Source organism: Heterocephalus glaber, unplaced genomic scaffold, assembly GCF_053883595.1.
Source record: "Heterocephalus glaber isolate CG9 unplaced genomic scaffold, H.glaber_assembly_v1.0 deba00001805, whole genome shotgun sequence".
In the NCBI taxonomy this organism is placed as follows: Eukaryota; Metazoa; Chordata; class Mammalia; order Rodentia; family Bathyergidae; genus Heterocephalus; species Heterocephalus glaber.
Genome location: NW_028258480.1, coordinates 2,085,188 through 2,229,366, shown reverse-complemented (window position 1 = coordinate 2,229,366; position 144,179 = coordinate 2,085,188). Strand labels below are relative to the sequence as shown.

The window sequence follows — 144,179 nt, the reverse complement described above, 5'->3', positions numbered from 1 at the left end:
TTAGAAAAAGAGACAAGCAGTACTATATACATGGACCCAATCTCCAAGATGAAGGTAAACCTCATGTACTATGAACATGTGCTAAGGAGATAAAATAAACAATAAATTTAATGTTAATTAGTGTTTAACATTTAATTCATATTAGACCTATAGAATCCTTATTGATAGAAATACTTGTGTTATAACTTGTATATATGTCATGTAAAAATTTTTATCAAAATCCTCCCAGATGATCAAATATCATTATCTCTTTTGTGACAGAAGAGAAGCTGAAGTTTAAAACAGAGGATACATTCCTTATCTAAATTTGAAGGGAAGCAACCTTGATACATGTAACAAATATTTCAATGTGATATTTCATTTCCCTGTCCCAAGAAAGGAGTGATTACTTGGGAAACACACTATCCCCAGGCCAGTGCTCACAGACAAACTCTAGAGCTGCCTTGGAAACAGGCAAAGTGTAGCATTCTGATCTACAGCAGTACTACCGGGTCGGTATGCTTCAGTGTGCTCTTGCCACACTTCCTGTCCTTATATTTGTGAAGAGGAAATTATGAAGATCAGAGCAGAACTCGATGCAATGGAGACTAAGGGAATGATACAAAAAATAAATGCATTAAAGAGTTAGTTTTTCAAAACAATAAATAAAATTGAAAAACCTTTAGCCAACTTTATCCAAAAAAAAGGAAAGAAAAGGCTCAAATCCATGCAATTAAGAAGGAAAAAGGTGAAGTCACAACAGATTCAGCAGAAATCCAGAGGATCATCAATACCTACTTCAAGAACCTATATTCTACTTAGACTGGTGCAACCACTGTGGAAATCAGTATGGAGATACCTCAAAGAACTAGGACTGGAAGTCCCATTTGACCCCGCTGTTCCACTACTGGGGATCTTCCCCAAAGAATTAAAAGAATCATACCACAGTGATATATGTGTGCCCATGTTCATAGCAGCACAGTTTGTAATAGCTAAAACTTGGAAACAGCCCAAATGCCCATCAACTGGAGACTGGATAAAGAAAATGTGGTGTTTTTTATAAAATGGAGTACTAGTCAGCCATAAAAAATGAGAAATTAGAGACATTTATAGCTAAGTGGATGCACATTGAGGCGATACTCTTAAGTGAAATAAATAGGACACACATGTGTAAATACTGAATAGTTTCTCTGGTGTGAGAAACTGAAAGTGTAAATAAGGACTAAATGTATAATAGGTCATGTGAAATAGGAAGAAAAGGGGCAAAGGGGAAGGAAGTGGGAGGACTAGGGGAAAGGATAGAAGGGAATGGGATTAATATGAGAAAATGGAAAAATAGGAACAAAATCTTTGTAAATAGGGAGGACTGGAGGGGTTGAAGGGAGGGCTGGGCAAGGGTGAAAAATAAGAACCAAGAGAGACTATGTAAAGGTGCAAATTTCCAATGATGAATGTCATTATATTGTATACCTGAAACGTACCAATGATTAGAATGAATAATTGATAATGTAAAATAGGAAGAAAAGGTCCAAAGGGGTAGAGGTAGTGGGAGGGGCAGGGGAAAGGACAGAAGGGAAAGGAAAAATGCTGAGAAATGGAAAAACTGGAAATAAAGTCTTTGTAAATAGGGAAGGGTGGAGGGTGTGAAGGGAGGGCTAGGAATGGGGAAAAAATAAGAACCAAGATGCATTATGTAAAGGTACAATTCCCAGTGAGAAATGTAATTGTGTTGTATACCTGCAATGTACCAATAAAAGAATTTAATACAGAAAAAAGAACCTATACTCTAATAAAATGAAAGACACAGAAGATGTGGACAGTTTCCTAGATACATATGAATTGCCCAGGTTAAATGAAGATGACATAGAAATTCTAAACACCCCAATTGCAATGAGTGAAATGGAAAATGTAACAAAAATTAAAAATTTAGCAACAAAGAAAAGCCCAGGTCCTGCTGGCTTCACTGCTGAATTCTACAAGACTTCTAAAGAAGAACTGTTACCATTATTCTTTAAACTCATCAAGGAAATTGAAAGAGAAGCAATACTTCCAAATTCATTCTTGGAAGCAAGTGATACTTTGATTCCAAAACCAGGGAAAGACCCAACCCAAAAAGAGAACTACAGGCCAATCTCCTTAATGAACATAGATGCCAAAATCCTCAACAAGGTACTGGCAAACAGAATACAGAGGGTCATCAAGAAGATCATACACCCTGACAAAGTCAGATTTATCCCAGGGATGCAACGATGGTTTAACATTCGTAAATCAATAAATGCAATACACTATAATAACAGAGTCAAGGACAAAAACCACAGGATCATCTCAATAGATGCAGGAAAAGCATCCCAAAAAATGCAACACCCATTCATGATTAAAAACCCTTCAGAAAATGGAATAGATGGTTTTTATCTCTACTTGATAAAGGCTATTTATGAAAAACCAACAGCCAACATCATACTAAATGGTAAAAACTGAAAACTTTCACGCTAAAATCAGGAACAAGACAAGGATCCCCACTATCACCACTCCTGTTCAATACAGTTCTGGAAACATTAGCCATAGCAATTAGAGAAGAGAAAGCAATATAAGGAAAAAAGATAGGAAAGGAAGAAGTTAAACTGTCATTATTTGCTGATGATATGACACTTTACACAGAACCCAGGAAAAACTCTGCCCAAAGAATTCTAGACTTAATTGACAGATTCAGTAGAGTAGCTAGACACACAGTCAACACTCAAAAAACAATAGCCTTCTTATACACAAATAACAGACACACTGGGAGAGAAATTAGGGAAAAAATTCCTTTTACAATAGCATCCAAAAAAATGAAATATCTAGGAATCAATCTAACAAAGGAAGCAAAAGACCTCTACACTGAAAACTAAAGCACTTTAAAAAAAATATATTGAAGAGGATATAAGAAAGTGGAAAGACATCCCTTGCTCCTGGGTAGGAAGAACCAATATAGCGAAAATGGTCATACTTCCAAAACTACTATATAGACTTAATGCAATGCCTATTGAAATTCCAACAATATATTTCACAGAACTACAGAAAACAATCCAAACATTCATTAGGAACCAGAGGAGACCTAGAATAGTAAAAACAATTCTAGGCAACAGAGACATGGCAGGGGGTATCACAATCCCCAGTTTAAAACTATAGTACAAAGCTACTGTGATAAAAACAGTACGGTACTGGCAAAGAAACAGAACAGAGGATCAGGGGAATAGATTAGAAGATGCAGAAACAACTTCAGACCTACTCAGCTACATTATTTTTGAGAAAGAAGCCAACCACTCTCATTGGAGGAAAAATAGCCTCTTTAATAAATGGTGTTGGAAAAATTGGATTTCCACCTGCCAAAGATTAAAACTAGACCCATATCTATCACCATTAACTAAACTAAGATTGGAGTGGATTAAAGATCTAAATACTAAAACAGAAATTCTAAACTTGCTGGAAGATAAGTTAGATAAAACTCTTGAAGACACTGACATAGGAAAAGGCTTTATGAACAAAACTTCAGTAGAACGGGAATTAGCACAAAGAATCAACAACTGGGATCTCATCTTATTAAAAAGCTTCTGCACTGCAAGAGAAACCACCAGCAGAGATAAGAGAAAACTTACAATGTGGGAAAAAAAATTTAGCAGCTGTACCTCAGACAAAGTTCTACTATCTAGAATATATAAAGAACTGAAAAAAATCAGACACACCAAATTTAAAGATCCAATTCAAAAATGGGCATCTGAAATGAACAGACATTTCTCAGACAAAGAAGAAAAAGCAGCAAATAAGCATATGAAACAATGTTCAACATCACTGGTCATTCAAGAGATGCAGATGAAAACAACACTGAGATTCCACCTCACTCCAGAAACAATGGCTGCTATCAAGAAATCAACAAATAACAAATGCTGACGGCATTGTGGGGAGAAAGGAACCCTTCTCCATTGTTGGTGGGAGTGCAGACTGGTGCAACCACTGTGAAAGTCAGTATGGAGATACCTCAAAGAACTAGGAATAGAGGTTCCATTTGACCCAGCTATTCCCCTGCTGGGGATCTTCCCAAAAGAATTAAAAGAATCATACCACAGCAATATATGCACAACCATGTTTATAGTGGCACAGTTTGTAACAGGTAAAGCTTGGAAACAGCCCAACTGCCCATTAACTGCAAACTGGATAAAGAAGATGTGGTTTTTTAATCAAATGGAGTACTACTAGGCCATAAAGAACTAGAAACTAGAGACATTTATAGCTAAATGGATGCATAGTGAAGCCATATGCTTAAGTGAAGTAAATATGACACACATGTGTAAATACTGAATAGTTTCTCTAGTGTGAGAACCTGAAAGTGTAAATAAGGATGAAAATGATTAAAATGAATAACTGATAATTTGAAATAGGAAAAGGTCCTAAGGGGTAGGGGTGGTAGGAGGGGAAGGGGAAAGGAAAGAAGAGAAAGAAAAATTATGAGAAGGAAAAAAAATGGAAATGAAGTCTATGTAAATAGGGAAGAGTGGAGGGGGTGAAAGGCACAGACGTAATGGGGGGAAAAATAAGAACCAAGATACATCATGCACAGGTACAAGCACCCAATGATAAGTGTAAATGTATCGTATACCTAAAATGTACCAATATAAGAATTTAAGCAAAAAAAAATTGAGAGGTAGACAGAGTTGGGCTGGAGAGACCAGGGAGAAGGAGGGATAGGGAAGGTTACAGAGTTGTTACTCAGTCACTGTGAGGACGGGAGCTCCTGTGTGTATTACAGAGTAGGATGATGATCGCTAACAATTATATACTGTAGTCTTCAGGTAGGTAGAAGAAAGGCAGAGTTCACTGCAAGGAAACAATAAATATTTGAAGAAGCAGACTTGTTTGTCTTGGTGTAAGCACTACAAAGGTATTTATATAACCATGCATCTCAGAATAACACTGTAATATGTAAAATTAAGTCTTCATTTATCAGGGTGAAACACATTTAATTAAAACATGAAGCCATCTTGGTCCCTCTGGGCAGCTTAATGTCTTCTTGCCTAAAAGACTGGGATGAGGAGCTGCAGGTATCCTCAGAGAGAAATCTCCAGAGATCACAGTGGCTCATAATTGCCTGCAGATCTCCAGGAAGAAGCCTCTGGGAACCAAACAAGGCTCCAGCTGACAACAGTTGAGAAGAAACGCGTTGCTGCATTGACCCATCGGAGAGAGAGTCCCTGTCACCAGTGCGGGAGAGCTTCTGACCTGAGGACTGGCTGGGAGCCCGCAGCCAGGGCCATGGAAATCCCTCAAAGGGAAGTGACATGGAGGGACTTTTAAAGGATGAGCTGTTGGAGAGGAGAGTTAGAGGCCTCTCATTGTTTACAGTAGCACTTCTGTGAGAGAAGTAATCACAACATGTTTATTTTACAGATAAGAAAGACGTCATTTTTCCAGTAACATGTATGGAACTCATGGTACCTATGCATCATGATCCATGTGAATATCCTCTTCTCCATTTTTCCAACCTTGCCTTAGGGACGTTGGAAAGGGTGACTCCTGCCTGAGACAAAGGAGCTCCTCTCCTAGAACATCAGCAATGTTCAGGGAATATGTCTATGATCACAGAGCAGTGTTCTATACTGACTGTTGTTCCTCACTTAGCAAACTGGTAAGCTTCTACATGCCACGGATCTTTTAGTCAGAAATGTAATTTATGCAAAATCGGTGTCCTAACTCTACATATGATACATTATTAAACAATGAAGATGTTCTCTAAATATTGCTTAAATGTTGAATTAGCCAGTGGTATAAATGGCTTTCATAGTGACTTTGGTCATTCATAAGAAAAATAATGCTTCTTTGCCAAAAAATATGAACAAAAATGAAGAGAGATGATGCTTTGAGTGGATACTGACATGATCTGTCTTGCCATATATTTGTATCTCACTTGGAGTTTCAAAAAAACACAAACATAAACCCAGTATAGTGAACTGATTCTTCTTTAATTTGCAAAAGGTGCCTACATGAATTAGTATAATCCTAAATGCTTATTCTTGGCATGTAGCTTTCACTCTTGGATCTCAAGTTACCTATTACTTATATAGCCTTGCAGCATAACATAAATTCCCAGTTCTGCTGTTTACTTATGGATATGTAACAATATTATACATAACACATTCACACCATTTCCATATAAATTGCTTACCAAGTGTTGCAGGACATAGTATATGTTAAAAGTAAACATGTGTGATAAATTTGATGAAATAATATCTTCATGAGGATGGTTGAAAACTGTAATTTGAAAGAAGCTTAGAAAAAAAGATGATAGGAAATAATAATTTCCTACCAAAGATTGCAAAATAAATTTGCAAATATTAAACAACCTTACCACACAGGAAGAGATTCAAATAAAATATTTAAGCCCTAGCTCTCTGTGAATTTGCTATATGATGAGAGTAATGAATAAAAGACTGAGTTTAAGAACAATAGATATTTTTCTCACAATCAAAAATGGATTTCAAGGAAGCGATTTTGACAAAGCATGTCCCACGTGGAGTTGCAGCAGCCTCAATCACATCCCTGAAGTGCAGCCAGACCCTGAAGCACTGGAGAGCACAGAAAATCGCAGAGTCCTCTGTGGGGGAAAAGGTAACTGGGGAGGGAAACTTAAGACCTCAAGGTCACCTGCAACCAAAGCCCTGAGTGTCACAGACCTGGGTCACAACTTCAAAACCATTATTCCGTCCTAATAATAACATGAGAGCTGCCACTCATCAGGATGAGCTTTACACCCATCATTGAACTGTCCTTTAGTTACTTTTTAATGCTCCCAATAAGGCCTGAAAGTCAGTCTCCTTGCTGTTTATTGTGCACATGGCGATGTCATGTTCAGTGGAGTTCATGGAGGACTAACAACTGCTAGGTGGTCAATGTTTGGACTGACCTGTGTCCCTACAGATCCTAAACTCTGTGCTCTGCTGATTCTGCTCCTCCTCCTTCCCTGGAATCCCCTGTGCCAGGGTGCATGCTCCACCCTGATGACCTCACCACACCCCCTGTGCCTAGAGAGGAGCCATGAGGGTCAGGAGTTAAAGTCCTCTTCAACTTGTGCAAAAGTTGATGCTATTAACACATCACTGTCAACAAGTAGAGATGTGCTGCTGATAAAAACTAGGAGATAGTATAGAAAAATTTCCAATTTCATTCAGAACTTAACTCACTGACACATTTTGTCATTGAAGAATTGATCATATCATGTTTTTTGTGTTTTTGGTTAGTTTTATCTCCAGATGAATTTCACGCATAACCAATAAGTCAGTTCACTATAAAAACTGAAGACTGAGTTTGAAAGAAAGGAGAAAGTGAGTTATTACAAATTCAGTTAATTTCAGTTTGACTTGAATCACTTAGGGACCCGTCAGCATAGGTCACAGTTCAGTGTGTGTGTGGAGTAGAGACTGAAATTTCACATCTGTGAAAATGTGAATGAGTGTAAATAGGGAAGGGTTTAGGGGTGAAGGGCGCACAGGTAATGAGGAAAAAATAAGAACCAAGATACATCATGTACAGGTACAAGCACGCAAAGATAAACCTGAATGTATTGTATACCTAAAATGTACCCAAAAAATTTTAAGAAAAAAAATGTGAATGAGTCACCCAAGCTCTGTGACTCATAATTTACATGAGAGAAACAGCAAATCCAAACCACACTATCGCTGGAGGGAGACAGTGGATGTACATCTAAAGTGGAGAGACGAGTTTATGGTAGGACAGAAACCTGAAAGTGTCAGATTTTACTGTGTTCAGGAGGAGTGAATCTGCTGACAGACACATCCACAGAATTTTTTATCAAGTTACTGTACTAAACCATCTGCATTTCATTTTACAAATTTACACATTTTTAGACGACATAATGATCCGTTACATTTTTAAGAGTTTAAAGCCTGTAAAGCTACATACAATTAATATAATCAGCTCTGTTTTCAAGAAAATACTCCTGGAGAATCTTCATTTACAAATCCATCTATGACTACACACTACGTATGGTGCCTGTACTTTCAGATTTCAGTTCAGTTTCTTTATCTTTCTGTATTTTCTTTCTCACTGGTGCAGCACACATAGAGGCTCTGGACAGCACTGATGGAGAACAGCACAGAGGTGACCCAGTTCCTCCTACTGGGACTGACCAATGACCCAAAACTGCAGATTCCCCTCTTCATCACCTTCCTCCTCATCTACACCATCACTGTGGCTGGGAACCTGGGGATGCTCCTGCTGATCCTCCTGGACCCTCGTCTGCACACTCCCATGTACTTTTTCCTGGGTAACCTGTCTCTGGTGGATTTCTGTTACTCTTCAGTTGTCACTCCCTCGGTCATGGCTGAGCTCCTGACAGGAAACAAGGTCATTTCCTACAATGCCTGTGCTGCTCAGATGTTCCTGTTTGCAGCCCTCATTTGTGTGGAAAATTATCTGTTTACTGCAATGGCCTATGACCGCTATGTAGCAGTGTGCAAGCCCCTGCACTACACCACCACCATGAGGAGCAGTGTGTGTGTAGGTCTCCTCATAGGCTGCTATGTCCTTGGTTTACTGAATGGCTGCGTCCACACTGGGGAAGCCTTCAGTCAGTCCTTCTGCAGCTCCAATATCATCCATCATTTTTTCTGTGAAGTCCCACCAGTCATGGCTCTCTCCTGCTCTGACAAACAGGTTGGTGAGCTGGTTATTGTTTATCTTGTGAGCTTCCATATCTTTTTTGCTGTCCTGTTCATTTCAACCATCCTACATCTGCCATTTTTGGCACCATCCTAAGAATGCGCTCAGCTGCAGGACATCGCAAGGCTCTGTCCACCTGTGCCTCCCACTTCACTGCTGTCTCCATCTTCTACGGGACTACAATGTTCATGCACCTGCAGCCCAGCTCCAGTCACTCCATGGACACTGATAAAATTGCCTCTGTGTTCTACACCATGGTGATCCCCATGCTGAACCCTATGGTCTACAGCCTGAGGAACAAGGAGGTCAAGAGTGCATTCTTAAAAGTCAAGAGTGCATTGATTTGTGGGAGGCCCAGTAAAGTGTAGGATTTTGATTGTAACTTGGTGAGATGACCCATTTCTGGATTATTTCTTTAAGTTCGTCTATAAGAATGGTGTTACATTTTGAGACATATATCAAAATTGAATTATTGAAGTAATTCTTTCATGTGTGCAAAAATCTTTGACATGAAAAAAGCTACTGGGTCCAGAAATAAATACAGAGTGAGAATATTTAAAATATCCCCATGTCTGCTGCCTAAACCATGCTCAAGGATACTGATGTATGCATGCGTTACACAGGGGTTCTTCTTTAGACCTCATGGCAATGGAAATGTGTGTACAACAGGCTCAAAGATGCCCATAAGTATAGCAATGTCCACGGGGGTCTCATGATGACAAACAGAAGTGGACCTGGTAGGTTTCATCACAGTCGAATAGAATCTGTTATTGGTGACAGTTAATTTTTTTCTTGATTTGGCTGAATAATGAGAGACTCAGGTAGGCAGGAAACATTTTTAACTTTTTCTCTGTGTCTGTGAGTGTTTGCAAAGAGCCTGGTATTTAATGTAGAGGACTAGTAAGGAAGAATTGTCCTCTTCATTGTGGGAAATAGCACAAAAAGTCAAGAGAGGGCAAGTTTCTCTCTCTCTCTCTCTCTTTCTCTCTCCCCCCTCCTCCCCCCTTTAGGACATTTCCCTTCTGACACTCTTAGACACCAGTTAATGACCTGTACCTCTTCTTGGTCTCCAGTCTCCCACACTCACACCAGGCCCCTCCAATTCTCTGTACCAGGCCTTCGTGTCAGACTCAGTGAGCCCCTGCCAGCCTTGCCCTTAGGACTGCTGAGGGAGCTTCATGGGACTTCCCCCCCTCCCTGTCATACACCACAATGCCTCCAACACACATCCTCCTCCATGTCTATACCTGTTCTGGTGATTCTGATTTACTTGAGAGCCACAAATAAAACAGTACTCTTTATAAACTCTAATTTAATATTTGATTTAGGAAATAGTATACAATTTTGGATAAGATTTATTCAATTTTTTATGATTTTCCTAGGATATTAATTTGTGAAAACATAGTACACATTAAGAAAGAAAGATCTTCTTCTTGGAATTTAATGAACAATGAGTAAATCTTACATCTGAGGTGAAATAATATTTGTTTTCTATGTCATCATTCTGTACATCCAACATGATCATATTTTCAGAAGGATAAAGTAGAACCAGAAAGTGCAGAAAATGCAGCCGTCTTTTTCATCTATTCATATCTCACTACACATTCAGATTAAGAATTAAACCTAAAAGACAATAATATTGCACCTTTTACTTTCTGTAAGTTCTTGAATTGTAATATTTGCCATTCATTTTTACTTAGTTTATTTAATTCTCCCTTGCTCTCGCCTCACTCCTGTTTTTCCCCTCTTCTGTTCCACTGATTTTCTTCCCCTTTCTTCACATCAAGCACGTTCATCACCCAGGCCCTTTGCTCTTGCTGTGCCCAATGTGGATGTTCTCTCTCCATTCAGGACCCTGACTCCATGGACCCTGTCCTGGAGCCCTTCCCTGACCACCTTCTTCAGCTGCTCAGGGTCCTGTCACCAACACACTGTCCCCTCCTCCTCAGTCATTCTCTGCAATTTTATCAACCCTTTTCTGAACTTGAGGTGAAGCAGCCCAGATACACAAAACAAATGTTTAACCATGACCCTTGCCTCTACCAAGAAAGGACCGATAACCTTGGGAAAGGCAGAACCCACATACCAGCCCTTACAGATCGACTTAGAACTGCCCCAGGGCCAGGGAGACACTAGCATGGGATGGGAGGCACAGCTCTGGTCTGCAGACACACTGTTTCATGTACTTCAGTGGGCTCCCAAAACTCTGCCTGTCCTTACAGTTATGATATTGAGGAACAACCAGGTTTAATGTCAGCCTGGGTATCCCAGGGACTGCCTGCAACAACAACACCTTTCCTCAGAGTTTATAGTGTAAATCAAGATTCCATTCACTGGCAGTAGATTAGGATCATGTTAGGGTTTCTGTCTGGATGTTCCCCAAAGCTTCCTGTGGTCATGGGCTTTTTCAGAGGTGACTTGATCTAGAGTGTGTGACACTGGAATTGATTCCTGATGTGATGTTGGGCTCAAGAACAATAGGATGAAGGGTGGAGGACTAGTTACCCTAAGTAGTCTGGATAAGATAAAAGGGGCGGTGCTGTTAAATTTCTTGTTGCCTTTGCTCTCTTCAACCACCATGAACTGTTGCCTCTCTTTTATTTGCCACCTTGCCTTGGAACCAGCCAATTATGGACTGAAACCTCTAAAACTTTGAGATCAATTAACCTTTCTTCCTTTAGCTTTGGATGTTAGCTATTTTGTCTAAGTAACAAAAGAAAGGTAACTAAGATTGGAAGCTCAGAACACTGAAATGAATTTAGCAACTGGCTTATGAAAATATGTAATAGGCTGATATAAAACACAGCACCATGAGTCCTGCCTGTGGACAGAGGATCTGAAGGAGCCACAGGGGTATAAGACTTGTGGCCCAGATCTCTCAGACATCTCTTCCAGCCAGTACCACCTGTGGCTGTTAGCATCAGTCTTGGACTAAAGTCCAACTCAACAATAGACAGTGAACAGCAGTGTGAACCTTTGTTCCATCCCCATGATGTGCTCATATTGGCAGACTGTCAGTTTTGAGTGGGTCACAGAATTGCAATGGTGGTAGCCAAGACTTTGGCCTAAATGTTTAAGTCAGTGCATCCATGGTGATTCTTCTATGACCCAGGAAGACTCTGAACTGCCTTACCTCAATGAGCTGATGAGTGTGGACAGGAACTTTGCGCCTACCTTATAGTTACTGAAAGGCTTGCTAGCATGGGCTATTCTTCCTAGGCAGTCCCCTGGTCATGCTAAAAATCACACCAAATGTGAGTTGGGACAAATCTGTGCTTGCTTGCCTTCTACTTCTGAGACAGTGACAACACAGCAACAGCACTCCTCTGGCAGAACTGAATTTGGATGATGTCCACTGCTAAAAAGTTGGAAATGATACAGGCTCAGAGAAAACAAGCATCTTAGAATTTCTAGATAGACAGGATACAACTCAAATCAGATTTGGAAGACTGTACTAAACACTCCATCAGTGCCCATATTCATCAATTTGAATGAGACACTAATGAATAAGAACAAAATATGAGACTATAATAAATTCTCTGATATTAGTAATTACAGAGACAAGTTCAAAATGCTGTAAAATTGTAAACATGTTAAAAATGCTGCTCACAGCTTTAGCATGCAGGCTAGAAAAAATTAAAAATAATGCCAACGACATTAGTGTGTTACAAGATGGACAATACTGAAAGTAGTCATGTGGGATACCAAGAATATAAAATAGGAAGGAATGGAGTGGTAGTGTAGAAGATTTTTGTCTACATTTTTCTGAAGTTCTTTGCTGTTCTTAACTTTCACAATAATTTTAAGTCCTATCATTTCAAAAATCTTGTTATAAGTAAAAGATGGTTTTCATAAGCTTTGCAGTATATACAAGTAAAAAATTTATCATAAACAAACCAAATGCAATAATCAAAGTACTAAAGCACACAGAAATTTATTACTTATCTATGATAAATGTTAATCCAAAGGGAGAAATAAAGAAATGAACAATATAAAATGAGAAAATGAGTTACAAAATGGCTGTAGTAATACACTACCTGTCTATAACTAACTTGAATATAAAGAATAGGAGGAGCTGAGCTACTCAGGTTCCAGGTAGCACCACCTCTGGGCTGCTAGGAGGATCTGAGGAGCTGAGCTGTGTGGCATGCTGGTAGCACCACCACTCACACACACACACACACACACACACACACCCTGCCTCTGCCCACTGGACTGCACGGATACCTGGATCCTCACTGCAGAGGTGCAGGGACTCATAGTAGTCATTATTCTGAACTCCACAACACAGAGCAGAAGTGAACGACAGAAAGACGGCATCTCTCAGGCTCCTTGATGAAAACTGAAGCCCACTGGAAAAGTGAAGAGAATCTCTGCACTAAAGGCACACCACACCACTGTAGTTGGTAAGATGGAAGGATTAGCAACTCCCATCAGAACCTGAACTATCTCCAGGGGAAGGGCAGCTGGTGTGTGCAGTAGAACCTTGCAGAGTTCAACCTAGGAGGAGGTCAGGGAGCTCAACTTGGGCCTTGCAGTCAGAAATCAGCCCTAATCTTATGGGACTGCTGCTGGCTTGGTGAGACTAACTTTGATCTGCACACTGCTACTCGCATTGTCTATTCTGAGAGCAGAGACACACCCTGAAGGAGGTCCTTCATTTTTATTTTTTATTTTCAAAGTTATTTTTCTCTCATTTTTAATTTTTATTTTTTTATCCTTTCAAATTTATCTTTTCCTTTTTTCTTCTTGTTCTTTTTCCTTTTCTTCCTCTCTCTCTCTCTCTCTCTCTCTCTCTCTCTCTCTCTCTCTCGCTCTATAGCGCTCTCTCTCCCACCGTGTTCTTCATCTCTCTCCTTTTTTGTTCCTGTTCCTGTCCTAATTCAGATTTCTTTTTTCTTTTTCTTTTCTTCTCTCTTTTTCTTTCTCTCAAGTGCCCTTAGTTTTAAAGGGAAGTGAAAACAGTTTCTAGCTTCCCTATTGCTGTTAGGCTGTTCTATTCTTGATTTTGTTCTTTCATAATGTCTTTTCTTCTTCTCTTCAACATTTTTCTAGAGTTTGTGTGATCTTCCTGTGTCCTGTGGCTGAACTTCTAACCTTTCCCTATCCTTCTACCTATCTATCCCTCCCCCAACAACTCCTTCTAAGTCCCCATCCTGAAAAGTAAAGTTGCTATATTGAAGACTTTATTCACTATAAACATATTTTGGGCTTTCCTCGATTTTGATTTAATTCACATGGTTAAAGGTGACAGATTAATAACTACCACAAATTGTCATTTTCTAAACTGTGTTTGGTGCTATTGTTGTTGCTGATTGTATGACTTGGGCTAAGGTGTTGTGATTGATCTAATCAGTTGTCCTTCCTCGTATACTGAAAATGAGACAGCCTCAGAGTCATTAGAGACCCACAACCTAAAGATCATCTATATCTGGAAAACACCTCTGAGAAGCAATCATTCCATAAGGGTTCTAAATACAAGCAACAGAGATATTTATGATAAGAAATATTGAAGTATCAACCCAGGAATTAAACCAAAAACAGTACCAAGAGAAATAGAAAAGGAGAACACCTAACCAAAGTGCAAACCCAGACGTCTAGCTCACCAAAGGCAAATTCTGGGGGAAATGAAATGGAAAAATCTTCTAGAGATTATGAAAGAGAAATAAAAGGATCAAGGGAGAAAATCATCAGTGATAAAGATCTAGAGTTATTGTTAGATCAAAGTGATCTTATTGATCAAATGAAAGCCTCAGGACCAATGAAGAAGATGGGGATATTCAAGATACTAGAAAATTCTGAAGATTCCAATCCTGAATGTTTGTTCTAAATTGGAGCTGAAGAATAGCTTAAATTAGTGTTTATATCTAGTGGTTTACTTATATTGGTTTTGAAATTCAGATTTTCCACTTAACTTTTTAAACTAAATCATTTTACATAATGTAAGTTGTAGCCTTGTGTACTTCATAGATTATAATTTCCTGAGCTTTATTAAGAACAAATTTTATCTTAATTTTAAATTTTTAGTTAAATTTTGAGGCTAGGTAGTACTCTTGGGTATGGGCTGATATAAACTTAAACATCACCAGATTTATACAGTCTCCCTGTGGAAGTTTAGTAAATGCTTTTTACCCCTTATCTTTTATCAGTGCAGTTCAAGGGGGTTTGATACTTCAGTTATGGAGTAGACTTTCAATGGGGGCTTTTTGGAGTTATGCTTTCTATTGTTGAAATAAGAAATTGTTTGATTTTAGAGTCTTTAAGAGACTTAATTTTAAAAAAAAGAAATGGAAAAATTTGATAATCAACCACCAGGACACCCTGAACTGATAGGACAAGAAGTAACAAAAGAGATGAATGAGGGTTTAGAAAAATTCAAAATAGAAATAATTTCCCACAAAACTATAGAAATGGTGGGCAGGATAAAAGACATGATTAGAGACTCTAGAACAGAAACAGATTTTTAAAAATGGTTGAGCTCAGGACTATGATGGAAGCCATGAATGTCCAGCATAGGAAAGAAATGAAAGCCATGAATGCCTAACATAGGAAAGAAATGGAATCCATGAAAAGGATCCAAACAGATATCCAGGAAATTAAAAACTATATTGAAAGTATTCACAGCAGAATGAGCCAATGTGAAGACAGAATATCAGATATAGAAGACAGGATGGCAGTCAGTGACCATGAAAATAGATATCCTTAAAAATAATAAGTGACCAAAAGAAATTGATCCAACAGCTTCTAGCTTATGCAAAGAATAATATAAGACTGATAGTCCATGATAAAGCAAGACAAAGTACAAATGACATAAAAAAATGGTCACAGAATTAATAACAGAAAATTTCCCAAACAGAGTGAAAGAATTTGACATACAGATAAGTGAGGCATGTAGGACTCCAACTAGCAATGATCAAAAAAAAAAATCTACACTGGAGGAGGTGAGCCTCTCAGGCCACCATACCACCACCCCCGAGTGCCAAAAAGCAGAACCCCCTCAGCACCAAGGAGCTGAGCCAGCAACTAACCCCCTCCCCCGACGGCTGTGTGGAGCCATTCCCTGGATCCACACTGCAGAGTTGCTGAGGTCATAAAGGACATTGTTCTGAGCTTCAGAAGATAGAGCAGAAGTGAACAACTGAAAGAGGCCCTCTTTGAGGCTCCTTGATGAAAATTGAAGACCACTGGAAAAGTGAAGAAAATCTCTGCGATAAAAGCACACCAGACCACCTTAGTTTGGGTAGAAGTGGTGTGGAGCAGAACAGCATGGCTGCAAGCAGATCCCAGCTAGGGCTCTGCCCCAACCTAAGAGGCTCAGCCACAATGGCCCAAGGCAAGGGCCCACCTGCAAAAGAGCTGCACAGGCACATAAGCAACAGTCAGAGGTTTGCCACAATACTGTCGGTAAGTGGTGGAGACCCTAGCCAGAAGCTTGCTCATGCAATAGGAAATGGGGTGGACAGTCCCCAACCAAATGCCCTCATAGGGATCCTACCCATAAGCACACCTAGATACCATCCCAAGTGTGGACAGGCCCCAGCCAAAAGCCCACCCAGACAACAGGTAAGCTCAGGGATCCAGAAGGCCACCACTCTGAATCCAGGAATTCGTGTAGTGGTGAGCAGCAGAGAAAAGGCCACTGGGTGGCTTGCTGAGAATTCAGGACCACTGGGTGAGCAAAAAGATGCCTCAACAAAGGCACAGCAGGCTGCATCTGTTGAAATGAGAAGACCCCTAAACAAGTCTCAAAACCAGGCTTCCAGATCACCTAAGGCAACCCCAAAGGGAAATGAGATGGAACAATCTGATGCTCAACCACCTAGACTCCCTGAACTGGCAGCAAAAGAGGATCTGGAAAAAATGAAATCAGAAATAATTTCTCATATTTATAGCCAAATGGATGCACATTGAGGCCATACTCTTAAGTGAAATAAATAAGACCCACATGTGTAAAAACTGAATAGGTTCTCTCGTGTGAGAAACTGAAAGCGTTAATAAGGACTAAAAGGTATAATACATAATGTGAAATAGGAAGAAAAAGGACAAAGGGGAAGGGGAAGTGGGAGGGGTAGGGGAAAGGAAAGAAGGGAATGGAATTAATATCAGAAAATGAAAAAATGGAAACAAAGTCTTTGCAAATAGGGGATGGAGGGGTAGAAGGGAGGGCAGGGAAATGGGGAAAAAATAAGAACCAAGAGAGATTATGAAAAGGTGCAAATTTCCAATGATGCATGTCATTATGTAGTATATTTAAAATGCACCAATAAAATTAATTTTTAAAATGAAAAAATAATTTCTCAGATAACAGCAGAGATTGTGCCCATAGTACAAGACATGATTAATAAATCTACAGAGGAGCAGACACAGATTTTAAAACATGGAGGACCTGAGGAACATAATGGAATCCCAACATGGGAAACAAATGGAATCCATAAAACAGATGCAAACAGATTTCCAGGATATTAACATCTCCACTGAAAGTTTACGCAGCACAATGAGCCAATGTGAGGGATTGAATAATCCCTCAGAATAATCCCGCAGAATTTCAGATATGGAATATAAGATTGCAATTAGTGACCAGGAAAAGAAAAATTGCTTTAAAACAATAAGGGCCCATGAGAAATCAATCTAGCAGCTGCTAGATGATGCAAAGAAGAATGACATAAGACTGATCAGAGTCAATGAGGAAACAGGAGAGAGTGCAAACAACATAAAAAAAAACTGTTACAGAAGTAGGGGCAGAAAACTTCCCAAGCAGGGGAAAAGGAATTGACATACAGATAAAGAAGGCATATAGCAATCCAACTAGCCTTGATCAAGAAAAATGTATACATAGGCATATAATAGATAAGATTCCAGAAACCCAACAGAAGAACAAAATTCTACACACTGTTAGAGAAAAGAAACAAATCACATACAAAGGAAAGCCCATCAGAATCACAGCAGACTTCTCAACACAAACCCTCAAGGCAAAAAGAGCTTGGAGTGACATATGTCAACCCCTAAAAGAAAACAGCCTCCAACCCAGATTCATGTAGCCTGGAAAACTATCTTTCAAAATTGATGGAGAAATAAGATACTTTCATGACAAAGAGCACCTGAGGAACTTCATGAATACCAAACCAGCACTCCAATAAATTTTAGACAAAATCCTAGGAAAAGACCATGAGGATCACAACCCCAGGAAGCCCAGCAAAATGAATCCATCAGGCACAACGAGAAATTCAACACAAAGGAGGAGAATCCAACCAAAAAAGGTCATGACAATGATAAGTGAATACATATCAGCTATAATCATCAAAGTTAATGGTCTCAATTCACCTATCAAAAGAAATAGACTGGCAGAATGGATCAAGAAGCAAGATCCAATAATATGCTGTATACAAGAAACACACTTAATTCAAAAAGAAACTCATAGACTGAAAGTTAAAGGGTGGAAAACAATACTCCATGTGACAGGAACCCGAAAAAACGCAGCAGTAGCTATCCTCTTTGCATATCAAGTGGATTTCAAACCAGCATTGATTAAGAGAGACAAAGAATGACACTACATCCTTGTAAAGGGAACAATCCAAGAGGAGATGACAATCATAAATATCTATGCACCAAACACAAATGTACCCAGTTATGTAAAACAAATACTAACAGGCATGAAAAATCAAATAAGCACTAATACAATAGTAGTGGGGAGCCTCAATACCCCACTGCCACAAATAGATCAACTAGACAAAAAATAAGTAATGAAATACTAGAACTCAAACACTTGAACAAATAAACTTAACAGATATTTACAGAGTGTTCCACCCAACAAAATCAGAATACATTTTTTCAGCTGCACATTGTTTGTTCTCCAAAATTGAACTCCCTCCTACTTGCTCATATTCACTGATAGAACATGTTTAAGTAAGTGCAAAGGAATTGAAGTCATCCCTTGTATATTATCAGACCATACTGCAATGAATGTCATATTATATACCTAAAATGTACCAATAAAATTAATTTTAAAATATGCTAGGTTATGTTAAATAAATAAGCTGGCAAGTACTAAATAATCTCACTCATGTGTAATCTAAGAAATTGATGTAATAAAAGAAGGGAGTTGAACAGTGGTTACCAGAGATACAACAGTACAGGGGAGGAGGGATGGAAGAAACATTGAGCAATGGTTACTAAGTTATTTGGGGAGCAGGAAGCTCTGGAAGGCTGTGCACAGTAGGAAAGCTATTGATACCATTTTGTGAGAGGCAGGAAGAGGTTGGATGGGCAGAATGTCAGTACACACTCAAAGAATAGAGAGTGTGGGCCTTCCAGAGAGATGGAAGGTGCAGCCTGGAGCTGGGGTATCTATGTGTTTGAGAAGTGCACATCTGTGGAATTTGTGAATCTACAACAAACATGAGTTTGGTTTACAGAAGGAAAATCAATGTCCAACCAACCTTAGAAAAATAATGGGTCAGATCATAGGTTGCAGGGTGGCCCACTGTAGAGTGGAAAGGCTAGGGTCCTGTCTACTGCATATTTATGCATTGTATATAGATGATAATCTTTTATTCTGTACTTCAAATATAAGATGACAGGATTTTGAAAGACTTTACTGTAAAGAAATGAAAAATATTTTAGGAAGCAGACTTTTCTAAACTGATTCAAACTTTAGGGGAGTTATACATCTCTTGGTAGCTCATGCAGGTGTAAATGTCTATTTTACATTTTTATTTGTCAGTTATAATACATTTCACTTTTAAAATATAATGACTATTTTGTCCCTGTAGGCTGTTTAATCCCTTCTTCCCTAAGAGAGATAGAATCTGCAGTTATTCTCATGGGGAATTCTCCAGAGAGCACATTGGTTGTGTGATGGTGTCTTTGAATAAGCTCTAGGATCCCAGTAGGACAGGACGTCCTTTCAGAAGGAACACATTATATTTCATGAGCCTTTGGGCATTGTGTATCGCTCTCCATGAGAGTCATCATTACTACACACAGGCCTTCTTCTGACCCAAGAATTTACTATGACGAGGCATCCTTGCTCAGGGGAACACCCAAAGAAAAAAATCATATTGATAGACTCTTAAATGATAAGCTCTTTGAGAAAATATCTAGAGCTTCTCATTATCTACAGACACATTTTTCTTAATTATATGAGAGAAGAAATTCTACCATGTTTATTTTGTATATAAGAAAGTAAATCTCATTCTAGTGGCACCAAAAGCATCCATGGCCAATTGGAACTAGATCCACATGAATATCCTCCTCTCAATTTTTCCCTTCTTTCCTTGAAGAAGCTGGAACATTTTGTCCACCACCTGAGGAGAGGGCTCCTCTAAAAGTAATTCCTCTTCCATGGAAGATTTTATGATTTCATAATTGCTATTCTGGATTGACCTTTCTTTCTCTTTTAAAAAACTGGTAAGCTTCTATATTCCATAAACATTTTCATCAGAAATGTGATATATGGGAAGCACTGGCCTAACTATAGCTACGATGAGTTATTTAACCTTAAGGATGATTTTTTTAAATGTAAATGTTGAGGTGAGCATGGTGTATAAATATCAGAATACCTACCATAGAGATTTCTGTGATTCATTGTAAAACATACTTCTTCACTGTAAAAAATTAATAAAGGTTAAGACAGATGATGCTTTAGATGGTTAGTGACATTATCTTTCTCACTATATATTTCCACACACAAACAAATATAATCCCTGACTTTTAAATGCAACATGGTCTAAATAACTTCTTATAATCTGGAATACTTATTGCAGGAAGGTGGCTTTAACTCTTGGAACTTGAATCTTTTGCAGTACACTTCTGTCATCTGGTAGCATAACACACCCTCTCATAGCTTTCATTTCCTCACAGATAAAGTTAAACTTATCTCTCTCTCTCTCTCTCTCTCTCTCTCTCTCTCTCTCTCTCACACACACACACACACACACACACACATTACCACGTAAATTGTTTGCCCTTTATTGAAAAACATAGTATTTATTAAAAATAATCATGTGTGTTCACTGGGTACCCATGAGGTCTTCATGGGGCTGGGGAGAGGCAATAATATACTTGGAATAAAGTGAGAAGCACTGGGTAGCACCAGAGCTCTAAGAGGGCCTCATCCAGGAGAAAGGGCAAATAGGGGAGGGAACTCAAATTGCCCTGTAGCTACAGCCCTGCATGGCAGTGTCTACTGGGGTCAAACTAAAAGAAAAACCATTACTCTTAATTAGCACGAAAGATGGCACTTACAATTTTGTGTTTAATACCCCTCAAATAACTGTGTTTTATTTCCTGTCTCATTTAATTTTCACCCTAATAAAAGTTGATCTCGCTACTATAGTCATTTTGCAAATGAAAAGATAATGTTCACTGGAGTTGGTGTAGGACTAACAATTGCTAGGTGGTAGATGTCAGCTCTGATATTGTGTCCTTTCTGAGATCTTAAATTCTCTAGCCCAGTATGACTGATGCTACACCTTCACTTAGATACTTCTACCACTAAGCAGTGCTCCTATCACCCCAGTTATCTCTCCACATCTACTGTGCACATAAGTGAGTTAAGAGTATTCAGGAATTATGCTCATAGCCACATCATGGTTGACATGCGTATAGGTGCTGTTGATAAATAAAAGACAGAAGCAGAAATTTTTCTAGTGTAACTCAGAGTTTATTAAAGCACATTTTGTCATTTCATTCATCTATTTTTCTTTGTTAGTTTTCCCTCCAATGAGAGGCAAATGTACAGGTAGGAAGATGAAATGACCACAAAATCAAGGGGTCACTTTGTTCACTATGAATCCACAAACAGTGATTATGAAAGAATGAGGCAAGGAGTAACTGTACCTTCAATCAAGGTAAATTCTACTTGATTTGATCCCACCTGACACCCTTAGACTTGGGAGCCACTCAGCAGAGGCTAAAGTTCTCCCTGGGTGCAGCATGGAGATCGCCATTTCACACTTGTGCCAACAGGAGTGCATCAGCAGCCTGGTGTGATCAACAATTACACGAGTGACAGACGAGCAAGCTTACGATACACCTGACGGGAGACAGGAACACACATCTGCCCTGTGGGTGGCAATTCTCCCTGGGTGAGGATGGGGAAGTCAGTTTTCATTGTATCCCGAAGAGGTGCTTGGTCTGATAGACGCCTCTGCACACTTATCTTCAGGTAATTAAATTGTGCACATCTCCATTTATAAATTGACATATTGACAAATCACCTACATGACCTACTGCAATTCTTTTGAACGGACAGCCTGTAATTCTCTCTGTCATTAATGGGAATCAATTTGGTTTCCAAGAATGAGGATTTGGGAGAATTATTCAAGTAAAGGTTATTGTCATAATGAGAGAAATCTTATTGCACTTAGCTTTTCGAGTTTTAATTTGATTTCTCTACTTTTTTATTACTCTTTCTAATTGCTATAGTTAATCTAGAGATTCTGGGCAGCACTGATGGAGAATAGCACAGAGGTGACCGAGTTCCTCCTGCTGGGACTGACTGATGACCCACACCTGCAGGTTCCCCTCTTCATCACCTTCCTCCTCATCTACACCATCACTGTGGCTGGGAACCTGGGGATGATCCTGCTCATCCTCCTGGACCCTCGTCTGCACACTCCCATGTACTATTTCCTAGTCAACCTGTCTCTGGTGGACTTTTGCTCCTCCTCAGTTGTCACTCCCACAGTCATGGGTGGGCTCCTTACAGGAAACAAGGTCATTTCCTACAATACCTGTGCTGCTCAGATGTTCCTGTTTGCAGGTCTTGGTACTGTGGAAAATTACCTCTTGACCTCCATGGCCTATGACCGCTGTGTAGCAGTGTGCAAGCCCCTGCACTATACCACCTCCATGACCACAAATGTGTGTGCAGGTCTCATCATAGGCTGCTATGCCTGTGGCTTCCTGAATGCCTCCCTGCGCGTTGGGGACACATTCGTTCTCTCCTTCTGCAACTCCAATGTGGTCCACCATTTTTTCTGTGACATTCCAGCAGTCATGGTTCTGTCTTGCTCAGAGAAACAGGTTAGTGAGTTGGTTCTTGTTTATGTTGTGAGCTTCCATATCTTTTTTGCCTTCTTTGTCATCTGGATATCCTACATCTTCATTTTTGTCACCATTTTTAAAACGCACTCGGTCACAGGAGCTCAGAAGGCTGTATCAACCTGTGCTTCTCATTTTACCTCAGTCTCCATCTTCTATGGGACAAGCATCTTCATGTACCTGCAGCCCAGCTCCAGGCACTCCATGGATACTGATAAAATCGCCTCTGTGTTCTACACCATGGTGATCCCCATGCTGAACCCTGTGGTCTACAGCCTGAGGAACAAGGAGGTCAAGAGTGCATTCTTAAAGGTCAATCATGCATTCATTTTTTGGAGGCAAAATAATTTTTAGGAGTTTCATTTTAGCCTTGTGAGACTCAGAATCCCTGGTTTCATTCGCCTCAGACCTTCTCAAAAGCCTTCATTACCATTTGTGGCTAATATTGAAATGAAATTATTGTAGTAATACTCTCAACTTTTCCAAATCTTTGAAAGTGTAAATAAGGACTAAATGTATAATAGGTAATGTGAAATAGGAAGAAAAAGGGTAAAGGGGAAGGAAGTGGGAGGGCTAGGGGAAAGGATAGAAGGGAATGGAATTAATATGAGAAAATGGAAAAATAGGAACAAAATCTTTGTAAATAGGGAGGAATGGAGGGGTTGAAGGGAGGGCTGGGCAAGGGTGAAAAAGAAGAACCAAGAGAGACTATGTAAAGGTGCAAATTTCTAATGATGAATGTCATTTTATTGTATACCTAAAATGTACCAATGATTAGAATGAATAATCGATAATGTAAAATAGGAAGAAAAGGTCCAAAGGGGTAGGGGTAGTGGGAGGCACAGGGGAAAGGAAAGAAGGGAAAAGAAAAATGATGAGAAATGGAAATAAAGTCTTTGTAAATAAGGGAGGGTAGAGGGTGTGAAGGGAGGGCTAGGAATGGGGAAAAAATAAGAACCAAGATGCATTATGTAAAGGTACAATTCCCAATGAGAAATGTAATTGTGTTGTATACCTACAATGTACCAATAAAAGAATTTAATACAAAAATTAAAAAATAAATTAAAAAATAAAATAAAATAAAATTCCCCCAAACTCCACCCCCAAGAAGCTTATTATGGGAACTAATAAATGAATTTACCAACATTGCAGGATAAAAAACCAACCCCCCAAATACAGTAACATTTCTATGCCAACAGCAAATTATCTCATATAGAAATCAAGAAATACATTCCATTTACAGTAGCTACAGAAATATCAGGAATATCTTTTACTAAAGAAGTGAACGATTTATACAATGAAAACTATAAAACTTTGGTACAAAAATTGAAGAAGATACAACCAAATGCAAAGACATCCTGCATCCATCAACTAGAAGACTCAGTGTATGTTAAAATGTTTGTACTACTACTCACAGCAATCTACAGATTCAGGGTAATCTCTACCAAATGCCAGTGATTATATTTAAAGAACTGAAAATCCTAAAGTTCTTATAAAACAAACCAAAAAAACCCAAATAAATAAAGTGTTCTTGAACAAAAAGAACAAAGTAGGAGGCTTTAGACTACTTGTCTGCAAAGTGTACTACCCAGCTGTAGTAATCAAAGCAGCATGATAGGAGCAGAAATCCAGGTACATAAAAAAACTGGGGGGAAAATAGCCTCAAAGTAAAGCCACACAACTACTGCAAAGAGAATCATAACAAAGAAGCTAAGAACACATATTGGAAAAAGACAGCACAAATTGTGCTACAAAAAATAAATTCTTACAGGAGGATGAAACTAGAGCACTATTTCTCAACAGTTAGAAAACTCAGCTTAAAATAGACTAGCCTCTTAGATATAAGAGCTGAAACTGTGGAACTCCTACAAGAAAACATAAGGAAAATGCCTCAGGACATTGGAATGCTCAAAACGATTTTTGGAGAAAACTCAAAATATAGAAAACAAGAGCAAAAATAGACAAATGGTATTGCATTGAATTAAAATGTTCTGCACAACAAAGGAAAGAATCCATAGGTTGAGGAGGAAACTTATAAAACAAAACATTTGAAATTTATACTTCTCTAAAGGAGTTGATTCCAGAATGCATGAGGAACTCCAAAACTACAATAGAAACAGCAAAAAACCAAATAACCTGATTTTAAAAGGAACAATAGGGCAAGGCATGGGGGATCAGGCTCAAACCAGCATGCTGGAAGATCTCAGGACAGGGAGATGGCAAGTCCCAGCCCAGCCTGGGTCACTCAGCAACTCGGAAGACACTTCTCAAAATTTAAAAAGTAATAAACAGGCTGAGATGCAGCCCAGTGTAAGGCCTTACTGCAAAGGGGAGGGGTGGGGTTAGGGGCAATAGACCTAAGCAGGTATTTCTCAAAAGGAGACCTACAAAGAGCCATGAGTTATAGAAAAAAAGCTCAACTTCACCAATCAAAAGAGTTCTTATGAATTTATTATTGTGTGTCCTTTTTACTTCTTTCTTGTAGACAATCTTCAGAGAATGTCCTATGTGTTTGTGCCATCAGAGCATGTATTCGGTGGTTGGAAACCACTCCAGTGCCAGGAAAATCACCAGGAGCCAATATGTCGATTCTTATATCTTTGTTTATGTTACCAACTGAATATCATGTGACGCACAACCTTCTCCAGTAAATAAATCAGTTATCTCTTGTTCCTGTAAAAATAACAATGCAAGTCAAAACTAAAATCAGATATCTCCTGGTAAGTGTGAGACTGTCTTTATCAAAATGAATAAAGGTAAGCAGTGCTGGCAGGAATGTGGAGAGAAGGGAACCCACATGGTTGATGGGAATTTAGGGTGGTGCAGCCATTATGAAAAACTGTATGGAGCTTCCTCCAACAATTAACAATAGAACTACCATGTGATCTAACAACCACCCTGCTGAATATAAATACACAGGAAATGCAAACAGTATTCCAAAACACATCTATGCTTCCATGCTCATTGCAGCACTATTCTCAACAGCTAATAACTCTCAGCATTCATCAACTGAAGAATGGATAAAAGAAACTGCGATACCTGTAAACCATATATATCTGCATAGAAACGTATCAAGGTAAATGGTATAGAGTGTGTTTGTGATTTCATTTGTCACGAAAAGTAAATTTAATTTAAAAATATAATAGTCAGCTCAATCCCTGTAGGCAGTTTAATTGCTCTTCCCCAGAAAGCAGAATGAGGAGCTGTAGACAGTCACACAGGGGAAACCTCCAGAGGTCCTGGTTTCTGAATAATTCTCTCAGATCTCCATGTATTATCAGGCTCTGTAAACCCAATGACTCAGTGTGATTTCAGGAGGAACACACTGTCTGCCGAGCCCTGAGAACATCACTCATTCATGGGACTGATAATCACTTTTAATACAAACCACTGTTCTAACCTGAGCATTTGCTATGAGCCTGTGACTATGGACAGAGAAAATATTCAAATAAAAAAATACATCGATTTTTAAATGATAGCCTCTTTACGCCTTGTTTTATAGACCTCTTTTATTTTTGGATTAGACAGGATCTATGAAGTATGTCAGAGAAATAATCTTCTATTGTCCACAGAAGGAGGCTGTGATTCTTGCAGGGGCATAGAAAGAATGTGTGGTGGTTGGAACTTGATCCAGGTTGGCGTTCTTTCCTCCATTCCTTCTTGCTGGAGAGGAGTCAGAACGCTTTGACCACTGCTTGTGGGTAAACGCCATTACTAGAATTCATGCAAGATGCTATGGCTGAGTTCAGGATTTCCAGATCACTGTCATAGATTCTTTCTCTTCTAGCGAAAGGTTAAGCTTCCATATTCTATAAACCTTTTAGTGAGAAGTGTGATTTACACACAAGAAGTTGGCTACCTCCACCTACTATGAGTAATTGGAGAACAAAAAGTGGTGTTTTCACAAAATTTTAGAAAATTGAGGGGAATCTGGTGGTTAAATGTCAAAATTTCTATCATGGGGAATGTCCAGAATTCATATAAAAATCATGCTTCCTTTTAAAAATATAAGCAAACAATAAGATAAATGGTGTTTTGACTAATTAATGACTTATCTCATTCAACATATATTTACAACTCATTAGGGGTTTAAAGAACACCCACAAAAACCCAAAATAGTGCCATGATTCTTTTTTCATACTACACAGGGCTTCTAAATGAAATAAGCTCTGAAGTCCATTCAACACTTTGCCACCAGCCCATGCTGATTCTTGGAAGGTGGCTTTAACTCTTGTATCTAGAGTGTTTCTCACAGGAAGGGTATCATGTTAGAGCATCACACAGTCTCTCAAGTACTATTTCTTTATGGATAAAGTGAGAATAATATCATCAACTGCCTTACAAACACACACACACACCTACACACAATATTTATATGTAAATTCATCACACTTTATTACAGAATATAGTATATGCTAAAAGTAGTCATTTGTCCCTAAGATAATATCTTCACAGGCCAACCTCAAAACTGAAATTGTCAGAAGCTTAAGAGAAAGACTTTGGGGAAAACAGTGAGTGTTGAGTGGATATTCTTTCCATGTCTTCAATTCTAAAAAGAAATTTTAAATACTGTTACAACATTGAAGAGATTCCAATATAATATTTTAGGATATGGAACGTCCCAGCTAGAAGATCTGTGAGCTGAAGACAGCCTAGAAACTGGATGCTTTCAACATTGGGTCTTTGTCATCTGGTATGGGATGAAGCAGTGAGAAAAAGAATGAATTTTAGGAACAGTAGACTATTTTTCTCAACTAAAATATGAATTTCAATTAGGAAATTTTCAAAAACAATGCCCCATATCAAATTGCAAAATTGACAACTGCACCCTTGGAGAAACTGAAACTGAAAAGCACTGCAGAGCACGGTAAATCTCCATGGTGCTAGTGTGGGAGAGAAAGCAAAGTGAGAGGGAAGCTTAAAGACTTCAAAATCACTTACAGTGGAAGACCTACATGCCAGCGTTCGCCTTGATCCCAGCAACATGACGACCAATATTCCATCCTACTAGTGACATGAGAGTGAGCACTCAGAAGGTCAGCGGTTTACTGTATTCAGGCATTATCTTGTTCAGCTCTCAAAATATTACCTCAATGTATGTCTCATTACTATATTTTCCAGGTGGAAATATAATGTTCATTGGAGTTGGCCTGGGATCAGTGATTCTTAGGTGATACATTTCAGGTCTTAAATCTGTCTTCCAAGAACCTAAGCTCTCTGTGTGCCATTCCTGATGTGATGCCTTCATTCAGAATTGCTTCTACATGGGGCTAGGGATTTAACTCAGTGGTTCTGCCACCTGCTTCACAAGCACAAGGTCCAGAGTTCTATCCCCAGCACCAAAAAAAAAAACCCTTCCAGAATTGTTTGTACATTTCTTCTGAGATCTGAATACATGTGTTTTTCATAGCAGTTTCTCAATAGACATTTGTTAATTGAATGAATAAAGTAATTGTAACAAAATTTTGAGGGTTGAATCACTGGCTACATTCAGAGCATTTCAAGAGACACAAATAATTTCCTGTAATTCTGAAACATTTTTTCCTACTTGCTCCCACCACCCCAGTTACCCCACCTCAACTCAGACAGAGAGAGAGAGGCTATGAGGATTCAAGACCTCAGCTAACCATTAACCTAGTCCAGGGGTGGCAAACCTATGGCACGTGTGCCACAGTGGGCTGTTTGTTATCATTGAATGCTCTAAAAGGTTTGCCATCCCTGTCGTAATATAAGGTTTATATATATCCATGTCTTTGACATGTAGTTGTGCTGGTGATAAGAAGCATTAGATCCAGGGGAAACCCTTGAAAAGCCATTCAGATCTTGTTAATTCATGAAGGCATTTCTTTGTTGTTGAAAGAAAGATCACTCAGTCCTATGGATTTTTGTTTCTTTGCTTTTTTCCAATGAAAACGAATATATTCAGTGAACAAGGTGAAATTACCACTGAATGGATCACTTACTTCTTAACTGTGAAACCCCGAACAGTGATTTTAACCAAAGGAGACAGGAAGTAACTATAAATTCAGTTGTATGGAATTTAATTTAGATCTACATTGGACTGTTAGACTTAGGAAGCACTCAGAATGGTTTAAAGGTTGGTATGGAATTAGAGTGAAGATGGTCAATTAATACTTGGACAACTGTGAATAAATTACTGCAAATCTTGTGCAGAAGCATGGATGTAACAACAAATTGAGCTCACTGTGTTACTGAGAGGAGACACCAAGCACAAGACCCAAAGGCCTCCCACAGTTCCTGCAGTGAGCAACACAGAAGTGTCAGCTCCTACAGAGCTCAGGAGGAGTGAGGTGGCAGATGGAATCATCCACATAGTTGGTTTCATCAAGTTATTTCATTGCCTACAACTTAATGAACCAATTTTAAAATTGTGTGCAGAATACATTAGGATTGCTCAGATTTGACAGTATGTAATCATGTATATAATTAACACATGCACTCAACTTGGTTTTGAAGGTAATGATTTTTCTGGAGAGTAGAGAAGTACAAGTTATTGATATAATGAAAGACTGTGTTATCTATTTTCCCATTTCAATTCAATTTCTAATCATTCTGTTCCCTTTGTCTCGTTGCTACAAAGGATCTACCTAATCTCAGATGACTCTGATGGATAACAGCACAGAGGTGACCCAGTTCCTCCTACTGGGACCGACCGATGACCCACACCTGCAGGTTCCCCTCTTCTTCACCTTCCTCCTCATCTACACCATCACTGTGGCTGGGAACCTGGGGATGCTCCTGCTGATCCTCCTGGACCCTCGTCTGCACACTCCCATGTACTTTTTCCTGGGTAACCTGTCTCTGGTGGACTTTGGATACTCCTCAGCTGTCACTCCCTCGGTCATGGCTGGGCTGTTTAGGGGAGACCAGGTCATTTCCTACACTGCCTGTGCTGCCCAGATGTTCTCTTTTGCAGTCTTTGCCAGTGTGGAAAATTTCCTCTTGGCTGCAGTGGCCGATGACCGCTATGCCACAGTGTGTAAGCCCCTGCATTAGGCTTCTGGAATGACCACAAATAAATGCACACAACTGATTATAGGTTGTTATGCCATTGCATTCCTGAGCGCGGCCACCTACATTGGGGACACATTCACTCTCTCCTTCTGTAAACCCAATGTGGTCCATCATTTCTTCTGTGATATTCCAGCAATCATGGTTCTCTCTTGTTCTGACAAACATCACAGTGAGCTGGTTCTTGTTTATGTGGTGAAATTCAATATCTTTTTTGCTCTCTTAATTATCTGGATATCCTATGTTTTCATTTTTATCACAATCCTAAGGATGCACTCAAGTGCAGGACCTTGGAAGGCTCTGTCCACCTGTGCCTCCCACCTCACTGCCATCTCCATCTTCTACGGGACAGTCATCTTCATGTACCTGCAGCCCAGCTCCAGTCACTCCATGGACACTGATAAAATCGCCTCTGTGTTCTACACCATGGTGATCCCCATGCTGAACCCTGTGGTCTACAGCCTGAGGAACAAGGAGGTCAAGAGTGCATTCTTCAAAGTTAAGAGTAGATTCATCTGTTGGACAAAATAATTTCTAGTTTGGGGTTTTGGTTTGTGCAGTGCACAATTCCTAGATTTTTTCCTCTCAGATCTTCACCATGTACCACCTCACAGCGAAGGTAAATTCCTGAAATGATACACACTTGTCTCTCCAAAGTCTGTTGTCTGGAAAACAGAAACATTCTGTCCAGAAATAAATACCTAAATGAGAATGGCAATGAAATCTTAAGATCTCCTTTTGCAAAGCCACATTAGGGACATGGATGTTTCACTTATTTTCTTGCATTTTTCCTACATCAGGTGAATACAAACGTGTGTGCAACAGGCCCTCGTAGAGGCCACAGCACAAGAAATGCATTCAAGTTTCTCATTTTGTGTCTCACATACGGATGCTGTGAATGGGTTAGAATTAAATGCAGTGTGGCTATCTGTGTCGGTCAATTTTATGTTACTCTCAGTGAACGAAATGATGCCCAGACAATGGAAAAACATTGATGTTTGTGTGTCCAAAAGAGTTCAGGACTGGAAGCAGCGGGCTCAGGAAGGCAGATCTGCCCTCCCCGCTGTGGGAGTGAACCCCAATCCTGGAGAGCTCTTGGGAAACAGCATCAGGAGGGGATGGCGCTCTGCCTGTGTGTGTCTGCTTCCTCCCACTGTGCCCCTCTGTCCCTCACTGGGAGGTCCTGCTTCTCTCAGTCTGCACAGCAGAGCTGGGGCCTGAGCCTGGGTCCCACCCCTTGAGTCTCCAAGGCTTCACCTCCATGCCGTCTCGGGCCTGTGACCCAGACTGAGTTGTCCTGCTGCCGTCCTCGGGCCCAGCCTGTGGGGAGCACAGCGAGGGACAGTGTAGCCTCCACACAACCCGATCTGACACCACACCAAGCCCTCTTACACATAGGTCCTCACAGCGCGCTGGGCTCCTGCACTGGGGACACCCACTCACCACGAGTCATGACTTCGGTGTCAGAATATCTGTCTTGATGAAGATTTCTTCCTTTCTTCCAACCCTAGAAGTCCTATTTTGAGAAAAGCATGATATTAGTAAGTGAAAATGTGTGCTTTCCCTTTGTACATTGCACCAAGAGATCCATAAATATGGCATCTCACATGAATTGATATTTATGTTTAGCTAAGTTATTTTATACAAACAACACACTCTAGTTCCGTGTTTCAAAGGATACAAGAGACTACAGAAAGGCAGGAAAAGGAAAAGTATTTTAATGTACTAATGTATTACTACAAACTTTCTGTTTAAAAATTAAGATGAGAAAGAATAAAGTTCTAAAATTTTCTTTCAACAAATGCTTTGAAATTGTTTATTCTGACCACTCATTTTTACTTGAATCACATTCTCTCTTGTCACTCCCCAGTCATTCACCCCTCTAATTTCACATTGATTGTCTTGCCGTTTCTTCACATCAACAAGGCTCATGCCTCAGGATCTTTGCACTTGCTCTCCCCCATGTAGAAGTTTCTGATAATATTTTGTTCTTGACTTTACTCCTACGGAATCATAGGGGCCAAGCTGATCACCTACATGCCCTACTCACTCCCTACTCACCATGCACTCTCGCTCCTCTTCCAAGTCCTTCTTCATTATTTTCACCAGCACTCACCTACTGCGTACTTACTTCTGTTTTTTTCATTCCATATCCCCAATTAATGTTCCCACCAAGAAGGGCACTGGTGCTCTACGGGTTAGCTCACACGGTCATCTGCCCCTGAGGAGATGTGTTTTTGTGGCAGTCACTCAATAAACATTTTTCAAATGAATTAATAAAATATTTGAACTTTTGGGTATTGTACCAAAATTTGGAGCCCCTGAACATTGGCTACGATAGTGATTCATGCAAAGAAAAACTTCTAGGTCAAGATTCACTGCATTTCAAGAGGGAGGCACTGATAATTTTCTGCTTTGCTGAAATGCTTCCTTCCTACATTCTCAATCAGTTCTCACGATCCTCACTGGGAGCCAAAATGATTTCCCGGAAATCCCACTATGGAGTAGATGACCTCAAACCTTCTCATCATTTTTACCTGAAAGTGTCATCTCATTAGGTGGCAAGTTCACATCAAATAACTAGTGTTGGGTAATTCACAAGGACATGTAAAATATGAACAATTTAAAGGACTCCTTTCTGATTATATTTCAGAAATTGCTCCATAAACATGAATTACACATTTAAGTAAAATGATTCTCAGGATGGTACAGAATGATGCCATTTGGGATTGTGACAGGCTCAATAATGGCCCACAAAAGAACCAAGGGCTCATTCTGAAATGTTTCAGTGTTACTCTGTGTGGCCCTGAAACACTGCAGATGTGATTAAGTGAAAGATTTTAGCGAAGAATGGTCCCTCAGGGTTATCTGTATGAGCCCTAAGCCTAAAAGCAATCCCTTGTATCCTTATAAAAATGAAATTAACAAGATTGAACCATAGACAAAGAAGGAGTCAGGGAAAACCTCAGTGATGTGGCCACAAGCCATGGAATGCTGGTGGCTGCTGGAAGATGGAAGAGGTCAACAATGAAGTCTGCTCTGGAGACTCTGGAGGGACCACAGATTTCTGCTCACTGACATGATTTCTGTCATCTGGTTTCCAGAATGTGAAAGAATCAAACAGTACACATTGATTAAGCTTGCTGGAATTTGTTGTAGCAGCCACAGGAATCTAACAAAAACCCTCATTGTTTTCTTCTGTGTGATAATCTTCTTTGCTAATGAAATATTTGTTTGGGTGAATTCACCTCTGAAACCACCTGTGACTGGGATTTCCTTTGCTAGGAGATTATTTCTTGTTAATTTATCTCCACAAATTGTAGATACCTTCAGGTTTTCTCTTTCTCTGAAGTCAGTTCTAGTAGTGCATGACTTTCTAGAAATTTATATTTCATTTGTATTACCCAATTACTTTGTGTACAATTACTCCTAATATTTCCATATAATCATTCTTACTTGTATAAGGTAATTATTTATTTCCTCACCTTCGTGTATGACTTTGGTAATTTTGAATTTTCTCTTTTTCATAGTCAGCTTGTGAAGTTTTTGTCATTTTGGTATTAAACACACTCATACAAAATAATGGATAAAGTTACATCAAAGGAGAAATTATAAAGTAGTTTGAGAAAAATGACCATGAAAACAATACATGCAATTTTTGTTGTAGCAAGAAAAAACAGAGGTCATCTGACATTTATCAAAGTAAGGATTATTTCAAGTGAACAACCTACCCTGAAATTTTAAGGATTTGGCATTAAAATATGAAAACTAAAACTGAAAGTAGCATGAAGGAAACAAGATTAGAGCAGAGTAAAACAAAGAGAATGAAGAGAAAATAATAGAGGAAATCAACAAAACCTAAAGTTGATTCTCGATTTTCATTCAAAATTTCCTTAACATCTTTGCACATATTTAGCCAGTTGAGGTGAACATATAAAGTGTGTGCATCTTCCACTTAGTTACACTCAGTTTTTCTCTCTCTTTTGGAATTAAGCATACTTTCTGTTCTTCACATATCTCATATTTATGCTGGGAATTTGACTTTTCTAATATTACAGTGTCAAATTTTCTCCTCTGCAACGCTATTTTGTGATTTCTTACTGTGGGTCTAACTGTTTATTTAGTAAATAGCCCAGAACAGTTTAAAAGTGTGTTTTGTTTTGTTTTTCTTTGTGTGCTCTGATGTCTTGGTTCCTTTCGCTGGTGTCAGCTTTCACTTTCATAGACATGCTTTGTCTGTTTTTTCTTTTTCTTGATTTTCCACCTATTTTCTGTAAATCTTTGGACAGTTTATCAGAGTCTTAGCAAAGTCTATTCTGAGAGTTTTCCTTGTATTTGCAATATTTCTGTAGAATAACAGCAGACCCTTGAAATACCCTGGTGTACCATTTTTCCTGTCTGTGTCATAAAGGACTTCATAGATGTACTCAGAACCCAGTGAACAAAACACTGAAATTCTCATCTTCCATCCTTTATTAAACCACAGTCACAGTGCGATTGTTCACATCAGGTCATGATTACAGATGTTAGGTATTAGGATCTGATATTGTGGGGCACGGTTCACCCTCTGATGGGTTTGGTTTGCACATAAACTACACAGATCAGAAGGGTAAGCAGAGGCCCCACTACATGTGCTGCTCCAGGCACTGGCTGAAGGGCGTCCCCATCCAGAGCTGCAGGGGCTGGGGCAGGAAGACAGGTGACAGTGACCCCAAGAGAGAAGAGAGAGCAACTGGGGCTGTGTGTGTTCCAAACTACATAACGTCTGCCCCATGCACTATCAGTCCTGCCTGGGTGAAACAGGGCAAGATTGCATGGGGAAACAGATGGCTTATTTTGATACAGGATTGTTGTGACCCACACTGATTCTAATTTCATAAATAATGCATACAACATTTAGCCCTGAAGCTCCTGACTGGTGGCAGGAACTGTGTTGTGCTTTCTATAGTAATTCTTTTGAAAAACCTATAAGGATAACAAATAGTATTTTCCCCTGTAGGAAAGACATGGTGAGGCAGAGAGAGATGAAACTCTGACTTGGATTTCTGGTGACGCCACGTAGATGGACAGAACAAATACTTAAGACCACTCTTGCCTGTGCCTAGGGAGATGTGGTGAGTCCTTGTGGGAGTGTGGAATGGAGAGAGGGCACAGGGACAGGGAGATTCTGTCCCTTGTTGTAGAAATGCATTCCCAAGACAGGAGTCAGATGGTAACCTAGCTGAGTCTGTAAGAATAGGGAGGTTTCTTGAAATGTAATAGAGAATGACAAAAAATAAGAATAAAACAAAAACAAGGAATAAAAAATTGTTTAAAAAAACAAATGTTGATGAAGATATGAAACATTTGGCCTGGCTGACTTAGGGAAGATCAGACTTGAAGGACTTCTTCAGGAAGCAGTTTGGCTGTTTCATATTCAAATAAAAAAATATGTACCACTGGGTAATCCAACCTAACCGCTAACCATTTACTGTTATGACCTGAAAATCTATGCACAAACAAAAGCCTACCTGCACATGTTTACATCAGCCTTAATTATAATACCACACACTGAAACCAACACAATGTGCCTCAACTGCAATGTGGAAAAAAAATAGTTTGCAATGTCCACATGGTGGAATACTACTCAGCAATGAAACGATTGCACTATAACTCTTGGAAAGAGGGGAGGGATGAGGAAAGATGAGGGAGGGTAAACAGACCAAAAGTGATCAAGACGTGTTACACATGCACTGCTTCCCCAAAACAAACCACACCAGGCTGTTTTGCAAACATACACTCATAAAAGTCTTAAAAGGTGATTAGCCCATCAAGAAAAGATAGGCTAATCACAGGTCCTTAGGTGACAATAGTAAGGGAAAATGGCAGAATCAGGGACCTCAGATTCTAGGATGATGCCTAAAGACATTCTCACAATCACAAAATTACTGGGGTCAAAACAGCGTACTTGATACAAGAGGCGCTACATGGACGAGGATGAATCAAAGAGAAGCTGGGGTACACCGGTTCCTGCGTCTGTAGTGGTGGTTACGTGATTACGGGTGACCACGCGCTAAACACGCGTGGGTGTTACTGCATGTGAGTTACAGATCAACCAGAAGCTCCAAAAAGAAGCGAGCAATGTCGAACACTGCAGAAACATTTACTCTCGATCCCCGCAGACAGCTTAATTGCTTCTTCCCTGAAAAGGAGGACGTGGAGCCAGAGTCAGTCTCACAGGAGAATTCTCTGGGGTCTCCAAGTCTGTACAGTTCTCCCCAAGCTGGGTGAAAGCCTGCTGCGACTCAGCATCATGCTATTTGAGGAGGAAAACTGCCCGCCTCACCGCCCGGGAGTTACTCCTTCAGCTGTGGTGGTCATTCTCATGCACACGGGCCCTCTTCTCACCCGAGGATTTGCTCTGAGCCCTCAGCCCTGTCAGGGAACCGTCTCAGAGACAAGAATTACCCTGGCTGACTTGCAAATGAGAAGCTCTCATGAGACGCCTTCTAGGCTGCTCTTATTTGTTATTGATAGACACGGCCTGCAGCTTATGTAAGGTGTGTTTTTTAAGAAGAGGGGAAGTAGTCTAAGAAACAGAAAGAATTCGAGGTAGATTCGGAACTTGATGCATGTTAATGCTCTTTCCTCTATTTTTTGACTGCTCTCCAGAAGTTGGAAACTTTTGGCCACTGCCAGGGAGAGAAGTCCTGGAAGAGAATTGGACCATATCCCATGTCTGATAGTGTGAGTTCAGATACACCATTAGGAACTGACTCTTCTGCCTCTTCCACTAAACTGGTAATCTTGGTTATTCTATATTTAATAACTCCAGAGAGTTACTGAAAAAGAGAAAAAGATGATTTCAATAATTTTCTAAAATCATGCAAGTGCAGTACCACAGGACTGTGTTAAAAAGGTTACAGTGTGACTCAGAGCTGGTCGACTCATTTGGGACAGTTTGTAGACCAATCCAGGGTCATTTTGCTTTTTTGGTCTTTGATATGTTTTTTCATTTTATCTCCAAATATGTGAAAATATATAGTGAACAACAGTGCAACCTCATGACTCACTCTCAGTTCATGGTGAAATTGGAAACTCTGTGTTGGGTCCCGAGAAGACAAGGACAGATTGTCGGATGAGTTATATTCGATTTCATTTAAATTCACCATTAAACATAGGAACACTGTGAATGGGTTAAACTTTGGCATGAGGCCAGAGTAGAGGTTTCCAGTTAACGCTTGAGTAAATGTTAAGGAATTGCTCAATGTCCCATGATCCAAAATTTACACATGTGTACGAAGCAATCAAATACAGAATGCTGCAGGCAGAGACAATGAGTGCACTTTAATGTGTTCACAGGAGGTTTTCGTGGGTAAGCAACATGGAAGTCTCAGCTTTTGCTGTATTCAGATGTAAATTACCATATGCATCCAGGCAAACAAGTAATTTTCATTAAGTTTTAAACTTATCTAGCACTCAGTTTATAACTGTATAAACATTTTAAAAGGTGATAGGTGACTCATGGAGATGCTTCAGGAACAGCATTATGTACACTGTGTGTATTGAAAGCACCATATTTAGTTTTCTACACCTTGCAAGTTTCTGAAGAACACTGAAATACAAATCATCACAATAAGGACAAAATATTGACATTACTTAATGTTTTCCCACTACAGTTCACTTTATGATGCTTTTATTTTTTACATTGGTAAAGAGCAACTAAAGTGTTGATTCTCAGATGACACTGATGGAGAACAGGACAGAAGTCACCCAGTTCCTCCTGCTGGGACTGACCGATGACCCACACCTGCAGGTTCCCCTCTTCATCACCTTCGTCCTCATCTACACCATCACTGTGGCTGGGAACCTGGGGATGCTCCTGCTGATCCTCCTGGACCCTCGTCTGCACACTCCCATGTACTATTTCCTGGGTAACCTGTCTCTGGTGGACTTTGGATACTCCTCAGCTGTCACTCCCACAGTCATGACTGGGCTGCTTACAAGAGACCAGATCATTTCCTACAGTGCCTGTGCTGCTCAGATGTTCTTTTTTGGAGCCTTTGGTACTGTGGAGAGTTTCCTCTTGGCCTCCATGGCCTATGACCGCTATGCAGCAGTGTGCAAGCCCTTGCACTACACCACCACCATGACCACAAGTATGCGTTCTTCTCTCATCACTGGCTCCTATATCTGTGGCTTCCTGAATGCCTCCATCCACATTGGGGACACATTCAATCTCTCTTTCTGTAAAAACAATGTGGTCCATCATTTTTTCTGTGATATTCCAGCAGTCATGGTTCTCTCCTGCTCTGATAGACATGTGACTGAGCTGGTTCTCGTTTATGTTCTAGGTTTTAATATCTTTTTTGCTCTCCTTGTTATCTTGATATCCTACATCTTCATTTTTGGCACCATCCTGAGGATGCACTCAGGTGCTGGATATAAGAAGGCTCTGTCCACCTGTGCCTCTCACTTCACAGCTGTCTCTATCTTCTATGGGACAGTCATTTTCAGGTACCTGCAGCCAAGCTCCAGTCACTCCATGGACATGGACAAAATTTCATCTGTGTTCTACAGCATGGTGATCCCCATGCTGAATCCACTGGTCTATAGCCTCAGGAACAAGGAGGTCAAGAGTGCATTCACAAAAATTATTTTGTGGCAATATCATTAAGACTTTGATTTTACTGGTGTAGTGTGATAATATCTAGTTTCAGGTATCTCTAACCTTCATGAACCAATTTTGATTTTAAGGCCCACATTGAACTCCAGTGCCTGGAGTGACACTCAATCTTGGGGAAAAAAGAAAACATTATGCACTAGTAGAACATTTATACTCAAGTAAGATATCTCAGGATCTAATTGAGGTAGTAAGTAGCATTACATCTATATTAAACATGAATTACTGCCTTGTATAATGGGAGCACAGAGAAGCCCCATAACAAAACTGCTTTTCGAAGTCCCCTGAGGACACATGCAGATGGGGCAGAAGAATTTGCCTGAATTAATTGAAGGATGGATACCTGTGACAGCTGATTTTATATATCACTCTGCCTGGGTTTAGGGCAAAACCACATACCTGTGAAACATATTTGTGTGTGTTCCTATTAGGATATTTATACATGTCTCCATATGTTAATCCTGGAATGAAGAGAGACCACTACAGTCCTCAGAGTGGGTGGCTGTCATGCATCCCCTGAGGTTTTCTGCAATAAAATACAGACCTGAAGAAAGGGCAGACCCCATGTCTCCCTTTTCTTTAACTGGAAGCTCCCTCTCCTCTCTCTCTGTGTCTCAGAGCTCTTGCCTCATAGACCTAGGTGTCCAGACTCTCGCCAGAGTTACAGCTCAGCCTCCCCAGGTGCAGGCTCTTGGCTCAGACTGAGCTGCACCCCAACCTTTCCAATTCTGCAACTTGGAAGGAGCTGCAATCCATTAGTGCAATCAGCCCAGGAAATAGGCTACATGGCTGTGAACAACAAGACTGTAGGGATGGGGCTTCCTGGGTCCTGTAAAACTCACCTCACCATATGCACAGGCTGTCTGATGGAACTACACTACTTAATGTTTGCCCTCTGGATTTTGGTCTGGCTTTGGTCTGATTCTTTTCCACTCCACTATTAATTTGTGTGTGTTTGTGATGGGAATTTTTATGCTGTGGTATTACATCTTGGGATTATGTAAATTGCTTCTGATTTTTATAGAGATTTATAGCTAAGAGTTTGCCTTGAGTCTCCAAAGAGACTTGAACTTAGACTTTTGAAAAGTGCTAAAACTGGTGAGATCTCAAGAAAGGAATTCTTCATTTTTTGGTGTACACAAGATAGTTTTATCATCTTAGGTGGAATTGTGACCTCCTTTTATTCAGAGAGTAAGTATGGTGTAAGGAGATGTGTTCTGAGTATCAAGTTGTCAAGGGTGAGATGTGGCCATTAGGATGGAGCACCAAATTAATTGACCTTGGGATCCACCTCAGGGCTGGGAGGAGCAAACTCTTCCCTACCTAGGTGGGTCATGGAGGCCTGCTTTGCATCAACATCTGTCCTTTACCCCTTACTTTCTGCTACTGTTCCCCTCCTATGTATACCAAATAGCTCTGCTATACCACTCCCTCTGCCCTGGTATTTATGCCTTGAACCTGCCAACCATGCTGAATCTCCCAGATCCATGAGCTAAATCGAACTTTTTCTCTCTGGGCCATGGGTGATAGCTTTGTGTCTCAATGGCAGGAAGGCTATAATATAGTCTGTATCTCTATCATTAAGGAAATATCAAGGGCTTTGATGCTTACTTGTTTTTATTTTCAAAATCAGGAAGTATCAGCCTTATTCTGTTCATTTTCAAGACGACTACTCATGGCCCTTTGCACTTACATATACATTGTAGCATTAGTTTTTCCTTTTATGGAACAGGCCATTAGAATTTTGACACAGGCTGTCTGATAAAGGGGAAAGCATTTCCTGTTCAGTTATTCTCTAATTTAGGCTGACAAAGACTTCACCTGCAGCTGCACCTGCAAGACCATGCAATCTCCTCAGACTCTGAGGCAGGAGAGAGACAACTGGAGGGTAACAGGTGTGTTTCAACTGACAGAGAAAATACTCCCATCAGTTCTTCCTAAAGTGCACGGTATATGCTAATACCTGTCTCAGCCACAATTGAGCAAGCACATGTAGAGAAATACACAATGTTGAACACCACTATTTTCTGTGCTCTGTGTTACCCATGCTGGATTAACTTTAAAAAATAAAACATTACTATTTAACTTTACAGAATACTTGGTGTATACTACAAATGTCCTGTGGTTTGTATATATACTCTGATAATATTCTTAGCCATTATTAGAGGATGAGATGATATTATTAATCTTTTCTGTGTTGGTCAGCTTTCCCTTCCCAGGACAAAATACCTGACTCTGGAAATTTAAAGGAAAGTTTAATTTTGGCTTAGAGTTTTAGAAGTTTTCATCCATGATTGGCTGACTACAACCTAGAAACAGCCTGTCGGAAGGGCATGGTAGAGGATGGATGCTCAATTCATGGTGGGAAAAAGCAGGAAGCCAAGGGACAGAGCCAGAGCAGGAAATATCACCTCCAAGGCTGGTGATCCACCTCCTCCAAGTGGGCCCCACCTCCCAACAGCCCATTCAGCCGTGAATTCACTGACTCACCCTCATGTTCCAAATCATTTTCCAAAAATCCCACCTCTGAGCACATGAGACAGTGGGCCACATCTTACATCTAAACCATAAAATATTCCTTACTGACATAAGCTGAAATTTGGAAAGGTTAAGTTCCCCAATTGGAGGCTCAGCTGGCTTAGTCACGGAACCAACTTGCAACTACACCCACACTTGTGACCATGAGAGCGATATGATAAGCCTTCCAGGGACTGAGAGTGCAGAGAGGACTGTGTAGAGGACAGAATGGATCAATCCCCTTTATGGGAGAAAAGCCATTCCCGGGTCTTAAGTGTAATAATGTGGTAAGGTTGTGGGGGATTTTTTTAAATATTTTTTGAGAAGGTGTTTTTAGGAAACAGAAAATAATCTATTACACAGAGGGTGTCTGTCATGAACAGTATTGTAGTATATAATTCAAAATAGAAGAGAGGATTTTGAATATAGTATTTGAAACACAAGTAGTAACTATTTGGAGTAATGGATAACTAAAGTGCCCTGAGCTTGAAAGTACACCTTGTATATGTGTACTCAAAAGTCACACTGTACTTCATAAAGATATTCAATTATTGTCTGTCAATAAAATAAATCGTTAAATAAATACATAAAAATAAAATAATATAACAATTTTTTCTGAGAAGATGAAGCATCGTTGAAAAATAGTAAAACTGATACTAAAAAAAATCTTAAAACTACAACGAAATAGGAACGCATTACACTTGGGAATGGAAAATGATAAAGCCATTTCCATAAACAGTGGGGAGTTCTTATTCAATTAAGTATACTTACCATATAACCAAGCAAACCAATTACTGAGTATTTACTCAAATGAAATAAAAATCTATATTCACACAAAATTGTTAGCCAATGTTTAGATCAACTCTTTCCATCATCACCAAACACAAGATCAAGCAAAGCTACCCTGAAACAAGAGTGAGAAAAATAATGTTTAAACTTCATTTTTGATATATAACTCCCTAATAAAAATATTTTGCCGCAGATATAAGTAACAAAATGCACCCCAACTGAGTTTGTGCTAAGCAAAAGATCCTGCCATCAGACACCACATTTCTAGGATTTGAAGAAAGGACATTTTTGCAAAGGCCAAATTATATAGAAAAATTGTTTACTAGTTCCCAGGAAACTGGGTACAAAAGAAGTTGACAACAAAGAAATCAGTAAACTAGACAGTGCTCACATGACTATACATTTAACAGGCATTTTTAGAACTCTTATACTTTGTGCATATTGCTGTGTGTGATTTAGGCATTAACGAGTAATTTACAGAGCATACGTAAATACTCAAAATATCCAAGTTGGTCCCCACAGGCAGTTTGTTTCTTCCCTAGGAAAGAGGCAGAGACCTACAAAGGCTCTCGTGGGGAAGTCCCCCGAGAGCTCTATGCCTTTATAATCTACCCCTGCTTCCTATCCTGAGCTTCTGAAATCCCACAGGACTCCAGGCCACTTCATTTTACAGAGGCCAGACTGCAGTCTTACCCCTTGAATAGACTTTATTCATCTGAATGTAAACATTTGTTCATGCGAACAGGCTTTCTCTCAATTTTATGACTTTCTAGTAATTAAAGGCATGCCTCAAAATAAAAATTATTTTGAGTGACTTGAAAATGATAACTTCTACTTATAAATACAATCTGTGAATTGTGTGGCAGAGATCATTTTATTGATTTTATTTTACAGTTGAGGAGGAGGTAAGTGACTCTTCTAAGGAGCTAAAAAATGTTCACGGTAGATTCAGGACTTGAATCCATATTAATGCCCTTGTTCCATAGGTCCCTTCCTGCCTCAGATACCCAGGAACCATTGACCAGAGGGACAGCTTTTCTGCTAGAAGTGGTCCATTAATCCATGATTGAATTTTTTATTTTAGCTGCACTGTCGAGATTGCTGCATGTTTTCAAGGAGCTAAGCAAGCTACTATAATCAAAATGCACTCTTAGCAAAACTGTATGTTGTGTAGGAGACATGGAACAGCTATACTCACTGTGATTTAATAAGCACAGAAATCTGTTTTAATTTTTTTTCCTTAGAGGTGAAGAGGGAATATAAATAGCTAAAATTCCATCAGCAGGCTGTCAAAATTTACTTAAGGTACAACATTTTGGTCCTCTAAAAAATTTTAGTCAAAAACAACAGTACAGGTGATGCAATGACTGGTGGTGGAAATGTCCTCTTCTTCCCTAGATGGTAACAGAACTGGGAATAAAGAAAAATGAAACTGAGGGGTGAAAGAAGCCTTATTTAGGTTAAAGAAAGCATCAAAAAGAATTAGCAAGTTCTGAATTTCATTTTAATATCTTCTCTATAACTTTGTCCTTATCATTTCTAGCACATCCATCCACAATAATACAGTGTGACTAAATCACAAGTTGCTAATTATGTTGTTAATATGTAACTGTAGAGCATCATAAAACTCTCAAAGCTTTATTTGCCTTAATGGTAGAAAACAAAGTAGCAATACCTGCACATGGGTAAGACACACACACACACACACGCACGCACACACACATGCACACACATCAAGCCAGGACTATTGTTAACATAGGAATATTTGCTAAATGGGCCCTGGGTGTTGAGTCTGCAAACATAATACTCTCAGGGCTTTGGATCATAAAGTGAACTTGCCAAAGGTTAAGGAAGAAGGTGGCTGGGAATAGCATTTAGCCTGGGATAGAAGCCTTTCAAAGACTTCACATTCAAATGAAAAGCACCAAAACACTATTCCTCCACAACACCAGCCTCAAGTGAAATATTTTTAAATTTTGCTACATTTTGTTTTTAACTGACAAATAATAATTGCACATATTTATTAGGTTCAATGTGATGTTTTAATATCTATTGCCAACACTGAGTGTGCCACGGAAGACAGACTCCAGGCTAAGGTCGAGGCACAAACTGAATGTTCAACCCTCAATCTCAGTAGCTCAAATACTGGTACATACTACTGAGAGAAAGAAGGAGCACAAGAAATGAACACTTTTTTCCCTCTTCCTTTCTTCCTTCCATTTTGTTTTGTGGGGTTTTTTTAGCTTCAGCTGTTGTTTATTGACACACAGGTGGGCTCTGCAGCAAGAGGCCTGGAGGTTGTGGTCAGACTCTTTCAATGCCAAGCTAAACTATGGATTTCACGAAAGAAATTAAGCAAAACCAAAACATATAAAACTCCAAGCTACATGGGACAACTACAGCAGCCAGAGAATAGCTGGGGTGCATAGAGAGAATCCCAGTGACCCTATTGTGTGAGCAGAGCTACTGGGGCAAGCAGGTTTCAAGACTTCAAAACTCACCCACACCTGAAAACTGGCATAATGTCTCAAGAAACATAGAGTCCCCCATTCTGTTTGAATAATTCCTGTGTTCATGTGGCTCACAACTCAGAATTTAAAGATTCTTTTAATGCATCTTCACCTTTACTTTTCATAACAGTGTCTTCAGTAGATATCATTACTGTCTTTCTTCTTCACACACTGTGTGCATATTTATGTGTAAAACTTCAGACATACCATGTTGAATCATTCAGGAATTTACCAAATATTAGTTTATAACTATATAAAACTTGAAAACTGGAGAGAGTATTCCTGTAGATATTTCCAGTTAAACAGTCTGTAACTCTAAAGATAATTAAGGAAGTCAGTTTTTTAGGTAACTGCACATTCAGACATGGAGAAACTTGAAATACATATTTTTCTAACAAGGAACTCCTCATGTCATATAAACACTTTTACTTCAGTGGAAGATCTCTTCCAAAATATCTATTGACACTCTTGGTCTTTATTTTCCTTTGGTGCAGGCCATCTTCTGGTCCCCAAATAACAATGGTGGAGAACAGGACAGAGATGACCGAGTTCCTCCTGCTGGGACTGACTGATGACCCACACCTGCAGGTTCCCCTCTTCTTCACCTTCCTCCTCATCTACACCATCACTGTGGCTGGGAACCTGGGGATGATCCTGCTGATCCTCCTGGACCCTCATCTGCACACTCCCATGTACTATTTCCTGGCCAACCTGTCTCTGGTGGACTTTGGATACTCCTCGGCTATCACTCCCATGGTCATGGCTGGGCTGCTTACAGGAGACCAGGTCATTTCCTACAATGCTTGTGCTGCTCAGCTGTTCTTTTTTGGAGCATTTGCCACTGTGGAAAATTACCTCTTGGCCTCCATGGCCTATGACCGCTATGCCGCAGTGTGTAAGCCCCTACACTACACCACCACCATGACAACAAGAGCGTGTGCATGGATGGTCATAGCCTCCTACAGCTGTGGCTTCCTGACGGCCTCCATCCATGTCGGAGACATATTCAGTCTCTCCTTCTGTAACTCCAATGTGGTCCATCATTTTTTCTGTGATGTTCCAGCAGTCATTGTTCTTTCCTGTTCTGATAGACATGTGAGTGAGCTGGTTCTTTTTTATCTTGAGTCCTTTAATATGTCTTTTGCTCTCCTTGTTATTTTGATATCCTATGCATTCATTTTTGTGACCATCCTAAGAATGCACTCGGGTGCAGGATATCAGAAGGCTCTGTCCACCTGTGCCTCCCACTTCACTGCCGTCTCCATCTTCTATGGGACAGCCATCTTCATGTACCTGCAGCCCAGCTCCAGTCACTCCATGGACACAGACAAGATGGCATCCGTGTTCTACACCATGGTGATCCCCATGCTGAACCCACTGGTCTACAGTCTGAGGAACAAGGAGGTCAAGAGTGCACTCATAAAAATTATTTTGAAGGCAAAAGAATCCTTAGAGTCTTGATGTTACTGGTGCAGAATGCCAATATCTAGACACAGCTATCTCTGACCTTCTTTTACTCAGTTTCATTTTAAGGCTCAGATTGATGTAAATCCTGGAGTGATATCCTTACTTCTGTGATCCTTTTTGTAGGAACAAGGAACATTTTGTGCAGAAATATAATACTGACAAGAGTAAAGAAGACATCTTAGGATCTGATTGTGGTTTTCACTGTTATTGCCTGTAATGTTAAACAGAAATCACTGCAAATCTTTTTTAAAACAGGAGCACAAAGAAATCCAATAACAGATCATGCTTTGTAGCAATATATTTACATGAATTAGTACACTTTCCAGCCCTGCCTTTCTTTAAAAAATTACTTCAAATTCTCCATTATGTTTCTCTGTTAGAGAATTGAGTCCTTTCTCCATACCTTCTTGAAGCTCACAGACTTTTCTTCAGGTATTTTGGGAATTCTCAGTTTTTCCCTGATAGTTTGAAGACCTCTGTTGCTGAGTGATTGGGATTTTGCACCTTGTGCTGTCAGTTATGTGAGGTTAGGGTTTCCTAAAGATCCTGGGTGCTCATTGACAGGCAATACTTTCTGTACATTATCTGATTGCACACTGCAGATTATACCTTCATCATCTGACTTTCTTTGTGCCTGTCCTTCCAGAGCATCTGAGCAGCAGGCTTTTTTGTTCCTCTCAGCCTAAGACCACTTCCACTATTTCAGCACTAGATGAAGACTAAAGTCCAGGTTTGTCTTGAATCCATTTTTAGTGTATTGTCACCATTTCAACACTAGAGGGTACCTCAAGTCCGTGTGTGTTACAACCTGCAGTTGTGTTTTTCCTGTGAACTGTGGGATTGCCTCACACTGGTAGTCTATCCCTGAAAGCCTCTACCCAGGCCTGGGTGCTTCATGGACAGTCACAGACTTGTGTTCAAGAACTTCAGGACTAAGCCCAGGTCTAGGCCTCCTCATGAAGAAAAACACCTAACACCTATGCAAGGATTTGATACTCACCTCACTTTTCATTCCCCAGCAGACAATTGTACAATTGCTCTCTCCATGCTGTTCTTAATAAGGCTGAGGAGCAATAGTGCAAACAGTGTGCTGCCCACCAATACTAAAACATGGGCTCATCCCTAGAGCCCATTAGGAACAGTGCAGCACAGAAGTAATACTAAGATGCTGAGGTGGATTCATGGCCCAAGACTACTACAGACAGTTGTATGTGGTGCTGGCTCAAATAGAAATTCCATTGCCTGGATTTATAGATCTCTACCCAGCTTTGGGTTGGATCTGGAAGCTATCTGTGTGTGGGCACTGTGCTAGGAAATAGCCATTAGAGCTGCCCAGTTTTAGGTTTTGCCAGCTCAACACCAAGTCTCAAGGCACAGCCCTATGCTCAACATCCTGCCCCTCCAGCCTGGAGGAAGAGTCCTACCCTCTGCTATGCTTCTTAAGTTTGGAAGAGTCCTTTTGCCACCCACATAGGCTGACACTAAGCTGCCTTCACCTTGGTCTCCTAGCCACAGGGACCCATGTAGATTTAAAGGATCTGCACCAGGCCAATGCCATTGCAGGCAGCGATGCCATCCAAAGTACAAGACCATCCTATCAGGGCACATGTCTCTGCCTGGTGCTGGGGTCTAGAGGCTGCATCTGTGAGCACTGGCCTGGGGATGGGGTGTTCATTTTCTGCCCTGCACTGAATCTGACTATAGTGGGCCTGGCACTGACTTCCAAGGCAAAGACCTGTGCTCACTTGTTTGCCTTACTTCCTAGTGGGTGAGGTCTTGCTCCTCACTTTGCCACCTAAGGTTGAGAGAAGTGTGGTGGAAGCAACCAATTGGACATCTAGCTAAATTCAGTCCTGAGGCTCAGGCTCATGTTCTTGACTGGGACACAGGCTGGAAGGCTCTGCCCAGTCTTGGGTTTCACTCTCCTGGACCTGGTATTGTGTTGGGAGTCTAAAGTCTGGACTTAGTTCCTCCCCCACACACACACACACACACACACACACACACACACACGCACACCTAAGTTGGAGGACTCTCCACAATGCACTGGTTGGAGTAGGGGAAGGGTTATGTAAACAATGCTCCCCCTCCTGGTTTCTTCAGTGTGTCTATTGTGCTCAAACCAGGCACCATGGTCTCTCTCCTGGCTTCCTTGGCTCTTTTGAAATTAGTGTAGGGCATTTCCGTTACTCAAACTCATGCCTCTGTAGAGAATCACTTGAGAACCTTACTTAGTTGCAGTCTTATTCCCAATGTTTAGTAGTTTTCTGTACTGATAAGGTTTCATTCATTTTCTCTTTCGTGTATCTGCTCTTCTGGTGAGTTTTTAAACTTCACGCACTTTTCTGATGCTTATGCTTCTCACACAGATATAGGACTTCCTTAAGCATCTTCTGTAAGGTCAATCTAGTGGGGTTGAATTCCTAGTTTTTCACTTGTCTTGGAAAGTCCTTATTTCTTCTCTATTCCTGAAATAAAGCATAGTAGCTATAGTAGTTTTGACAGGCAGTTCTTTTTTCATTTAGAATTTTGAATATGTCATTCTGTTTAATCCTGGCCTGTAAGATTTCTGCTGAGAAATCAGGTTTAGTCTAATTGGGTTTTTGTTTTCTCACATTGTCTTAGTTGATCTTCACTGTAAAAGGTGGAGCACATATCACTTTTCCCCATAAAGAAACAGTCTACATCCTGACCAAGTTCATGCAGTGGTTTTGCAGTAGTTATCTGGCACAGTGTCTTTTAAGTATAACTTGATTTTTTTCTTTTGCTGTTTTTAGAATTCTCTCTGTCTTGGACCTTTGACCATTTGACTTTACGCTACCGTGGTGAGGTTCTGTTTTGGCCAAACCTGTCTGAGACCCTTAGAGCCCATGTGCCTAGAATTTCCTATCTGTCCCACCATTGGGAAGTTTGTGCTCTTATTCCATTGTATGTATTTGTTCTGCCTTTCCCTTCATGAGCTGTCTTTATCATTATCACTAATTTCTTCTCTGGTTTCACATGGCTATTCCAGAAGAGCTGTCTTCCCATTTAAAAATTCCTCCTTCTCCTTCATCTAATTTGTTTTGAGTGTCTCTTCTATTTGGCCCACATTATTACTGTGATGAAATTGTAGAGGCAGACTATGTTATGAAGGAAACAGGTTCATTTTGACTCATAGTTCTGCATGTTCAAGATCAAGGAGTCTCATGTGGTGCTAGCTTCCTCCTGACAGAGTACAAAGGTAGCAAAGAGTGTCATGTGGCAAGGAAAGAGCACATCATGTTTGTCTGTGTGGTCTCTCTTCCTCCCACTGCCATCAGGTTTCAGCCATGAAGTTACATCCCAGGACCTTATTGAATTCTCATCAGTTCCCAAAGGATTCACCTCTAAACACCGTAGTCGGATAGGTTTCTACTCCCTAAATCATTAACTTATGATTTGGGGTTTAAACTTCTGCTTGGCTTCAGTGGCCAAATCACATCCAACCCACAGCATTTCTCAACAGCCTCTATTGCTTTGCTAATTTATCATTCATACCATAAATTGTTTTCCTAATTTCATCAAATTGTCTATCTCTATTGCCTTGTATCTCATGGGGTTTCCTTGGAATCATTCTTTTGAATTCTTTATCAAATATTTCATCAATATCATGTTCTTTGAGGACTGTTGTAAAGAGTTATTATGTTCCTTTGGATGTGCCATGTTGCCTTGTTTTTTCATATTTCTTTTGTCCTTATTGTTGACATTTGCATCTGGCCGATAAGTTGACTCCACACATTTTGTGCGGTAGCTTTCATAGTGAAGGAATTTCTCCTGAAGATGCCTGAGGGAAGGAGTCCCAGTTAGGAGCAGGCTGCACAGCCATAGCTCCCCATCACTCTGCTACCACCTGAGTGCCCACTCCTGGCAGAGCAGTGTTGGCATTAGCTTCTTCTCATGGGAGTGTCGACCTACTGTGAACTGTCTCCCATCATCCTCAGAGGGGACCATCTAGTCGCAGGGAAAAAAGCTTGGTTCTGTATTCTGCTTTATGGTGAGGGGTACAATTATGTTATTATATATTACAATGCAACAATAGCATAGAATGTATGTATTACAATGTAATTATGATAGAAATAAAGTGCTCAGTGAAGGTAATGAGCTTGAATTATCCAGGAACCATCTCCACCCTCACCCCACCTCCCACCACACTCTGTGCAAAAATTCACTTCCTTGAAATTAGTCCTTGGCGATAAAAAGGGACTTTGGTTTCTGTTGGGGACTGCTGTCTTAGGGTGTCAGTTTGGGAGGCACTGGACATTGGTTCCAGCAATCTCCCTGTCACTCCTTCATGTATCCGTAAATGGTGGATTTGAGCATTGTGTGTGTGGTGTCTGGGTCAGAGACACCACCCATCTCTGAGGGACATGTGAGGTTGGAGCTCTCTAGTAGCCACGGTGGGTGTGATGCACAAGAGTCGGGATGCAGCACCCACTGTGTGGCTTTTTGGGCAGTGTGGGTAGTGGCACCAGGGACATGGACAGAGTGGACATCTCCTCGGTCTCCCCTGGGTGAGCACTGGTGATGGGGCTTGGAGCAATGGCAGTGCTCTGGACTGCGGAGGACATGTCCCTAGTCCCCATCTGCACCAATACCATTGACACCAGGGGCCTCTTGTGGCTGCAAGGGAGTGTTGTGGCAGGTATCCTATATATAGAAACCCCCCCAAAATCAACAAAAGATGTTACAACTAATGAATGAGTTCAGCATAGAAAAGTAAAGTTCAAAAGCAGATGTATTTCAGTACAGAATTAATAACCTATCAAGAAGAGAATCCCATTTTAAATAGCATCAACAAGAAAGAAAAATTTAGGGATAAATTTAACCAAGGAAGTCAAAAAACTACTGAAATGTATGAATTTCTAATGAAAGAAATTGAAAGAAACATAAATAAGTGCTAAGGTTTTCTATGTTCACAGATGTAAGGAATTGATGTTGTTTACATGTCCGTACTTTCCAAGCAATATACAAATTCAATAAATCTCTATCAAAATTATAATGGCACACCTTACCAAAATAGAAAAACACTTCTAAAATTCACGCAGAATCACAAAAAAACCCCAAAAGTCAAAATCATCCTAGAAAGAAAATTTTGAGTCACCATACATCCTAATTTTGAATTATATTACAAAGCTATAATGAGCAAAACAATATTCTGGCATGAAAACAGACATGGTTATTAAGTTGTGATGAAAGCATTTAATGTCTGCTCCTTCAGAAATTTTGAAATGGACCATGTGAAATTGATACTAAATCTTGTTCCTCCTGTCTCACTGAATCTTCGAGTCCTTGATCAGCACCCACCTTTTATCATCCACCCCTCCATGTCTGGTCTCTTAGCCATTATTCTCGCCACATTGTGCTTCATAAGTACATATATAATTACATCCTTTGCAAGTATGAGTCATATATTACTATTTGTCAATTAAAATAATTTTTTAAATTTTGAGGTATAAAAAGTGAAAAACAGACACATAGCTGAATGCAACACAAAGGACAGCCCAGAAATAAACCCAAATATATAAGATTAACTTGTTTTCTACAAAGGCACCAAGAAGACACAATAGAGAAATATAATTGTTTGTCATGCTGTTAAGAAAGCTGTATTTCCACATACAAAAGAATAAAATGGACCTTTATTATGCACCATACACAAAAAATCAACTCAAAATGGATAAGAGCCCTAAACATTAACATCTGAAATCATGACACTCAGAAGACTAGAAAGAGAAGGGCTACTTGACACTGTCCTTGGTAATGATATTTTTTATATCACATCAAAGCTCAGGCAACAAAGAGCAAAACTAAAGTGAACTATATCAAACAAGAAAGCTTTTGCACAGCAAAAGAAACAATCAGCAAATGACAAGACAGCCTGTAGATGGAGAAAATGTTTACAAGCCATGTATCTGATAAAGATCACTCTTACTATTTCTACTCTGCAGACGTCTTAGTTACATCCCACACTGCTGCAACAAAATACCAAAATACACCCACAACTTGAAGAAGAAGTTTATTTGGGCTCGGATTTCAGGCCACAGTGAAGGTAATGTGGATGCACACCTGTGCTACTCGACACAGCACACCATGTTTCTGCACATGGGTTAATGGCTTCTCGCCTGGCCAGGATGGATGAGGAGTGGTGCTGGGCCTCTGCCGAGGAACGTTCCCCTGAGAACCCCATGCCTGCCCACCTGGACCCATTCACCAGAAATCCCAGAGTGACCCCACATGACGTTATTTTAAAGAGTCCAGGTTCTGCACGGAGCCTATGGTGGTTGTTTATTGAAATGAAGGCTAAGACTTTATTTCACTGTAGCCTTTCCCCTAACTGAATACATGCACCGAGTCTGCAACCACAGACAGGGAAAGAACCCAAAGAAGAAAACTGTATTGGTTCATGCAGAGAGTAATGCTTCACCAAGATCTTACATACTCATCTTCACTTGCTATGCACACACGATTCTGTAATGTATATAGGAAGGTCTGTTTCATTATTTTTAAATTGCAAATTAGGAAACTGGGCTCAGCAGAACATAAAGTAACTCTTCTGAGTACACAGTTAAATTCACGACTGATACAAGGCTTAAAGATGTATTTCTGAACTCCATGTTTATGATATTTCTATTTATGCATCAGGAACATTGGGTCATTTCTACTACTTCTTGAGAGAGTTTCTCCAATATTATTTATTCATTCTTTCAGAGATGAATTTTTGATTTCAGACACACAATGCAAGATTCCCTTTCCCTTCTTCTCAAGGTACAAGGTAAGCTTCCATATTCAATAAACATTTGTAATGAAAATGAAGTTAATCCAGAAGCAACTGGATCAGCTACAGCATATTCTGTGGGCTTTTAAACTTAGATCTGGCTAAATACTTTTCCTTAAACACTTTCCTAAACACTTTCCTGGGTATAGGACTCAAGAATAATTTGTTCTGGATACAGTACAGTACTTATGAAATGGCATGCTGCCTTCCTTACCAGGAAGAGCAAAACCTATGACAGATTATGGTCTCACTGAGCAAGCGGTAACTTCTTCCTGTCTAGAATGTGTGGTGCTGTCAAAGGGGGAAGTTCACCAAAACAGGGCTAAATGACACAGTTAGTCACCGGAAAGTTCATCATTTAACTCACAGGATCTATATTCCCTTTCACTTTAATTCCCCAAAACTCACATTTTCTTGTTCATATAGGAAACCTGAAATGTAGTAATTAAAGGCACATTCAATGCTCAGTTATATATGGATTTGTATCTTTAATATCTTGTTGTAGGTACAGAATTTTAGAGAAGCATGTAAATTCAAATATTCTATTTCCTTAACAAGTGAGGTTATATTAATTTATGTGTGTATAACACACTGTCTCCTCTTCCACTTCTATCTACCCATACCTATATCTACATAGTATCCATGTATCTGTCTATGAAAGAAATGGCCTTTGAGCAGTGTTTCAGCTGTTACTAAGATGAGAAGCTCTGCTTTGGGAGATGGAAGTCCCCCCAGGTATATGAGCCAGGACATGTTTACACCTCTTTCTGCATCTCTTTTACAGACATGCACTTAGAAAATGGGCTGCATGATTTGCAGATTCCTCAGCCTTAACAATCTCTAATGCTGTGAAAACGTAATGACTGTATTTCATTTTCATGCACACTGTGGTAGCCCAGATAATGACTATAAAACAGACCACTTTATAATCACTGGAAGTTATGGCCACATTGCTCCACATGGTAAAAGGGGCTGTGAAAATGTGACTAAGTTAAAAATTTTAAGATAGTGAGCCTCTATAGAGGAAGCCCATGGTGAATATGTTAATGATCATGGATAGAAAATGGATATATATGCATTATGTAAGCTACATATGTGTGTATTACATAAGCTATTTATAATGTAATCATAGCTTATATAATACATAATGCTAAAAATAAAGTATCGACAAATACTACCAATTTAAGGTGCACACACGTAAATGGTGTGTTAGGGCCCAAGTGGAAGGCACTAAATAGTGTCTACTAAAGAATGTATATTGTTCTCAAAGCTGAAAATACAGATTTTAAAACTAAAACATTATGCTGACCCATGAACAATTAGTGTCCGCTCCTCCAGACTGCAAATTTGCAGTCTCTATTTATCTGTAACTGTGCTTAGCATTGAGAACAAAGACAATGAGAAAGATTCTAAGAAGGGGAGTCTTTCAATGCAAGCCAAAATGTGGGTCTCAAGTCAGATATTAAGCAAAACAGGTCTCCCAGTTCCTCAGTTGTCATGCAAAATGGTCATCAACATCAACAGCAACTCACGGGGAGAAGAAGCAGAGTGAGGAAATAAAAGACCTGTGTGGATACAATGACTAGGAAAAGGTAAATCAAAGACCAAGGCTACAGGACATTAAGTCCCATCCACCTCCATGCTGCCACTTTCCCGAGCCAACATAAGAAATGCCGTTTCTACTAATAATATTAGAGCTCACACTCATTAGCTTTGTGCTGCAACCCACGCTGATCTGTTTTCATGCATTGTCTCATTTAACTCTCACGCTAATCCTTTGACAGTTCCTAACACCACTTGCATTTCATTAAAGGGTAAAATGGGGCTCAGAAAGCTTAATTTATAACAAAAGTATCTCAGGTATTGAGAGATGGAGCTTATATGCAAATATGATTATGCCTTATATGCCCAGAGCCCTAGATTTATATGTGATGCTGTACTTTTTCTTCAGAATAGATTCAATTGGCTGTAAGGCCTGTAATGTTGTATTAGCTCCTCTGCATCTACTGCACATTTAGTTGTGAATTTCTATGAAGTGCAACTCCATGCACAGGCTTGACACAATGGAGACAAGAATTAAATGTGATTTTAATGAAATTAAAGCATATTCATTGTGAGGAAATGATAAAAGAGGAGATAAATATGCTTACCATGAAATAAATATTACACAATGTATACATTATGCACGAATCAAAACACTATGCTACTCTATTGATATGTAATAATTTTTATGTCTCTTGAATGAGTTTAAAATTCTTTTAAATTCAAAAGTCAAATCAAATTCATTAAGAGTATATATGTTGGGGGCTGGGGATTTAGCTCAGTGGTTCCGCCGCCTGTGTCGCAAGCACAAGATCCCAAGTTCAATCCCTGCTACCAAAAAAAAAAAAAAAAGAGTATATATGTTGGAAAATACTATAGCGGGTTCTAAAGCTTGGTTCTGGCCTTTAATACCTGTGTAGATGTATATCATGCGCTGTGCATGAGAACTTTAGAAACTTGAGCTGTTAGATTCAAGGCATCTTAAAGGAGAGACAGACTTATTCTCGGCATGTGGCCTTGGACACTTCGTTCACCTTTCCTGCAACTTATTTTACACATACATCAAATTAAGAAAGTGGGAAGGTGACCCATGAGGATAATGCTTCTTCAAGAGCATTACTGTATAGATAAGTAATCTACATTGTCATTGCATGCTTTACACAGGAAGAATAATGAAAACGTTGTTATAAAACAATGCTTACACGTTTAAATTTCTGTGCAGGTGATTTTTGTTCAACCGTGTGCTTTCACCCTCTTTGCTGAAGACTACCTTTCCACCCTCAAGGCTTGCCCATGAAGAATACCACAGGGCTGAGTGCGTTCATCCTGCTAGGACTCACCAGCGCCCCAGACCTACAGCTGCCCCTCTTCGCGGTATTCCTGCTCATCTACCTGGTCACTCTGACAGGGAACCTGGGCATGATCGTGGTGAGCCTGCTGGACCCCCGTCTGCACACTCCCATGTACTTCTTCCTCAGTAACCTGTCCCTGGTGGACTTCTGCTACTCTTCAACAGTCACCCCAAAGCTTTTGGCTGGTTTGCTCACAGACGACAAACTTATTTCTTACTATGCCTGTGCTGCTCAGATGTTCTTCTTCGTACTCTTTGCCACTGTGGAGAATTACCTGCTGGCCGCCATGGCCTACGATCGCTTTGCAGCGGTGTGTAAGCCCCTGCACTACCCTGCCATCATGACAAGGAAAGTGTGTGCTCGTCTGGCCATCGGCTCTTACGTGTCTGGTTTTCTGACTGCTGCTATTGACATTGGAGACACCTTCTGCCTCCCTTTCTGTATGACCAATGTGGTCCATCACTTCTTCTGTGATATTCCTGCAGTCATGACTCTGGCTTGTTCTGATAAACACATTAATGAGCTGATTCTATTTTTTATTTCAAGCTTTAATATCTTTTTTGCACTTCTTATTATCTTAATCTGTTACCTGTTGGTGCTTACCACAGTTATGAAGATGCACTCGGGTAAGGGATACCAGAAGGCTCTATTCACCTGTGCTTCCCACCTCCTTGCCATTTCTCTATTTTATGGGACGGTCATCTTCATGTACCTGCAGCCCAGCTCAGGTCACTCCATGGACACGGACAAAATGGCATCCGTGTTCTACACCATGGTGATCCCCATGCTGAACCCTATGATCTACAGCCTGAGGAACAAGGAGGTCAAGAGTGCACTCAAGAAAGCTGCTGAAAAGGCAAAATATTCTCTGGGTTTAGTCATTTAGTCATGTAGAATCCACAATGAGTTATCTCACCCTGCTAAGACCTACTCAGTCCAATAAGTGAAATGTTTATGGCCATGAAGGGAATTAAAACAAATTCATATTTAATGCTACTAATTTTTTTAGTTTAGTAATGGCTGCTCTCATGCAAAATAAAAAAATGATAATTTTAAAATAAGTCTGTTTAATAAACTGTGTGAGACTTTTGTTGACATATATTATCCAGTTATAAATAATTATAGCAATTTAATAAATTATTGTTTCAGCTATTATGGAGTGATTTGGTAAGAGAAAGCATACTCATGTTACTGTTTCCAAAAGATAAATAGCTATATTAGAATAAATGTGGGGAAAATATGGTTAATGACTACCAACTCTTCCCATTTTGTTTTTATAAAAAGAGTGAGCTATCTTTTCTCTGGCATACATTTTGGCTTCCTTGTTAAAAATAAGACAATTGAAGGTGCCTGGGGTTCTTTCTGCATCTTCAATTCTATTCTGCAAGGTGAATATAATTCTCACACCAAAATATCGATAAAAGGAATAAGTAAATAAATGAAAATGCAGTGATATTAGCAATAACGTTATTCTCTATGTCTGAAGAAGTACATGCTCTGAAGTGTTTACTGCCTTTATTGGTGCTCCAGGTGAGCTAGATATAAGTCTTACCACTCTCCAACCTGTTCACCCATTACCTTCACAGTGATTTCTGACTGTTCCTGGAGAACTCCTGCCATGCCTGCCTCAGAGCTCCAAGTTTGCTCTTCTGTCTAGCTGGAATATTTTGAGGTCATTGCTTTCATTCTGTCCACTCCAAGGCCACAGAGACCTCCCTTTAGTCACTTTGTACAGGGGTCATTTCCCCCTCCATGGACATCCTTTCCTCTTCTTGTTTCATTCTTCAGAATCATATCAATATTCAGCACTGACATTTGTTTGTTCATGTGATGATTTATGTCCCTCAACTTGAATGGAAACTCCCTGTAAGGCATGGTGTTTTTTGCTTATTTCACTGAAAATAATACTGTGAGCTTTGATTTTAAAATCTTTTTAATTTGCATTTTTTAAACTAAAAATTTCCAAATTATATATGTGGAAGTAAGCTGTAAAACTCTGTAGATTTCAAAAACATCCAGTCAATAATGACTCCAATTTTTCCAGGAAATTAGCATTCTGAAAAAGTGTTGACTCCTGACATTGAACAATTCTTCCTTTGAAATTCTCCAGACTGTTTGCTTCCCCCCTGAAGCTAAGGACTGACAAATAAACCTGAAGTCTAATCACATATCTCTCCCACTTTCAAATATCACAATTTAATTAAACAATTGCACTCTTATACACTGACTCAGTGTTTATTCATTTTACTGAATAAATTTTCTTTCTAGTGCCCTTGAACTCTTGCTGAATTGACAGTGGTGAAAATGATTTCTCTTCTTGTTAGTTTATGAATAAACCTCCTTTTATCACTTTCCATTGAACATGGATTTTTTCATTACCACACTTCAGAAGTGGTAATGGAGAACAATGGACATGGAAAGAAAACAAATTTAAGAATTTGGACAGGAATCTGAGGAAAATAGTGAAAAATAAAGTTCCCTTCAAAGAGAAAAATCAGAGTGTTATAAAGAACTATTCCCATCACCAAGGCTGAGGGTCCTTACAAGGTAAATTCAGCAAGATCTCAAAATTCACTAATGTGTCTTTGATTATTGCCTTTTATGAATGGGAGACTTCTTTTCGACCCATCTTTATTCTGGTCCAATATTTGATACTAGCTGTGAATGTAGAATGAGCTAAGGTACTGGGCCACAGGAGCCAGGCCTGGCACACACAGAATCATCTGAACCCTTCAGTAGCTGGGCATTGCCCCTCTACACCGTAGTAATTCCTTGGGACTTAGCTTGTCTCCCAGGGAAGTGCATGTGATTTCTGTTTGGGAGGAAGTGTAAAATGGGTATTTAATGATCCTCAGTATTACAACTGGTTAGTTGTTTTCTAGACTGTTTCCTTGTTACACATGGACTCCTAGCTAGGCTCTGTTCCTCAGCTTTCCTGGGGTTCATTGTGGCCATGCGATTATGCCCTCCTCCATGAATATGACTGGAAGTCTCAAATTCTTCTTCCAACTCTAATGGAATTCTCCCTCCTATGTCATCCTCTGCTTTCTCTTTCTTTGTCACCAGCAGGATAAAGAGAATTCAGACCACAGAGGACAATGAATCCACTAAGTAGAAGGAACTTTAGTCACTGAGCCCATGTACATGTTCCCACAGGACAAACAATTGAACAACATGTGAGCAAGGAAAGCCTCTGTGGTCAGCCTGCTGCTGTGTTGAACTTTGCTCGTGAGATAGATAGTACTGTTGACTCTCACTAACATGGAGAGATACCAAGAGAAAATCTGGTTGTCCGTGGTAGGAGACAGAGAAGAGATGCTATATAATTAAAACACTGTCACGTTTCTCCATCACATTTAATTTCACAATTGTTTATTTGTGAATCCCTACCCACCTGCCAAGTCATAATTAAAATTACTACCACACATAAAATTAACACAACTTTTGGACAAAGAAGAAAGCTCAATTTTCATTTCAATTGAACTAAGCTCTGTGACATAGGGCAAGTTAATTAATGTTCTTAGCTTCTACTGAGGAAAACACTCCCCACCTCACAGTTATGTAAATGGGGACAAAATGACCCTGAGATGTAGCAAGCTGGCAGAACAGAACAGCTGCTCAAAAATGACTTCTCCATCTCCCTTTCCGTTCTTTCTCCTGTCCTTTCATTACATCATCTAATTTGTCAGATTTGCCCCATGGAACTATTGAAACATTTATTAATTACATTGGTTTGTTTTACAGATTTAGCTTCTACTGACTTAGCACTTTGAGAGCAGACATGTCTTCTCTCTTAGGTATGTAGTCTCAGCACCTGGTCTAATATTAATTACACAAGGAGTTAACAGTGTCTAATGAAATAATGATTTAGTGAGGGAGGAAGCCCATGTAGGCTGGCATACTCAATATTGAGTAGGCCAACATTTTTTAATTTTTTAAATGTTTTTTAATATTGGCCAAAATATATAACTATTTGTGTGTGTGTGTTTTACATTTGTTTCTCCAACAAAAATTAAAGTTCTACATATTTGATTTCTCCCCCAGGAGAATAAAAGTTTTGGAAATGTACATATTTGTACTCTAACAGATTCATGCTTAGGACAAGATTGGGGCTCAGTACAAGATTGTAAGGAAGGAGTGAGTGAATGTTAAACCAAAAAGTACATCATCTGTTTATAAAAAATTGAACACAGACAGAGAACATGCTAACCCAGTGGCTGAATGTGATAAGAATTTTTGGACTATTTTCCTATGGTTATTATAACAAACATAAGTTTGTGGAATAAAAAGTGACAAGCATTTAATTTCTTCACAGTTCTGGAAGCCAGATGGCCAAAACCAGTTCATGAGGAAGAAACCAAGCTATTCTCTAGAAGCATTCAGAGAGAATTGGTTTCATGTTTGTTTTCATTATCTGGTGATTGCCAGAATCCTTTGCTTTCATTTGCACCAATCAAATCAAAATTTACAAATTTTTGTTACCATGCCATACGTTCCTTAGGTAACTAGATTGGGGGAGGGGAAGCTATAGCTGACTTGCTGTTAGGAAGTGGGGTCGGCAGACGTGAGTCCCTGCAGGTGACCTGGAAGGATGCATCTCTCTCCTCAGCTCCTCTCTCTGCTTCCTGGTTACCACAACATTCATTCTCTTCTCCCCCCATCCCATCCTCCCTGTCTTGGAGCCAGCCAAAGATAAACTAAAAATGTGAGCCAAAATAAACATCTCCTCCTTAATTTGTGGGTATTAAGTTTCCAGTGAGAAGGAAAGTGACTAACACATCACCTTTGTTGTTGTTGTTGTGTGCATTAAGAGTCTCTAAAGTCTACTCTCTTGGCTAATTTTTAGTATACAATACCCAACTTCATTCTTTCATGTGAGAATTTCCAATTGTTCAATCAACATTTTGGTGGTACTTTTCCCATAAAATGGACATTCTACACTTGTTAAAAATCAATCTACTATAGAGGTACGGATTTATTTCTGGACCCTCTATTCTATTTCCTTGGTTTATGTCTATATTTTTAAGGCAATACCATATTGCTTTGATTTGTATAAAATTTTGAGTCCAGAAGTATGAATCTTACTCTGTTCAATTTTTTTTTTATATTCAGAGTCCTTTGCACTTACATATAAATTCCAGTGTTTTTGTCTCCATTTACGGAAACAGCCGTTCGAATCTTGACACAGGCCATTTGGTGCATGGAACTCCCTGTGCAGTCATTCTCAGACTTGGGCTAAGGAGGACTTCACCTCTGTATCTGGACCTAATTGAACACGAAGCCTCCTCAAATTCTGTGGCCAGAGCCAGACAGCTGGAGGGTAATGTGTATCCTTCAGCCCACACAGGATGACACTTACCAATTCTTCCCGCAGTTCTCTGGTTTGTGTATGTGTGATCTGTTAATATTCTTAGCCATCCTTTGAGGATGAGATGATATCATTAATCTTTTCTGTATTAGTCAGCTTTCCTGTTGCTAGGATAAAATACTTGACAATTACAGAAACAGCAGTGGAAGGGTCTGGCGGAGGAAAGATACTCAGCTCACGGTGGGCAGAAGCAGAGAGGCCAGGGAGAAAGCCAGAGTGAGAAACACACCCTCCTCCTCCAAAGGGGCCTCCTCCTAAAGCCCACTCAGCTGTAAGGTCCTGACCACACATGAGTTTGGTGCCTTCATGCTCCAGCCACCTTCCAAAACTCCACTCTGTGGGCCAGGGATTTAGCTCAGTGGTTCCAGCGCCTGCCTCGAAAGCGCAAGGTCCCAAGTTCAATCCCCGGTACCAAAAAAAAAAAACCCAACCAAAACTCCACTCTGCACCCAGGAGACTTGGGAGCCTTTTCAATATCAATGATAACATTTCCTTACAGATGCAAGCTGAAATTTGGAAAGGTGACGTTACCCAATTTGAGGCTGAGCCGTCCTAGCACACAGAACCAGCTTGCAACCACTGCACACACTTGCAGCCAGGAGAGCTTTGTGATAAAGCTGCTGTGGACTGGGACCTCGGAGCAGAATTCGAGGACAGGGTGGGTCAAGCTCCTTTAAGGGAAAAAAGCATCCCAGGACTTAAAAGTGACTATAAGGTAAGGCTCTGGGTCTTTTTCTCTTTTTAAATATTTTTTTCTGAAAATACTCTAGAGACATCTTTAAGAAACAAAAAAAATCTACTACACACAGGGTAGCTATTATTAACAATACTGTGTTATATAATTCCAAATATCTAGAAGACAGGGTTTTGAATATTCTCATCGCAAAGAAGTGGTGATGTTTGCAATGACTGTTAACTTATGTATCTGAGTTCTTTATACACAATGAATGTATAACTGCTCTGAAACTGCACTGTAGTTCATAAAATATTCAATTGCTACCTATCATTAAAATAAAATTATGAATAAATAAACATAAAATATTATATAAAAGATTTTGCTGTGAGGACTTGAGGAATTTTTTTGAGAAATAGCAAAAATAAAAGTAAAAGTAAATTAAGTTCAAAAGTAATCTTTAAAGATGTGAATAAATTGGAATGAAAAATGAGAGAACAACTTCCATGAACAGTTGGGAGTCCTTGCTCAGTTAAGCATGTTTACCATATGACCAAGCAAACCAATTTCTATTTCTATTTACCTAAATGGAAAAAAAAACTGTGTTCACAAAATGTTTAGATCAACTTTATTCACAATCACCACTGAAATCAGCAAATATTGCCCTGAACCAACCAAGGATAAAAAAAATAATATGTGAAGTTAAAAGTATGATATATAATGCCATAGTAAAAGTGTTTCACTACAGATGTATGTCATAAAATGTTTGCACCCCAACTGAATTTATGCTAATACCATAATCAGACACCACATATTTCTAGGATGCTGATGAAGGACATTCTTGCAAAGGAAAAAGTACATGGAAAATTTGTTTAGCAGTGCACAGGAAACGGAGTGGAAGAGAAGTTGACTACAGGAAGCCCAGGAAATGCAGTGATTTCAATAGCGGTTACATAGCTGTACATTTAACAAAATTATTAGAACTTTACCCTAAAAATTGTGCATATTGCTGTGTGCGATTTATACATTAGTGAGTAATTTACAAACCACCAGTACATGCTCAAAATATCCAAGTTGGTCCCCACAGGCAGTTTGTTTCTTCCCTGGGGAAGAGGCAGAGACCTACAGATGCTCTCCTGGGGAAGTCCCCCGAGAGCTCCGTGCCTTTATAATCTACTCCTGCTTCCTGTTCCTAGTTTCTGATACTCAACAGAACTCCAGGTCACTTCATTTTAGAGGGACCAGACTTCGATCCTAGCCCCTTGAATAGCCTTTATTCATCTGAATGTAGACAGTTGCTCATGCAAACAGGCCTGTCCCAAATTTAGGACTTCCGAGCACCCTGCAACATGGCTAAGGTAACACCTGAAAATAAAATATATATTGAATGACTTGAAAATAACCCCATAGTGAGTTTTCATAGACATTCCCCTATGGGTTATTTAGGAACACATTCCTGGGTGTTATGTGGAGGAGGTAATTTTACTGTTTTTTATTTTACTGTTAAGGAAAAGTAAGTGACTCTTCTAAGGATCTAGAAAAAGAAGCATGGTAGATTCAGGACTTGAATCCATATTAATCCCCGTTCTTCCATTCTTTCCACCCTGCCTTAGAGAACCAAGAACCACTGACCACAACCTGAGAGCCACCTTCCTACTATAATCTACTACAGTTTCCTATTATGTACCTTTTATACTGTATTTTCTACATTAATCTATAGTTGAATTTTGGATTTTAGGTTCACCTTTGAGATTTCTACACTTTCAAGCAGCAAGGTAAGCTACGCACACTTAGGAAAACTGTCCTGCAAAAGCAGTGGGACATATATACTCTGACTTGTTCAGCACAGAAATATGTTTCAATTTTTTTCCTTAGGGGTGAATCTGAGATGTGAAAGTCAAAAATTGCACCAGTAATGAATCAGAGGTTACTCGGGTAGCATCATTATTTTGCTCCCCTGCAAAAAAAATGTTTAGTCCAAACAATACCATAGGTGATGATCTGGCTGACAGTGATGGCTTCAACTTGCTTACACAGTACTTCATCAAGGAGGTAAAGAACAATCAAAACTAAGGACCCTTCCTCAAGTTAAAGAAAGCCCCCCAAAATTAGCAAGTTCTGAATTTTATTTTAATATTCCCTTTAACTTTGTCCTTATAATTTTTAGCACATCTATCCACATTGATGCGATTTGCCTAAAAGCAAAGTCTGCTATGTCCAACTGAGTTTAAATCTTCAATCTTCTTCATCTTAGATGTATCATTAAGAAGCTTCACAAAACTTCACAAATCCTTATTTGCCTTAATGGTAAAAGTAATAATACATAAACATACTCCCACACACCCATGTATATAATGTTCTTATCATTATTATAGAACTGAATACTTGCTAAAAGGGGTTGTATGTATTAAATCTGGCAAATATGAAGGAGGAAGATGGTTGGGAACAGTACTTCACCTTGGATGGAAACTGTCCAACGACTTCCCATTCAAATAAAAAGAATCAGAACACTGTTCTATACAACAACAGAGTAGGGTGAAATTTTTTATTTTATTTTGGTTGACAAATAATAAATGTATATATGGGATTCTGTATGATGTTACAATACATGTTCCTAAGTCAGAGCTTGCCAAAGAAGCCAGATCTGCAGGCTAATGTCCAGCCACAAACTATAGTCAGCCTTAAATCTCAATCACTCAACTATAGGTAGACACTACTAAGAGAACAAACTAGGAGTTAGTATAAGAAATGAACATCCATTCAATGCAAGCTAAAATACAGATTTCAAGAAAGAAATTAAGCAAAAACAAAACAGGCAAATTAAAAAAAACTCCAGGTACATAAGAGAGCTAAAGCGTCAGAGAATGCCTGGGAAGTATAAAGAAAATCTAAGTGACCCTAAAATGTAAGACAAGATTTCAGATCTCAGTCACACTTAAAGAGTAGCATATTGTCACCTACATGTCCTACGTAAATATAGTCCATCATTGTGTTTAAATTATATTATCATTGCCGGTACTCATGAGGTTAATGAACCATCCAGAATTTAAACGATTTTTTTCTGTATTTTCACATTTAGTTTTTATAATAGTGTCTGCAGTAGATATCATTAGTTTCTTAATATAATACATACATAAAATTTTGAACATGTGTGAATAGTTCAAGAAATTGACCAAATATTTGTTTACAAGTATATATAATTTGAAAACTGTTTAATTTCCAGGTAAATAGTTTGTAACTCTACAGAGAATTAAAGTCAGTTCTGTAGTTATCCTCATCCTTAGATATAGGTAAACGTGAGATATATATTATTGTTCTAACAAAGGACTGCGTATGGCATATAAACATTTCAGTTTTTTAGTGTAATATCAGTGCCATGATATCTACTAACACTCTGTCCCTTATTTCCTTTTGCTACAGGGCATCTTCTGATTCCCAAATAACACTGATGGAGAACAAGACAGAAGTGATGGAGTTCATCCTCCTAGGCCTGACCAATGCCCCAGAACTGCGAGTCCCCCTTTTCTTCATGATCACTGTCATCTACTTTATTAATGTGGTTGGCAACCTGGGGATGATTGTCTTGATTCTTGTAGACCCTGGTCTCCATGGCCCCATGTACTTTTTCCTCGGTAACCTGTCCCTGGTGGACTTTGGATACTCCTCAGCTGTCACACCCACAGCTGTGACTGGGCTCCTTATGGAAGACCAGGTCATTTCCAAAAGTGCATGTGCAGCTCAGATGTTCTCTTTTGCAGTCTTTGCTACTGTGGAAAATTTTCTCCTGGCCTCCATGGCCTATGACCGCTATGCAGCAGTGTGCAAGCCCCTGCACTATACCACCACCATGACCACAAGTGTGTGTGCATGGTTAGCCATAGGCTGCCATGTCTGTGGCTTCCTGAATGCCTCCATCCACACTGGAGAAACATTCAATCTCTCTTTCTGTAACTCCAATGTGGTCCATCACTTTTTCTGTGATGTTCCAGCAGTCATGGCTCTGTCTTGCTCTGATAGACATGTTAATGAACTGGTTCTAGTTTATGTAGCAACCTTCAATGTCTTTTTTGCTCTCCTCATTATCTTGATATCTTATTTATTCATATTCATCACTATTCTAAAAATGCACTCAACTTCAGGATATCAGAAGGCTCTGTCCACCTGTGCTTCCCACCTTACCTTAGTCTCCATTTTCTATGGGACCATCATCTTCATGTACCTGCAGCCCAGCTCCAGTCACTCCATGGACAGGGACAAAATGGCGTCTGTGTTCTACACCATGGTGATCCCCATGCTGAATCCACTAGTCTACAGCCTGAGGAACAAGGAGGTCAAGAGTGCATTCAAAAAGGTTATTTGGCAGGCAAAATTGTCTTTAAGATTTAGATTTTAACATAGGAGGAGACACAGGAAACTGGTTCCATGACTGTCAGGTCTTGTCCATATGCTGAATCTCATTGTAAAGTCCATATAGAAGTTAGATTTCTGAAGTATTACACTCAGTACTTTGAAGATTATTTCTTTTCTAGAGAGAAGGAATTGTCTCCAGAGACATTTGTGAACAAAAAAGCTAAGCTAAATCATAAGTTATTTTGCTTCCTGCTTATCAAAAAACTAAGGACCTTTTATTAATTCACTCACTCCACATGTATTTCCTTGAGCATAAGCATATGTAAAAACATCCTTGTGCCTGTGAACGTATTTATAAATACATTCATGCAATCATGTACAAATGAGAGTGGAGAATTTGCCAGATATAAATGGAATGTGGCTAAATTTTGATAAAAAGTAACTTAATTGGCCCAGGGATTTAGCTCAGTGGTTCCGGTGCCTGCCTCGAAAGCACAAGGACCCAAGTTCAATCCCTGGTACCAAAAAAAACAAAAAACAAAAAAAGTAACTTAATTAATTAGTTGTTATTAAAAATTTAACTCATATCTAACATTATTTATTTAGGCAAAGAGTATTGTTTGAGTCAATCTCACAGTAAATGTGCCGTACTTCTAAATGAATATATCTGCATTTTTATTGGCACATTTTATATATTCAGAAATAAAGAATCCTAAATGAATTAATCTTTGCCTTGACTCAAGTGCTTTATACAACCAAAATATTCATGTTTAAAATTTTGAATAAGGTAGTCAGAATACCAGAAAAGTAGAGGGAAAAATAAAAACATTTTTCCATGTACTTCTATCTATTCTCACATTATTTTAAAAATTCACTGACATCTTAATATGGCTATTCGTTTATCTTTCTGAAAATGTTTTGCAATTGTCAATGCCCCTTCATTTCTGCTAAAGTTGAGTTACTTTATCTTTCTCACTCTACCATTCTCTTATCTAACTTTATTCCCACTCATTTTCTTGCTATTTCATCAATCCCCAAACCTTGATTTTGGGTGAAATTCTCTTATGTCATTCAGGTTTTTGCATAAGTGTTGTCCTGTTAGAGAGTCTTTCCCTTATACCTTTATAAAACAGACACTCTACTTATGAAAGAAACTATCCTTTTGCCCTAAATTAATCTTCACAATCCACTCGAGTGACATATAGAGAAGCTAATTAACTTGACCCAGAATTTTCAGAGTGTCCAGAACTCATAGGATAAATAGAGATGTGGAGGAAGAGATTTAGAATAGGGCTTGGTGTGGGTTGCTATGCAGGCTGGGAACTAGAGGCCCTGTAAAGCTGTTGGCACAGCTTAAGCCCCAACCCAGAGCCTCACAACCAGGGAAGCCATGAGTATAAGTTCCAGGCCAGGTCTGAGAGCTGAGGACCATGAGTGTTGATGTCCCAGGACAGGAGCAGATGGACGTCCCACTCAAACACACAGAATACATTCACCCTTCCTCTGCCTCACAGGACTGCAAGGCCCCTTCCACCTCACTGAGGATGATCTCTACTCTCTCCCAATTCTCATGCTCACCTCTTCTGGAATCAACCCCACAGATGCCCAAATATAATGTTTAACTTGGTCTGAATATCTTTTGATCAGTCAAGATAACATATAAAATTAATTCAAGTGCTAGAAATGAATAAAATAAAAGCACATTGTTCTTAATGAACACCATGAATCAAGAAATGTGAAAAGGAAATCAATGAGAAATTATGAAAATAAAATATATATTAACCATTCTATAAACATGTAGGCAACAGGGAAAGGGGACATTACTAGAACCTCTGCAGTAAGTCCTAGTCTCCTGAGAGCCATGGCAGCACAAGGCAAATTACAGGAAAGGTAGAAAAATGAGACTTTGAGAAGAAGCTGAGCTTTGGGCCTGATCAGTGCTGCTCTGGGCGAAAAATGAAAAGAGGAAAGCCCCAGAGTTTGCCACACCTTTATTCAGTACATCGGGAGAAACACATGTAACAAATACTTGAGTTTGGTACAGTATCAGGAGAAATAAATGTAACAGATGGTGGGGGGGATGGATCCTAGATCAATGAGGAACTATGAAGATGAAGAATTTCTTCCTCCCAGGATGTCTTCAGCTGGTGTAATCTTGTCCTGGAGAATCACAGCATCATCAGACCATTGAAGTCTCAGTTGTGACCAGAGGCCAAAATGGAATTATGTCTCGGAATGCCATAGCTGGCCTGTAGGCAGGAGAACTAGACCTAATCAAATGATTTTTCCCCAATATTATGTAGAATTGCTCCTGACATAAACCCTTTGATGTTGATGAATAGGGTAAATATTAGACCAGATAAAATAAAATTTAGAACCAACATATGCAAGATGATGCTTCAAAATATTCACAAGAAAGCTTGGAAAGCAAAGAGGTGGGGAAAATAGAAAGACAAATTAAGAAATAGGCAGCACGTATTGAGAAGGCTATATGGAAAGAAGAGAGGAAAAAATAAATGCAAAGTATAAATATAAACATAAAATGGATGAACGTTTGCTGAATTGAAATGTAAGTTCTTTGATGAAGAACTATATCACTATTGGAAAGAATTAATTTGAAAAATCATCTATTGAGAAATTGGAAAAATAAGAACAAGAACAATTTTTACAAAAAAATTATAATTACTTCACATCAGTTTTCTTCATAAACAATAAACAGTAGACTAGTATCTTTAAAAAGACTGAAAGAAAATAAATATCAATTCCAGATTTTTATACCCAGATAAACTGTCAATGACATTTGATTGCAAAATCAAGACATTATCAGATACACACAAATGTTCCAGGTTGGTTTACTATCTATCAGTACAATGAAAGCAGTCAGAAGATGGCAGAGGCACAAAGTATGTCATTGGGAATCTGAAAGAAGGAATGGAGCAGGTTTTGTTCTTTCCTATCTGCAGCAGCAGCACCTTCCTCCACCTTCCCTCCAGCCTAATCCCCATCATAAGGAGAATGGGGAAGGACCCACCTGTGGAGAAGAGAGACCCATGGTGTTAGGTCCTGTTGCTCAGAAACAGACCAACAGTGAGTTATGGGAGGCAGATGTGCTTCGTGCTGCGTTTTTAAAACAGAAAACACTGATGATGTGTTGGGAGCTGTGTCATGGAAGGGAAGGACAGCACTGAAGGATTTCATTAGAAAGTACATTATATCTACGAGAATTTTGCTCAATGTTCCAGGAACCACTGTGATAACGAGCCTTTAACTTACACTGTCTGAAAGGGGAGGAACTGGGCACTTTTTATTTTACTTCTATTTGTCATTTACCTGTGCTGACATCAGAGAAATTAAATGCCCTTCACAGGAGCTGAGCATACTCTTACCCCACAATCTAGTGCTAAGTCTAAGACATGTGACCTCTTTCTTCTTTTTTTCTTAATATATGGGCCAGTACAAGCCAGAGTATGGATGGAGCACCACAGGGCATGCTGAGGACGGGCCACACAGAAAGGAAGCCATCTGCCCACAGACACAAGCCACATACTCAAATTGACTTATTGGTCCTAATTCATATTTAAATCACCACCTCTGACTCCTGTGTCATATCTCTCAACTGACAAGAAAAAATTTTGCATTTTATTTATCAATGTTCTAGCAATCCAATAGCCTATGGCTTATAGTAAATAATATATTGAAAAGGAGAAAAGTAATAAAAAGATAGAAAAATTTTACAAATATATATTTACAGAATATATTACAAATATGTTACAAATATCAATAACCCATTAAATATAAATGGGTTAAACATACTTCATGTGTATAAGGACAATGTGAGAAAATTAAGGAAGAAAAAATAAATAACAATTACCACAAATGCACCTGTATTACTCAACATAAAAATTATATCCCTTACATAATTTAACTGCTTACTTACTAGATTAGTGTGATGGAGAGAAATTCTTGCCCTCAAAGGCTTCTGTACCTCAGAGAAGGCCATGTTTATACCATTTTCTCCTGATTCCCATTAATTAGGTTCTGACGTCATATCGTGGTCCCTCGTGACATTATTTTAAAGCGACAAGACTAGAGCCCCTTTGGACAACATTTTTCCAAGTGAGCCTAATATTTTAGCAAACTGAGTATCTGTAAGGAATTTGCAACTCCAGGGAAGAAAAACATGTCAAGGTAAAAGTTACACTGTTTCATGCTGAAGGTATAACATTTTACTAAAGTCAGCAGAGACACACCCTCAATTACTCCTGGCAGACATAATTCTGAGGGGTTTTTGGTAGAGATAGCTTTATCATCTCTATTCCACAGTTGAGACTAAACTCTGCAGAAACTAAATAATTTTCAAGTTCATGAAAAAATCCATGGCATCTGCAAGTCTTAAACCTAAGCTTCCTAGCTCCATATTAATGATCTTCCTACCTCTTCATACTTCAGAAAATTTGGAAACTTTTTGAGAAGCACATGAGAGAGAATTGCTCCAGTACTATCTATAAGTCTTCTAAGAATGAATTTCTGATTTCCGACTCACAGTACTCTCCTTCTCTTATCTTATCTGATACTTGTCTCTCCATTGTCTCTGAAACAAATAGGCTCATCAGCATTAAGTTCAAGCTGTTGATTACTTAAAGAGATCTGATTTTGGAAAGAAATTCATCTAAGATATAGACAAAGAAAAATAAAAGATAGATATCAATGTTCTTTAGAGTTTGTGGAAGTTCATTTCTAGACATAGCTTTCTGAGTATGCTTGTCATGAAAAAATGTAAAAGTTTGGCAAATGATTATCCTGCAGTACAAATATGATCATGTTTGTCCTCACATTATATTAATATAGTTTATTACATTGATTGATTTTCATATATTGAGGCACTTTGACTTCTTGAAATAAATTCTACTCAGTCATCATTTGTAGTTATTTTAATTTACTAATGCACTTGGTTTGTTAGCATTTTTTAGTGTTGTCTCATGTATATTCAAGAGGAATATTGGTCTCTAGCTTTATTCTTTGTTTTGTCTAACTTTGGTATGAGGCAATGCTGATTTCACAGATTGAACTAGGAAGTATCCTAGATATTAACTCAAAAGAAATGAACCAATGCTCAAACTTAAATCTTTATGGCATAGTATAGGAAGATCAGTTCTATTTGTAATCACCAAAGTGGAAATAACATTTAATGTTCCTCAACTAGCAAATGGAAAAATAAACAATGTGTATAATGTTCTCACTTAAAAGCCACCACTATGATACGGATGATAATACAAACTGACCTCAGGTACATTGTGTTAGATGAATATAATGGAACCAAAGACAACACATTCTGGGATTCTAATTAAAAACATATCTGCAAAAGGCAAAATTATATGGAAAAAAATAGATAGTGTTTGCCAGGGCCAGTGGGTAAGAGAGACAGTTGCCCATAACAACTGAGGAAACTTACTAGGGACGACTGTTACAATGGTTACATGAATTGTATTTGATCAAATTTTTAGAACTATCTAAAAATTGTGTGTGCACACTACAGTTTTCAACTATACATCAAATTAAAATAAGAGATACCAAGTAATACGAATATATGCATGTACACCTAACATATCCTGCTCAGGCCCACATGTAGTTTAATTGCTTCTTCTCTAGAAAATTGAAGTGCTGTAGATTCCCTCAAGAAAGGATACCCCAAGGGAGCTCTGTGTACTCATAATTCACTGCTCCTTTACATGCACAAGTCCCTGAAGTCTAACATAATTCCCGGTGACTTTGTTTCAGAGGGCATAGATGCTGAGACCCTATAGCCACCATGTATTCATCTTCATGTTGATGTTGATTCATACCTGCAAGTCTTCCTCCAACCTAAAGATTTGCTGAGTCACCCACTATCATAAAGAAAAACGCCTCCAAATTAAAATTATGTTGAGAGACTTCAAAGTAATAACCACCTAGCAAGTTGTTTTGTAAACATCCCTTTGCTTCAAAAATGATATTCTGGATTATGGTGGAGAGGTGATTTTATAATGTTTATTTAACAATAAGAACTGGGGGGAGGATGCATCGTAGATTCAGTACTTGATGCATATGAGAGTCTTTCTCTCTCCCTGCTTCCCTGCCTCTGAGACCTCAGTGACTACTACCCACAAGAGAGCCACTCTAGAGAGCTACAATTCATTATTTCATGGAAGAATTTCTGGTTTCAAACTCACTGCTTGAGACTGACTATCATTTGTTTCCAAAGCATTAAGGTAAGCTTCTATAGTCAATATAAACTTTTAGTCAAAAGTGTAATTCATGCAAAAGCAGTGGAACAACTATCCCTATATGAGTTATTTGAGCACAGAAATCAAGGTTTTGAGCATTTGTCTAAAACACCAAGGAGAGTCTGGAATACAAATACTAAAACTACAGCAAGAAAGAGTTCAGTTTTGCTAAACGTCTTGCTTGTCACCTTGCTGCTTCCTAAAACTCTTAACCTAAACAGTACAGACGATGCTCTGACCAGGAGGTAATTTCTATTTGTTCTCAACTTGTTGATTTCTCATTGGAGATTTAGAAAAATAAAATAGACAGTGCAATAGCACTTCTTCAAACTACTAATGAGTTAGCAAAATCTGAACTTCATTTCGGCATTTTACACATAATCCCATTACCTCGTGATTGTTGGCACATTTATGTATATTTAAAATGATGTGGCTAAAAGTACAAGATTTTGACTAGGATAAAAATAGATTTTAGTATGGAATCTTGAGTCTCCCTTGAGCTACTTATGGAGTTGTAGAATATCATTTATCGTCACAAATTGTTAGTGGACTTAATGGTAAATAAGAAAAAATAATATTACTACACATAGATACCCAAGCACACTGTCATACATGCACTTATATATAAATCTCCTATGATATATTGCAAAACATTGTATGTGTTAAAGTGCTTTGTATATTTGGGTGGACAAACATAAAATCCTCATGGGCTAGATTTGTAAAGTAAAACTGAAAAAGAAATAGGAAGATAATAATAGGAAATTAGAGTTAGTAAAGGATGGATGTTTCCAAAGGCCACAAATTAAAATAAACATTTAAACTACTGGTCCTATACATCCACTGATTCAAATAAAAAATTGTTAAATTTTAGATATTTCAATCAGAACAGATGTGCAGGCCAAAGGTAACCCATAAACTGAACTTTTCACCTTTGATACCATCATTCAAAGGTGGGGTGATTGCAATGAGATAAAAGAACACTCTTTCAGCTGAAGTTCAAATACAGACATTAAGAAGAAACTGAACAGAAGAATGGCTCCCACAGAACGAGTAGAGCAGCCAATCAGATGGGCAGAACGTGAACAGAAAGTGCATTTCTAGGGGGGGCACATAAAATCTCAGTGGCCCCAGAGAAAAACAAAAGCAAACGTCACACCTGAATCTCTGCACGTTACCACCACCCTTCTCAAACTACACATATTCCCGTGAGGATCGTTCCATCCTCACGATAAGAGTGCAGCTAGCACTTGCCAGCATTTTACCCTTTTTACTGCATTGTCTCGTTTAATCTTCACACTAACCCTTAACACACTAACATCTTCATTTTGTAGATGAAGAGAATCTGATTCAAGAAAGTTAATTAGGACCTGTTGTCAGTTAGGCTAGCAAGCAGCTCTGCCCAGGGCTGGAGCTCTGTACCTGAGGCTGTCCTCCTATCCAGAGTCACCTCCGCCGGTTAGCCAGACGCACATCCCCGGTGATCTCACCGCATCTGCTGCCCACGGATCTCTCAGTTAAGTCACTGTTAAAACCCAAATCCTCAGCTTTAAATAAGGGGACAATGAATAATTGTAAATTGATTCAAATTCCACTTGATTTAAGTCTAATTTAGATCATTAAACTTGGTACCATTCTGTCTGGTACCAAAGCTTGGTTTACCAATTAATGCTTCCATAAATATGAATATATATTACTCAGCCTCTGGCACCTCACAGTCTAAATTCAACTTCATAAATTTGTTGGGAAATCAAGGAATATAGATGTAGAAGTGTTTAAAGCAGTTCCCAGCACACTGGCTATACAGATGACTGTGAAATTACTAGTCTAGAAAATAATGAATTGATTGCCTTATTAATTCCAGAATCGCTGTGTAGAAGAGTATATTAAATATTTTAAATCTCAGCTTACAAATATATAAAACTTTAAAACTGTAGAGATGTTGCATGAAGTGTCCTCATTCAACAGTCTGGAGCTTTATCAATAATTAATATATTAAAATTTGTTGTTAAGCTCATGCTTTAGTTATGAGAATTTTGAAACACATATAATTGGGATAATAAAATAATGTACATGATATGGAAACATTTCAGTTTCACTGCAGTCACTACTATGTTTAAAGCATTTTCCATTACTTCCCTTTGCTTCAGGGTATCTCCTGATTCCCAAATAACACTGATGAGGAATAGGACAGAAGTGACAGAGTTCATCCTCTTGGGACTAACGAATGCCCCAGAATTACAAGTCCCCCTCTTTATCGTGATCACACTCATCTACACCATCACTGTGGCTGGGAACCTGGGGATGCTCCTGCTGATCCTCCTGGACCCTCGTCTGCACACTCCCATGTACTATTTCCTGGGCAACCTGTCTTTGGTGGATTTTTGCTCCTCCTCAGTTGTCACTCCCACAGTCATGGCTGGGCTGCTTACAGGAAACAAGGTCATTTCCTACAATGCCTGTGCTGCTCAGGGATACTTCTTTGCAGTCTTTGCCACTGTAGAAAATTATCTCTTGGCCTCGATGGCCTATGATCGCTACGCAGCAGTGTGCAGGCCCCTGCATTACACCACCACCATGACCACAAGTGTGTGCACAGGCCTGACCCTGGGCTGCACTTTTGGAGGTATCCTGACAGCCTCCATCATCACAAGCAACACATTCAGTTTCTCCTTCTGTATGTCTAATGTGGTCCATCACTTTTTCTGTGAAGTTCCGGCAGTCATGGCTCTAACTTGCTCTGATAGGCATCTCAATGAGCTGGTTCTTGTGTGCATGGCCAGTTTCAATATCTTCTTTGCCCTCCTAGTTACTTTGGTGTCCTATTTATTTATATTTGTTACAATCTTAAAAATGCGCTCAGCTGCAAGCTACCAGAAAGCCTTTTCCACCTGTGCCTCCCACCTCACAGCAGTCTCCATCTTCCATGGCACAGCCATCTTCATGTACCTTCAGCCCAGCTCCAGCCAGTCCATGGACACTGCCAAAGTCGCCTCTGTATTCTATACCATGGCCATCCCCATGCTCAACCCTATGGTCTACAGCCTGAGGAACAAGGAGGTCAAGAGTGCATTCAAAAAGGTTGTTGGAAGGACCATGCATTGAAGAGACTGTTCTCTGTATAGTATATGTTCTTTGTCATTTTGTCAAAACTTGGCTGTCTGCATGCATCAGGTTTAATGTCTAGGTCCTCCATTTCATTCCCTGGGTCTAGTGTTGATTTTTTTATGCCAGGATCATGCTGCATTTGTAGCTAAACTTCTGCTGCAGATTTTGAAGTCAGGTATTGTGATAACTCTAGCTTTGTTGGATTTTCACTCCTGTCTCCACCCTTCAGGATTATTTTGTCTATTCTGTGTCTTTTGCGGTTCCATGCAGTTTGTGTTTTGATGGGGATAACACGATATACTTACACCAATGAATAACCTAAATAATTAATGGAGATATCAAGCTACAACTTTACAGCTAACATTCCATTTTTCTTTACTTCTAATACAAGAAAAAATAGTAACCTAGCTTTAAGTATTGTTGTAGTGTTGGCATGTTTTATTGAGAGACACAGAGTGAAAGCATTTTAATGAATTAATATTTCTAGCTTGACTGAAGTCATTCTCTAGAACCTATATTTTCACTTCTTACTTTTCAATATGATCAAATAGTCACAGTATAATAAAAGTGGAGGAAACTAAAGGCATTGTAAAATATATTAATCTATCAGTGCATCATTAAATAGTATATCATGGTATTTTTTAAATGCAAGGACTTTGAAATGACTAATGCTCATTAATTCTAAATGTGGTTAAGTATTATGGTCTGTCATCGCTCCTGTCTCTCACCCCAATCTTGATATTTCTTCCACAAGCACATTCCTGCCTCAGGGCCTAAGTGCCTGCTGCTCCCTTGAGGGGCGGTTCCCACACTGCAGACAGGTCTCTTCGAAACTGTTTACCCTGCCAGCTTCCTGAACACTGCTATCAAAATTCACTTCCTCTCCCCATTCGCACTGTCCCTTTGCCCTGTTACTCTTCATTGTTCTTCCCTGCACCTCCCTGCTGTGTATTTATTTGCTCTCTTATTATCACCTCAAGCTAGAATTTAAACTCCATGAATGCAGTGACTTTCTGCTCAGCACTTAAAAAGATGCCTGTTTCTTTGTAGAGTCTCAATGACTGTGTGTTAAATGAATGAATAAAGTAATTAAGTTTTGAATCCAACTGCATTGTTACAATGAATCCTTGAACCGCTGTGGATTATAGCGAGTCATCCTTAACACAAACCTTCTGGACAGACTTGTGGGACATTTCCAGGGTACACACATTTTCTGCTTTGCTAAAAAATTTATAATCTGTACTCTCAGTGCTTGCCCTCCCCACTTGTAGACACTGTGATTTCTTGGACCTCTCCTCACTAAGGGAATCCTCTCATAATCTTTGATATGGTGTCTCATTCAGGAGCAAGGAACACATTAAATAGATGTGATGTAGTGAGTCATAAAAAGAAAGTAAATATGTGATTATATAAATGTTTAATGTGTGATTCTGTTTGGAAAATTACTTTCTATGTATGAACTACATGATTAAATTAAGTTATTCTAAATGACCATTTAAAATATAAACATGACAATATCTATTAGTAGTAAATATACAATCAGTGTGCTTATGTAATGCACAATTTTATGTTTTTAATTTCTATCCACAACGGGTCCTATTACAATACAAGAATTACCCACAAGATGTATACCCATACCTTCTTTTTTCTCTGAACAATAAGATGCCTCCACATCTCAGAAATTGTGAAGTAGTGCTTGAATGTGCTAAGATGTTCATGCTGATATTTGTGATGCGGTATGGTATAACACAGTATTCACTTCTTGTGGTGATATCTTTATGGTGATGTTTCTCCTGTTAGGACCACTTCTAATCTTACTTTAAATAATAATTCTACTTAAGAATTATTTTAGACATACGGATAAATTTCAAAGATAGGGCTGAATGTTCCTCTCTATCTCTGTGACAGTAAGAGTAATGACCCACCAAAAGACCCATGCATAATCCCTGGAACTTGTAAATGCCACTTAATATGGGGTATAAAGGACTATGACAATATAATTAATATAAATATTAAAGATTAAGAGATAATTATGGTTCATTTGAGTGGGCCCTGTTATTATAATATTAACATTTGAGAAAAACACAGACACAAATCTCCAATAAAGGAACATGTATCTCTTTGGGAATAAAACAAGAAAATAGAATTTTAATTAAGGACATATTCATCAAGCAGATGGCCTTGAGTACACCCAGAGAACAAAGAAAAGGCTGGCATTGCATCAGGCAAGATGAAAGCTACATACCTTGCTGTGGAAGAAAGTTTATTGGTACAGGTGATTACTAAGTAAAATTTGTAACCTTAAAGACATAGTGTGTTGTTTTGTTGAATTGGGCTGTGATATGGTTCCAGCCAAATGCTCCTATAAGCAGCCAGCTGTCCTCCTACCATTAGCTCTTCTCATGCTGGTAGCTGTCCTTTGCTTCTAGCTATCCTTGTGCAATTAGCTGTCACTGCAATTGTTCTTGTTATTTAAGTTTTTATTTTTATTAGTGCATATCTGCAGCACATAACAATTACATTCATCATGGGGAGCTGGTACACCTATGTAATACATCTGAATTCTTTCTGTACTCCTCCCACCCCTTCCCTGCATCTCTTCATCCCCTTCCCATTTACAAAGATCGACCTCCCTGTTCCCTGCTAGCCGTTTTTACTTTGTTTAATTTGCTTATACCTTGGGTTTCTCATATAAGAGAAATCATGCTATATTTAAACGTGTATATCTGATTTATTTCACTTATTATGGTCTCAAATTGAGCCCATTTTCTTATAAATAACTCGTTTATCCTTCTTTATAGCAGAGTAGAGCTCCACTGTGTGTAGGCACCAAATTTTCTTTATCATTTATCTGTTGATGGACATGCAGGCTGCTTCCAAGTTTAGCTCTCTTGAGTTTTGCTACTGTACACATGGGTGTGCATGTGTCCTTGTAATATCAGTTAAGATGTGCACGGGAGCCTTCTCATTATTGCTTCCCCAGCTCTATATCGCTAGGATTTGGCCCAGATGGATCCAACTTAAATCTGCCAACTTTCACACTTCTTTTTTTATTTTTGTCAAGGAACTTTCTCTGCAAGCATTGTTCATCAACCATTCTGTGATTAGATTTTGATTATCACGTGGTGCTAATATGGACCTGTTCTGGTTGGTGTGGTCCCACAATGTAAGGAACTGGTTGCTGAGTTGAGATCAGTGCCCAAACCTTCTTACCCATATTTGAGCAACTTTGAGTGTCTCAAGTTAAATCTACCTAGAGTTCATTTGTTAAGTTTCATTGTGTGAGTTCCATAGGCATTGGTTATCATTCTGAAGTGCTGGACCAACAATATTTTATTAGGAGTGTTGATCCTGTAGAAGTTGGGCAAGAAGACAAATACAGAATTTAAAGGACATAATACAATGAAAACCAACAGGAACACGACTAATCCAATTTGTACAGTGGCTGGGAACCAAAAGCTCAAGCCTAAGGGGAACCAATGAAACAATCTGGAAGACTCTGGGGGAACTGGTGCTGCCTGATGTGGTCACTGAATAGCATTCTATGCCTGCATTGGCTCAAAGCAGAGCATGCCCACCCTACAGACAAGAAAGAGGAATGTCCGCACAAGTCCAGCTAGCAGGACATCGGGGATGTTGTCAAGATTATCCACTAGGTGGACCAGAGGATCTGTTAGCTGAAGTTCTGTCAGGTCACCCATAGCAGCTATTGATTGTGAGATTGTAATCACAGCATTATCCTGTCCAGTGAACAGGTAGGCATCAGAGGGGCTGGAGACTCATGATGCTGTAGAGTCCTGCTCCAGCAGCCTCGGGAAACTCCACAACATGAGGTCAGCAGTTTCAGAGATCTAATGTCTCTGGTTATGGCATTGGTGGCTTGCTGAAGTCTCTATGGGGTCCTCAGTGTTAGATGTGAGATATGTTCCTTGAAATCTGCATCTAGTTTTCCAGCTTTAGTTTATAGGGCTTTAGGAACAAGCAACTCCTATCAACCCTGGAGAGTTGTAGGCAGATATTTGAAAAATTAGAAGAGTTATGAATCCAGTATGGTTCATAGGTAGACCATGAAAACTCAAAAACAATAAACAGGTGTACTATCATTTCTGAGACATAATTTTTATAATTATTCCCACTTTTACTAATCATAACCACAGTAAGACCAATCTATAACAAAGGTGCATTATCAATAAGCTTGGTTTGATTATTTGGATAATTCTAGCAAGAATAACTAAAGAGACTCTTTTTAAATTTGTGGGAATTTTGGAAATTTTGACAAAGAATCTCAGATAGGACTTTTAGAAACCTTGATAATAGGAAGCCAACCCAAGGCCAACTTTAGATTTTGACCTGTAGTACTAAATATTTTAATATTCATAAGATTCCTTAAGATTCCTCCTATAATTTATATAATTATGTAAATAATTATATTGTCATTAAATAAAGACAATTGTGAATAATTTCTGAATTTTGGAGAGATCAGAGAGGGAGTAATAGTAAGTGTTTTTTAATTTTCCACTTACGGAAATACACTTTATCAAATTGCTGTCAGTGACAGATTGCTTTAGAAAAAAGTTTTATTCTAAATCTAGGCTACAGAATGTTAAAACAGAGATCAGAAATGTTTTAAATAAAGAAGCCTAAAAACTGATCCTTTACCACTTTAGTCCACAGAACTCAACCCACACACCCCCAGCTAACTAATTTTTGACAAACATGGCTAGAACATGGATTGGAAAAAAGACAGCCTTTTCAATAAATGGTTCTAGAAGAACTGAACAACTACATGCAGAAGAATGAAACTGAGCCTCTGTCTCACCAGTTTCAAAAATCAACTCAAAAAGGATTAAACACTAAAAATGTACAACCTAAAAGTGTGAAACATCTGGAAGAAAACATAAGGGCAAAATTCAGGGCTTTGGAATGGGCAGGGGTATTTTGGACAAAACCCGGGAAGCGCGGGAAAGAAAAGGAAAAGTTGACAAAAATAAGTGGTTATTAATCAATATTGTGAAATATGAAAAAGAAGCCAGTGAGAAAAAACATGAAAATATGGGTTAATAACTATTTTATAAAATTTTTTATTGATGAGCTATTAGGCTTAAAAATATTTATAGTTTAGAGAGCAAAGATGTGGAAAAAGCGAAACAATTTAAGGAAGAAGCAGGATAAAGCGGCATCAACATGATGGTGGAGTAGGAAGGTTCACGGCTCAGTGACCCAGAGAAACATCAACTTCACCATTGATTCCAGATAAACAGTTGCTGTGCCTCAGACCAATACAAAAGCCAGAACAGCCACATCCAACCAAGCAAAAGCAAGTTCACCTTACTCACATCTTGCCCTGTCTCAGGTTATCATAGCTGAGCACCATGTAAGAATGCACAATGCTCTCTCAGAAGAAAGAGGAGGTCAAGGATTCATTCACTGTCCTGGTCTTTCAGCTTCCCAAGGGTCCGGTTTCAGGCTCACCCCACCCAGAGGGCTTCTGAATCTGGTGAGGGGATTCATCCCGGGGATGCAACATACACAAGTCAATGATGTGACACACCACATTAAGAGAATGCAGGATAAAAGCACATGGTCAGCTCAATGGATGCAGGAAAGCCATTTGAAAAACTTAAACATCATTATGTCATTTAGAAACATGCAGCAAACTAGGTATAGAAGGAATGTACTTCAACACTGCGGAGGCCAAATATGAAACATGCACACAGCGAGCATCCTACTTATCAAAGTGCCATCCTTATTTGTGGTAGCCACATTAGTGATGATTTGAAGCTGGATATCAGTTTTCAAAATTAAATTGTGCTAGCGAAGTTTGACGGTATTTCCTTTTATGTAACCTTCCATCTCCTACAAACATCAGGTAGATTTTCTTATGGGCTTTTATCTATATTAATTAGTGTAAATAATACTAGCTGCTATATAAGGAAATTTAAGAATTGCTGTGACATGACCACAGAGGTTTCTCTTCCTCATATGTTGTTCAGTCATTTGTTTAATGAGAACCCATACAAAGATCCAGTGACCCAAGTTATTTCCACTTAGGGGTTTCTAAGTACCACCATCCCTAGTAGCCTAAGTCTGTATAACTATTGACAAAGGAAGAGGGTGGGAAGAAGACCACATGGGAGGTCTCACAGGGATGATTCGGAAGTGGCACGTGTGACCTTTACAATTCCTTCCACGCAGAAAACATGCCTCCCACTTCTACCTCCAGCTACAGCCAGGGAATCCCTATGGAAGGTTGGTGTCCAGGCGATCAAAGAGTTTAGGTTGTCTCCATCCAGTCCAAGCAGGTCTCCTTATAGTCCAGAAACTTCAGAACCAAAAAGAAAAACCTTAGCTTATTGAACATCCACACCCAGGACACATAGCATTGGACGAAAGTGATAATAATAAAACTCCCTTTCATACCGGAAGACACCCTGGTCAGCTATTTTTGTTGGTGCGTATTACTTCTTCAGAATAAAGGCTTCATTTTGGCATATTTGTGCATGCATATAACATACTCTGATCATTCCCACTGCCAATTACTTCCCTTACTCTTTCCTCCCCTGCCCCTCCCCTTATTCCTCCCCTCTTCTTAAAGTCTTTTCCACTTTCATGTCATCTCTTTCTGTTTTGAAATGTTCCTGAGTTAATACTACAAAGGCCCCTCATCCTAGTGATGAACTGTCTTTCTTTATGAGACTCCATTTTCCACAGAACTTAGAAGTCCAGAATGCTTCTAAGCAGTCAGACTGCAGAGGACTGTTCATGTGGTCTCAGGGGGCCTGCCCTGACTCTACTGGCAATTGGACTAGAGATGTCTGGCAAAGGACTTGTTCACACTGTGCCAATGTTCTCAGACTTTACAGAAGGCTGAGTTGAAGAGCTATTGATTAATTGATCTAATGGAGGAAATTTCAAACCAGGCTGTGGTATGGGTATTGTTGGATGCTTTTAGCCAAATTTATAGTGGGAATTGAGAACAAAAGGTAGAGTAGATTTGAAAAACTTAAATTTGGTTCTCCAAAGAGCCACATATAAATTGGACCCAAAGGAGGTATGTTTGCTGATAAAATTAGTGCCACTGAAAGGACCCAGTTCAATTGCCAGTTTCATAAAGAAATATAATTTTGAATAAAGTGTAAAAGTCAGTATCATGAGCACAGTGACAAAAAGATAAAAAAGGAATAACTGGTACACCACAGCATGGCTGAGTTGAGGAGGGGAAGTTGGAGATGGTGATTTCTCACTTATGCCTGTTTTTAGCTCTGTGATGTCAGACAGAAGCCTTAGAATGCAGAGTTTGGGGGTTGGGTTATAAAGAGAAAAGGGAAGAAAGTGTGTATAGTATTGGACATCCACTTGGATTAGAACACTTGGTCCCACTTTCCACAGACACATGAGAAAATAGAAACTGAGAAATATCAGGAATGGTGGAACTCTCAATTCAGGGTCCTCTTTGAAGAATGAGCTCTGTCACTATGGTGATAACTCTTGTGGCCATAGACTCAATATAGCTGGTTGGCCTGAAGAGAACAATGGTGTTAGAGATTCCAGAATTGAAGGATTTTTCTTTTCAATGTCAGATGTTAAATGACTGTCCCAATTACTTTCTGCTCAGAGAGAGAAGAAAATATTTACCATTTTAAGAATCCACAACTGTTGTAGAATGTCTATTTATCTCTGTATCTCTCCCAAAATTGGACGTTTGGGTAGTATTTTTCTCAATTAATTTGCTTCCTTCTCGTCTGGAACTTTTTATAAGACCAGAGAATTTTAGACCATCAACCCTGGAAGAGAACAATATAGAGCCTTTCTTTTTGAGAATAGTCTCAACAAATTGCTGCTTCTCTCTGGTGTATACCATAGTTCCCCAATACGGCTTTTATCATGGCCATGTGACTCCAAGTGGGGTCATTTGCACAGGCTGTGGTGGGAGTGCTGTGTCCAGAGTGTCAGCTGCAAGCCTTCTGTTAATCCTTTGTATGATGGGAGCTTTCTGACCACAGTACCTTTGGAAAATTTCCCTGTTGTGAACACTGAATTTCTCCCAGTATGTACTTCTATACATTGGTATTTTGCTTGGTTTTTAATTCTTCGGTGTTTTGTTCACTTGGATTTATTGGAATCAGTTACTGCGGCATTATTAAAGTTTAGAGGAGTCATTTTGCCTTTTGTCTCATTCCCTATGTTTCTGTGTTAGGATTTATACATCCTTGTGGGTCCTTGGTCTGTGACTCATGTGATTAGTGGGAATCAACACAAGGCAGATTGTGTCAGAGCCCAGGTGATCCAGGCCTTAGATCTCTCAAGATGCGGTCATGCTAGTAGGTAAGACAGACATGACTTGTAAGCAGACTATATGAAAGGACACTCTGTTATTACTCCTCCAATTTGGACAGCAATGTGGGACCTGATGCTGTATGGGTACAGCCTACAGGGTAAGTGTGTTACTTCCAAAAGGCGTGGTATTTTCTTCTGCTGTTGCTATGGGAGTGAATGACCAGGAGTAAGATGTCAAGCCCCGTAGCAGTGTCTGCTTGTGGCCAGATCATGGCCCAGTGGCTTTTTTATCATATCACTAAGCTGCAGTATCTGCCAAGGTTCAAGTAGGAATAAGTTGTAGCTGGAGTAGGTGCAGTTTTTCTTGCCTGGTTTTGCTCAGTGGCAAAGCACCTGCCCAGCATATTCACGATGCCAGACTTGACCCCCAGCAATGCTCAGAAAGAAGAGAACAAATAACAGTAACAGCCCTCACATACAAACAAACCAGACATGAAATGCAGCAAAAGCCAAGAAAAATATCACAAACACAGCATTAAGAGCAATAGCAAAAGAGACAAAGATAATATACAATATGGTAAATAATTAGCAATAATACAGATGAACACAAAAGGCGGCAAAATAAGGGGCAAAAGTAGAAAAATTGAAAAAGAAAAAGAGAGTGAGATAAAATCCAGTTAAGATAAATGAAATGAAATAAAATAAAATTATAGAAAGATAATGAGAAGTAAAATTCTAAAAATAAAAGAGTAAAGATGATAAAAGAATAGATAGAGAGGAAAAAGAAAAAAAAATAGTGAAAACATTCCTCCTGGCCAAGGAGCTTAGATGGCAGAAAGGTCTTTCTCGGTCATATAATGGTGAGTTCATCAGGTGTGTGGTGGACAGTGAATGCCAGGGGTCTGCTTGGCTCTCAGCTTCCACGCAGCATATAATGCAGTATGTAGGCTGCACCCTACATTTCTCGCTTGGCAGGTTGAGAAAATTTTGACAGCATCTGGGAACTATTTCCTAGAGAAAGCTTTCATATCCACACACTGGGGCCTGGCCAGAAGCCCTTCTCACCATGTAGCTCTGGGCAGCGTGGGGTCATACAGGGCAGATGCTCACCTTCTCCAGGGGCCTTTAATCTGTGCACCTCATGCTGCAGCCTATGTTTGGGCCACAGGCAGCCCTTCTTATGGACCACATTTCAGGAGCATGTACCTCACCAGACTGGTATACTTCCACCCTTGATAAGTCTAGTCATTATAACTGGGGACATGGCAGATGACCAGGCTATAGCTGCACATCCCTGTGAAGGTTCCTGCTGTACAGAGGACATCATTCTCAGGCCAAATTCCCAAACTGGATTTAAAAGTTGTGTGGACCATGAATTTCTCTTGTGCACAGAACTGTCGGTCAGTTGTTAATATCAGGGTTGATTCTCCTCACTTACCTTATGCTTGCAGTATCAGTTTCTTTACCCACAGCCAGCGAGCTGAGATTGAAGTTACAAATTGTTCAATAAACTGGTGTTGCCTTTCTGATTCCCCATACACTTCAGTCACTTATTTATTGATTTCCAGAGTTCCTTTTCAGTGTATTAGTCACTTGCTTGTTGCTGGGACAAAATATTGACACCTACGACTTAAAGCAAGAGAGGTATATTTTGGCTCACAGTTTCAAAGGGTTCAGTCTCTGGTAGGCTGGAAGGATGTAAGGCAGAAATGGCATGGGAGAACAGCTTGGCAGAGGAAAGCTGTTCACTGCATGGCTGCTAGGAAGCAGAGTGAGGAGGGCTAAGGACAAAAATACACCCTTCCAAGTCATATCCCAGTGACCTGCTTCTTCTGACCGGAACCCATCTCCAAACACCATAGTTAGCTATGGACAAATAAACAGACTAATCTACTGATGAATGTACTGCCCCATGATCCAACCATGCTCCAAAAGCCTCACTTTTGCTCATGAGACTTTTGGTGGACATTTTAGATCTGAACTATAAAATTCCATCCTTGACCCTCAAAAGCTTCATGTCTGACTCATTATGCAAAATGGATTTAGTCCAACTCTAAGAGTTGTCAGGTCTTAACAGTTTCAGGTTTGCTGAAAAGTTCAAGTCCAAAGTCTCCTCTGAGACTTAAGGCAAATTCTCAGCATTGAGACCCTGTAAATATTGAAAAGAATGGCCAATACTTCCAACATATAATGGCACAGAGTAATTATTCCCATTCCAGATGAGAGAAACAGGGGGATAGAATGGAAAGGTACCAAACCAAGAGCAAAACCCACCAGGGCAAACACTAAATCCTATAATTGCAGGTCCAGCTCTCAGAGAAAGTTGTGATGAGATGGGATCTCCAAAGTGGTTGGACAACCCCACACCTATGGCATTGCTCCTTGCAGCTTTTATGGCCTCTTTCTTGGGATAGCTCAGCTCACTGCCTGTGACTTTTCTCAAGTGATCCAAATTCCTGGATTCTCCATCTTTCTGGAGTCTCCACTGCACTTACAGCTCCACTCTCCCAGGTTCATCCATTGCCTTCTCAGGGGCACATTTCCTGGCCTCCCATGCCTTCTTCTAAAATCTGGGTAGAAGATTCATGGACCCCCACAATCCCTCATTCCATATGCCCATAAAACCAGCATCGCATGCATGATGCCAAAGTCTGCTGCCAGCTCAAGCAGTAGCTGGGCCTGCTTGGATCATGTCTAAAGAGGCTTCAGAGAGCATGGATGCCTAAGCACTGTGAACCAAATCTCAGTGAACCAATTCCAATGGGAGCCTTTCTCAAATCATCCTTGGGCTCTCTTCTCACTACAAAATCATTCACTTTTGCAAGTTTGAGCCTGTGAAGTTATCTTTCCTATTGTCCTGATGCAAAGTACTTGACTTTCTGGCAAAATTGAAAAATTTTAACTGGGTTTTTTAATGGGAAACATTCTATATCTAAATTGTAACACTCAGTTTTACTCCAGATACAGTTTTTCCTTTATTGTTCCGATTCCTATTATTTCCAAAATCATACAAAGACTGCTTTTCTTCCATCATCTTATATCTCCTGCCCAGAGAAGTCTTTTAAGAGTCTCACAGAAACTTGTATGTATGACCTTATGACTCAGAAATGGGAATAGCAAAAAGAGTCTCTGGAGATCACCTAACTTAGGCATATTCTAAACCATAGATTCCATACCTCTAAATTTACACACACACACACACAAACACACACACACACACACACAGCTTCATGGCTAAATAAAAACAGATAATGTTACCTCAAGGGTAGGAGCTCTCAAATCATAAAATAAAATAATATATCTGAGTTGCAATTCAAAATGTCTACCTTAGAAAGTTCCAAAATGAATTATGGCCACAATAACAGCCAATCTGGAAAGATACCATAATGTCATCCCAAGCACAGCCCAATTCAAAGGCATGAAATGCATGTTTTTGTCACATAACTGTCCTTTTAGATACAACAGTTACTATGTTACTACAGTCTAAATTTTTTAATTTATACACTTCCCTCCTCAAAAGATAGAGAACTGGATAATTCAACTGCTCTTTTTAAAGTTTTTGAACTAAGAAATCCTGAAATAATTTTTCAGTTTCAGTGGAACTAAAGGTATGGACCTTCATGAAGTTAGGAAACACAGCCTGGTTTAAGCAAAAAAAAAAAAAATAAGGAAGCAAAAAAGACAAAACTGATGGAAAACTCCTTGATGGGAGAATAGAAAAAAGCAGACTTAAAGCCAAAATAATTCAGAAAAGACAAAGAAGGTTACTACATGCTGATAAAAGGGACAGTCCATCAAAAAGATATGACTATAAATATATATGCAGTGAATGTTGGTGCACCTTACTTCATAAAGCAAACAGTACTTGACATAAAAGGACAGGTAGGCCCCAATACAATAATGACAGGTGATATCAATACTTCATTCTCACTAACAAATAGCTCATTTGCACAAAAAAAAGCTGACAAGAAATATCAGAGTTAACCTACTCTATAAATCAAATAGACTTAATGGACCTAAAGGTATTCCACCCACCAGCTGCAGAATACACATTGGTCTCAGCAGCTCATGGAACTTTGGCCAAAATAGATCATATTGCAGTTTATAAAGTCTTTCTTAACAAATACCAAAAAAATCTGAAATTATTATCAGATAATAATGGAATGAAACAAGAAAACAAAAGAAACTGTTGAAACTATACAAACACATGCAGATTGAACAATATAGTATTGAATAATCAATGGGTCATTGAAGAAATCAGGGAAGAAATTTAAAAATTCCTAAAATCAAATGAAATAGAATCAATACATACCAGAATCTGTGGCATACAGTGAACACAATTTTAGGAGTGAAGTTTATACCTATGAGTGCTACATAGAAAAACTGGAGAGATCTAACTCTTGAGAAAAATGAGGTGGTTCATCTTATTTTGTTTGAAAATGGGGGCCAGTGTTAAAAAGAAATTGGAATGCATCTGATAGCTACACTGTCTTCATTTGGTAGAACAGAAATTTAAAATTCAGAAAAGAAGTAACTTTTACCAGTGTGTCAGAACACATTTCTTCCCAAACTTGTCTCTAGGGGACTCAACACCACCATCCCACTTGAAATGCCACAGAGGCACTAAATATAAAGCAGATCTAACAAGTCCAAGATGGGGCCACAGGGATGGGAGGATTTCTGCAGCAGTTCTGGGACACTCAGGTGACAATACAGTGTTTCTCAACTCATCACTTCCCTCATTATGATCCCTCTTTCTATAACATTGTTATGGTCATCATCTAAAATGCCCCTCAAAAGGCCCACTGTATAGAAGACTTGGTTCCCACTGGAACATGAGGGTTCTAACTTCATCAGATGATTAATCCACTGGTGAGGTAATGATGTGCTGGAGCTATTAGGAGGTGACAGAAACAGGAAGCAGGGCCTAGACGAAGTGTGTGGAACATGGCATGACCTTATTCTTTCTTGATATCACTCCACTGCTTCCTGACTGCCATGCACTGAGCAGCTTTTCTCCATCAGGTCCTCCTGCTATGATGATTCTGTCTTGTGACAGGCCTAAAAGCAATGGAACCATGGTTATGGACTAGAACCTCTGAAACTGTGAGCCAAAATAAATCTTTCTTCCTTTAAGTTGTTTGTCCCAGGTATTTTGTCATAGTGATGGAAAGTCAAACAACGCAGAAAATTTGTAAAAGAAATGGGGTCGTTGCTCTGATTATACCTGATCATAAGATTCAGAGCCTTCAGAATTTGTAGGAGGAGTTTGGAAATGTTTGGAGAAGTGCTATAGAGAAGGCTTAGAACGTTGGAAAAGAGTTCAGTGGACAATTCTCACAGGGTCTTAGCAGACTAGAATGCTGACAGGAATTCTGAGGGCAAAGAATGTGCCCATAAGATTTTAGATAGGGATGAGAACTCTATTTAGAATTAGACTAGAGCTCTACCTCATATTTCCATCACCTCCTAGCAAGACCATCAAATTATGACCTTATCAATGGATTAATCAGCTTATGAAATAGAATCTTCATGAGCCAATCACTTCAAAAGCCCATTATCTGGGAACAAAGTGTTCAGCATGATGTTTGTCTTTGGGGGGACATTTTCGATGGCATTCTAGCAAAGACCTTGTCTGCATTTTGTCCATGTCCTGAGACTCTGTATGATGCTGAGTTTAAATGTCATACTAATAAATTTAATGGAGGAAATCTCCATCCAGCACAGTCCTGCCAAGGATATTACTAGTATTATTGCCATGGGTATTACTAGTAGCTATATACAGTGAGAATCTGGAGCAAAAAGCAGAGCAGAGAGATTTTTAAAACTTACACTTTTATCAGAAAAGCAGTGTAAACTCAGGGCAAAAGAAGGTATGGCTTCTAATTAGGGCCACTAATTAAAAAGCAAAGGACTTTGTACTTGGACAATAGGAAAACAGCTTTGAGGGCGTCTTAGGTGTTGGTCAGGCTCCACCCATCTCAGATTCGTGGACACAAAATGTGAACTTCTCAGGAAGACCTTGCTTAGAGAAGTGAGCCCTAGGGTACCCTGCTCATTCAGGACCACCAATAGAAGTATGTTCCTGTGTTAGCCATGAGAGGCCACTGCAGCCGTGGTCAACGTGGGCTACCACTCAGTTTGGCATTACACCTTGGTACTGTCCACCGCAGGCTGCTTGTGGAGGCAAGTAGATTGCAAGAGCTGCAGAGTCATGGAGGCCTCCGGCCAGATTTCAAAGAAAAACCTGACGGCCTGGCAACATGTGACAGCGTCACAGTCCTTGCAAGCATCCCTAAGGGCGCTGCATGAAACTGTGAGAGTGAAGCCAAAGCTGCAGTGGAGGCCCAAGGAAGTCAGAGATGCCGGGAACACGGAACATCCGCCAAAGAAAACTGGAGGCAGCCAGTGGGGCAAGGACGAGAGAGAGGCCATGGGGCCTGCAATCAGCAAGGCTTTACAGAAAGGCTACCTGGGCCCTTCGTGTCACACTGTGCCAAGGTGCTGCATGGAGCTATGGAATTAAATGTTTACCTACTGCGTTTTGGTCTAGTTTGGATTTGATTGCTTCCTGCTATTTTCGTGTTCCTACCATTCGGAGTGGAAAAATTTATCTTGCCCCTGCCAGGCCACTGTATGTTGGAAGTATGTAACCTTCTTCATTAATTTTTACAGGCGCTCACATCTAAGAATTTGCCTTGAATTTCTGAACAGACTTTGGACTTGGACTTTGGAGTAACAGTGGAACTGTGAGACTTTGGGAACTCGTGGAGCTGAATTAACTGCACTTTGCATGATGTAATGGTCCTGAGCCTTTGGAATTTGGAAGCCAGGGATGAAATGTTAAGGTTTAGATCATGAAGGTAATAACCTCATAATCCATCAGTCAGTTCAGAGCCAAATAGGCTGCTAGGAGGCGAGGCCCAGTTGGAGGAAGTAGGAGCACAACCTGGAACAGTCTCACTCCCTCTCTCTCTCTCCCTCCCTTCCTCCCTCCCTTCCTCCCTCCCTTCCTCCCTCCCCCTCCCTCTCCCTCTCCTTCCTGGTTCCCACATGCTGAGCAGGTTTCACTGACTACATCTTTCTACCATAATGCTTCTGCCCTACCACAGACCTAAAAGCAATGGAGCCAGCTGATCATGGACCGCAGCCCCCGAAACCAGAAACCAAAATGCACCTTCCTTCCCTCCTTTAATTTGTTCTTCCCAGGTATTTTTTCATGGTGATAAAGAGCAGCCCAATACCAACATCCATTTCTACTTTATCTGCTCCAAAGCTTCTTGTTACACATCTCTTTCTCTAAACACACCAGCTGAGACTACTTCCTCAGATGGGACTGGCTCTTTTCTCTGTTGATGCTTTGAATACATGCTAATAGCATGGTTCAGGGGAGCAGCAAAATTTCTATGACAAATATACTGGTTACTGACTACTGCCTTGGCAATATATGTATTCCTACTTCTATTTAATAGAAGACAGAATTAAAGGTTTGGGAAGATAAATACTTGTCTAAAAGGTCAGAGATAACATCTAAATTAAGCTCAATAATTTGGAAAGTACAATCAATAGACTCTGGAATATATTTTATCTCTCAAAATAATATAGTAATTTACATTACCTCATGGGAAAAGAGTTGCTTTTGTGTTCTTGAGACAAACTTCTATGAAGTATTGTTAATATTTTCTTATGTTTTCTGAGCAGGTCCAAGGAAATTTCTACTACAGGGATTTGAAATACATAGAAATACAATTACTTAGTACTTTTTGGGCTGATATTATGCATATGCTGGAACATAATCCCAGAAGGCAGGGGGCCAGAAGGTGTGCCTACTTTTACACAGTGTTGTGTAAAATTCAGAACTCGTGCCTTCCTGCTTCCTTTGTGTGGCCAACTGTTTTGCCTTCTCAAACAAGCCAGTTAGAATCATCTTGTTTCTGAATTCCACAGTTTTCCAGCCCCCTTGAGCCCTTTTGTGGTTTTATCAACTTGTAGATGTCCTCTACGAAGACGCTGCATACAGCGGTGACAAGGGTACGTGAAAGAAACTCTTTCTGCAGAGTTCATATTGCTTATTTATCGGCTGTTAGTGTGGATTGTTCCAGCCAGATTGTGAGTAAACTGCACTTTCATGTGTGAGATGGGGCTTTCAGCTTCTGGGAGAACCCGGAGTCTGGTAGTTCAAGCTGATAGCAGGGCTTTCTACCCGTCTCTCTTCAACCGGGCAGCGGATAACAGGCTGAGGAGACTCAGCGTCAGACCCCGAAAGACAGCATTCACTGTGCTCCTTATTGTGCTCTTCAGGGGAAAAGGATGGTCACCTCCATGCCACTTCCTTCGGCACCAGAAAGAGACACAAACCTTTGCCTTGTTCCAGATGGAGAAGCTGGTGCGGAGGGGCTGTGTTTCTCCCCTGAGGTCACAGCAGGGGACTTGAGCAGTGCCAATGGGCAGCTGCAATGAGGGCAAAGGGACAGGGTGGATCCAGCTGCTGCGGGATTGATCAGGTTGGCTTCACCTATTATTCTGTTTGCTAAAGGATTCTGCTTCCTGCTAGACCCAATCGGATTCCCACTACTTTTAGCAAGCCTGATGAGCTCCTCACAGAAGGCATTTGGTCCTTAGCACCTCTGTGTCCTATTCTGCATCAGAGTCTTCAGGTTGGCCACCTGCCTCCAGACTAACCTCTGAGAGAAATGTGCAGTCCTGCTGTTATTTAATTTTGAAATAAAGAATGCTTTGAAAACTGATCCCTGAAAATTGCTAGTGTAGATTTTGAGTCTTCTCAGCACACACACACACACACACACACACACAATAAATTTGTTGAAGCATCTTTATGTTAATTAGCTTGACTCAGCAGTTGCACAATAAATACCTACATCAAAACATTAAAATAGCCTCAATTTTTATCTGTCAATCGAAAGATCAATAAAAAGAAAGACTGCTGCTGAGCACAGTGGTGCACACCTCTATTTGTAGCCTTCTGTGAGACAGAGACAAAAGGATCATAAGTTTGAGCCCATCCTGTGCAAATTAGTGACATCAATACCCTATCTCAAAAGTATAAATAAAAAAGGGTTGAAGATGTAGCTCAGTCAAAGACCATGGGGTTCATTCCTGAGTTATGAAAGTAAAACTGCTCTATGATAGAAAATTACTAACAAATTAGTAACAACAGCCAATAAGAGAAAAGCCACATTGAGGAGGGCCTTGAAATCCACTACATTGGACACAATGAAAGCAGTCTTATGAGGGAACTTCATAGCAGTGCATACTCATACTAGGAAAATAGAGCCAGCCCAATTAAACAACCTGATGCTGAACCTCAAGCTTCTAGAAAAAGAAGAGCAGGACAAACTCAGTGCTTACACAAGGGAGGAAATTATAAAGATCAGAGGAGAAATCAATGCAATGGAGACTATGAGAACAATACAAAAAATTAATGAAGCCAAGAGTTGGTTCTTTGAAAGAATCAACAAAATTGACAAACCCTTAGCCAACCTTATCAGAAAAAGGAAAGAAAAGGCCCAAATCCATGCAATTAGGAATGAAAAGGGTGAAATGACAACAGACCCAGCAGAAATCCAGAGGATCATCAATACCTGGTTCCAGAATCCATATGCCAATAAGATGGACAACACAGAAGAAATGGACAGATTCCTAGATACATATGAATTACCAAAGTTGAACGAAGAAGACCTGAATATTCTAAACAACCCAATATCAATCAATGAAATTGAAAAAGTAATTTAAAACTTACCAACTAAGAAAATCCTGGGTCGTGATGGCTTTACTGCTGAATTCTACAAGACATTTAGAGAGGAACTACTGCCACTACTATTTAAACTCTTCAGTGAAATTGAAAGGGCAGCAATACTCCCGAATTCATTCCTGGAAGTAAGCAGCACCTTGATCCCCAAAGCAGAGAAAGACCCAACTGAAAAAGAGAACTATAGGCTAATCTCACTAATGAACATAGATGCAAAAAAATCCTTACTAAGATACTGGCAAATAGAATGCAGAAGATCATCAAGAAGATCATACACCCAGACCAAGTGGGATTCATCCCAGGGATGCAGGGATGGTTCAATATATGCAAATCAATCAATGTAATACACTATATCAATAGAGCCAAAGACAAAAACCATATGATCATCTCAATTGATGCAGAAAAAACATTTGACAAAATCCAACACACATTTATAATAAAAACCCTACAAAAAATCGGAATTGACAGCCTCTACCTCAATCTGATAAAAGCCATCTATGAAAAACCAAGAGCCAGTATCATACTAAATGGTCAAAAACTGAAATCCTTCATACTAAAATCAAGAACAAGACAAGGATGTCCACTATCACCACTCCTGTTTGATACAGTTTTGGAAACATTAGCCACAGCAATTAGACAAGAGAAAGAAATAAAAGGAATAAAGATAGGAAATGAAGAAGTCAAATTGTCATTATTTGCAGATGACATGATACTCTATAGAGAAGACCCCAAGAACTCCACCAAAAGTCTTCTAGACTTAATAACCAAATTCAGTAGAGTATCTGGATACAAGGTCAACACACAAAAATCAATAGCTTTCCTCTACACGAACAACAGACACTGAGACAGAAATAGGGCAAACAATTCCTTTCACAATAGCATCCAAAAAACTGAAATACCTGGGACTCAACCTAACAAAAGAAATCAGAGACCTCTTTTCAGAAAACTATAGCACTCTGAAAAGAGAGATTGAAGATGATATCAGAAAATGGAAAGACAACCCTTGCTTCTGGTTAGGAAGAATTAACATAGTGAAAATGGTCATTCTTCCAAAACTGCTATATAGATTCAGTGCAATCCCAATTGAAATCCCAGTGGCATACTTCAAAGACCTTGAGAAAACAATTCAAAAATTCATTTGGAACAAGAAGAAGAGACCCAGAATAGCAAAAGCAACTCTAGCCAACAGAGACATGGCAGGGGGTATCACGATCCCCAACTTGAAACTATACTACAAAGCTAGTGTGATAAAAACAGCATGGCACTGGCAAAGAAACAGATCTGAGGACCAATGGAACAGATTAGAAGATGCAGAAACAACTCCAGACACACTCTGCCACCTCATCTTTGGCAAAGGAGCCAAACACTTTCACTGAAGGAAAGATAGCCTCTTTAATAAATGGTGCTGGAAAAATTGGGTTTCAACTTGCCAAAGACTAAAACTAAACCTATATCTCTCACCATGCACTAAACTAAAATTGAAATGGATTAAAGATTTAAATATTAAAATAGGAACACTGAACCAGCTGGAACAGAGGTTAGGTACAGCTCTTGAAGACATTGGTGTAGGAAAAGATTTTATGAACAAAACCTCAGTTGCCCATGAACTAGCACAATCAACACGTGGGATCTCTTCTTATTAAAAAGCTCCTGTATAGCAAGAGAAACCACCAACAGTGTGAAGAGACAACCCACAATATGGGAAAAAATTTTCACCAGCTGTCCCTCAGACAAAGGTCTACTATCTCGAATCTATAAAGAACTTTAAAAAATCAGACCTCCCAAATTTAAAGACCCCATCCAAAAATGGGCATCTGAAATGAACAGACATTTCTCAGATAAAGAAGAAAATAGCAAATAAACACGAAAAAATGTTCAACATCGCTGGTCATTCGAGAGATGCAAATGAAAACAATGCTGAGATTCCACCTCACTCCCAGAAAGAATGGCTGCTATCATGAAATCAACCAATAACAAATGCTGGCAGGGCTGTGGGGAAAGAGGAACCCTGCTCCACTGTTGGTAGGAGCATAGAGTGGTGCAACCACTGTGGAAATCAGTATGGAGATACCTCAAAGTACTAGGACTAGAGGTCCCATTTGACCCAGCTATTCCCCTGCTAGGTATCTTGCCCAAAGAATTAAAAGAATCATACCACAGTGATATATGTACACCCATGCTCATAGCAGCACAATTTGTAATGGCTAAAACTTGGAAGCAGCCCAATTGTCCATCGACTGGAGACTGGATAAAGAAAATGTGTTTTTTTTATAAAATGGAGTACTACTCAGCCATCAAAAATGAGAAACTAGAGACATTTATAGCTAAATGGATGCACAATGAGGCAATATTCTTAAGTGAAATAAATAGGACACACATGTAAATACAGAGTAGTTTCTCTAGTGTAAGGAACTGAAAGTGTAAATAAGGACTAAAAGGTGTAATAGATAATGTGAAATAGTAAGAAAAGGGCAAAAGGGGAAGGGGAAGTTGGAGGGGTAGGGGAAAGGAAAGCAGGGAATGGAATCAATATGAGAAAATGGAAAAATGGAAACAAAGTCTTTGTAAATAGGGTGGAATGGAGGGGTTGAAGGGAGGGCAGGGGAGGGGCGAAAAATGAGAACCAAGAGAGATTATGTGAAGGTGCAAATCTCCAATGATGAATGTCATGATATTGTATACCTAAAATCTACCAATAAAATTAATTTTTTTTTTAAATCCACTACGTTGCCAAGGGAAAAGGCCTGGTGCCTTTTTATCTCACATGAGCACAGAACCCATGACCCGGGCCTTCACTCTCACTCAGGGGCTTCAAATAGTTGTGTTATGAAGTATTTTATATAAATACGTAGAGATATACACACATACATAAATACATGCATAAAATGAATACAATTATTATTTTTAAAGTTATAAAATAAACACCTAGGCAGTCACTATCAAACCAAGATAAATTGAATCCTTCCTTTCTTCAGAAGTTTTCAGGAGGCCCTTTCCCTTCAGTGTTTCCCCTTGCTGGCATATCTTTTGAGTGAATATAATCATTTCTTTTTTTAATTTAAAAGTTTTTCATCTGTGTATATGAATCCCTGACAATGTACCCTCCATGTGTATATATAAGTATATATATTATTTCTAGTTGTTTTCTTAAATAAGAGAAATGTTTCTTACTTCTCACACAAAGGAAGTATACACACACTCTGTGTTAGCCCTGTGTTAGTTTTCCATCACTGTGACAATATATCTGAGAAAAACCATTTAAAAAAGTAAAGATTTACTTTGGCTCACGGTTTCAGAGGTTTCAGCTTATAGTCCACAGGCCTCATTGTTTCTAGGCTACGGTGAGGTCGAGCATCGTAAAGAAAAAGGCATGGCAGAGATGAGGTGCTCACCTCATGGCAGCCAGGAAGAGGGGGAGAGAGAGAGAGAGGCCAACTGGATACAGTCCCCAAGGTCACACACAATGGTCCACTTTCTTCAACTGGTCCCCAACTCCTGTTTCCACCACCTTTCAATAATGCCATCAAATTATGATTTAATCAGGGAAATGATCCATGGGTGAAGTTAGAGCCGTCGTGACCTAGACATTTCCCAAATGCGCATCAGCAACCCAGCCTTGAACACAGTGAGTTCTGTGGGCGACGAACTGGATCCCACCCACAACAGAGCCACATTTCAAGCAAGAAGAATGAAAACCTGAGGGCAGTCACTTTGAGTACAACAGCACTTTATGAAATCTCTGTACCCATGTTCTGGTGCTCATGGCCAAGAGTTTCTGTAGTGTGTACAGCTAGGTCACTAGAATAACTAGGTTACATGTGTCTTTGATTCTTGAAGGATGACCCCGAGCTCTTTTCCAAAGCTGCTAAACCAACTTATTCTGTCCATTGTGCATATTTCTGTCAACATGATAGTGTCATCCTTTCTAATTTTTGCATATTGTGAGCATATTGTGGTTCTAAATGTGTCTTTTCCTTATTACTACAATGAATAAATATCTCTAAGTAGGTTTAGAAGCAATGTGGAGCCAGATGTCCTGGTGCACACCTGTAATCCAGCACTAGGGAAACTGAGGCAGGAGGATCACTGTGAGTTCAAGGCCACTCTGGGCTACATAGTGAGTTCAAACTCAGCCTCATCAGCCTGGACTACATAGTGAGACTCTGTCTCCCAATTCTATTTGGATATTTTTCTACTTTGATCAACTCATTTTCCTATTCTGAATATTTTTCACAAGTTCAGTTTCATAATGCCTGCAGAAAAATTTTATTAGCTTGACATGTGTCAGGTGCTTATTTCCAGATTAGTCAGCCTCAGGCTGTGTGGTAGGTCATTTTCATAAAATGGTTGTTTTCAGATGAAGGAACACAGAGTATTTAACGCCTTATAAAATCAAGGTGGGGTAGAGGGGTTCTTTGGCCAAAAAATAATACATTCAATGCAAAAGTTGTCCTTTGGCTCTCGTTGACTATGTTAAGTGCAAACAGTGCAACCCATCCCCAAGAAATAATCCTGGTGCAAAGAACTGATTAATTGATATTCTTCAGTTCATCATCTTTACCATCATTGGCTCATAATCATTTTCACCTTTGTCAATGGCCTTGGAATTGTCACAAGGCCCAGGACTGATGTCAGAAAGTAAGAGAAAAGAGAAAGAACAATCTACACTGTAAATCTGACTGATGCTAGTCAATTTTTTATTTGTCATCTTATTTAATTTTTTACAACATCTTGAATTAGGAATTGTAATACTTGCTTCAGACCTGAGAATTTACCCAAATGTACCCACTGTATTAGAGGTAAAATTAGGATTTAGATTCAAGCCTGACTCCATGCTTGACTGCATGCCTCCTACTGCTGCGTACTCCAAGTACACTCTGAGTCATGACGAGACATTTTCTTCATTGCAAAATGGGAGCTTTATATTTAACTGCACTTCCCTCATTTGTCTTGAGTTGCCATGAAAGTCAAATGGAAACAGGCATGTAACATACACATTTTCTCAAAAGCTATTATTGAAAGCTCAGCTGTTCTAGACTTTAGACCAGAAATGAAGGAACAAAGCCTCTGCTCTCAAGAGTCTTGCAGCATAGTGCAGGTATCATGGTTACTTCCTCCAATCAAATCATCACTAGAGAAAGCAATAAGTACTTCAGCTATCTCTCTGTATCCATCCACGCTCTGTGACATTGCTGTCCCTTGAAACAGGATGCTTGGTAGTTGAGAACTGCTCATGATGTGGGCAATAGGATGAGGAGAAGAAGAAATCCACTATCTCCTGAAGAAACTAGACATGGCCATGCAAGAGATTTTCCCAAAGGCTAGGTGGCTTAGATCATTTTTAAGGTATCAGCATAGCAATAAGTCAGGAACTGCAAAGCTAGTGAGTTATCAAGTGGAAAGGCAATTTCCAAATTCTGTTATTCTGACATGAACAAGAAGGAAGACAGTGTAATGTGGAGGAACATCTAGTAATAATGAAGAGGAGGCCTGTTTCTCGAACATATTTCTTCAGCCAATTTGAGATCCAGTTGTTGTCTGCACAATATTCCTGGGTAACTGAAATGGTAATTCACTTACATACTATGAGGGAAAAAAGAGGACTAATTGGCGCATTCATAGGGATGCCCAGATATAATCCCCTATAATCTGGGACACAAAGAACACAAGAATTTGATGGGAGGGAAGATGAAAAGAAAAGGAACCCCTGGGGGATAGTGAAATAAATTCAAGACCCCTGAGGCCTCAGATTCTGTAAGTGATGATATCAAGAGCAGCAGGACACTGCTGAGTGCCCAGAAATGGACAAGAAGTGGGAAAGAAGGACAAGAATGAAGTACTATATGGAATCATTGGGTATATATTTCACCACATTTGTGACTTTTCTCATGTCTGCCTTCTCTCTGTTTGTGGATATAGGATACACCTGGTGAGGGTGCCTATTAGGATGTATAGATATAAGAACAAATTGTCGTTCCAACTGATAATATATAGGCTTTGCAGTTCCCTGTTTAATATTATACTGATGTTTTCCAGATGAACCAAGCCACCTTACGTACTTTTGGGAAAGTCTCCTCAAGAGGGCTTTTCCCTCAGGTCTACACACTCTGGGACACCTGGAATCTACCAGTGACCTTCCTGAAGGCAGATTTCACATCCTTGTTTCTCAGGCTGTAGATGAGAGGGTTCAGCATGGGGATGACCACAGTGTAAAAGACAGACACAACCTTGTCTTCCTCCAGGGATTTGCCTGGGCTGCTCCGTATGTACATGAAAGTGAGGGTCCCAAAGAAAAGGGCCACAGCGGTGAGGTGGGAGGCACATGTGGAGAAAGTCTTGGTCCTGCCTCCTAAAGACTTCACCTTCAAGATGGCCTTGACGATGAGCAGGTAGGAGATCAGGATGACCAAGGCATTGGCCAAAATCACAAAGTTGCCGAAGACGACAATGCTGATCTCAGCGTTTGTTGTGTCACTGCAGGCAAGCTTCAGCAGGGGTGGGAGGTCACAGAAGAAGAAGTTGATCCGGTTGTCCTCACAGAAGGAGAGGGAGAAGGTGCACGTGGTTCGCAGGGTGGACCCCGACACCCCACAGACATAGGCTCCCATCACCAAACTCCAGCAGATTCTGGGCTTCATGGCCACGGTATAGAGCAGCGGGTTGCTAACAGCAACATAGCGGTCATAGGCCATCACGGCCAGCAGGAAGCACTCTGTACTTCCACAGAGGGTGAAAAAGAAGAACTGGGCAGCACAGCGGCCATAGGAGATGACTGCTTTGCCCATGGCCAGTGTGGCCAGGAGCTGAGGGGTGATGACTGAGGTGTAGCAGGCGTCCAGCAGGGCGAGGTGGCTCAGGAAGAAGTACATCGGGGTGTGGAGCTGGGTGTCCACTTGGATGAGAATAATCATCCCCACATTCCCCAGAAGGGTGACAAGATAGCAACTGAGAAACACCAGGAAGAGGGGCGTCTCCAGGCTGGGGTGGTCAGTAAAGCCCATGAGGATGAACTCAGTTACTGAGGTGCGATTATTCTTAGCCATGCACTCACTGTGGACTGCTGCTCCGAGGCTGAGAACAAAGTAAAACAAAATCCAGGAAGGGAAGGAGAGGACCTTTTCTCTACAACAGAAGTTCAGTTGATACTTCCAGACCTATGTGCAGATGTTGTTTTTCAGAAGTACTGAAACTGGCTGATTCTCCTTGGGCATCTCCTGTATTTTACAGAGCTAAAACTGGTGCTGGTGCTTCTGATTCAGACTAATTCTGGTTTACATTCGGGAATCGCTGTGAAGATAGACATGTGAGTCTCAGGGTGGGGAAGGACCAAGATGACAGCTACTGGATCCTGATCTGGGGCTGGAGTCTCCTCTACCGCACACCCACTGCGTGGTCCTCTGGCCGCTAGGTCACCCCCATCCGGGCCCAGTTCCTCTGGTAAATCTCTCGGGAAGTGGATCCTCCCTCTGTACCTTCCGTACTCTGACCTTGACTTCATCCCTTCCAGATACAATGACTTGGATCCCATCTTCTCACGACGCCTTTCAGAAGTGGGAAGATGATGAATCTGTCCCTCGTCTTGCCTGCTCCTTCATAGAAGACACTGATGTATATTTTCTTCTTATTATATGATTATTCAGGTAGGCAGACAGAAATTGGCTAGTCAGTATCAATACACAGGGTGATTCTGAGAGAATTTGAAGGTAACATGTATTTAACTGTAATACTTTTTAAAATTTAAACTCACACTATATTTTTTAGTCAGCCTTTTTACACCCCCTACACTAAAAGACCAAATGATGTGATTCCACATGCAGAGGAAGAAATGTCAGTACACTTCTGTTGCTTCTAGGAGACACTTTCAAACATCCTGTGGAATAGATGCTCTTTCCTTGTACTTTACCCATTGCTCCAGATAATTGTATTTAGTGCTCTTTACATTTGAGTCCTGGTAAGTCTGCATTTCCTGAAACTTCTTGTTCCCATCTGGCATGGATCTGGGCCACATCCTAACACTGTGTGCCCGCAGCTGGCCATTTTCCAAGTCCATCTAGGTTCACGTTAGAGGGCCTAAGGGCCAAGACATCCTGAGGAGCTTTGCGTGGAAGCCCAGATGCACACCTTCTTTCTAAAAAGTACCTCTCCTGTTCTAGAACTTTCCACTCACAGTCTTATACATGCTGAGCAACAACCCTGCTGCACAGGAAGGCATCTCTCCTCCGTTCTAGAGCCTTCCACATACAATACCTTACAGATTCTCAGCAACAGTTCCACTGGAAAGAACTTGACTTTTATTTGTGGATGAGAAACTGAGATCTCACCGGTAAAACTACCTGTTGGCCAGACATTCAAGAATCCTGATTCCAACTCCCAACACTGCTCCCCTTGAACCACTGTCATGACCCCTACTACCACACTCCCAATCTCCTCAGGTTACGATGTTCTAATGCCGAGTCCTTGAATCTATCTCCAATTCCAAGAATATTGAAATTACACTGGTAAGCGGTTGTTCTCCATTGCCACAACTAGGGATTTTATTTGCTGTAGGAGCAGGAAATAGCCATTTTTTATAAAATCCATTGTAATAAAATAATTCATTCTTTTTACCTTCTTTCTTACATTTTTATACCAACAAACACCTGTGCCTGCTTCCACATCCCCGAGAACTGGACCTGACTCAAACAGTTATCATTTTGGTCATAAACAATTGACATACAGTGAAGTCATTGACTTGCTCCAAGGCCAAAATAATTGCCTGCTGAACTAGAAATAGCACGCATGTCCTCTGGCTTCCATAAAACCCTTTGTACTTCCCTCCCAGCTAAGGTCTTATTCCCAGGAACCTACTGCACTTGCGATAAGGCCCCCAACAAGCCTGGGCTTCTGCAAAACCACAGCCGCCATATTGGTTCCACACGGCCACGATACTGGTTCCACCCGGGTTCAGGGAAGGGCGGTGGTGAAGGCTGCTCTTGAGTCCAGGGACTCCTCCAGCTCTAGTCAGGGTCACTATTGGGAGGGACACACTGACGTCACATACCACACGCCCCTTTTGGGCTGTTCAACCCCTCTGCTGCAGGGTCAGGGGTGAGGAAGCCTCTTCCAAGGCACTCTCGGTATTGTTCCAGCTCCCAGGGGGTCCATCTCTCCCTCCGGCGCTAAGGAGCTAGGAACCACCTGCAGCTTACTTCCCTCCTCCAGCTTCACTTTCTGTTCTGAGAAATAGTGGAGCTGATTTACATGATCAATAGAGCTCTTCATCTCACAACTCGTGATTTACATGTCGAGGTACAGAGGCTGAAGGAGGATGCTGAAAAGGTGTTCCTAGTATCTGTACTATTAGGGATGTGCACAGCTTGAGCTACTGATTACTCAGTACATGAAACATACAGGCTCTATCTCAAGGGACTGACAGTTACTTAACCATAATATCAAGGGATTTCAGGTCCAAAATTAAATCATATTTCCAAGTTCCTGATAAGAATCATCACTAGCAATAATTTCCTCATCTTATTTTTTTTTCCACTTTTCCCCCATCCCCACTTCTCCCCCGTCCTCTTTAGTGCCCACTGTAGCATATTCAAAATAGATATCCTTCCATATCATATATTTAGAAATAGCTATATTTTTTTAAATACTGTGTTTTGGTGTGTTTTAAAATGTACATATATGATGTTGTGATATACACCCCACTTTCTTTTTCTACATCCCTGTTTTTGTGATTTATGTATGTAATGTAGCAAATCTAGTTTGTTATTTGTAATTTTATCATAGTCTTATTTGGCTTCCCACAGCATATTTAACTTTAAACATTCTGTGACAGATTTTGAGTACTTTGAATGTATTATCTTATTTAGCCCTAAAAATAACTCTCTAGGCAGTTATTATTATCAGTTTTGGGGAAGGAGGATTTAAAACCCTGAGAGATTAATTTGTCTTAGATTACTAGTGGAGGTGCAAGAGTTGGTTGATGATGAATTCTGTGCTATTTCCTACCTCCCTACATTTTACTGCATCTTTATGAGCTATAGAATCAAGAAAATTTCCCTGCTCTTAATCATGTGTGAGAATTTGGCTAATTTCAACATCTTTCTGAGGATCTAACACTGAAATTGTCAAAGTCCATTTGGCATCTGTCTCATGGTTTGTTCCTGGGTTCCCTCTGATTAAGGGTAAAATTGTTCAGAGCATCCGACCAGAGAGTAGGTGGCTGATTTGAGGGGTCCAGGTGCAGCCACACTGGGCTTGTGCCATGCACACACTGAGTCATCTCATATTAGCTCTAATCCTTTCTGTGATCCCGCAAGACAGGGATAAATGTGAATATTTTAGGGGTGAACACAGTGAAGCACAGAGAGGCTAAGGGTGTTGTCCAACTTGCTGCCATGTACACTAGGAAGGAAGCAGAGCCAACATTTGAACCCAGGACTCACTTCCACTTCTGACTCTCCATCACGTTGGCTTTGTAGGAGAAGAGTCTTATGTTTTCTGCAAATCCAAGCCCAAACTTTAAAAATTAAAGCAGCTAAAATCATTAGGCTACACCCCACTTCCATGGGAGAAGAGAATTGAGGTTGACTCCATGTTTTTTTCATGGTCCGTGGTTTTTCTTCTTTTTCTTTTTTTTATGAGTTAAGACTTAAGTGTGCTGTATCTCTCTTTGCTATGTCTTTGGGGAAAACTGTTTAACCAATTAAAACCTCAAAATTGTCCCGTGAATGAAATGAGAACATACTGAGTTCTGAAAACTCTGAATGGATTTTTACTAAATGTGACCAAGTTGGTTTATTGCAAGATATTTTCCAAAAGGAAAAATTTCAGTGCCAGGCTAGTGATAACCAGTTTTCTATGAGGTCACTGAAGAAAAGGAAGAGTTCGGGGTTAATATCACTGAGTTGATAGTTGAGTAGTGGGAAACAACAGCCTCCCTGAATCCAGAACACCTTACAAAAAGAAAAGCAAAGGTTTATGGCCAATGAACCTTTTAAGAAAAACCTGGGACCTGTGTGTTGATCTTTTTTCCTATAACATGCTTTGACTGCAATGTGCACTATGGAGAAGAAGGAGTTCTCCGGCAGGTCTGGGGAAGACAGATTCTGATCCAGGAAGAGCCCTTCAGAGACAAGACGGTCCCTAAACCTTGCACTTACTTTAACTTGCAACTTTCTCTCAAACGCTTCCTTCTCTCGCTTCCAAAGGTTGCGTCTGTTGGGAATAGGAAACAAGCTCAATAAAGTCAACTTTCCTGACCTCACCAGAATCTATGGCTCAAAATATTATCACACTGTCACTGGGCTCCTGCCGTGAGTCAGGTAGATTCTAAGCACTTGAATGCTTTTATTTCTTTAAGAATGACAATAACATTACGATATAAAAATACTCATCTTTATTCAACAGATGAAGAAACTGAGGCTCATAAATGTTAAACGTTTTGTCTAAGATTTCACAGGCAGAAGGAAAAGATATTTAGACTCTACCTTGGTCCCCAGACCTTAACAAAACTAACTGTGTTGCTTTTCCAAACACTGGAAGCCATTTGTTGAACATTCTCCGTGTCAGTTGTGATATTACACATTCTACACACATTATGTTGTACAATCCTGACGACCCTATAACTAGGCATTATTTTGTCCTGGAAGAGAATACGTCTGCATAGTTAAGTATCTTGTCCACGGTCACACGACCAGTCAGTGAGGATCTGGGGTCCAACCCAGCGCTAATTCCAAAGCCTGAGCTCTAATCCATACGATTAGCGCCCCCTCCTCCCAGCACAATCAGGGCAATCTACAGGGGAATCACTTGTCTAAGCTCTGCAGTCTAAAGTCAGTCCCTATGAGATTGATAATCAATGTATCTAGTTACACATCATCGCAAAGAAATGAATGCTGCAGATTTCAAAACAAGTGTTGTCTTACTTGTGTATTTCGGGTGCAACCTGAAATCCGGCTGAACACGGCCGGAAGACGACAAGAGCCCCCTTCCCCAGGTGTGGCCCTCACTGCAGAGCCGGTCTCGGGTCTCGGGTCTCGGGGTCTCGGGGTCTGGGGTCTCGGGGTCTCGCGTGATGCTGTCTGGAGTCCGCTCGCCTATCGCTGCTTCAGGTCCTCGGAAGCAGTCGAGATCACCCCGACAGGAGCAGGCGGCTGAGCAGTTCTCGGCCTTCTGCGGCCCTCGTAGCCGGCGGTGCCGCGCTGGGGAGGCCGTGTGGGAGCGGCGCGCCGGGCCGCAGGTCCCCATCGCGATCAGCACGGTCCGGGCCCCCGGGAAAACCCAGCCCCGGGGAGCCTGAGGGAGGGGCTCCTTCCTCACCTCGCGCCTCGGGGCCCAGCGCGGGCCTTCGGGGTTCCCCAAGGCGCCCGGTCGGCGGCCTCGGAGCTCGCGAGCGCCCCCTCTCGCCCCGCTGGCAGCCGAGTCCTCGGGAGAACCGCGCTCCCTGCTCGCCTCGCCAGCCCCGCCGCGGGACCAGTGCGGTCCCAGAAGGGCGCTCTGCCCGGCCCGGCTTCCGAGCCCTTGGCTGCTCAGGAAGGCTCGGGCTCGGCGGGTCCGAGAGCAGGTCCCGGGCAGCCAAGGCCAGGGCGCTGCAGAGCGGGAGGCCTCCGCGGACCCCTCCGCGGACCCCACCCCGACCGGCGTCGGTCGGTGCACTTTGACCCTTGCTGTGGCTTCCTGCGGGGCAATCAATGGTGAATCGCTGCTCTGGGCTGCACGGAAGGTGGTGAGGACCGGGCCAAGCGAGGAGGAGGCGGGAGCTCTGGGCGCCGCCCGGGCACCTGCAGGAGCGGGCGGCTGTGTGACGCTCACCGCCCTGCGCCCTCCGGGGCTCCGGGGCCCGGGCACCTTGGCGCACCGCGCGGGACTGTGGCGGTTCTGCTGCTATTGAGCGTCACCCCAGAGCTTCCCTTTGGACATTAGGCCGGTTCCCGTAAAGACCTGGGACCCAGATGACTCACTCGAAGGGAGCCTCCCGCAAGTCTGGGAGGCGGGAGCAGCTCGGCAGGGCGGCACTTCAGCTGGGGCCGGGCTGTGCCCTCATCCCTGGCAACCCTGGAATATGAGTTCTTCCCCGATTTAGTTCTGTCTCCAGGCGAGGGGTTTGACATTTGCGAGTCCCATCACTCACTCAGTGACCCATGAAGTTGGGATGTGCAATCCTGGTCACTTCTAGGAGAAGTGGATCCCTTAGCTGATGACAGTTCCCCAAGGAAGGGTGTGTCTGTGGGCCGCAAGCTGTCAATACTGCAGGAGGCCTCACTGGCCGGAAACTGGGCTATTTAAGGGTGGCCTTTCATCCTGACAGACCTGAGTGTTTATCCTGGAGCCTCTGACACCATTGGAGTGATCCAAATGGATCAGATGAAGGAGCAAGAGATGTGGCCTCGTGAGAACACTTGGATTCTTGGAGCAAACCGTGCCTGAAACTGTCCCAATTAATTGTTTTTGTTACATGAGTTGATTAATTTCATTTTTTATCCTCTAAGTCAATTTCACTGGGCTTTTAACCCTGTCGATTGAAAAAGTTCCAATACCAATTCTGAGGTCTTTATTGTTGTACATACTGGAATAGGTAGAAGAATTCATACCAAACTGTCAAGAGTATCATCAGGCATTTTAAAAACAGGAATCACTTTCATAACACTTTTATGGAGCTCTTTTAAGAAAAATAATATAGGGGCCAGGGATTTAGCTCAGTGGTCTCACTGCCTGCTGCGCAAGCGCAAGGACCCGAGTTCGATCTCCAGTACCAAATAATAATAATAATAATAATAATAATAATAATAATAATAATATATTGTCAGGAAGAAAATATTTCAATATCTATTGTACAATAGGATAGGTAAATGAATGAAAAAAGCCAAGAAAAATTGTAAAAGGAAAAATAGGGAGAAGGCAATTAGTATGCCTGATATAAAAGCTTACTATGCACTGGTATATTTTCTCATAAGAATTGTTAGATATATCAGTAGAAGAAATCACAGACCTTGGTAAAATATCAAGTATACATGATGAGCTAGTTTACACCTAGAGTAACGGCAGTCGGTTATGTTAGTTGAAAAAAACAAACATTTATTGTAACGACTGATGGTGGAATGATCGCTTAATTACTTGGAAAGAGAAATTTGAATGGTGTCTCATAGCTTATGTAAAAACAAATCAGATATATCAAATGTTATATAGAAAATATGGATGAATCTTTGTCTTTTTGTCAACTCTTGGAGGGAAATGTATTTTTTAAATCCTTATAGCACAAAAAGAAATGATAAAAGCATAAATATTTATCTACATCAAATGATAAACATTCCGTATGTAAGAAATGCAATGTAAACCAATGAAGGACAAATACTGGAATAAAATACTAAGCAGGTATTTCTCACATACACAAAGGTGTGTTCTGTTGAGTTTACCTCCCAGCCTCCTAAACTCACTTATTTCTTTTCATCTCCCACTCCCCCTGATTTATCAGCTGGGCTAGTTTAGATCATCCTAGCTTCTGTCACACAGATAAATAACAAAATCTCAGTGATTTTTAACTCTGTCATTTGAAGCCCATTTCATTGAGCTCTAAGCCTTGCCATTTAAAAAAGTTTCAATACCAATTCTGAGGTCTTTATTGTCATATATATTGGAATAACCACAAGAATCATATCAAACTGTCAAAGAGTATCACCAGGCATTTTTAAAAAGGAATCACTTTCATAACACTTGTATGTAGATTTTTTTCAAATTATATATCATCAGGAAAAAAAAATTTCAATATCCATTGTCCCTTAGTAAATGTCTCTTAAAACAAGAGTGCCATGGGAATGCAACAGAAAGTTTAATAAGGAAGTTCTAGCATCTGATGTACGTTTTAAACTTACTTTTTCTGGATTCTATGACGAAAACGATTGACTCTGTGATCTCCCTCGTCCACTTCTTTCTTCATCTCCGATTGGCCTCCTGCCTACTCTTTGAGAGCCCAGCTGATCCCTGCCTTGGGCTTTTGCACTTTCTCTTCTTCTGCCCGAAATGTTCTCTACACAAGAAGATGCTTTTGTCTCTTAAAAGATTTGATGCAACTCCCATCAAAATTACAGAAGAATTACTTAAAATTTTTTCAAACTCCTAAAATTTACACAGATCTTGAAGGGACCTCAAATAGTTTTACTTCTGAAAAAAACTTGATTAAAAAATAACAAAGATGGAAATAAACAATCATGATTCTGTAAATTCATAATTTTGAATTGCCTGTTATATTAAATTTTTTCATCTATTTGCCCATTTGTATTTCTTCTTTCATATATCCATGTTCATAACCTTTGCCCATTTTTAAATTTTAACCCAATCAAGAAAGTCAAACAACTCAAGAGAAAAATAGTCAAAAATATCACTCTATCCATAAATATGACAATTATGATTTAATTAGGATTATTTTTTCTATTTTAAGTAATTCTTCTGTAATTTTGATGGGAGTTACAATTGCATCTTTTTATCACTTGGTAATATGGACGTTTGAGTGATGGTCCATCTTCCAGTCATGAACATAAGATGTCTTTCCAGACATCTTTAACTTATTTCAGCAATATTTTATAAGTTCCAGTGTACAGTCTCTTGCTTCCTTATTTATTCAATGTATTTTATTTATTGATATTGCTGTAAGTGGGATTGATTTTTTAATTTATTGTTACAATTCTTCATTGTTGACATATAGAATCACAAAAGATTTTTATTTGTTCATTACTTTATTCTGCAAAGTTACTGAATTTATTAATTGTAACAGATTTCCTCATATAGTATTTTTAGTATTTTATAAAAATAAGATAGTATTATCTGTGAACATAGGAACTTTTCTTTCTTTTCTGTGATTCCGATCCCTCGTCTTTTTCTCACCTAATTATGTTGACCAGGTCTTCCTCTCTCCTTATGAAAGGATTAATTACTCATTAAAAGTGTAGTAGGCATGAGTTCAGGCCTTTTCTGAACTTCCGCCCTTTTGCCGTGTAAGGATGGCTACACGATGCCGTCTATGAAGGCTGGGCCATCACCAGAGACCAGAGTTGCAGGCATCCTGACCTCGGGCTCCCAGACTCCAAAGCTATGAGAAACACACTTTGATTTTTACAGATCCCAAGCTTCAGATACCTTGTTCTAACATTGCAAATGGACTAAGACATTAATTCCTCTTGAATTTTACCACTATGTTGTAGTATCAATATACAAGAGTTACATGAACTTGGTGAGGTTTATCCATGAGTATTTTATCCATGTGCACTGCTGTAATTGGAATTATGATTGGGATTTTTATTGTTAGCTTTTGTTTGTTGCTCTTATATCCCATAACTTTGTTGACGTTATATATGTTCTCCAAATTTGTGTGAATTTTTAGGGTTTTGTATAGTTATGATCATATCATCTATAAATAAGTATAGTTAAGCTTTTCCTTTCCAATTTAGATGTCTTTCATTTCTTTTTTTCTATCTGCTGTAGGCAGAATTTGTAATTAAATTTCCAGCATATAGGGAAAGTAATATCCTTGCTTTGTAGCTTATATTAAAGGTATATATTTCAGCCTTTCAATTTTTAGTGTAGTAGACCTTTTCATAAATGTCTATTATATAATTGAGGAAATTCTACTTTATTTCTACTCTGAGAAGTTTTTTCTTTTTTTTACTGTTTAGGCTTTTGGGGGGGGCGTTTTGGGAGGGCGTTGTTTTGTATTTTTGTTTGCTTGGGTTTTTTTGGTCTTTTTTTTTGAGGCAGGGTCTCACAGTGTAGTCCAGGCTGGCCTCAAACTCATTGCAATCCTCCTGCCTCAGCCTCCTGAGTGCTGAGGGAGTGTGCATTGCCACACCTGGCAGTCTTTACCTGTGTAATCACAGGAGCACGTAAAATTTTGCCAAATGCTTTGTCTGGATCAATGACATGATCACATGTGGATTTTCCCCCTTCATTCTTTTTAACTGGTTTATTTCATGGTTTATTTTTGTACATTGAACCATTCCTGTATTCTTGAAAGAAATCCTACTTACATGTAATACATATTTTTAATGTAAATATTTCACAAATATATCCAAAGGACCAATAAACAATGATTCATATCAAACTACAATGGGATTTCATATCAGAACTACAATGAGATAACAAATAGTATAATGGATATAATTTAAAATAAAAACAGCAAGGATTTAAAGAAGTTGGAACTCTTCTACATTGTTGGTAAGAATGTAAACTAGTACAACCATTTTGGAAATTCCTTAAAAAGTTAAAACTAGAACACAAATTAAAACCCCAAATATAAAAGACTCAATCAAAAAAATGGGCAAGCAAAATGAACAGACACTTCACAGAAGTACAAATGGCCAATAAATAAATGAAGAAATGCTCACCCTCACTGGCCATTAGAGAAATGCAATTAAAACCACACAGATTCAATCTTACCCAAGAAAAAATGACCATCATCAACAAATCAAATAACAAATGTTTCAGAGGCTTCAGGGGAAAGGGAATTCTTCCACATTGTTGGTGGGAACAATGTAAACCCACTATGGAAATTAGCATGAAGATTTCTCCTAGAACTAAAATGAGAAATTCCATTTGACCCAGTTATTCCCTTTCTGGGTATCTTCTCAAAAGAGATTTTTTTAAAAAACACTATATTAGAATGGGACATGCATACCCAAGTTTACGACAGCACAACTCACAATAGTTAAGTCTTGGAAAATGCCTATATGCTCATCAACAGATGAATGGATAAAGAAAATGTGGTACTTATTCACAATGGAGTACTACTTTGCCATAAGGAAGGATAAACATGAGTCTTTTGTAGGAAAATGGATGTAACTTGAGACCATAATATTAAGTAAAATAAATCAGACACACAAGCTTAAATTTTACATGGTTTCTTTTACATGAGAAACCCAAAATATAAATAAGGAGCAAAATAAAAGATAAATACTAGGAAAAAGGAAGATAGATCTTTTTCAAAGGAAAGAGGACAAGAAGATGAAGGGAGGGCAGAAAAAGAAGGAGGGGAAAGAAGGAATGAAGATGTGTTATGTACATGCACCAACTCCACATGAGGAATGTCACTACATACTGCAAACATGGACTAATTAAAACTGAGAAAATAAAGAAGTTGGAACACTCATACAGTGTTGGAGGGAATGTACAGGGAGGATAAACATAAATGGTGAATGTTTAAATTAATATTTTTATTACAGGAAAAAAATTATTACAGTAAAAAAATGTTACCGTCAATCCATTTAAAAATTCTCCCCTAGGGGAAGGGAAAGTGCGGGGTGGGATATGAGAAAAGGAAAAAACAGAAACAAAGTCTTTGTAAATAGGGAGGGGTGGAGGGGTTGAAGAGAGGGTAGGGGAATGGGGAAAACATAAGAACCAAGATACATCATGTTCAGGTACAAATTCCCAGTGATGACTGTCATCATACTGTATACCTAAAATGTACCAATAAACTTAATGAATATAAAAATATTCTCCCCTTACTTAGAACACATTTTCCCATCATTCTTGCCACTTTCTGAAGCAGTTCTGGGAGTCCTTTTCCTTGAGTGTCTTTATGAAGTATGATCAAAAATAGGTGAATAGTGCTGACAAAGACAGCTCATAAGAACATGACGGTGTGTCCTCATCCACCATATCTACCTCGTCTGGTGCTGGGAAGGTTCTGGCTCTTCCCCAAACTCAAAAGGTAAAAGTTTTTAATCAACTCAAGACATGGAGGCAACCATGACAGTGCAACTAAAGACGCTCAGAAAGAGGACTTCCAGGACTGCCTCAGAAAGTGCCACGGATGATGGAATCAGTGTGTTCAAACTGGGGCGCGGGGGGTGGATTTTGAGGGGAATTCATGGCAATGTGTCTTTTATTGTAATGATTTTTTTTAAATAATTTAACCTTTCACATATTTTTAATTACCCCTCATAAATGGGACAACCATTGTAGAAAACCACAATGTTCATGACAACAGTAATCATAATAGTCAAAAAGTGGGCACAACCCAACTATTCATCTACAGATGAGTGGATAAATATCATGTGGTATACCTGTAGAATAGAATATTATTCAATCGTGAAAAAAAGAATTAAGTTCTGATGAATGCTACAACATGAGTGAACCTGAAAACATCTTGAGAGATCTAAGCCAAACATGAGCGCAATTACGATTGCACTAATATGAAATATCTAGGATGAGAAAACCCATGGAGACAGAAATTAGGCTAGAGATTACTGGAGGTTGCTAGGAATCAAATGGAGAGTTTTGCTTTAATAGTTACAGAGTTTCTGTTTGGCATAATGAAAATTTTTGGAAATAGATTGTTCAACGGATCCAAACTATTGTAAATACAACTAATGACACTCAAAATGATTAAAGTGACAAAATTTATTTTATATATCATACCAAAAGAGAAATGACTGATATGTAGATATAGATATTGGTATATAGAGATATATATTAATGGGTATCTATGTACATCATACCAAAATAGAAACACCACAAAATCACACAGTTCAAACTTGTAACTACCTGGGCTGTATTGACAAAAGATAAATGATTGTATTCTGGGCTTTGGGTCAAAGGTGAAAAATACAGAGAAAAAAAGGAATCCATTTTCTTAATTTTAAAAAGAAGAAAGAAATTACTCCACCTGTCTAACTGCAACAGCATTGCATGGTAGGGTGACTATAGCTATGGATGATGCATTGTACATTTTAAATAAATACAGGAAAGGATTTTCGAATACTCTTGCAATAAAAAAAATGATAAATGTGTAAGAGGAGAGGAATGCTAATTACCCTGATTTGTACAATGATCATTATACAATGTATGCATGTGTGGAAACATCACAGTGTATGTCATTATGTGTTGGTAAATTTTTTTAAGTAGGAGAGAAAAAGCACCCTCAGATGAGCTCTGTAGTATAAGAGAAATAGGCATTTTGTTTAGAAAAAATAGATGAAAAGGAAGGCAAAAAACAGTCCTGGGGGAGATCTGTAGCTCTTTAAGGAAAAGCTAGATGTGAGCAAGCAGGGGTGAGAGGCCACAGTGAGGTTTGCATTTCGTGGCCTCCCTGGGCTGCAGGGCCTCTGATCTGATGCTCGGAGACGCTTCCTCTGCACTCCTGTCTCCCCTGCTCCCAGCCAAAATCCAGACAGCGTCCTCTGCTCTCTGAGCCAAGGTCAGGCGGTGGAGGTCAGTGGAGGATCAGGAGGCTCCAGAGACATCCGCCCAGGTGGTGCTGTCTCTCCGGAGACGCAGGGAAGGCTGCCTCTGCCTGACGTGTGGAGCAGAGCCAGATCCGCCCTGCAGCTCAGAGCTCCGCAGCTGAGCGAGGACTTCTCCAGCACCACATGTCCCAGGACTGGACTCGGGGCCCAGGTCTGGACATCAGGGTTTCCTTCCTCCCTCCTTGGTACCTTGGTTTGTCTGCTCCTAGGACAAAAGTAAGTATTTTGCAGACATACAATAGTAGCCGGTTAGAATTGCAAGGAGCAGTGCAACGTTCAACCATTTTTATTTTGCAAATAAAAAAGAAAGCTCAGGAAGGTTGTACCGCAGGCACAGTTGTCTCCTCACTTCGAGTTCACAGCTTCTTCCAGCCTGTGTGCTGCCAGTGTCCATGCTCGGAACCATCAGACGCCTGTGTAAAAACACAGGTGGTGGTTGTGCTCAAAGGGAAACCACGCTCCTGTCTAGTGCTCAGAATGTGCGATTAGAACAGCGATGTACACAACAGCTCCCTTTTCAAATTTCAAGGACTGTAGCACTTTCAGCATCTACCTGACCAACGCCACCATTAAGCCAATCTCTGCAGGAACGTCAAAGTTGGAACGCTCAGTATCCTTAGCTGGATGTTCTGCAGTCTCCAACAAGACGTGAGATAGGCTACGGAAATTAACGGCTCTGATTGCTTGATTTAAAAATGTCAGTGTCTTTCACGGTTTTAAAAGAAATTTCATATTCCTTATCTCTATGATGGAAGCTTCGATTTTCACCTCGGCTGTCCCTAAGGACAGGGGCTGAATCATCTCCTTCCTTGGATAAGAAGGATTGTTAGTGCCGAGGAAATGTGTGGGATTCGAGATTCCAGAGTCAGCAATGTGTCATCCCTGGAAGGGACCCCTCATTCTGTAACCGTAGCAATGCACCGGAGCCACCACTGCAGGTGAATACAGCCAGGGGCGCCATAAAATAGGACAGGAGGTCTGGGTGCGGTTGAGGCCAGAGAGTCTCCGGTGGGAACGGAATTCTCACGTCTTTATCAATTCTCCCTCCCCAGAAATAAGATACAAGTGGTGGAAGGAAGTGGAAAACATCAGCCTGTATGAAAAGTAAAGACTGTGACATGAAAAGAAAACAACTGAAGTTTTGCTTCAACTTTCTGAAAAACTGTTCCCTAATTTTCGAGGTACTGAAAGACACGCAGATATCCCTAAGAATGTGCCCCAAAGATGACGCAGTTTCCTATAGCAACCGATGTTTCAAGGAAGGCATCCAATTAAGGGCCTCCAAATCACTGCATTCCTTCACCCACTAAGGACAAGCTGGTGGGGGTCTGTTGGAGATGGCCTCTGTCAGGATCTCGTGTCTCCGGCACTGTGTTTCTGCTGATTCAGCTTTCTGTGTGTGTTGTAGACAAGACAGCCTCTAAGATATTGCAAGTGATTAAAAAAAAGTCCTATGTGGTTGGAGTAATAGGGAATGTCATGCTCCAGGTAAACTGAAATGAGCCCCAGAGTAGGAATACAGACTGTGGCAACCACAGTCAGCAAAGAGCTCTAAGTGCCGATCCCTACCACTCCAGGGGAAAACTTCACAGAGCTACCCCTAACCAGCACTCAGGCCGGCTTTTTCCATAGACTGCTGCCCTGGACCAGAAGTGAGCATAAGAGGGGTGATCAGAATATGCAATGTGTGTTGAAATTTTTTTAAATTACAGAATGAGACACATTATCATTTCATTCTGCTCAAAATCCTCCCCCTCACTTTAAAAACACTTATGCGATTGTTCTTGGCCCTTTCTGAAGCCACTCTGGAAGTCCTCTTTCCTGAGTGTCTTTATGAGGTATGATCAGAACTACAATGAATGTGGCTGCCAAGGGTCATCCAATGGAAAGGCAGGCTTATAAAATTATTACACTGTGTCTTCATCGATCTTATTCACTGGATCTGGCACCAAGCAAATTCTGGCTCTTCCCCAAAGTCAAAATGACTAAAAGGTAAACAGTTGAATTAATTCAGGACATTGTGGCAGCCACAACAGTACAGCTAAAGATTCTCACGAAAGAGGACTCCGGAGCTGCCACAGAAAGGGGCAAGAACAATGGAGTGCATGTGCTTGAAGCCAGGGAGAGCATTTTGAGGGGGATTAATGGCCATGTGTCCAATCATGTAATAAATGTCTTAATTTAAACATCACCATGTTTTTAGATCATGTCTCATATGACCAAGAATTCTCATTCACCCTTCAGACCGCACCATAGTGTACACCTGGAATAATTTTTGTTTTCTCTTCTTGTTATAGGGGCCTTTCATAATTTCCAAATGACTTTGAAGGGGAATATTTCAGAGGTGACTGAATTTATTCTGGTAGGTTTAACAGATGCCGTAGAGCTGCAGGCCCCTTTATTTATCATCTTCACTGTCATGTACTTCATCACTCTGGTTGGCAACCTGGGGATGATCATGTTGACCCTGCTGGACGCTCGACTCCACACACCCATGTACTTTCTCCTCTGCAACCTCTCCCTGGTGGGCTGCATTTATGCCTCCGCTGTCTCTCCCAAGGTAATGCTGGGGTTTCTCCCAGGAGATAAGATCATATCTTACAATGCATGTGCTGCCCAGATGTTTTTCTTCGCAGCTTTTGCCACTACTGAAAGTTTCCTGCTGGCCTCCATGGCCTACGACCGCTATGCAGCAGTGTGCAAGCCCCTGCACTACGCCTCCACCATGACCACTGTGGCGTGCGTCCTGCTCACCTCCAGCTCCTATGCCAGTGGACTCCTGCAGTCTTCCCTCCACGTGGCCTTCACTTTCCACCTCTCCTTCTGTCATTCCAACGTGGTTAACCACTTTTTCTGTGACATTCCCCCACTGCTGGCTCTCTCTTGCTCTGATATCTACACAAATGAGATTGTGCTCTTCACGCTGGCAGCATTCAATGTGTTTTTCACTCTCTTGGTTATCTTGAACTCTTATCTGTTTATTTTTGTTACTATCCTGAGAATGAACTCAACTGAGGGACGGAAGAAGGCCTTCTCCACCTGTTCCTCCCACCTCACCACAGTCTCCATCTTCTACGGGACGGTCATCTTCATGTACCTGCAGCCCAGCTCCAGTCACTCCATGGACACAGACAAGATGGCGTCCGTGTTCTACAGCATGGTGATCCCCATGCTGAATCCACTGGTCTACAGCCTGAGGAACAAGGAGATCAAGAGTGCATTCAAGAAGGTTGCTGGAAAAGTGAAGTCTTCACTAGGCTTAGTCTATTAATTATAAAGTGTTCGCTAACCAAGTGAAATTTCCATTGGGTCTCTATTGTCTAAGAATATTTTTAATTATAAATATTTATTGTCTTTAATTTCTTTGAGCAATTCTTTCACACATGAGACCTCTTCGTGCTTTGGGAATATGACTAGATTAGAGGAAAATGTGGGTGTCTTTTATCAGAGATGTAATGCCACTTCTATTTTAAGGTCAAGATTAGGAACCTAGCTGTGATAGGATCTCACATTGCACCACAAGAATGGTGTGATGTGCTCTGCAACAAACCTCGTATGTTTATGCATAAGAGTGATATTTTTAATCCTTATAATTCAAAATAACTGTGATTCTTGTACAAAGCATAGAGCTGTGGTTCCCAGACATTAGTGCTTCTAAGAATCATCTTGAGAGGTTGTCAAAATGTAGAATTCTGGGAGCTCATCCAAGATAATTTTATTTTATATAGTTGTGGTCAAATCCAAAAATCCCTAGTTCAATTCCTCATTGTCCACATCTACCTTAAGTATAGCAAGAGCTGCCATGGATTGTTTGAATGATGAGGGATACTATATAATCTAAATATATATAAATATATATAATCTAAATCTGTTTAGTTCCTGAAATTCTGAAAGCAAAGACAGAGTCCAGAGAATAAGAATTTATCCAAAAATATCCACAACTTTTCCTTACCTGAGTTCTCCCCAGCAGTTTAGCTGTTTAACAAATGTGTTGGTCAGCAACTTCTTTCAAATATGCTTCCATAACTTTTAATAAAAATTTCCAATGAATTTATAAAACTGGAAGTTTTTGTCTGCCTTATTTCTGGAAGTAGAGGAAAATGACCTCCAGTTGTCCCCCAAATTAATAACTGCATGTTGTTTTCTAACAAGACACTGTACTCATGGTTAACAGTGAGGTAAAATGTTTTCAGGTAGGAGACTGATGAATAAAATAATATTGTTAGATACTCAGAGGGGTTCGACCAGACACCTACAAACACAGCCAAGATGATGTTTTCTACAACTTAAAAAAATGCTCTCTGGCCAGGGATTTAGCTCAGTGGTTCTGCCTCTTTGTCCCGCGAGCACAAGGACCTGAGTTCGATCCCCAGTATGAAAAAAAAAAAAAATGATCTCTGGAAGTGGAACCTAGTGGGCACTATAAAATTCTAAGGCCTCTACCAGAATTGTTTGTTTAGTGAAGTCATTAAACACCTAGACAATGAGATGACTTAGTTATTAAATAATTAAATAAATTAAAAAGAAAAATGTCTGACTGACTCCATGAGTACGTGACTACATGAGAGGGAGTGGAATTGACAATGAATATATGAATCAACAACAAACTGGATCCCTAATGGTTGATCCCAGGATTCAAAGGTTGCTCCCATGTGCCCAGAAAAATGACATTTCCCCCATATTCTCTCTTCCCTTATTCTGTTGTAAATCATATACTTTTTCACTCATTAAGCTCAAGGCATGTATGTAGGGTATAGCCCTATCCTGCAGGCTGTGAAAGTCATGAAATTTGAAAAAAGAAAGTATTGGTTTGAATCAGACCAATCAAAACCAGTCATAATGCTAAATTCTAATGGGACAACACATAAGAATTTCTACTAGTGAAAATGGAGTAGAAGAAAATGACCCCCACTCATCTACCTTCATTGGCCTGGTGGGCAATACAAGCAAATACAGGGCATAGGAACTGGCATCAATCCAGCCCTAGTGCTTGATACTGACAACGGGGATTATTTTTCTTCCTCAATGATCTCACAAATGGGACTGTCACTCTCTCCAAAGCCAGATCAAAAAAACAAAACTACTTTTCCTCTAAGAAATTCTCATTAGAAAGACAGATATCTATAAAAGTGATCACTAGCTAATAACCATAAGAAAATTGTTTCACGAATTACACTCAATACAAATCTTTACTGTATACTGTACTAGTGCAATAATTAAGATCAAAGTTCCTACAATAACATAATATGTAAATTAAACTATAAAATGTGCATAATGATGGTATCTATTTCAGTGGATTGGATGACATTTAATGAAATAGTACATTTTAGGCATTTAGGCCAATGCTTGGCCTACTATAAAGAAATAAATGTTAAACTTTTTATTATTATACCTTTAGTAAAGGTAATAGAGAATCAAACCATGTCAGACCTCTGTTCCTCTCCCAGTGCAGAACTGCCTCCCCCTTTTTCTTTATTTCTTCATTTTAGTGAAATATTCAACATGGATCTGTAGAAAGGTTCACACCTATCCACTTGGGAACACCTTTCTGGGGTCAAGGACCTTATGGAGAAGTCGCAAGGGTAGATTCCTCTGACTTCATTCAACCTAATCAATTGAGACATGGTTACCATTGTGACCTCAGCCATAGAAACATCTCATTCTTCTCCACTGAGGATATCAAATAAATCTGTTGAAAATGGAAGACTTTCATACCCCCTCATCAGCAGTACTAAAAGGCCAGTGGGGAAAAACCTTAAATGAGATGAGTGATATACTTGTGAAATCATCATTGTACAGAGCAGCATTTTTGGACTTTTTATTACGTTTGACTGGGTTGATGGAGGAGCTAAAACATTTAGCTGATTCGTGACAATCTACCATGTGATATTTCAACATTTTCTATAAGGGTCAAATTAAATTCCATCAGTAAACCGTCAATTAAGCATCTGAAGAGACAAGTCTTGTTCCACTACTCTAAATACATGGAAGTTATGTACTATGTATTTTAAAAATACATACCTGAATTCAAAAATATATTCACAGATCTCTGCAGTCCAGAAAATACAAGAAACTACAATGGCAAATGAGAGTTGAGCCTGTATTCTACTGAGCTCTTACAACAGAACAAATTATTGAGCATCTGATGGCAAAACCCTGGGGAAGCAGAACAAACATGTGCAGTAAGTGTCAGAGAGAGCCCTCCATGTCCTGGACTAAATGAAATCCTCAGTCCCCATTTGGCTTGTGTTCATAACCAGCCTTCATGTCTGCAGTGAAGTGGAGAAATCAAGTCACTAACTTGACAATAAAAGGACCAAACACCTCTGTGAAAACTCTATCTCACCAAGGTTAAGTTCTGAGAATATCAGGAATTTAAGCCATTAAAACCACAAATCCAATTGACAGAGAGGACTTATTCAATAAAGATGAAGTAAAATACACCAACATACGATGAGCTCTCAAACAAGAGTATGTTAAATATAAGAATCTTATCCATGACATACAGCCAAGAAATCCAATAAATAAAATAATCAGACCCAAGAGAAGATAAATATTGTCTGCAGAGAAAATAAGTCATAGTACAATACATCAACTTTAAAATAAGTATGATTTAAAATAGTCATAATTATGGAGGAAATGCATCCACAAAACCAGAGGAGGAAAAAAATGAAAGAAAAATAAATGGTTATTAATCAGCATAGTAAATATAAAAAAGGAAACAAAACAGAAACCCAGGAAATGAAGTATACATCATCAAACAAATTTAATTGTTCAATGGATAAAATAAATATAATCCTACACAAGACTGAATTCAAAATTAAGGTAGATGTTAGAACTTTTAAAAGTTTAAATATTGCTTAATACAGAAAGACAGAAAGCATGAAAGACAACTTAAGAGACAGCCAAAATACACTGAAAGGCTCCAAAAAAGACTTAACAGGAATTTCAGAAAAGAGTAATGTTAAAATATGTAACTAAGTTGGTAATAGAAGAAACTTGCAAATCCTCTCCTTAAAGGATCATACCAATTTCTAAGAAGGATATATTTTTTAAGTTAGTATATATTGTTTAGAACCCAGAAAAATCAAAGAGAAGGAAAAAGTCTTAGATGCCTGAGACAGAAGCAAAGTAATAATAAGCAGAATTCTCATCAAAAACCATAAAGGAGTGGGACAGCAAGTCAAGGAAAAGAAAGAAACCACAGTGTTGTATTCTTTACCAGTTAATATCTGAGGGAAATATAATCTCAATCTTGCTGAGGTTCATGGAAGTCCGTCTGGAACAAGCTTCGGAGTAAAACCACTGAGGGGTAAGGAACCTGGTACTTCTGTCTCAATCTCCCTCTGTCCTTTATTGATGGAGGCACTAGGGCCATTGACTCCTCAACACTGCTGGTCTGGTCCATCCGTATTCAGGGCATATTCCTGTACCCAAGATAACCCGTAGGCTATTCGTAGACACCTTCATCAGTAAGGACTAGACTATCATGCACAGGGACAATGAATGTGGAGACTCCAAAGCAGCAGAGATATACACACTGCCTGGAAGAGAATTCAAACTAATCATCTTAAAGCAGCTCAGTGAGATGCAAGAAAATACAGACTATGCTGAGGGGATCTGAAGGGAAGGGCTACTATATAGCTATGGAATTCCTTTTTTATATGTTGAAAATGTTCTAAAATTGAATGTGGTGATAGTTACACAGATCCGTGAACATTAAGAAACAATGTACTGTACACATTAAATGGATAAATTGAATGATACATGAATTATATCTCAAGAAATTACATTACATTAAAAATATTTTAAATAAAGAAATGGATATAGGCAAGTCACGCGGAACACGCTGAATCAGCCCATGCCCCTGCAACAATCCAGTGGACACCCCCCCACACTCCTCTGTACAGCCACCTGGTTCCACATTACAAAGACGCAAAGGACACCGGAAAACCAGACTATGGTACAGAGTGCCTCCGCTCCCGCTCCGGAGGGCAAAGAAGCTCAGCTGGTCCCAGAATCCGGAAAGAAGGACCCCACCTCCATCCCAGGCTCCTAGCACAGAGAACCTCAGCCGGTCCCAGCACCCAAAAGGAAGCTCCCCTGCTGCCATCCCAGGCTCCTAGGGCAGAGAAGGTGAGCCGGTCCCATCACCTGGAAGGAAGGTGCCTAGGGAAGGTGAGTCGTGTGGGCACCATAACCACCCCCTCCCCCATGGAAATGAGAAAACACATAAGCAAGCCTCAAAAACAGACTTCCAGATCACCTACAGCAACCCCAAAGGGAAACGAGATGGAACACTCTGATACTCAACCACCTGGACTCTCTGAACTGGCAACAAAAGAGGATATGGGAAAAATGAAATCAGAAATAATTACTCAGATAACAGCAAAGATTTTGCTCATGGTGCAAGACATGATTAATAAATCTAGAGAGGACACAGATAAAAAAATAGAAGATCTGAGGAACATGATGGAATCCCAACATAGGAAACAAATGGAATCCATAAAAAAGATACGAACAGATTTCCAAGAGATTAAAAACTCCATCGAAAGTCTGCACAGCAGAATGAACCAATGTGAGGATAGAATTTCACATATAGAAGATAAGATTGCAATTAGTGAGGAGGAAAAGAAAAATTGCTTTAAAATTGTAAGGGAACATGAGAAATCAACCCAGTAGCTGCTAGATGATGCAAAGAAGAATAACATAAGACTGATTGGAGTCAATGAAGAAAGAGGAGAGAGTGCAGATGACATAAAAAACCAGTTCACAGAAGTGATGGCAGAACACTTCCCAAGGAGGGGAAAAGAACTTGACATACAGATAAGTGAGGCATATAGGACTCCAGCTAGCCTTAATCAAAAAAACATCTACACATAGGCATATAATAGTTAGGATTCCAGAAATCCAACAGAAGAATAAAATTCTACAAGCAGTGAGAGAAAAGAAACAAATCACATACACAGGAAAGCCCATCAGAATCACAGCAGACTTCTCAGTGCAAACCCTCGAGGCAAGAAGAGCTTGGAGTGATGTATTTCAAGCCCTAAAGGAAAACAGCCTCCAACCCAGATTGATGGACCCTGCAAAACTATCTTTCAAAATGGATGGAGAAATAAGATACTTTCATGATAAAGAGCACCTCAGGAACTTCATGAATACCAAACTGGCACTCCAAAAAATTTTAGATAATACCCTAGGAAAAGACAATGAGGATCACAACCCCAGGAAACCCAGCAGAATGAATCCATTGGGTGTGACAAAGTAAACGCAAAGGGGGAGAATCCAACAAAAAGAAAAAGTCATGACAAGGCTTTTAAAACTTTTGACTTCATCTCCCTAATGAGTGTATAATTCAGTCTTATTATTGTACTGATTAGTATTTTTCTGATTCTAGAGTTGCACACCATTCCTTGTGCTATACTGGCTATTTATCATCTTCTTATGTCTACATTTTAATTGGGTTGTCTATTAATGAGCTCTAAGAATTCTTTATATATTCTGCTCATAGGTTATATGCATTGTAAATATGGTCTGTTTAAGGACTACTTTTCATTTTAATGATGTCATTTAAAGTTCTAAATTTTGATGGAATCTCATTTATCAATTTTTTTCTTTTATACATCATGTTTTTTGTATCCTAGGTAGTTCTTGCCTGCCCTGAATTCATAAATATTTTCCCTTATAATTTCTTCTTAAAGTTTTATACTTTTAGGCTTTCTTATTTAGGTTCATAGATCCCTTCCAGTTATTTTCATGTATGGAAAAAAAGGGTTGAGGTTAAGTTTTTATATACGGATACCAGGTATTCTAGTGCCATTTGCTGAAGACATTATCTCTTCCTCGGCTCTTGAATAGAGTTTATATTCTATAAAATGCTAATTTTAAATAATCTGTCAAAACTCAGTGGACCATATATGTGTGGTTCTATTTCTAGATTCTCTGTTTTATTCAAATGATCTTTATGTCTTTCCTTACACCAACACTGCCTTGATTACTGTAGCTTTAGAAGAAGTCTTAAAATTAGGTACTAAATGTCTTCCAACACTTTTTTTTAAAACTTTTCTAGGTCCTTTGTACTCCTACATAACTTTTAAATTTCAATATCCAATTCTTCATTTATAGCAAGTATACACAGACCTGAATTTTTATATATATCTTGTGTTTTCTAATCCTGCTAAATTCAAGTACAAGTTCTAGGGGCTCCTAGAGATTTCTTAGTATTTTCTCTGTAGAGGATCATTTCATCTACATATAAAGATTTTGCTTCTACCTTGCCAATCCTATCCTAGTTGTGTCATTTTATTCCCAGACTATTTTGGTGGGGACTAGGTTTCAAAGTTTAATGGACAGATAAAGAGTAAGTGTATCTTCCCTTGTTCCCCACCTTAAGGAGAAAGCATTGTATCTTCTCCATTCATATAAGGCATTCTCACTGGAAGTATGGAGTACATGTCTTTAATCTGTTGAGAAGGTTCTGTTCTACTCCTAGTCTCCTGATAGCTTTTACCACGAATAGCTGTAGAATTTAGTCCAATACTTTTTCTCCAACTAGTGACAGGATCACATGGCTTTTTCCTTTCCTCTGTTAAAATGATGACTTTTGGGGGTGGATCTTCTAATGCTGAACCAACATTGCCATCCCTATAACAAAACCACTTTCTACATCCTGCCAGATCTGACTTTCAGTAGTTTGTTTTGTTAAACAAATTTCTCTCTATGTTCATACTTCTTTCTTCTATTATCTTTATCCAGTTTTGGGATTAGCACAATGTTGAGTTCCTAAAATGAGGGGAGAAGTGTTCCTTCTTTTTTCTGTTTTAATTGTTTGATATAATGTATCAGTTAAAATGTTTATGAGCCTGCTGTCGTCATATAGGTAAGTTTTCAAGGTAGGAATATAGTTTCTGTAATAGGTGCTATTCAAATTTTATATTTCCTCCAGAGTTAGTTTCATTAATTTGTCTTCCAAGGTACTTCTTAGAAGTTGTCAAATTTATTTCAAAACAGATTCTTCTAATATACTTTCTATATCCGTTTAAATTCTGTAAAATCTGTGGTAATATCACCTAGATCTTGATGTTGTAATTTTTAAAATGTGTAACTGATATTGTGTAACAGGAAGAAAATGTCTAAAAGAGCAGGGGAATTGGGAGGGCTAGGGGAAGGGAAAAAAGAGAAAGGAAAAAATATGAGAAGAGGAAAAAAAATGGAAACAGGTCTTTGCAAATATGGAAGGGTGGTGGGAGTGAAGGAAAGGCAAGGGAAGGGGAAAAAAATAAGAACCAAGAGACTCATGTAACGGCACAAGATCCCAATGATGAATATAACTGTATTGTATACAAAAAATGTACCAATAAACTTAATGGGGGAAAAGAAAAAAAGAAATGAACATAAAAAACAATATTTCTTAGAGAATCAAATGCAGGAATAATGCATAAAAATGCTTCAGGTTAAGATACTTGAAAAAATAAAAAGGAATAATGAGAAAAGAAATCATTTAAGAGGAAACAAGTTATAAAGTTGTGAAAATAAAACTACGTAGCCTTAATATTTTTTAAAACTTTATTTCAATGTAACACAAGTAGATATTAATAAAGAAAATATTTTTAAACTATCTTCTATGAAAAATAAAGCAAATTTTCACAATAAATCAATTAAGGAAGAACATTAGTTAGTCTTTTTTTTTTTTTTGGTACCAGAGTTAGGGTTAAGAGTCAATCAAACTTGTTGAAAATCTACATTGTTATTTTGAGGTCAGTGTATTTATTCAAGAATAAAGCAAATAATTACTGCACTGGTGTCATTAGAATCAGAATGGAAATACAGATATCAGATCAATGAGATTAAGTAAAACTCAAACTCATTAAAAGGGTTTTGAATTTGAACGTGAGACTAAAAAGTTCCTATCATCCAACTTTTAACAGGAAAAACACTATTTCCTGTTCATAATCTGTGCCAAGTTCCTTACATCCAAAAGTGCATTAAATGTACATAATTTAGATCCCTATTTAAACAAACTAAACTGGAGAAGAAATGATCTTCTAGTTCTTCATAAATGAGTTTTAAAGCATAACAAAAAGCATGCTCACAGAATGGTATTTTTCACTTTGCCAAACTTTTGGATTAGTAGCCAACATGTGGATGTGATTTAGCTATGATTTCACAAATGGAGTTGCATCCCAATCTGCCAAATCTTTCGCCAATAAGTTTATTATTTTTTAAATACATACCAAATGCAAGCTTGAGGTGTATTAGATTCAACAAACATGATACCATTTTAGGGCTGCAGGTGTAGTTCAGTGGTAGTGAACTTGCTTACTTGCAGGTGGTTGAGAAAGAGAATTTGTATTACACTCATAACTTTTTTGTCACTTGACAACCATAACTTCACAAAAAGTAATTTGTGAAATAGCAAGTTCAAATAAATGCCCTATGTTGAAACTGAAAACACACTGCACATATGTACAATTACATGTATTCTGTCTCTATATTTTAAGTCTTCGTTGTTTCGAACTGGCATTGCTAACTTAGACTAGTGACCAGTCTTCTCCCAGAGAATCTTCTTTAGATTTTTTTCACTCAAGGTACAGATATGTATCTGTTAGATGCCTACTGACAGCCACTTAAAACAACATCAGCAAATTTATCATATTTATCCTAGTAACACTTATCCAAAATAAAGTGGTGCTAAATTTTCAAAATTGATTACTTGGTTTTGTCCATAGAATATTGTCCAAGAACTGTTCTGTAAAACATTAGTCAAATCTAAGTTATCTTTTGATAAAAATTGGCTTATTAGTTCATGAGTTTCCAAAATATAACTTTTCCTTTGAGAGAAATTAAAATTCTAAAAGTGACTCCCTTTTTACACATGAGCAATATCAAGATCTTCAGTAATTTGGATGGTAAATATTTATTTATGGAGCACATGATAACCCTAATCTTTGAAACTTTTAGGTTTTATTTTTGTCATTTGATGTTAAGTGCAATTTTAAAAATCTTGTGTTTATTCTTTGCATGGAAGACTAAGATAAATTAAAATATCAAAGATATTAGATAGCTACCTAAATCTGGATGTCCAGTTCTGATCTTTAGAAAGTGATCATCAAACAATTTTCTTCCTTCACAAAACACTAAGAATTTGTTCCATAGTTCATTCTCTAAAGAACTCTTTCAATTCCATAACCAGTATAAGTTGACATATAATAATGATTGGGATTGGTTTCCATGATATCACATAATAAACAAAATAATCTCAAACTTATGCCATTGTTCCTTGCCTGATTTTTCAACTTTCATTATGTTGTCAAGCTCACAGTAGTTCAGCTGACATTTTTTTCTTTGAAGACTAGAGTAGTGCACTGATTCACATAATGATAAAAATGCTTTTGGTAAGTAACTAGCTACTCCAACATGGCTTCCTGGTTTTTGTTTTTGTTTTTGTTTTTTTGGTACCAGGGATTGAACCTGGGTCCTTGTGCTTGTGAGGCAGGCGGCGGAACCATTGAGCTAAATCCCCAGCCCCATGGCTTCCTGGTTTTGTAGATGATCTTTCAGAATACATCTTCACAATTTAGTCAATCATATAATTCTCCACCTTTTCTAACAGCTTTGTAGTGGTCATGTTTTAAGGAATGTAGATGAAAGAAAAATATTTCCTTTATAGCCCCTAATGTGCACATTGCATCATGCAGTCTCAGCTAACTTCCATTATCAGCATCTGAGTGTTCCTCAAATTGCAAGGAAAAACACTGGCATTTGGTCTTCTGTATGATTAGATAGTCCCTGAGTACATAGAGGCAGGAATTATTGAAAAGTGGTACTTCCTAGAGACAGATTTACCTATTTCTAGACAAATATCTGACAGTCATTAGCTAACGTACCAACAATAGCATACATTATTTTCGTCTTGACAACATGAAAACCCTATGAAACATGAATGTTTATAAGTACAATATTAAATTTCTGCTCCTATCAGCCTTTTCTGCTTTGTTTTGAAGGGTTTTTTATGTTTTCCGCGTAGCTGTTGCTTGAGTCATTTATGTCATTAAGTCACGTATTCCTCTCTCCACTCCCCTTTCCTAAAAGTTTAAGAGTCATCCTCTTTTCACATTTCCTTTTTATTTTTTTCTTTCTCTCTTTTCCTTTCTTCCTTTTTTCTTCTTTTCTTTCTGTCTTAGTCTCCACATATGAGAAAACATTAAAATACCTATCTTTCTGAGGGCAGCTTATTTCACTTAACATGATAACCTTTAGCTCTATCAATTTTCCTGCAAATGACATGAATTTATTCTTCTTTATAGCTAAGTAAAACTCCACTGTGTGTATATATATGCACCATATTTTAACCTATTCAACTGCTAATGGCATCTCAGCTGATTCCATACCTTTTCTATTTGTTGTGAGCAATGCTCTGATACACACAGCATGCAGGTATCTCCTCATACACTGACTCCATTTCCCTCAGATGAGTACCTAGGGGTGTCACTGCTGGATCAAACTGTAGATCTATGTGCAGTTTCTTGAGGAATCTCCATACAAATTTTCACAGTAGCTGTTCTAATTTATATTCTCGCCAAAAGTTTTTAATGGTTTTTATTTCACTTAACCTATTTTCAGGTTTGTGCATTTTCTTACAAATGTCCCAAATTTATCCTTTAGCTAAGCAGTATTCCATGAGGTATAGATACCACATTTTCTTCTCTCTGTTGATGAGCATAGAGGCTGCTTCTAGGATTTAGCTGTTATGAATTGTGCTGCTATAAATGTGGGTATGCATGTCTCTCTGAAATATGATGTCTTTAACTCTTTGGGGAAGATACCTAGAAAGAAATAGCTGGGTCAGTTAAGGTTTCTAATTTTAGTTCATTGAAAAATCTCCATACTGATTTTCATAATAGGTGAACTAGTTTGCATTCCCACAAACAATGTAGAAGACTTCTTTTTTCAATGCTGTCTCACCAGCGTTTGTTATTTGCTTTCTTCATCATTACCATTCTTTCTAATGTAAGAAGAAATCATAGTGTTGCTTTAATTTGTATTTCTGTAATGGCCAGAGATGTTGAATATTCATGTATTTACTGGCCATCTGTACTTCTTTTAAGAAGTATCTATTTAGTTCATTTACCCATGTGTTGATTGCAGTGTTTGTTTTTTGACATTAACATATTGAGTTCTTTATATATTCCAGGTATTAGTCCTCTGTAATAAGAGTAGCTGGCAAAGATTTTCTCCCGTTCTGTAGGCTGCCTCTTCACTTTGTTATTGTTTCATTGGCTGTGTGGAAGCTTTTTGATTGGAGGTGGTCCCATTTGTCGATTCTTGCTTTTATTTCCTGGACTATTGAAATCCTTTTCAGGAAATCGTTGTCTGTGCCAATATCTTGAAGTGTTCTCCTGTTCCCTTTACTACTTTTAAAGTTTCAGGTCTTATACTAAGATCTTTAATCCATTCTCAGTTGAATTTGCACAAGATGAGAGATAGCGGTCATTTTGATTGATTTCTTGCTTCCTTATCCAGTCTGTCTCTCCAAAAAATAAAAAAAACTATGGTTTTTAGCACTTCAGTTATCACCACAAAATTGAACCCTGCATATGAGAGATCACATTTCTGAGCAAAACGATCATGGATTCTTAGTTTTTATTTCTTTTGGATCACATCCATTATTATCACTGGTTTACTTTTTGTGTAAGCCAGCTCTCGGTCATGCAGCATATCTGCAACATTAACTTGTCACGGTTGGAGAAGTTTAGTGCGCAGTTGGTTGGCCCTGTTGCTTTTGACCTGTGGTGAAGCAGCACTTCATTGCGGGACAGCATGGCAGAGGAGAACTGCTCACCATGTGGCAGGAAATGAAGAGACAAAGGAAGAGGCTGGTCGCAGTTCTCCTTCACAGCCACCTCCAGTGACACAAGACCTCCTACTGGGTCCCACATCTTAAAGTTCGACCACCTTCCACAGGACCATGCCGGAGACCAAGCCTTTGCCACCAGACTCCTCAGGGACACTTCAGATCTAAACCATAGCCCTGCTGTGAACTCTTCAGAAAACACCTATCTTTTTTGACTCCCAAAAATGTCCAGAGAGTCATTCTTGCCACTTGTAAGTTAGACTTAAATAATAAACATGCCTTATTCTAGAAAGTTTGGAGTTTTAACTTTTCCTTTTCAGTCTATGACTCATCTCAAACTTTGATGTGAGATGTGGGATAGGTTCAAGGTCAGATTTTTTATGAGTATTCAGTTGTTTCTGCACCACTATCATTTGAATAGGGTTTGTCCTACTTATTTTATGTTGGAATTTAGTCATTTTTGAAGTTATTAAAAAGCAGTATCATTTAGTGTTTAGAGTTAGGGCCACTGGGAAATGATTAGAATTGAATAAGATGGTTAGGGTATAGACCTGTGATTGAATCCTGGTAGCTTTATAAGAAGAGGGAGAGAAACCATAGAGACACACAGGAACATGCATGTGATGCCCTGTGCCATTTCAGAACTTTAACAGCAAGACTATCACCAAATGGGAGCCTTTAAACCTCTAGAACCAAGAACTAAATATACCCTTTTTAAAAATAATTTACCCAGTCTATGGCATTGTGTTACTCTGAACAGAATATAGACTAATACACCCAGTAAATGATGGCTTGCCTTTCCTTGTTGTGTTGTTTTGGCCACTTTGTCATGAATCTAATGCCCATATAGTATTACTCTATACCTGGTCTCATTACCGTGTTCCATTAATATATCTTTACACCAATATCCTACCATGTTGGGTACTGTAATTTATGGTCAGTCTTGAAATCAGGTGGAATTATGGCTAGTATAGATGTTTCACATTTCCATATACATTTCAAAATCAGTGAATTTCTAAAGACACAAAGAAACAGAAAACTGATGTGTGGTGTGAATGAGATAACCTCTTTACAGATCAATTGAGAAAGAATTAGTATCTAACAGTATTGATTCTTCTAATCCATGCCATGCTATATCCAGTATCTACTTGCAGAAGACAAAGCAAGAAAGACATACAAATGACCAATATTTCCATTAAAAAGTTTTCAACATGATTAGTCACATAAAAATTAAAACCAGAATTATAATGTAATATTTAAATGTCTAAAATTTTAAACAGACTAAAAACACCCAATGCCAATGAAGATGTGAAGAAATGAATTCTCACCCTGAGAGATGAAGTGTTCCCATGTCCTTATCAATAGTAGAACACAGGAACTAGTTTCCCTGGAGTAAGCTGGTTGTTGGATTTATGACCTGGCTATGATAGAAGCTGAAAGTTCGCTGACAGTTTATTTGGGATATGTCCAGAAATAAAGTGCTTTCTCACAGCAAAGACAGCAAGAAAATGTATTCACATGATCAATAATTGCATGGGGCCTGAAATTACAAACATAAATACAAGCATAATATTCAATATAAATATAATATCCATTAAAATATGGATTTCTAATATAAGACCTGATCCTGCATTGGAATTGGAAAAAACCATAAAACTACATAACAGAGAGAGAATATACTAGAGGAAGGAACAAAACCTACTACATAAATTGAACAAACAAACAAAAGCTACAAAATAATATAAGGTACTGTAATGTAAACAATGTGAATCAAAATCTACAGGGGCTGAGAATGCAGCTCAGTGAAAGAGCTCTTGCCTAGTATGCACAAGGCCTTGGGTTCAATTCCCAGTACTGCAAAATAAGTCATTAAATAAAGACTAGAATCTAACTATATGAAAATATAATGATATGAATACAAAAAGGACTTTAGAATAAGTATGATTTGAAACCTCAAAAGAACAAAGAAGGGGTTAATATCTGTAAAATAAAGTGTATCACATCTGTGCTGACCTATGCATTTGATAACCTACTGGAGGAATGACGGCATGTGACTTCCAAGACTACATCATATAAGACATTGTGACTTCTGACTTTAATCATTTGCTTTGGAAAGATCAGATTCCATGTTAGGAAGGCACTTAAGCAGCATTCCAAAGGTCCCCTTTCAATATACATAAAGATATATCTAGATATATATGCATAGATGCTCTAATATAGATAAGCTACATATAAATATATATATACACTATGTATCTGTCTCTGTATGTATATTATATACATTATATAATATATAGAGAGAGAGTGACAGAGAGACATGAAGCTTGTCCTAGAAAGTATTCACTATATTACAAACAATATTCTTAGACTAGGATCCAGGATTTAGGATATAGGAAAGCTTTATAAAGTGGCTAATACCAAATAGAAGGATAAACAGACACAGCTTCAGTGCAAACCTGTGTTCCTATAAAGTAGTCCATCCCTGGGGGACTGTTGGCTGCCTTCCTGCATGGGAATCCCTGGCAGTGTTTGGGGAGACTGCTGTCCTCCAGGTCCTGCCCTCAGTACTGTCCAGTCAGGACCTTCCCAAAGAGGTTAGAAAGATCCATTTAAAACAAGCTTCCAGAGACTCCATGCAAATCAGTTTACATAACAAACATTTGCAAGTCAAATTTTCTTCCTACATTGACCTACATTAAAACACAAAAGCTTATTTATCTTCATTTTTACTGATCTTCCTGGAATGTTGCTGATAATCCTTAGATTTCAGCTCTTTAAGTCACATCCTCAGTGGCCCACTGCAAAACCTCTCTGTGAATCCTTGTTTTTGTTTTGTGCTTGTCTAAAGTGGGACATGAAAATTCTTGAGATGGTGGCATTTACAGGAATTCCTCAAGGAGGTTATGTGCATTCATAATTGTTAACGCCATTCACATTTCTCGGTATATTCAATTTTTTGTTTTTAAGTTTGATTTTTAAAACACTTTTAGCTTTCTCAAAGCAGAGTAGGATAGTGAGCTTAACTCTTTTCACTGAAATTCCCTGTGGGATTAATTAAATCCAGCCTCTGAAAATTGTGTCAGAAAAGTAGAATTACTCCAAAATCAACTTGTTCTGTGAACCATTTGGTCCACCACTACAGTATTTCTGAAGAGTTGCTTTAAAAATGTGGAACATGAGAAAGACACTTGGATGACTGGGTATCTCAGTTCCCGTCATCTACTCTTCGAAAGGTTTTCCCCCTGAGAGATGGTGGGTGGTCATGTGGGTACTAATGTCTCCAGTAACACATCCATGCACTTATAGATGGCCACTCAGAACCAGGGTTCGAAAGCAAGCCAAGGCCATCCCAAAGCCCTGTCAGTTTGTTTTTCTGCAGTCTGGTACACTGAATGAACATGTATGTGAGTACATGTGATAACTTTGAGTGTGTAACATGAAAGACTTCATGATGAAAGACTTAATGGTGAAAAGTTAAAGAAATATCTTCCCTGGTGTGACATACTTTATCTCTTTTAAATGAATACATAAGGTTATGCATATTAGCTTTCTTATCACAATTTAAAGGAAGAGAGATTTATATTGTTCTTGGATTTAGTCTATGACTGGCTGCTCCAAGGCAGAAAAATCCTGGTAGAAGGAGTGGTGGAGCAAAGCTGCTTGGTTGTTGGCTGTGAGGGAGCAGAGCAGGGGAAGAGTCCAGAGCAGAAAGGGGGAGGAGGGACCAGACACAGATCCCAAGTTCTCGCCTCTGTGATCCACTCAGACACACCTACAAGTGTGTTGTCCCAGCCCTTAGGTGGTTCTCAAGCCAGTTAAGGTGAAACTCCTCCCTGCTGCCGTTTCCCACCCCTTTTCAACTTGCCACCTAAACTCATCTCCTTAGACCATACTTAATCTCTAAATAAAGACAATAGCAAATTCATAATTTGGACTAATATACTACAATTATCCCACATACAACTACAAATGCAATAATACCTCAAAGGCACTAGCATTTTCCAAAAGTCCAAGTCAGAATCTCTTCTCAGACTCAAGGCAAACTCTTAGCTGTGAACCTTTGTAAATATCAAAACCAAGTTATATAATCCCAAAGTACAATGGCACAGGGTATACACTCTCATTCCAAAATGGAGGAATGGGGGATAGAAAATAATCAGACCAAAACAAGATCAAAACCCAGAAGGGCAAACATTAAGTCCTGTAGCCCCATGTCTGACATCAATGACACACAGTGGTAAAATGTAAATTCAAAAGGACTTGTGTGCCTCGTGCCTGTGACCTTGTGGGTTGCAACTGACAAGGCCTCTATCTTGGGTTAGCTCCATTCAAAATCTGCAGCTTTCCTCAGGAGATATTCTACATCGCTGGCATCTCCAACTTCCTGGTGTCACCACAACAACTTTTGATTCATTCCCACAGCTTCATGCACTGCCCTGTCAGGGGCTCTTTGCCTAGCCTCCTAGGCTTTCCTTTGAACTTTGAATGGATACCTCTCTGGCCTCACTACTCTCCCATTCTGACTGTTGATAAAACCAGCATCACATGGACAATGCCAAGATCTGCTACCAGCACAGGCAGTAGTCAGGCCCCCTCAGACCATGGCTTCTGCAGCTTTGTAAGTACTTGGATGTCTGAACACAGTGAAATAAAACCTGTGGAACCAAATCTCTAGGTACCCTTCTCAGGCAAGGAACCAAGAAATTCTACTCTTAAATGAGAGGTTTACACTTTTGCATGTTCAACTCTATGATGAGTGTGGCCTTGTTAATTCTTGAGAGGCCCTCAAATTAACTTTCTTCTTGTCCTTGTAGAAAGTACCTTGTTCCTTTAAATGGTGCTAATCTCTTTCCCAGCCACATTACCTTTGGCCCCAACTTTACGTGTGGTTCTTTCTAGGCCAAAATTTAAATATTTCTGCTCTACTTTTTGCCCCTGATTCTCTACATAAATCTGGCTAAAAGCAGCCAGTAGTATCCGTGCCATAGCCTGAATTTTGAGCTATCTTGACATTTCCTCTGCCAGATTAATTAGTCCATCAACCCTCAATATCAGTCTCCTGCAAAGTCTCAGGAAATAAGCAAAATAATAAGACAACTTTTCTTCCAGAGCATAGCACTGCCAATAGAGTACTTGTTCACAACTGAGAAATACTGAGCCTGGCCTTTGCTGTCCACATTCCTATTAACCTATGTTCTTTTGGGCTCTGACAAGAAATCACTCATCCAGTTCTGTTTATAGCATTCTAAGGGATACCTAGCCCACATCTCCAATCTTTTCCAAATTCCTCCTGCAAACCAGTTCTAAAGGCTTTTACTCAGTATGTTGAGGTACAGTCACAGCAATGACCCTACTTCTCTATACTAATTTTCTATACTCTTCAGCTTTCTTGTTGCTAACAATACCCATCACCCACAACCTAAAGAAGAGACTTAATTTGCTCATGGTTTCAATCTATGATCACCTGGCTCCAAGTCAGGGACATCATGGCAGAAGGCATGGCAGAGCAAAGCTGCTTAGGTCATGGAAACCAGGAAGCAGAGCAAGGGAACAGTCCCAGAGAGGAAAGAGTAAGGGACCAGACAGACCCCCAAGACCACACCAGTATAGCCCACTCAGACACAGCTAGAAGTATGATCCACCAACTGCCAGGACAAATCCCACAGCCAGTCAAATTGAGACTCCACCCAAAGTGGCACATATGGGCTGAATTGTTCCTCACCCCAAAAATGTACTTATCCTGAATTCCTACCCCTCAAGTGCTTGAAGGTAGAGTTTTTAAAGAGATATTGAAGTTCAAGTAAGATCAATAGGGTGGATTACAACCCAGTATGATGATGACATTCTAACAACAGAAGGGACACAGACATGCACAGAGTGAAGACATATCAAATGCAAAATTCGGTATGATACAAGTCTGTTGTCTCTTAGAGCTAATTGACGTAACACAACCTTCAGCTGGATTCAGAGGAACCTTTGCTCACCATGGCACCTCGCAGGGCACCTTCGACATCCTTGTCCCGCAGGGTGTAAATCAAGGGGTTGAGTGACAAAAGTGTAGTGACAAGGGGGTGACAAAAGTGTAGACCAGGGCGGCATGGTGATCCTCGTCCTCCAAGGTGCTGGAGGGTGGCTGCAGGTAGACCAGGCTGCAGCAGCCATACTGCAGCAGGACCACAGTGAGGCCTGAGGAGCAGGTGGAGCAGGCATGCTACTGGCCCTCTGAGGACCAGATGCACAGGATGGCAGCTGTGATAAACCCGTAGGAGACGCAGATGAGCAGGAAGGGCACAGTCAGCACCAGGATGCCCACGACATAGAGCATGGCCTGCTGCACGCGGATGTCTACACAGGCCAGCTGCAGGATCAGAGGCACATCACAGAGGAAGTGGTTGATTTTCCTGTGGCGCCCACAGAAGGGGAGGGAGAAGATCAGGGTGGTGAGCTGCAGGGACAGGAAGAGAGCGAGGCCCACGGAGCCTGCCACCATCCCCAACCACAGCCTCTGTGTCATGATCAGGCTATAGTGCAGCAGGTGGCAGATGGCCACATAGTTGTCGTAGGCCATGATGGCCAAGAAGAAGCAGTCGGTGCTGCCAAAGGTAACAAAAAGGAACATCTGGGCCCTGCAGCCAGCCACAGGAATGGGCTTCTGGCCCCCAGAGATGTTGGAAAGCATCAAGGGCACCACGACAGAGGTGTAGCAAATCTCCAGCAAGGACAGGCTACACAGGAAGAAATACATGGGGGAGTGCAGGGCACTGTGCATGCTCACCACCCAGACGATGGCAGCGTTTCCAACCAGGATCATGAGGTAGAGCAGCAGGAAGAAGAGGAACAGCAGGATCTACAGCTCAGGGACAGCCGTGAACACTCGGAACACCAACTCCGGGGAGCCAGACTGGTTGAGCACTGGGGTCCAGGCCGGCATGTCTGCTGCACACAGGAGAGGAAAGAAACACTGAGGCCTTGTGGCCAAGTGGCTTCGTGGTCAGAGGAAAACCAGGGATTCTCAACTTTGGGTTTGGGTTTGGAATTACCTGCTTAGTAGCCAGTTTCAAGCATGGCACTGGGATGTGAGCTCAGGCCAGAAGATCAAGCGTGTTTGTCCCCCGACACCTTTCTGACGAGCAGACTCAACTGCAGACACTGCTGGGAGGAGACAGAGAGGGTCCTGCTGAAATGTCGTGTTACTCCAGCACTTTAAGTACAACTGACAAGCGCTGGCATGCTGCTGTGTTTAACTGTGTTTTGGCTTATGTGTGCAGTGATAAGGTGAGTAATTAATTGACTGGCTCCAACATCACGATCGCACAGGTTGTTCTTGTTGCCGTGGTTACAATAGTCTGGTCTGCTCTTTGCTTCGTACTACTCCCTTGTGCGGCTATTCTCTAAATTGTTCATGCCGTGCTCAGTTTACATGCAGTTGTTTTGACTGCATATAAAACCAGGCAAACTGTCTTATTCCAATCTTTTCTCATTCTTAGTCTTTTTATATTTCCCCTTATTTGAAATTTCTCTATATATTTCAAATGAGAATTGAAAACTTTTGGTTTTTTCTGACACAAAAATACAATAAGGCATCTAAAAATGCAATAGCAGGATGGAACTATGCATTAGAACAAAACATCTGAGGTGAAAAAATATCTATAAATTAAACACATTCAGGTTTGACTTCAACTTTATTGTAAATTAAGAAATCCAAAAAATAATAGAACAATATCTACAAAATTTTAAGAAAAATAAATTGCCCTGAAAGATTTCCATAACCAGTGATCCCAGTCTTCCAGAGGCTGAGGCAGAAGGATCACCGTGAGTTTCAGACCAACCTGGTCTACATAATGAGTTCAAGGCTGAACTACACAGCAAGAGCTTGTCTCAACAATAAATAAATCTTTAAAAAATAGAAAGTGCTATTGGATTAAAAATGCTAAGCATTGCACATAGGTGTACAGGCTCAATATCTTAGTGTTAAATGATTCTGAAAGAATATATGGATTCCATACAATTCCCATTAAGTCCCAGAAGAACAAGCAAGTGAAAACACAAAAGAATGTTAAGAATAAAGAGAGCTTGGGCCAGGCATTTAGCTCAGTGGTTCTGCCACCTGCCTCGCAAGCGTAAGGTCCTGAGTGTGATCCCTGGTACCAAGAAAAAGAATAAAGAGAGCTAAACTGGAGCAAAACTTGTATCACAAGAGAAAAAGTATATCACAAAGAATTACAGGTGATAAAATATATTGTGTCTTAATCAAAATGAGACCTGAAGAGCCCCGGAGATCCAACACAATGGATCAGAAACGATCACTAATAATAGCTAGTTGTTCTGTTATGTTGTTTGTGTTGGATGCTGTTCTATGCACTCTAATGACATTTAATGACTCATAATGGCCCTTGAAAGGGGTCTCATGTCAGTTTTGTAGAAAACAAAACTAAGGCACAGAGAGGTTAAGAAACTGCCCCAAGACCACACTAGTATGAGTTGGAATGTGAATTTAAACATAGGCAGTCTGGTGCCAGAGGCTCCTTCGTAGTCAATTATTATATTGTCCTATTATGTGCATCTGATTCACTATCTGTAAAACAGGACAGAAAACACATGTACGTCCCTCTGCGGGTGGTGGTGAGACTTAAATAAGTTATCCTGTGAAAGTACTGAGAGAAATCTCAGCACAGAGCTCAGATTCAACGCATATTTACTATCCTTATTATTTCAGATCAATTACAAAGAATCAGTCGCTAAAGGCTAGTGGCTTCAGTACAATGGAATAATGATTTTTAAAGTCAAATCCCAATGCATATACATGAAAATTTACCTCTGATGGACTGAGGATTCAAATATTTTAAACAACAAAAAAATGTATAGAACATTTTTCATATCTCAGTACACAGAAACTTACAACCAAATGATCAAAGGACAGATTCTATTAAAATGTTGGTAATTTGCAAAAAGAAAACCTAAAATAAAACCACAATAAGCAAATTGAAAAGCAAGTGAACTTTTACAGTTCAACAAAAAATAAAGCTATCATCAGAAAAAAAAAGATTTTGAATAATCAAAACTGAAACGTGAAATCAAACAAATACATAAAACCTAATTTTGTTACTATTCAAATAAATATAGAACTAAATCAAAGTGAGATACTAGTTTTTGGTTACAAACTTTCAGGAATAGGAAAAAGAAAAATCTCGGTGTTGTTAAAGTTGCAAGGGAAAAATATCCCCAAATATTCTAGTGGAAATATAAATTGTTATAAAAACTTGTGAAGTGCAGTTTGGTAATGTGTAAGGAAAGACTTGAAGAAATGCTTTCCATTTGATTCACCAATACTGCTTTTAGGAATTTACTCCTATAAACTGGATATGTGTATAATATTGTTGACAGGAATATTCATCACAGTTTTCAATGTACTAGCTAAAATCATACCCACCTAAATAGCACCAATAGAGGTATGCTCATTACGTGTGGTCTCGCTGGGTAATGGAACACTGTGAAATATTTTTAAATCACTGTAAAAAAAAGTATGTACTAGATTGGGAAGGCTCATGAAAAAGTAGATTGCAGAGCAGCACTGTATTGTGATTCCATTTCCAAAATAATTATATCTATTCATAAAAATTAAAGAACATACCTCAAGATATTAACAGGTATTTCTGGTGTTGTGGGACAGGGAATCTTTCTGTTATGGCTTATGTTTTCTGTATTTATAAATTTTATGAACTTTATAAATTTCACAACTTTGCAGTTCTATAACGGAACTCCCTTATAAGGAAAACTCCCTTATTCTTGGTAGCTCAATAGAGTGATAGGAAGGAAGCAAAGTAGAGTGCTGAAGATGGAGATTTTGTACTAGGGTCTGCGTTTGAGGCCCAGACTCCTCACCATGAAATTTAATTTTCACATCGACATTATTTGGCGTTACCTGATTTCCTCATACAACTGGGGACGTGAATGTGGAGTTTACAGGAATGTATAAAGATTAAATATTTCCAGTGTATAATGTTCCTGAGACACAGCAGAGGTCGGGTGCGTGGAGCGCCCCCTCCACCTCTTCTCTCTGACGGTGCACTGGCCTGAGGTACTTACCTTAGAGCAGCATGCTCCTGGAGTCGCAGTGACTCTGCCAAAATTTGAATGATAAGAGAGACTAAAAGGGAAAAGAGAGAGAATAAAACAAAATGGAAGATACAGTATTTGTAGTTGTATACTGTCAACACCACTTAAGGAAGATTTTTGACTCAGGAAAATATACAAAAATGCTTCTGTTTTGTGTAGACATGAACAGGGCATAAGCAACGTTACACCTATACAGGAGAGTGCAGACACCTGAGCACACTGGACGTGATCTGTGGACCAAGCCAGATGTGGCATCGCAAGTCTGAGATCCGCAGGACAAATCCCGGCGGGGGATGGCATGGAAAGACTGAGCCTCTGTATCAAGATGAGGTTATACCTTAGAAAAAAGAGCCATGCAAATTGGAATTCGTGTATATAAATTAGGATTTCCCTTTCGGAAAAAATGCATTAGTATGACTCTGATAGTGGACCTAAGCCAAAGCCAAACTCAATAGGACCCTATGCCCACAGAAGAGGGGTACAGCCACTTTCCGGAATAATTTATCAACTTCTCAAAACTTATCCTGCAACAAATCTTTTATCTCAGTAGCAATGACCACTGTATAGCTTAGTTACATGTTAGGAGACATCTGATCTCTCAAGTGGACTGTTAGCCCAGGATCCGGCCTGTACTGGTTTTAGATTCGGGACGAAGTTATGAATCTCCATGAATTGGATTGTTATTTTAAAGGGCAGAATAAGGCTCCCCTGTAGACTTGCTGTGGGTGCTCAGTGAGGGACGCTCAGTGCCTGCCAGACTTGTAGGCATTTTTCTCCTCCTTTCCCCTCAGGTCTCTGCCCCAGCTCTGCCCGGCACTTTCAGTTCCTTGCCATGGTCTCTTCCTCTGGGGACTTTGCATCCTCCGCTCCTTCTGCCTTGGACACTTTGTTCCTCCGCACTCACCGGCTAGGTCCTGCTCTGGTCATCCGGCCCTCATTCTCACCTTTCCCCACGGGGAGTGTTAGACAGGAGCTCCACTGAAGGTCTCGCAGAAACCCTGCTGCTGCCTCATCTGTAAGGAGAATGTGCTGATCTGCCAGTTCACGGACCAGGCAGCCACTGTTTGAAAGTGTGCTATTACTCAGTCCTGGGCCCAGCAACATAAAGGATTTAAGATAATTGAAAGACACAATTGGCAACTTCAGCTTCATGAAAGAACACAACATTTAAGTATAGAATTAAATATCTTCTGAGGAACTAATTCCTAAACTGTTTTCCCTAGAACAGTAAAACTTCATCATGTCCTAGAAATGAAATTTTTTGAGGTCAGTTGAAATATTTTTACATTTTTCTCCAAGGATTAACAGCACCAATTAGCCAAATAATGTTTTTTCAATCCTCCATGTAAAGCAACCAGCTTAATTTTACATCAAAAATTTCCACTGTGTGATACATTGTTTTCATATAAAAACACTAAAATGCATATGGATTAATGATGATACTCCAAAGAAATGAGTTTGCTGCTACCTTCATGGTATAATGGAGAGAACATTGAAGGAAAACCAGAAGACCTGAGTTTCATCCTGGGTTTATACTTATTAGATATGTGACACTGGACCAGTAAACGCCTCATCAGAGCTCGCTTTTCTGTTCAAGTGGACAACAATACCTACCTCATGGATGAATTTGTCCTACAAAACCCGATATTGATCTTTATGACTATTCTCCGTCAATTAGAAAGCACCGTAGAAGTTCATGTTTCTGTTTCTTATTCTTAGAAAGAAAATCAACATCTAATCACTCAAAGAAACGAAGTCTCCCTCACCACTCTGACACTGGCTTCCTCCGTAAGGCACCCAGGAATTACTGAGGCCACGTGGACGGTTCCGCTGAGCAGCTGAGTTCGGCCACGTGGAGGGAGCATCCCGGGGAGACCCAGCATGTGCCCCCAGTGCAGTCAGGGCCACAGCTCCTGCTGTGGGCAGCAATGCTGCAGAGCGATGCCAGCTGTGACGAAGAAGCCCCGTGTCCTCCTTGGGAATACACGGTGGACCCTGGCATCTTTACTCAGAGTCCAGCCTTGGCTGATCTAGACAGGTGATTCAGTGTTCTTTATGTAACCCCTTCAAATTAATGGGTCCCAAAGAGCAGGATTTCCCCAGTGGCTCCCCTTTAACTGAGCCCATCTTCCAGAGTCTATCAACCAAGGCTCAAGGGGCCACCACCCTGCGCCCTGTGTGGTCACTGCACTCAGTGTCTCCCTGGGGAGTCCAAGCAGTGTCCTCATTCCTTTCCTGGACCAAGCAGGGACCCCCGGTGTCGAGCTCCACATGAACCCCCTTGAGCACTGCTCCAGGCTGCATTCTGTCCCCTTGAGCTCACGCAGTCATTGCTAGCAACACATCTTAATTCAACACGTGACAGATATTTATTGAATTCCTGATACAAGCAGGTCCTATTCTCATGTCCTGTACTCTGAATGTATAAAGTAGAGATTTTTTCCTCTGATAGAGGGAGGAAGACAGAAAATAATCAATAAACAGGAATAAGATATTTAACAGTGTGGTTGTAGGGATCAATGCTCAGAAAAAGGCAGGACAGGGTGAGGGCCTTGGAGAGAGGCCGAGACAGCACGGGTGCAGGCTCCCACAGGTCATGTGTGCAGGGAGGCTGTCTCCCAGGCGATGGCGTCTGTGCGTCGAGGCCAGGAGAGTGTGGTGAGGAGAGGCCACAGCACGTGAGGTCTCAGAGATGCCACAGCGGGCCTTTCAGATGTGTCCCTGAGGCCCAACATTCCATGAGTCCTCCCCCGCCCCCACCTAATTCCCTTCCCTTTGTCTGGTAATAGCCTCCCTTCTTTCTTCTTATCCCTCTTAGATTCCAGATATTAATACAAATCCGTGGTGTTTCTCTTTCTCAGTCTGACTTACTTTGCTCCTCTGAAAAGTCTCCAGATCCACTTATTTCCCGCAAATAGCAGGAGTGTTTTCCTTCTTGTGCCTGAGAGCACCCCACTGTGTACACAGGCCACATTTCCGCCTTCCATCCATCCGCTGATGGTCGCCTGAGCCGCTTTCATGTGCTGGCTATTGTGAATTGTGGCACCGTAAATGTGGGTTTGCAGTTTTCCCTACCAAATGCTGACTTTAATTGTTTTGGGTGCACACCAGCAAGTGGCATAGCTGGATCATACGGCAGCTCTCCTCATGGTGTTTTAAGGAAACTCCCCACTGATTTCCATGGTGGTTGCACTTGCATTCCCACCAGCAGGGCAGACACGCTACCCCTTCCCCAGATCCTCTCCAGCACTTACTGTTTTTCATATTCTTCCCCACAGTCTCCGACTGGGGTGACATGGAATCTTAGTGTCAGTTTCATTTTTATTTATCTGATGAATAAAGAGGTTGGATATTTTTTTCATATGTCACTTGTACTTCTTCCCATCTTCCGGCATCTTCTTTAATTTCTTCTTCTTTTTTTTTTTAAGGTTTTAAACTTTTCTTTGTAGCAGTCTTTCACTCTTTTGGTTAGCACAATCCCTATGTATTTCATTTTTTATGATACTGCGTATGGAATTGTTTTCCATATTTATTTCTCTGGGAATCCATTATTGGTGTATAGTGAAGTCATTTATATCCTCAGGTTGATTTTGGCTACCTTGCTGAATTCATTTACAGCTTTAACAGTCTCCTAGTAGAGGTGTTGGGATATTCTAAACACAGTATCATGTCATCTGCAAACAAGGATAATTTGATCTCTTCCTTTCCTACTTATGTCTCTTTAACTTCTCTCTAGTCTAATTGCTCTAGCTACAATTTCAAGAACTGTGTTGTAAAAGGATGGTGAAGGTGGACATACTTACCACGCTCCTAATTTCAGAGGAAATGGTCTCAGTTTTTCCCCACTGAGAACAATCTTGGCTGTGGGTTTCTCATATATAGCCTTCACTATATGAAGGAACGATCCTTCAGTACCTAATTTCTTTTATCACGATGAGATTTTGCCATGTTTGTGTGATTTTTATCCTGAATTATATTTGGCATGTTATATGAACCATCCTTGAATCACTGGATGGCAGTGAACTTGATAATGGTGCATGATCTTCTGAATGTATTGTTCCTTAGACTTGTGAGTATTTTATTAAGTATTTTTGCCTCTCTATTCTCCCAGGATGTTGGTCTTATAGTGCTTGTTATTGTTGTTCTGTGCTTATCCAGTTTTGCTATAAGGTTGGTGTTGGACCTGTACAGTGAATCTGGAACAATTTTGTTTCATGGAATAGTTTTAAGGAGCATTGGTGTTTGTTCTATTAAAGGCCTTGTAAAATGTACCTGTTGATTGGTCTGGTCCTGGGCTTTTCTTTGTTGAATGACATTTAACTATTGTTTCAGTCTCATCATCTGCTATCAATATGTTTAAGTTTTTATATCCACTTGGTTGAATTGTGGCAGATGTATTTGTCTAGAAATGTATCAATTTCTTCTAGATTCTGTATTTTTTTAGAATTTTTCAAAGTACTCCCTGATAATGCTCTAGATTTCATGGGTGTCTCTGTTTTTATCTCTAATTATACTGATTTGGGTCTCTCTCTCTCTCTCTCTCTCTGTTTAGTTTGGCTAAAGGTTTGTAAATCTTATTTATCTTTTAAAAGAACCAACTCTTTGTTCCATCAATCTTGCGTACTATTCTTCTACTCTATATCTCGTTCATTTCAGTTGCTATCTTTATTACTTCTTTTCTCCTCTTGAATTTGTTTTAGGTTTGCTCTCTTTGAGGGGGGAGTGTAGAACTTACAGCTATAAATTTCCCTCTTAGAACTGCCTTTGCTGTCTCACAAATTA

General features: G+C 39.7%; 8 protein-coding genes and 3 pseudogenes across 8 annotated transcripts; 9 read left to right on the top strand and 2 right to left on the bottom strand.

Moving 5' to 3' along the window:
- Window positions 1–8,109: 8,109 nt before the first annotated feature.
- On the top strand, window positions 8,110–9,056 carry LOC101702894 (olfactory receptor 5B2-like; annotated as a pseudogene).
- Window positions 9,057–22,140: 13,084 nt separating this feature from the next.
- Window positions 22,141–25,874, top strand: LOC101703253 (olfactory receptor 5B3-like). The gene is made up of 2 exons (XM_087203672.1): window positions 22,141–23,044; window positions 25,840–25,874. The coding sequence occupies exons 1-2, from the start codon at window positions 22,141–22,143 to the stop codon at window positions 25,872–25,874; spliced, it is 939 nt and encodes a 312-aa protein (XP_087059798.1).
- Window positions 25,875–29,349: 3,475 nt separating this feature from the next.
- Window positions 29,350–30,294, top strand: LOC147820748 (olfactory receptor 5B2-like; annotated as a pseudogene).
- Window positions 30,295–37,480: 7,186 nt separating this feature from the next.
- Window positions 37,481–40,187, top strand: LOC101703598 (olfactory receptor 5B2-like). Its single transcript, XM_004869851.2, has 2 exons — window positions 37,481–38,403; window positions 40,091–40,187. Exons 1-2 carry the CDS (start codon window positions 37,484–37,486, stop codon window positions 40,185–40,187), a joined length of 1,017 nt encoding a protein of 338 aa, XP_004869908.2. The 5' UTR covers window positions 37,481–37,483.
- Window positions 40,188–44,757: 4,570 nt separating this feature from the next.
- LOC101703976 (olfactory receptor 5B3-like) lies at window positions 44,758–45,702 on the top strand. Its single transcript, XM_004869852.2, has one exon. The coding sequence runs from the start codon at window positions 44,761–44,763 to the stop codon at window positions 45,700–45,702; it is 942 nt and encodes a 313-aa protein (XP_004869909.2). The 5' UTR covers window positions 44,758–44,760.
- Window positions 45,703–55,336: 9,634 nt separating this feature from the next.
- On the top strand, window positions 55,337–56,281 carry LOC101704344 (olfactory receptor 5B17). Its single transcript, XM_004869853.1, has one exon. The coding sequence runs from the start codon at window positions 55,337–55,339 to the stop codon at window positions 56,279–56,281; it is 945 nt and encodes a 314-aa protein (XP_004869910.1).
- An 8,591-nt stretch (window positions 56,282–64,872) lies between these two features.
- LOC101704687 (olfactory receptor 5B3-like) lies at window positions 64,873–65,829 on the top strand. Its single transcript, XM_004869854.3, has one exon. The coding sequence runs from the start codon at window positions 64,885–64,887 to the stop codon at window positions 65,827–65,829; it is 945 nt and encodes a 314-aa protein (XP_004869911.1). The 5' UTR covers window positions 64,873–64,884.
- An 8,395-nt stretch (window positions 65,830–74,224) lies between these two features.
- Window positions 74,225–75,471, top strand: LOC101705031 (olfactory receptor 5B3-like). The gene is made up of 3 exons (XM_004869855.4): window positions 74,225–75,130; window positions 75,317–75,329; window positions 75,425–75,471. The coding sequence occupies exons 1-3, from the start codon at window positions 74,225–74,227 to the stop codon at window positions 75,469–75,471; spliced, it is 966 nt and encodes a 321-aa protein (XP_004869912.2).
- Window positions 75,472–99,092: 23,621 nt separating this feature from the next.
- Window positions 99,093–100,872, bottom strand: LOC101716499 (olfactory receptor 9I1-like). Its single transcript, XM_004869746.3, has one exon. It carries the CDS (start codon window positions 100,241–100,243, stop codon window positions 99,299–99,301), a length of 945 nt encoding a protein of 314 aa, XP_004869803.2. The 5' UTR covers window positions 100,244–100,872; the 3' UTR covers window positions 99,093–99,298.
- A 14,852-nt stretch (window positions 100,873–115,724) lies between these two features.
- Window positions 115,725–116,696, top strand: LOC101705395 (olfactory receptor 5B12). The gene has a single exon (XM_004869856.3). The coding sequence runs from the start codon at window positions 115,743–115,745 to the stop codon at window positions 116,694–116,696; it is 954 nt and encodes a 317-aa protein (XP_004869913.2). The 5' UTR covers window positions 115,725–115,742.
- Window positions 116,697–135,235: 18,539 nt separating this feature from the next.
- On the bottom strand, window positions 135,236–136,212 carry LOC101705776 (olfactory receptor 10Q1-like; annotated as a pseudogene).
- Between the last annotated feature and the right edge of the window lie 7,967 nt (window positions 136,213–144,179).

Coding starts and splice junctions, on each gene's coding strand:
- LOC101703976 (XM_004869852.2), top strand. CDS start 44,761: ATGGTGGAGAACAGGACAGAGATGACCGAGTTCCTCCTGCTGGGACTG.
- LOC101703253 (XM_087203672.1), top strand. CDS start 22,141: ATGGAGAATAGCACAGAGGTGACCGAGTTCCTCCTGCTGGGACTGACT. Junction 23,045..25,839: donor CAAGAGTGCATTCTTAAAGG/TCAATCATGCAT, acceptor TTGTGATTTCAT/TTGTCACGAAAAGTAAATTT.
- LOC101705031 (XM_004869855.4), top strand. CDS start 74,225: ATGAGGAATAGGACAGAAGTGACAGAGTTCATCCTCTTGGGACTAACG.
- LOC101716499 (XM_004869746.3), bottom strand. CDS start 100,243: ATGGCTAAGAATAATCGCACCTCAGTAACTGAGTTCATCCTCATGGGC.
- LOC101704344 (XM_004869853.1), top strand. CDS start 55,337: ATGAAGAATACCACAGGGCTGAGTGCGTTCATCCTGCTAGGACTCACC.
- LOC101703598 (XM_004869851.2), top strand. CDS start 37,484: ATGACACTGATGGAGAACAGGACAGAAGTCACCCAGTTCCTCCTGCTG. Junction 38,404..40,090: donor GCATTCACAAAAATTATTTT/GTGGCAATATCA, acceptor TTCATTTTCAAG/ACGACTACTCATGGCCCTTT.
- LOC101704687 (XM_004869854.3), top strand. CDS start 64,885: ATGGAGAACAAGACAGAAGTGATGGAGTTCATCCTCCTAGGCCTGACC.
- LOC101705395 (XM_004869856.3), top strand. CDS start 115,743: ATGACTTTGAAGGGGAATATTTCAGAGGTGACTGAATTTATTCTGGTA.